We start from the raw sequence: 144,179 nt of genomic DNA on the forward strand, positions 1-144,179 counted from the left end.
CTACAAATGGTTCTGTTGCTGGGAATCGGGATCTGCCTAAAGGGTGTCTGGTGTGAAAGTTGGGGACGCTAGAGGAAAGAGCGATGAAGGATCAGGATGGTAGTAATGGCGAGCGCCATCCAATTACCAATATTCAAGGGAGCAGGAAGTCAAGATCCAGAAAAGTTTTGGTTTGTATTGAATTCAGCATGGAATGTGCAACAATCACAAATGATGATATCAAGGAAGCCGTTTTAGTCAACACACTGCAGGATCGAGCGCTAACATGGTATATCAAGTATTCGGGCATCAACCCAATGGTGGGGATAGCGAACGTCTACATAGAGTTAAAAAAATGAGTTTAGCCAGCCAAAATCAGAGTCGCAGTTAGTTGTAGGATTCAAAGAAATCACAATGATTCCTGGTGAGACCTTGTGGGATCTGGATTAGAGGTTGAAAAGCACTATTCGCGAAGCCAACATGATCCTCATGGATGCACAACATTGTGCTTGGTTTATCGCATCATTAACACCATATCTGAAATCGACTTTGTCACAACAGAAGATCTCAACCCAAGCAGAAGTGCTAGAGGTAGAAATGCAGCTGCACGAAACCTCGGTACAGGACCTAGGGTTGGGAATTCAGCAAATCGAAGTGTAGGTCCAAAACTTGTGTTTGGAAATACCAAAGTTAAAACAAGACTAGGCACCGAAGTTCAGGAAGAAGTTTGGTGCACTAAGTGTAGGGGCCAGGGACATGATAAATACCAGTGTCCAGTCACGGTAAACCTTGTCGTCATGGGGGGACCAGCACCATTGCGACCAGAGGCACAAACAGGGGCGAGCATGATTTCCCCGCTTTGGTGCACAATCTGTCAAGTAGGAGGAAAACACAACATGGATAATTGCCATTCGTTGCTGAAATGCAATCAAATCCCCAACAACTCTTTTGTAACTTTTGTAGATCGGTGGGTCACAAGGACAGAGATTTCCGAATGTTTCTAGATCAGGCATCTGCCTACCGAATACAAACTGTGGGACGAGGTCAAAATCCAGTTGCAACGTTTGCATGCAGTGGATTCCAAGGATGAGGTTGAGGATAGGGCAAAATGGGTCTAGGAAGGGGTCGAGGACAACTAATTTGTTATAATTATGGAGGACTAGGACACTACATACAGGATTGCACAAATCCAACTCGAGTATCATGTCCCTATTGTGAACAATTTGACCATGAACTACTAGATTTCCCTATGTTGCTAGCAGAAATTCGCGACAAAAGGATATCACCTCCTATGATGACATAGAATGTCTAGATGATAAGGGCCAAACCATGAGATGAAGAACCTAAAGTAAATATGCTACTAAGGAGTGGTGCAATCTCAGAAGGAGATCAATCTAAGCCGTATAAAGGTCCCTCGATGTTAACAACTTTCATAGAAACTTGCGCGAGGTTACTTCGTGATAATAGGGCAGTGAAAGGATTGTAGGAGGTAATTAACAAATACGCAGGATGGGGAGAACCTCGCATTGTCCGATGAATGGGGAACCATACATCGTAGACCGGACAAGAAATGTGGTTAATAGTGTGGATTAGTGACTATGAGATGGATCATGTCATTTTGGACCTCTGTTTGAATGCAAACATCTTGCCCAAGTAGACGTGGGAGCATATCGGCAAGCCCCCACTCCAATGGTCTATGATCCAATTACGGATGGCAAATCAGTAGAAAATCTTGCCCCTAGGTAGGCTGCAACGAATCATTGTAGACCTAGTTGGTGCAAGTACTAGAACAAATTTTGAAGTTATTGAGATAGTGGATGAGAAAAGCCCGTACCCCGCACTGTGAGCTGTCGGTATATGATGGGCTCATAGTAGTAAATGTATTCCTAAAGAAGTTTGAGAGCACAGTACCAGAGTACCAATCATTTGATGTGCTCAAATGGGCCTTGCATGCGACACCAATGAGATGATGGGGTGCCCATGAAGGCACTTTCGCAGATTGGCAAAGCTGTAAGCGCATGATGCAGATACGATTTGGGAAGCCGACACTCTAACTAAAGGAGAAATATGATGGAAGAGAAAATCTACACATACATTTGAGCAAATGGACCAAAGCCTGTGGCGAAGAGCCACAACCAGAATGGGTGCACCTATTTTATCATACCTTAGATGTCATCCCAAGTAATTGGTATACTGAAACAGAGCTCCGACGTGGCACAGGTGAATGGGATATCTTACGCGAAAGGTTCCTATCAACATTTCTTTTTGAGGATCAATGGATGGATACAGTGGATGACGCGTTAAAGCTAATAAAGACCACAATTTTCACATTGTTGCTTGAGCCAGAAGAAGTCATGCAACCAGACTAGTCGCGATAGCTGAGCCGGGCCTTGGAATGTTACAATGTAAAAGTAGAAGGGGACGAGAATGATCTGCGTGACATCAATATACTAGAATCTGAAGGAAGTCAAGAAGTGCGCGGCCTTGAAATAGAAGATCCAGATGTTGCAGCGCCATTAAAAATGAAGCAAGTGAATATCGGAACAGACGAAGTACCGAAGTATGCTACGCTTGGGGATTATTGGGATGATGCTACCATGGAAAAGTTCATCGAGCTACTCAGGGAGTATTGAGACCTCTTCCCTACTAAGATTATGGAGTTGAAAGGGATTTGGGGCAAACTAGGAATGATGAAGATAACCTTGAAGCCTGATGCAAATCCAGTAAAGTAGCGACCTTACCGATTGAATCCAAAATACAAAGCAAAAGTACAAGAAGAGCTAGACAAGAAGCTAGCAGTCGGGATCATTGAACCAGTCGAGGAGTCTGATTGGGTAAGTCCAATGGTGGTACAGGAGAATAAACAGAAGGGTGAGATCCACATCTGCGTGGATCTACAAAAACTCAATGATTCCTGTTTTAATGATCCATTTCCCACACCTTTTACCGATGAAGTCTTAGAAAATGTGGGTGGGCAGGAAGTGTATTCCTTTACGGATGGGTTCTCTAGATACCATCAGATCAAGATCGCGCCAGAGGATCGAAGCAAGACAATGTTTGCTATGGAATGGGGTTGCTTTCAGTATGTAGTGATGCCATTTGGGCTGAGGAATGTGCCAGCAATATTTTCACGCATTGTGGTAGCTGCATTCAAGGAATCCATACATAAATTCTTGGAAGTCTATCTTGAATATTGGACCATCTTTGGCCTGGTTAAGAAACATATTGAGAGCTTACGATTAATGCTAGATACCTACCGTCGATTTTAGATTGCGCTCAATCTAAAGAAGTGTACGTTCCGTGTTCCTTTCGGGAACTTGCTAGATCACATAGTTTGTAGGCAAGGCCTCATGGTGGATATGGCAAAGATTGCTGTGATATTAGGTTTGCAAGCACCACTGTCAAACAGCTCCGCGCTACGCTAGGACACACAGGGTACTATTGGAAGTTCATAAAAGGTTACGGCCCGATCACGGCTCCAATGGAACAATTGTTAAAAAAGGATGCCATGCATTGCTGGAATGAGGAATGTAACAAAAGCCTGGAATTGCTGAAGGAAAAGATGGCATCTGCCCCTATCTTGATCATTCCAAAATGGGACGTGGAGTTCCATGTGCATGTTGACGCGTCATCTATCGCGTTAGGAGTAGTACTTAATCAGGAAGGCGCGGAGGGAGTTAACCACCCGATTACGTTTGCAAGTCGAAGGTTGTCAAAAGCCAAGAAAAATTACACTACTTCTGAGCGAGAGGGATTGGTGATGGTGTATGCACTCCAGAAGTATCATCACTATTTTCTTGGAGGACATTTTAAGATGTACACTGATCAATCTGTGCTAAAATACCTAGTGAGTAAGCCTGTGTTGGGGGGCGCATCTGTCGATGGTTGTTGTTGTTTTAGGAATACGATTTTGAGGTTGTTGTAAAGCCAAGATGTCTGAATGTGGATCCAAACCACTTATCCCGTATTGAGACGGGCGAGGAACCCATGAACCTAGAAGGACTCCCGTATGCCAAGTTGTATGCAGTGCGCATTGCGGATGGCCACTTTGAAGATATAATCTATTTTTTTACTATCGACACTACGCCGCAGGGGTATTCTATGCAACAAAAGAAGGAATTGGTGACACAAGCAGTAGATTTCACTGTGATTTCTAGCCATCTCTACATGATTGGCCATGATGAGATATTACACCGATATGTACCAAAGTTTGAGCGAGAACAGATCCTTGCTGAAGCACATGGAGGGGTTGCTGGTGGACATTATGCGGGCTGCGCCACAGCCCAGAAGGTTCTTCGCGCCGAATTATGGTGGCCCACCCTACATCAAGATTCAAAAGCATACTACTGGGCCTGCGATGTATGCCAATGAAATTCCACTTCAGCCACAAATAACACTACAACCATTTGAGAAATGGGCGATTGACTTCGTTGGGCCTATTGAACCGTGAGGGAAGATGGGCACGTGATATATCATCACTACGACTGAATATTTGACTCAATGGGTAGAAGCATAGCCAGTTAAGGATTTCACAGCCACGACAGTGGAAAATTATTTGTTCAAGAATGTGTTGACCAGGTTTGGGTGTCCTAAGATTCTCATGAGTGATCGAGGAACGCATTTTTTGAACAAAACCATCAGCGCATTCACTAAGGAATTCCAAATATATCAGCAATAAAGCATGCCATACCATCCATAATAAAATGGGACTATTGAGGCATTCAACAAAATTTTGGAAACCACACTGAGTAATATTTGCAATGTGTAACAGAACGATTGGGACTTGCCCATCCCTGCTATGCTATGGGCATACCGAACCGCGTGTAAAAAGTTGATAGGCCAGACACCATTTTGACTAGTCTATGGTAAGGAGGCTGTGATGCCTATGGAATATATCGTGCCTAGCCTACAGATTGTAGTAGCTATAGGATGGAAGATCGTGGGGCATTAGAGGAAAGCTCACACAACTCGACAAACTAGACGAAGAACGATTTCTGGTGGGATTTCATTAGTAGGTACGAAAACAACGCGAGAAAGCATGGTATAATCACCATATCATAGTCTGCATGTTCAAGAAGGATGACCTCGTATTAATATATGACATTAAGTTTGAAAAATTCCCAGGTAAACTTCGTACGCATTGGTTGGGGCCTTATTTCGTTAAAGAAGTAACTGATGGAGGCGTAGTTCAGCTGACTAAGCTCAATGGAGACCCCTTCCCAGGAAGAGTGCATGGCAGTTGCCTGAAGCTCTATACGGATAGATCGACTGCCTGACTAACCATTCCACAGAGAGTCTCACCACTCTGACATTGAAAGAGAGTGAGGGACGATAAAGCAGTCCGGGGAAAAGATGCGTCGGTATCAGGGTACATGTACAATTGGCCAACAATCAGGAGCATGGTCTCGTAGAAACAGTCACGTCGGTGCGCCACTCTAAGGAATGGTGACTGTTAATACCATTGTTCATGACAATATGGCTGCATTATGGCAGAAGGGAGCAGGCGATAGGAAATTAAGAGCCATAGTACGAACTAGATATGAAATGATCAACCACATATTTAACATGGGAGGGTTACATGAGCTGGAGCAAGTGGCAATCCAGGCATTTGAAGTTCACATGGCTTATAAATCGCCATGGGGAATCCGCTAGGAAACCTACACTTTGGAAATACAGATGGAGTTGTTCAGTATCTCTACACCTAGCAAGCACCCGAAGGTAGTAATCTGGCCAAAGGGCGGGCAGGACTCTCTAAGGAGTCTAGTATTGCCAACTGCGGGTATCTCGCACGCTGCAGTATTACTAGCAGGGGATGTACCAGAAAATAGGGAATGCGAAGTAGAATTGGTCTAGATGCCGTCGCCCCGCCTAGGGGTAGGATGGCGTGTTACAACATAACGAAAAAAGGATGGATAGACGACAACCATGGGTGGAGATGCAGTCACTAAGTTTCCTCTGATGGTTCTCGATGAGTGGGATTTGGTAGATAGCAGCCAAGGTCTCGCAAAATTGTAACACAGGTTGTAGCGGATGGTGCGAAGAGAAGATATGTCAGTTAGAAAGGACTACGGTGTTACTAGGAGGTCCTATATGCGAACTGCGAAGCCAAGACTGAGTTTCTAGCCATGCCAGTAAGTGGCTCGGGATGAGTCATGGTCATTGTGTTGGGGGACTATTGGGTAGCGCAAGGCCCGCGGAACGAGTATGGGGTGAGAAGCACGGAATTTTGGATAATATTAGGGTAAAAGACTCCACGGAAAGCGCAAACTATAGTAGGTTGAGTCAAAGGGTATTCCATCCAAAAATAATGTAAAGAAATAGTAATAGAGTCGGCCCATGAAGGGATTGTGGGCCAAGGGAAAGTATAAATAGAGCGGGGCTCTATGAGGGAAGTTAGTTCTTTTGAAAGATGGAATGTAATGGGTTCTGCAAGGAAATAGCTTGAAGTTGTCTGTAAGTCCAAGTTGATGAATTAGGGTAGAAGGTAGAGGCTATCCCCTAGAAATTCCGCAGCTGTGTGTGCGGACCCCTGTAGTTGAGTGTGCAGGGTGGATCTAGATGTATTGTTGAATATTGATAATAAAGATAAGTTTATTCTAAATTCTGTGTTGGTCACAACTTTACTCTTTTATAAATGAATTGTTATGATTTCTGCATTTGCCATGGTTGAATTCATTTGAACTGGATTAATCTTGATGTGCGAAGTAACCAAAAGTAATAAATGTTTGCTTAAAGACCGTTTTAACTAGATCAAACCAATAATAAGTGATTCCATCTGTAATAAACACGATAAGGGTATTCTGATCTGTGCACATCTAGCATAGTGCGAAGCTACAGAACAACGCGCGAGCCCCCAACCACATCCAAGACATCCCTACGGTGTGGAAACCCAGTTCCAGGACCCTCCCCTGCTACCTTGGGTGAGACCTCAGTCCACGCTTCGTGGGCTATTGCCGAAGGGGCCGGTAGCTGTGGGATTTGTTTGGCTAAATAATTCTTCTGAACCTGGGTCAAGCCCATATAAGCCAACAGCAAGTAAGGCATAGAAAAGGAAAGGGAAGGCTTCCCATTCCAAATTGATTTCTTCCGATGGTGGTAAGAAGATTGAAAAATCTAAAGTGAGATGCTTTAATTTTCATGAGGTGGGCCATTATGCTACTATTTGTCCATTGAAGAAATCCAAGAAGGGATCCTCAAAAGGATCATATGGTGAGGCACTGGCCTCACAGTTCGAGTTGGATTTTACCCTCATCGCATGCATGGTTTCATCGATGGTGGGTTATTTTTGGTAGCTGGACAGTGAAGCCTCATTCAACATGACTGGCGATAAGAGTTTATTTAGTACCTTGGAGGAGAAAGACCTCCAAATGTGCATCGAGATGGGCGATGATGGAAAGTATCATGTTTCAGGTGAAGGTATGGTTGTGTTTCAGAGGGATCATTGAGCTCCTCTCACCCTGACTGATGTAAAGTATGTTCCTGGACTGAAGAAAAACTTGGTATTAGTTGCGATGTTGGAAGACAAAGGCTATGATGTAGTCTTCAATAAAGGAAAGGCGTTCCTGAGACACATAGCCACAGGTTAGACCAAGAGGATTCGGATTCGAGTGAAGATTCTCTACGAGCTGCAGGTAAATGACTGGGTTGCATTGAGTTCCAAAGCAGAATTGCTGCAAAGCCAAGATATTGGTGAGTTATGGCATAGAAGGTTGGGCCACTTGCATCATGGGGCCTTGAAGATAATGCAACAGATTTCTACCGGACTTCCCAATGGTAAACTTGAGCAAGTAGACACATGCATGAGTAAGTATGCAAAATATTCCTTTCATGATCGAGACAGCCGAGCTAAATCAATCTTGGAGTGAGTTAATACAGATGTGTGTGGACCATTCTTGATAGCCTCCACCAATAAACAAAAGTATTATGTGATTTCCATTGATGTTTTTTATCATAAATGCTCGATCTATTTCATGCAGAAGAAGGATCAAACCCTCTCAAGGTTTTGTGAGATCAAAGCCTTGGTTGAGAAAGAATCAGGAAAGAAGATCAGGGCCTTGTGAAGCAACAATGGTGGAGAGTATGTCTCTCAAGAGTTTAAGGACTTCTGTGCTGCAGAAAGAATTAAACAAGAGTTGAAGACACTTCATAACCCATAGCAGAATGTGGTGGCCGAGAGGAAGAATAGAACGGTTGTGGGAGTAGCTTGGGAAATGCTACATGGCCAAGGCCTATGACTTCATTTGTGGGCTGAGGCATGCATCACAGTGGTTTACTTGTAGAATAAAAGCCCGCATTGAATAATTGGGATGAAGACACCAAAGGAAGCTTTCTCCGGGAAGAGACTAGATGTGGGTCACTTCAGGATATTTGGCTCATCGGTTTATTGCCATGTGATCAAGGATGCCCGAAAGAAGCTAGAGACCACAACAAAGTTGGAGATACTTATGGGGTACACTGATACTCCCCACAACTATTAGGTGTATTTGCCTACCAGTCAGAGGATAGTGGTTTGCAGAGATATTAAGTTCAATGAGTTGAAGGCCATACAAGTTTCCCTTGAGAGGGAGCTCAAGTTGCAGGCACAGGAGGAACTTTTGATTCCTAAGGAGGAGGAGCCTCAGACTGATGCAGAGCAGCCACATGCAGAGGTTCTAGGAGTGGATAAATCCACTCATGCAGAGTCTTATAGAGAGGGGGAAAAACACACAAGGGAGGCTAACAGATTTTTGATAGATGCGAGAGAAAATGTGGGAGAGCCATCTTCTCAGCACTGATAGAGGAGGTCACCTATGCGGTACACTGGTTACATGGCCCTTGTTGGGGAATGTGTAGAGGCAAAACCATCTTCCTTTGAGGAAGTAATGCAACAGCCAGTTTGGGTTGATGCTATGGTGGAGGAGTATGACTCCATAGTTTGGAACAGTGTTTGGGATGTTGTACCAAAACTGAAGAACAAGTCAGTTGTGAGTTCCTACATTGGCTTTACAAGGTAAAGCATGCTGCTGATGGTAGTGTGGAGAAACATAAGGCAAGGTTTGTTGCCCATGGTTTCTCACAGGTCGAGGGAATTGACTATGATGAGACTTTTGCTCCTATAGCAAGGTACTCATCTATCAAAGTGATGTTGGCACTATCATCATAGATGGGTTGGAAGATCCATAAGATGGATGTGAATACTACATTCCTCAATGGTAAGATTCAGGAAGAGGTGTACATAGAGCATCCGGAATGGTTTGAGACCTTCAATCGTGAGTTGCATGTGTGCCGACTCAAGAGAGCTTTGTACGAGATGAAGCAAGAACCTCATGCTTGGTACACTAGGATCGACAACCACTTCACCAGTTTGGGCTTCACAAAGTGTGAAGCAGATGTGAACTTGTACCATATCATGATGGAAGGTAAGCAGTTGATCATTTTTCTTTATGTTGATGATTTGATATTGACAGGAGATGATCAGTTGATCATGTCTTGCAAGGAGGACCTTGCAAGAGAGTTCTAGATGAAAGACGTGGGTCTCATGCACTACTTTCCTGGCATGGAAGTGTCGCAGAAGGATGGGGAAGTGTTTGTGTCTCAAGGCAAGTATGCTAATGAGATACTCAAGGGATTCCACATGGAGAAGTGGAAGCACATGCGGACTCCTCTAGCAGGTAATGGGCGGAAGGAGGATGCTACTTCACAAGAAGTAGTAGAAGCTACTGTGTATCGACAGCTTGTGGGTTGACTGATGTACTTACTGGACACAAGACCAGATTTTCCCTATGCGGTGAACCAACTCAGTTAAGCTATGGCTTAGCCTCCTAAGCTATTTTGGAAGGTAGCAAAGCATGTTTTGAGATACCTCAGAGGCACATCTCAATATGGATTATGGTACAGATGAACAGAGGGAGTGAAGCTTCAAGGCTTCACAGATGTAGATTGGGCAGGGAGTCCATCAAATCAGAAGAGCACATTAGGAGGAATTTTCAACCTTGGTTCAACTGTAGTTTCTTGGTACAATATGTTGGGTCCCTATAATACTAGTGATTACCCCATTACTATTGTAGTTGTATCCCTTAATAATATTGTTGTGCCCCTATTGTGCCCATATTGTTATTACTGAGCCCCATAGAATCCCTCTATTGTTATTTTTTGTACCTTTATATTATTATTGTTAGGTCAGCTGGGTTATATTATGACTCCTTAGACTCCTATATATAGAAAGGAGGTTTTGTCATATGAATCATCCAAGAATTGTTCATTTGCATAATGTAAAGGAGGTTTCCCCGTTGAAGAGGCTTATTTTGAAGGCATTTATCTATCTTTTCTATCTTTTTGTGAGTTGGTTTCATAACATTTGGTATCAGAGCTTTGAATTCTAGGGTTTCGTTGCTCCAAACAAGTCATTGTGGCATTTTCAATATAAATTTTTTTAGGTGACGCTTCGGATGCTAAAAGAAAAACCCATTTGGGCCGAAATTGTTTTGAACCAGAGGTCCAAATTTTAGAGCTTTTTGCGCTATATTTGCGGAGATATGATCTAAGGAAGTTGGCATTTTTGTAGACTCCCGAATTACATTCCAAATAGGTGACCCGGGGAAAATAGTCATAACTTTTGTTTGGGCATCAGATTGAAATTTTATAAGAAGTTACAGAAAGAGGATGGACTGTAGTTTCCTGTGTATATTTTTCAGATCCTAAGGTCAAAATAGTGACACGTGGCACTTCCTACAAGTTCACTCTTCTGAAAAGGTCTATAATTAGGTCATCTTGGGAGATTGTGCATAAATTTGGCTTGGAGAATCTAAATTCGATCAAACTAGTGGCATTGGAAAGAGGAAATAGAGGGCTACTGCAGGTCGCAATTTTAGAACTGGATGATCCAAAATTACAGAGATACATCAGAGGCAATATCGAGCTCCTACAAAGTGAAGAAAGGTGTGTAGATTCTTTTAAATTTTTGCTTAAGCTTGGTTTGAAAAATTATTTTGAAGGAATTCAAAGGGCATAGTAGACCATTATTATCGGTAACTAATGCCTCGAGGAAAGAAAATGCAAACACCTAGTAAGCAACCTAAAAGCTCTAGCATGACTTATGAAGAAGAGGAAGAAATGCAACATGATATATCAAAATTACGAGACCAAGTGCAACAAATGTCACTCACACAAAAAGTAATAGAATCTAAGATGGATGGTTTAAAGAAAGATGTAGAAGCTAAGATGGACGATTTGAAGATATATTTGAAGACAGATTTGAAGACAGGCATGGCAGATTTGAAGACAGATTTGACAAATTTTCTACAAGAAATACTTACTAATGGTGAAAGGGTAGTAAAGGAAACTCATTACAAGAACAAACGAAATGTTAATCATGATTTCATAGACTCTAATGTTGGATCAAAGACCCACCATATTCCAAAAATTGATACGAGGAAGTTTGATGGCAAGGATCTTGCAACATGGATATTACAGATGGAGCAATTTTCCGATCTCAATAATGTGAAAAACACACAAAAGGTACGTATTGGAACTTTATATTTGGAACCAGATTAGTTTGTATGGTATCAATGGATTTTCTCTTGTAAACAAATTATCACTTGGGCAATTTTTATAGAAGAATTGACAACACATTATGAGGATACAAAAAGCAACACTTTTTTTAGCCAATTGATAAGTATCAAACAAAAGGGTTCAATAATGGAGCACATCTAGGAGTTCCAAAAATTGAACATAAGGGTAAAAAATATTCCAGAGGAGCATAGGATTGATGTGTTCATAGGGACTTTAAAGGATAATATCCAACATGATGTTCACCTTTGGGAACCTGATTCATTAGAGAAGGCATTCAGGTTAGTAAGAAAAATGGAAAGCAAAATTATGGCAACTAGGAAGCATACCACTCACAACTATAAATATGGAAGTGTTGTTGCCCCTAGCCTTCCACAACCTATAAGGCTGACACCACAACAATTGGAAGAAAAAAGAGCAAAAGGGCTTTGCTACAGTTGTGATAGCAAATACACTAAAGGTCATAAGTGTGCTAAGAAAAAATTATTCTACATAGATTGTGAAGAGGAAGAAGAAAAGGAGCAAGAAAAGTCAAAAGAAGAGGATATACTCCAGGAACAAAGCCTAGATAAAGAAGAAATGAATCCGACCATATCTTGTGGTGCATTGGCCGGAATTACCACTCCTCAAACTATCAAGATAGAAGGACAAATCAAGAAAAGAAAGGTAATAGTGTTGATTGATTCAGGAAGTACCCACAATTTTATTCATTGTAAGATAGAAAAAGAATTGAATTGCTTCCTATATCTAGCACCCGTGTGTCAAGTGATGGTTGCAAATGGAGGAATGATAAATTGCTCTAGAAAGTGCCATAATATCAAGCTATCCATGGGAGAATATGTATTTACTAGCCCAGTGCTTTCCATTCCAGTGGGAGGTGATGATGTTGTACTAGGAGTTTAATGGCTATAATCCTTGGGTACAATAACTTTTAATTTTCAAGAACTTTTCATGAAATTTTCTGTAGAAGGAAAGGAAGTTGAATTAAGGGGTATTGCAGGGAAACCGGGAAAGATAATAAGCTCTAACGGTATGACAAAGCTTCTAAAAAAGGAACAAAGAGGTGTAATTGCATAATTGTGTTCGCTAGATGTTTCCACATCGAAATCATCTATTTCTCCAGATCTCCAAAATGTCTTGGACAATCATTCCAAGGTATTTGAGACTCCCAAAGGTCTCCCACCTATTTGTGATCATGATCATGCTATTCATCGGATTCCAGGAAGTGTTCCTCCAAACATTAGGCTGTACAAATATCCCTATGCCCAAAAGAGTGAAATTGAACATATGGTTGCAGAAATGCCAGAGGCGGGTATAATGCTAGAGGCGGGTATTGATTTCTTTCCATTAGCAGTCAACCAATATTTTTCCATCGGGGTTAATTGATTTCATTCCATAAGAGGTCAATAAAATTCTTCGTCATGGGATAGCCAATTTCATCCCATTGGGGGTCAACCAATTTATTTCAATCGAGGTTAATCAATTTCTTTCCATGGGGGGTTAATCAATTTCATTTCATCATGGGTTAACCAATTTCTTCCCATTAGGGGTCAGTTAATTCCTCTCCATTGACAGTTTATAATTTGTTTTCCATTAGGGCTCAACACTTTTTTGCAATGTTTTCCCAAGAGTCTCAATCAATGGTTTTCCTACAAGTTTCCATCAGTGGTTCACCTAATAGTATCAAATGGCCCTAAAATTTTCCATTGATGATTAACTTGATAGAATCCATCAATGGTTTTCACAAAAATATCCATATGTGATTCACGAAATAGTCTCCATCAATCCCCAAAATTCACTTCGAATTTCCCTAAAATGGTCCACCGATGATTTCAAAAAATCTTCTAATTTTTCCCACTTCACTATTTTTTTGTTGAACTCCAAATTTATTCTTTAGTGACCTCAAAATTTCTCTAACTTCATAAAATTTTCATTGAAATTTTAAATTCTTCTTTAAAAAATTCAAAGTTTCTCCAACTTTGTTGAATTTATGTTAAACATTAAAATTCTTGTTTGGTGACTTCAACAATTCTCCATAAATGAACTTAAGGATTTTCTCATTGGCAAACCTTTTTAATTTATAAGTTTTATCTAAACCTAGGATGAATATAGACTATTGATTTCAAGTTCAAGAATTATGAAAACCATCGAATTTATTAAACTTCATAGTTTTCAAATCACTAAATAATTGCAACAATAATTTCAAATTCCTTAATTTAAATGTTAGCCTAGGATTCATACAAACTTGGAACGCATTCTACAAAGTATATTCAAACTACATTGAAACAAACATATTTAGAAAACGAAGAATGGCATTTCTAAGGATGTAAGTGTTGAAAATAGCAACAGGAAATGCTAAAAATAATATTGCTATAGATAGCATTTCAGGATATATTCCAATTTTAAGTTGTCCTTGAATTAAAATTGAGAATTAAAAATCAAATTTAGTCTCGTTAGCTGTTTGAAAAATAATTAATTAATTCATCTCAAGTTAATTAGTTGGTGAAATTCAAACATGAAGTCTTTGCGAAGACATGCAACAGTTATCCCTTTGATTAAGGAAGCTATCCCTTAATTAAGGAGATAAGGATGATTTGTATTTGAGTTGTAATTAGTTAGCTCATTTAACTGAGTTAAGTCTAGTTAAATTAGTTAAAAACAATTTGTGGAACTAATTTTGAGTTTAGTCAGTTAATGCATGCATGCATGCAACTAGTGTTCTCCTGATAACTGAATATTCTCTCATAAATAACTCATGCATGTTAGTTCAGACAAAGACCTAGTTGAGATTAAAGGCAGGATAGTGTACTATCAATTGCTAGAATATTCCCTTGCGAATATCTCTTGCATGCAGAAGGAATTCATTCCTTGAGGATTGTGTAGTTACTACAGAAGTCAGAGTAGTGTGTGAGGCGAGAATCACACAGGTAGCAGCTAGAGGACCCAAGAGAAATTATGCAAGGAAATAGGAGGCTTGGAGGACAGAGGAGAAGGCATATGTGTTATGTATTCTATCTATGAGCAGTAGTGAGGGATTGTACTGAGAGCTAGATAGCTTGAGAGCTAAAGCTTTGCGTAATCCTGAGATATTTCCACTTGTATGATAATACAGATAGTGGGGTTTTAGCTGAGGCTTTCCCCACAGTATTCTTCTGTGTTTCATGTGTGATTGAATCTTCTTCTCTGTTATTTCCACTGCATCTATGTGTTTATGGTTATCTTCGTAATTTTTTGCATTCCTGTCTAAATCCGGATCACATCCGGTAACGTAATCTGTCACAGTTATTATATACTGAGATCTTGATAATTTTGCTGGTGGGTTGATAGGTTCAATGATGTCTATTTCCCATTTATCAAATGATTGTAATGTCACCTATGGAAACAAGGGAATTTCATCCCTTCTATATGGTTTCCTAAATTGTTGACATACATCACAGTTATGACATAATTCCTTGGCATCCTTATGGAGAGTGGGGTACCAAAGTTTCCACACAAAATCTTCTGCACAATAACATTTCCTATATAATGGACTCCTACAACTCCTTTTCATGTGCTAACACACAATGTTGAAGTATGCCATCTGCACGTAACTTGTATAGTCATCTTGTTATGAGTTCATAATTTGTTTCCTTTACCACTAGTTGTTTCTTTTGCATAATTGTATACTTTGATGGGGCTACTCCTATGCTAAGGAATTGGATAATGTATGTGAAGTAGAAATCAACCATTCTTACCATGAACAAGTGTGCTTCTATTAGATTACCATCAATATTCCCTACATGTTCTCCTATTAATATGCACGAAAAATGATCTGGTCCTACATTAAGTCTCCTTGGTTTCACAATTACCTCAAAGTCATATTATTGAAAAAGAAACAACCATCTACATATCCCCCCCATCCCCCCAAAATTGTCTTGTTGACGATGTATCTTAGTGCAAAATGATCAGTGTACATCTTGAAGTGTGACCCAAGTAGGTAGTGTCTAAATTTCTATAGTGCATACACCATTGACAAACCTTCTCATTCTATATTAGTATAATTCTCTTAAGCAATTGAAAATTTCCTACTATCAAATGCAATGGGATGATCTATGTCCCCTTCTCCTGGATGAGCTAAAATTGTGCCCAAAGCTATGGACGATGCATCAACATGAACATGAAATTATTTCCCTCAATTTGGAAAAACCAAAATTAACGCAGTAACCAACTTTTCCTTTAAGGATCCAAAGCTTTTTGACACATTTCATCCCATAAAAAGTTAGTCTTGTTTTTCAACAACTTTTCTAAGGGGGTTGTTGTCCACACATATCCCCTTATGAAATTCCTATAGTAGCTCGTATGACCTAGATTTGCGCACAATTTTCACACTAAGGTAGGTGGAGGCAGATCTACTTTGAAAACAATTTTTGCAGGATCAACCAACAAGCCTTGCTTGCATACTACATGACCCAACATAATACCAAATGGCAAGAAAAATATACATTTCTTCAAATTTAGTGAGATCTTTAATTGTCTACATCTGTCAAGCATCAAACGAAGAACCTCAATTTTCTTCTTTAAAAGGCTAAATGCTATCTAATCATCCAAATATACTTCCAGGAACTTATGGATAAAATATTTGAATGTTGCTACCACGACTATGGATAATACTACTGGTGCATTCTATAGACCTAAAGGCATGACAATATACTAAAAATCTCCCCACTCTTTCACAAAAGTAGTCTTGGGTTTGTCTTCTAACACAATCTTAATCTGATGGTAGCCTAAGAATCTATCAATAAAAGAGTAGGCTTCCTATCCTTGTACATTCTCTAATACTTCATTTGTAAATGGGTTAGGAAATGGGTCATGCACACAAACATCATTCAAATTCCTCAAGTCCACACAAATTATGATCTCCCCTATCTTCTTTTCCTGCACTACCAATGGGCTTATCCATTCAAATTATTCCATTGGTTTAATAGTCCCAACTTCTAACATTTGATCTAGCTCATTCTTCACTTTTTTCTTATGTACTAGATTCAACCTATAAGGTCTTTGTTTGAGTTGCTTTGTACCCTATTTCAATGGGATTTTCATTTCTACTAGCTCCCTAGCTATCCCTTTCATCTCCTAAAAGGTAGTTGGGAACAGGTCCTGGTATTCGCGCAACAAATCATCAATGTTTCCTATTGTTTCTTCATCCTAATAGTCTCCAATAATTGTGATCTTTGATTTTGTTAAGTTCCAATGTTCACCTTGCACGTTTTAATGTATTTTTCATAATATGTAAATTTTATATTTGGACTTACTATTACGCACTCCCATTATGTTTCTAGTAATTGTAGGTTTCTTGTGTCATCTTCTTCTTCACATTCCTATGTGACATTGTAGCATTCCATGAATTGTTTAACAATTTGAGAATGTTTGTGGATGAAGCACAAGGGTATTGATTTCTGTGTGGTCTGATCTTCTAGTGAAAAAATATTCTCTTTGATAGTCTGCATAGTTATATCAAATGAAGGATCATTTGATTCAAAGCTAAAAGTTGCCTTAAATTTTTGAGTCATTTCTCCCCAATTTGTTGTTCCTTTGCACAATTCTAGCTTTGTATACCAATATCTAGGGATAATATCCAACGTATGGATGACCAAATGTACCCATTCTTCTTCTAGTATCTTCTTCTTAGTCCATGCTATGACATAACCTTTAAGGTGGGTGGTTGGGAAACTCAACTTTTTATACCTAGATCCAATGTCCTTTGTATCCCACCCAAACTTGGTCACAAGTTGACCAAAAACCCTTTAGTAGTAAAATATTAATATGGGTGGTAAACATTACTATGGGAAAAACATACAAAATAATCCTAATGACTTTCCTTATTCTTCGTATTCCCATTCACTAACCCTTGGCTGGCCTTCCTGTGTGGTGCTCCTCAACGTTATTCCCAAAACTTGTACCCAAAACACTACTCCAACAGAGGTGTCTCAATAGGTGGAAAATTAAATTAGCATTGGAGAAGTTTTTGGTAGAGAATGTGGAGAATTTCCCTTCAATAGGTACTACAAAATTGTATACAAGTCTAATTTTATTTCAATTTTTTTTGGTCAGTTGAATGCAAATATTGCTAGTGTTTTTTGGGGAATTTTTTATGGATACAATTTTTATTGATTTTTTTTTTAATTGAATTATATAGCTTCTTATAATGTGTTTCCTTTGCTAGTTTATAGATCATGTAATCCCTCCCTAGTTAAACCCTTGTTCTTTGGCAAACCACATCACCCTTCTTGTCCAAATGTGTATGCATTCATTCAATTATTTGACCATATGCCCTAATCACTTCCATTAGCTAAGAAGGGTAGAAAATTGCCTTTCACATTCTTAGTTGTAGAAATTTATAGAGTAATTATGTCTCCAACAAGCTTCCAAATTTCTTGATCCATATAAAAATGTCGAGGCATGTCAAAAACTAACTCCTTCAATAGAGGTAAACTAACTCTATCATTGCACCCATGTTTGGGCTAGGCTATGACTCTATTGCTATTGTATATCTATAGTTATGTTGTAAATAAATTAACCTACCTAAAATGGCACACCTAGCTGGTTGAAATAGGTGCATGAAAAAAACCAATAACTATACTTCCCTCACAACTTTTTTATAAAGAAAAGTCCCTTACTTGACTTATTCAAAGTTGTCACTCATCATTATAAGAGTGTGATTGTAATTTTTTCCCTTTTGGAGTAGGAAATTTAATTTTTATTTATAATGACTTGAAATCGTTGCAAGGAAAATTTTAAGGATGGAAATTTTTCTTGAAGTTTAAAAACATTGGCGAATCTCACTAATCCATAATATGCAAACTATTAAATGTTTATTGATATATTTGTAAAATTACTCAAATTTATAATGATTTTATATATTGTCTCTATATAATGTTGGTGATTTTTAAGGTAAAATAATTTTATATTCTAAAATTTGGGTGAATTGTCTTTTATAAAATTGGAAATTAGCGAACCCTTTTTGTGGAAAAATCATGGAAAATTAGCCCACTAGGTGAACATTAGCCCCTAAAATTTTCCATGAATGGTTGTCCATGTATTCAACATAGTTATCAAGTTTAGCATGATAATTTCACTTCACATAGATTGAAGTACTAGAGACTTGATACTCTTTAATTTCAACTTAAGTATTAGCAAACATCAAAATTTGAACCAAAAACTAAGCCCTGACTTTGTTGAGAAGGGATTATTGCCCTGAAGCATAATGATATTCACTATTGAGTTGGGATATAAGTTTTCTAGGCCTACTTAACTATTTGATTGCATGAATACACTTACTTTCAACCAATAATCCACAACATATGTCATCGAAGGTTAATGTTGAATGTCATGGCATTCATATTGATTCCTAGAGGTGAAGTTGGAGGGATCATGACAAGGCCTTGTGCATCATTGTAGGACTAGTGCATCATGCAAATTCTTCATTTATGGAGGTGGAGAGCCTATGACCTAGACTCCAACTAGATTTGGCACGAGTCAAGTCTGAATTCTTGATTGATCCTCTATTACAATACTCTATTAATGATGTTCATGGGTGCATGGTCCAACATTGGTTTTTTGCAACAAAGAAACTCCAATTTTGTCTATAAATTTGAAACCCAATGAGGAATCTCTCTGTTAATTTTATGTTTCTATTTGGGCCAAGGCTTCACCATGACTTTCCTATTGTTCTTCCAATTTCTTCCCTTAAGCCATAGAGCTTACCTCCTTCTTGAGCTTTCGTGTCAGTGCTGCTCTGGTTCACTTCCCTCAGTTTGGAGTCCCTCGCTTTTGTGCATTATCATCTCTCACCTTTTCAACTCATGGTATTTCTCTGAATTTAGCTTAGGTCAGGTTGTGAAGACTTGGTGCAACACTCCTTGTTTCATCTCACCTATTTTCTAGATGCACTTCAGGCCTAAGAGTACCTAGCTCTAATTAACTCTCCTCTTAGTCTTCCTAAAGTCCATTTCCCTCTTGACATTGCTTTACCAAGAATGGGTTTTAACCTTGGCATTATAAGACAACCAAGCACACCCCAATATAGATCTAGGTTGCATAGGGGTGCTATCTATTATCGTGATGTGAACGAACGAGCTTAATAGAGAGCATAGGTCTCACCAAGGAGATATAAAGAGCACACCTCACCTCAAATTCATGAATAAATTTTTGAGCCAAATCATAAGTCAACCAAGCAGGCATTATAAGACAACCAAGCATGCCCCGATATAGATCTAGGTTGCATAAGGGTGCTATCTATTATTGTGATGTGAACGACTGAGCTTAATAGAGAATAGGTCTCACCAAGGAGATATAAAGAGCACACCTCACCTCAAATTCATGAATAAATTGTTGAGGCAAATCATGGCATAAAAGTTGGGTGGGAATGTCTATAAGATATTGAGATCGCAGGTGAATTTGTAGAATGGATATATGTCGGGTATACTAGGGGAAGACTCAATCAATGCATGCACACTATTTGATATATAATGGCATATGAAAATTTTGCTTGGGAGAGTACTTCTAGATAGAAATGAAGTTCATGAGGAGATTTTGATGATGCCAGATGAGCTGCAAATAATGGGATAAGGATTGGGTCGACATCTACAAAGGATTGAAGGAAACTTGGGCCTCCCTCTAGACCCAAGTTTCTCACTAAGGAGCAATAAAGAGCCCACTACTATCGAAGAACCAAAGTCTCATAAAATAGGTTGATGCATTATGTCTACTCTACTACTGGTTATTTTCATGTTATATTTTTTAGTTATTTGGACATGCTAGTATTACAAGGCCTTAAGCCTCATTGTTTTTTTGTAATAATTTTGACTTCTAGAAACAATATAAATATTTGGATGCTTAAAAAGCTTTGGTTCTTTCACTAGTCTAGTTTCCTTAATGGCAGGTTAGAGCAAACCATAATGTATATTTTCTTCTACTCATAATGAAATGAAAATTTTTACTGACAAAAAAATGAAGTTAAATTATTGGAGAGTAGAGGAAGCACGAAATTCGCGCAAATTGAAAATTTGCAACATATTAGGTCACTAGCTCTCTCACAACGTTTATGCGAGTACCAATTTCTCCTTTGTTTTTGACATTTTCTAGAATATTATCCATTGTTATCCACTACTATTTTTGTGAGGTATTTTTGGATTCGTAGTCAATCCTCCACCTCACCTTTGATAGACTAAATGTTTTGTCCAACTTAGGTTAATTCATTAGACATCTGATTTTAATCACAAACCAATCAATCCACCATAAATTTCCTCCTAAAATTAATACTCTTGTGATTTATATAAATCTAAATTAACACATTGTGAAAATATTTGGTTGTCATGAATTTGTGTTTTATGAGTAAGGGTCAACTTCAAATTTTAATGATATTAGTCCATTGCCTTTCACAAAGGACTCTCCTCTCCTTTAATTGATGATGTTGAGTCTTAAAACTTCTACCAAACTTACAATAACTTTCTCCCTTGCAAGCTATATCATATAATTATTATATTTTCCATGATAAAACATGTGAGACACTAAAATCAATATTCTCCCCTTCATGATTAAGGGAGTGGCACAACCTCATACATACCATTGTCACTAACCCATCTATTTCTATAATTTACACTTCGTATATTTAATTGATTTTCATTTCAACATCAATAAAATAAGTTTGCAAATGTTATTGTTCTTAGTGTTAGCTCTATAGCTATGCAAAACCAATTCTCTGAGTCTTCAATTCTCCTCTTAGTGGAACAAACGAAACTCTACATTAAAGAATATCGTTTCCCAATCTTAGATTCTTAGATTATTTTCTAAGCACAATAAACAAAAGAATATCATTTGGTGCATGTGCAACTTTGGACAACTTATTTCTTATTGGTATTATTATTCAGGTTTCTTCATGTATTCGAAGTCTTGCTCCTTGTTTCTTAAGACCACACATATATAATAATAATTATAGACTATGCATTGTTCGTTGTTAACCCAACATTATATTCCGATTCTAATGTTTTTTCTCGGAAAGAGTTCAGTTTTATAAGTTTGTTAATTATAACACCTGTTTTATTCGTATCATTTCAAGTGTGAATCATTATATTAAATGAAAAAGTTGTAATTATTTTGTTTTTTATTTGAAAAGTTTAATTTTTAGAATTTTTAAGTGGTATTATTTTGTCGAATCCGAAAAAAAAGACTTTGTTTACATATTTTATCATCTTTGAAGAAAATTCAAAGTTTATTGATTATAATTTTTATGTTATTTGATGTTAATTTGTTTTATTTATTATTATTGTGATAAGAGAAATTAATTAGTGATTTTATATTTGTGTAATATAGAGTTGATTTCAACTCTTATTATTATTATAATTTTTAGATGTTTATTTATGACTCTTTCGTAGATACAGGTAAGTTAGGGTCTAAACCTGTGACTTTTACACAAGGAGTGAATAACCATAATGTAAAAGATCAGAAGTATCTCTGTATTTTAACCAGTGTAAAGAAGAAAATCAACATTGTTAAAATAATAACAAATTCTCATGAATAGTATAGTGAAACAAGGCATTGGACAATTCCTAAAATTCCATAGGATGAAATAATTTGTCATCTTAGTGACACTAAGTGAGTTGAAGATGAAAAACACTTTCTCTTATAATGTTCACCATATACCTAGATTAGATCTCAGTTTCAAAAGATATATCACATTCCCAACCTTCCTAATATTTCAATTCAACAAAATTATGGTGATATTAGAATGCTTCTCTTAATATTTTTCAATCATATAAATAAATTTTTAAAGGAAGCTAAATAATCTTTTAAGGTTTGATGGGTCAAATTTGGTCTTAATGGAAATTCGTAGTGTCATCATTGCCATCATCATCATCATCATAAAATTCTGGGGAAAAAAATAAAAAAACTAAATAATCTCTTAAGGTTTAATAGACCAATTTTGCTCGTGGTGGAGAATCATGATCGTCATCATCATAATTTCAGTAGGTCATCATCATGTCATCATCACATTTTTTTTTCATTTAAAAAACACAAAGATTATTCATGATAACTTTGTCATATATATATATATATATATATATATATATATAGATATATATATATATATAGATATATATAGATATAGATATAGATATAGATATAGATATAGATATAGATATAGATATAGATATGTAATTTTCATAGTTATAAGGAATATGAAAATTTTAATTATTTTTAGGAGATGTTAAGTAAAAAGCTTTATTTTGAATTGAAAAACTTAATTATTTAGATTTTTTTAAATGTTTTTTTTTCCTTTTCTAATTATATAATAATAAAATTTAGTATTTAAGATTTTAACTTAATTTAATTTTAAGCTTTTAGGTGGGGTAGTTCGATTGGTGATGGTTGTGATATGAAGTCTTATGTAAATTATGTGGTTAAAGGTTCAAATATCCCCAGACTTACCTTGTGGGTTATGAGTGAGGGCATGTACATGTATGAGTTCATCTAGGGGTTATAGTGGTAGCAGTCAAAATCGATCCCATGTCACGTGAGTATGAGACTGTTCCAGTTGCCAATTTCTCTAGACAAATAATAATAATAATAATGATAATAATAATAATAATAATAATAATAATAATAATTAAGAAGAAGAAGTTGTTTTACTCACAAGTTTTTTCATTTAAGAAATAATAAAGTTTATAGAGTATAACTTTGTCATTTAAAGAAAATGTATATGCAAGAGTGGGGAGGGGTTTTCATGGTCTTGGAGGAAATATAAAAATCTCATATTCATGGAATTTTGGCATTGCATCCAACAATCAAGCTGAAGTCTATGCCCTTCTAATGGGCATAGGTCTAGCGTCATCTCCTGAAATGAAAAATCTAAAAGTTATGGGTAACTCTAAAAATATTGTTTGTTACCTTTACCTAGCAACCAATCTTAAAGACTAAACTATTAAATCTATTTTTCTTACATTAGACTCCTCTCTCTCTTCTCCTTGATAGCCTTTTTCTTTACCTTGAGATACAATAACATGTTACTGGATCATTAAGCTAACAAGGCTCTACTAAAAAATATGGAGCTTCAAGTTATCAACAATCATAAATACTTTCCCCCATCCTATGATAAGATATATTATTAAACCTCCTGACTAACCCATTGCACATGTACCATCCTTGAAATTTATGAAATCCATGCATAATATGCCTTCTCCGCTACCCTGTACTACTCCATTAACTCAAACTCTATTATATGCCCTTCCCACACCACTCCCTTGCTAAAGGTGGGATTTTGCATGCTTTGGTTGTCATGACAGTCCAATTGATTCATTATTTTTTCTTCATGGGCCTTGATCAACAAGGTACAAGTTTTTATTCTCCCTATATTTATCCTCATGAGGTTATGGTATCGTTGGCCTCCCCCCTTGCATGCTCACCTCTATGTGGATTCATGTCTTCCTTCCTTTCATCTACTTTGGTTCTCCTTGGATCATGGTGTTAGGATGGCCCTCTGCAACTTTGTTGTGATCAAGTCGTCCCTCCCCTCTTGGAATATGAGATAATTGACATTTTCTCCCCCTCTTAAGCTATTAGCATATGCCTAGAAAATCTAGAATTCCACTTGGGAAAAAAGATGAAAGTTTTGATCCAGTTTCAAGAATTTATCAAACAACTCCAGTATGAGATAGATGCAATTCACAACATGCTCTCGAAACTCAACATTGGATGACACCTGGTTCCATACTCAACCACTCTTTTCAATGAATGTAGCACATGGTGCCATTTCGAAGCTTAACACTACATGATTGATGGGTATTGCTTTTGTTTTTGGTGTTAGGAGTTTTCTCGAGCCCTATATTACAAAAAAATTATAATATTTTTAATTTCTTTTAATTTTTGATAGGCTAGATAAAATTTTGGAGCCTACCACATAGGTATGGCCTCTTTCAAAATTAAATTACAAGTTTTTGTACTCTTATAACATCCTTTTGGGTGCATTTTTGCTAAATTAATACATATATATTCACCTATTCATGTTTAAAAAAATATTTATGTATTTATTTATTTTGTAAATAAGATTTTTTTTATTAATGAATACCAGATTACATAATATCAAACTCTCTTGTCGTGGTCTGTGAGATTGGAAACTAGATCAACGAAAAAAGTTAATGTCTTTTATCCCAACTGTCCATGTACTAACTAGATACATACAAAATGATCTGTTGGCCAAAACTTCATTATGCAATATACTATGCCACATTACTAGTAAATTCCAAGTGAAGTAGAAAATTTATAAGTTAACTTAAACCATCAAGTGGACATGAAAATATCAATAGTGCCTGGAATGGTTAGATTACTTGAAAGTGTGAGATTTATTTTATTGCAGAGCTACTCCTTAATGCTAGCCAATTCTTCATGTTCTTCCAATCCCTAATGGAGTAAAACCAAACAAGCATTATTAATTATAACAATCACATTTATTAAATATTATTTTCATAATTATATTTAACTGAACATACAAATTTTATTTATTTTTATGAGACAATTATATTAAACGAAAAGGTCTAAATTATTCTGAATTTTCAATTAATAATATTTAACTAATTCTATTTTTTTTTAAATATTCCACTTTTATTTTTAATCATATAATAGTGAAATTTAGTACTTGAGATTTGTGATATCCCTTGGCTTGATAAATTATGTAATTAGATGTTCATAAATACATTTTGGTTAAGTATGCAACATTTTTCTTTCGTTAAGCTTGGCAGGACCCTTCATTTTCTATTTATAATCGACAAATTTAGACCACATAGGTTGGCCACCTATCCTCATTGTAGGCCATCCAAAAGCAATAAAGTTTCAATCTTTCTAACCAAGCTAAGTATGTCTTTGTTTCATGACAAGACTCTATATGTCTATCTATCCATAAGCATGCATAATGTAAAGTAAATTCTAACCACATATAAAAACAAAAAGAAACCAGGTAAATTGACTATCCCTGTTGCTCTTTCGATGCCGATTCCACCGGTGCCAGATCCTTGATAATTTCTCCAAGCATCTCAGTCAATTTGATGATGCATGGGATGTGCCTTTGAATTCTGTCCAATCGGATGTCCTACTTGTGGAGTTGGAATTGGATTCACTACAAATCTTGTTTGTAGTTTGGCATGTCTTGGAGAGAGAGAGCCATCCCCACCGAGATTTGTTCCATGGACTTCCCCAACAGGATTTTCATAAGCTAGTAGAGGTATAAAGTCTTTTTGAATTCCTCTGGTATTCCTAGGGTCTCAGACTAATGTCCTCCAATTCTCAATCTCCTCCTCTGTCTCACTACTCTACTTGATTTCTTCCTCCCATTCTTCTAACAAATTTCGAATTCCTTCCTTCGTTCCCTCCCAGTATGCCGCGACGACTTCCCTAATGAGATGCTCAACTGACTTCCTTGCTCTATGGAGTTCCGACGTGCTTGGGTCTTTAGCCTTTGTAGGCTCCCGACCTCATCTTCCATAATCCCTTCCTCTCGCTGGCCGATACATCTCCACACTATTGGATTCCTGTTCACAAGAAAGACATATTATCATCAGGCTTTGAAACATTTTACTCTCTTTCTTGGAATTTTCAATGCTAACATTCTCTCCACTCTTTATCTTAACCCAATTACGCTCAGAAAAGGGGGTAGGGTGGCCAATGGGCCAGTCATGAGATGTGGCCGGTCTCCATATCCCTTCAAGCTTTTCACTCCTCCCTCTTCGATGCCTCACATACCCTGTAAGGTTGACAGGCCCTAGCCAAGGCCATGCAAGTATCCCTAACATCAACCCGACTAGTCTTTTGCCGTGGTATGTCATCCCATTCCCCTCTACCCAGTAATATAGTGCCATTTCTCTGCCCTTGTCATACCCTTCCTCCCCCCAGGGATCCTAGTAGGTTTCTCTGTGCAACTTCTACTCCTAGTTCCCCAAGTCTTGCTGAGGTTGCATCCACTAATCCACCCACCAACCCAACTAGTTAGCTACTCTTTGCTACCCTTAGATTCTATGCCAAGATGCTACCTACCCATCCCCAACACCCAACCTCTCTCAGTCCACACCATGTGAAGCCCGAAGTCTTAATGCTACCCACAGAAAGGGCCTCACGGCCACTGGCTAGATCAGTTCCCGATGACCTCAAAACTAAGACACAAAGCTAGACAAATACAACGTGATGCCTCCACCAATTTCCCCTGTGTTTCCCCCAATTTCCCTTCCTAGGTGTCTCCCATTCCCCCCAACAAGAATCAAACTAGGTCAACATTGCAAGGGAGGTGCAGGGCCAAGATACATACCCGTTTCCACTCCAAGGTTGTTGTTGCTGATGTTGTCGCCTTCCTGCTCTACTGTTCCAACTCCTTACTCCACAAACCATATTACAATTCATCCTCACCTGTTTTTCCTTAATATGCCTCTCACCTTGTACCTGTCGTCCCTGCCACCTTTCCCACCATCCTTGCATGTACTCATGTGAAGGGCCACCGCACCCATCACCTTAAGAATGTGGGGGGTGGTGGGACATAACTTTCCTTTATTCTTCATTATTGCCTGCAGGTCCTGCCATCCTTTGGCACACACCCCGATGGGGGTGGTTAAGTATGCGACATTGAAAGACAAGTGAATATTTTAATTATCAACAAACTTAATGGTAATAATAATTGATTGAAAGGTTGTACTTATTATGTTTATTTTTGTAAATAAAGAAATTTGGAAAAATTAATTGTTTAACACAAATGGTTGAAAGAGAAAAAATGATGAAATTTATTTGTGGAAGTGCTATTACCCATCAATAAGTCTTAGGCATCTAATTTGAATGATTAAATTTAATTGAGGAATTATGATATTGGCCAATTAATTGTTTTCTAGAAGATAAAGAGTTGTCTTCAAGAGTGGGAAATATGAGCTCATTAATGAGCAAATAACTACTTGCCACTTGTTGGTGAGGTGGAGACAATTATTAACCAAAAAAATTGTGGTATATGGGATAATATTTGTTTATTTTAATTTCTTTTGTCTCATTATTCTGAGAGCAGAATAAAGACTAAAGAGGAGAAAGAATTAGAAAATAAAGAAAAACGAATTGCAAACCTGGTATGCTCGGGGGGCACTAGCTGTGTTGTTGTGTCAAGGTTGGGAGGAGCCAAAGTGCTTGACTATTAATTTTTCAGAGAAGAGAAACACTTGTTTTCAAGTTGGTATCTCTAACCTCTATTTTTATTTGTTTTTAAAAGAAAGAAAATTGGATTTGGGTTATATTAAAGGAAGAGGAAAAGAAAAAAATAAAGATTTATGTTACAACCTAGAATATATTATTTTTCAAAATGTAAAACAAATTAACTGTTTAAGCTTATAGAAGAGGAAAAGAGCTTGTTATGAATGAATTTGTAGGATCTTATTTTTTAAACAATTTTTTTAGTTTATATTTATGAAAAGAGAAATGTAGTGATTAAAACAAATATATAATAATATGTTGATTTTCAGACTATAAAAGAAACTTAATAGTATAAACAATAGAATTAAAGTAATATATATATATATATATATATATATATATATATATATATATATATATATATATATATATATATATATATATATATATATATATATATATATATATATATATATATATATATATACCAGTTCTATATCCTAGAAGTCAAGAAAGAATACTGTATTCATTAGTACATTAATCTCTTATCAATGCTCGTAAATAGAGTAAACTTGGAAAACATAAAACTTGTGTCTAAGCAGTTAGTGTATATATTTGGTATGCCAAGAATATAAGTAAACTAAATCATTGTAATGTAAATAACTGTTGCAAAACAAATGCAGTGCATGCAATTATACTAAATCATCTACATGCAAGAAACTTTCAGAATTGAATAAATGAATATGCATATATAGTTATTGACAAAAACTATTAAACATTTGTATAAGTTCAAAACAGTGATGCAAATATTGCTAAAATAAGCTCAAAAGTAGAGATCTTTAGAAATTATTTAGATATGTATCAGTTCATGGGAGGAAAACTCCAGAACTTAGTATTTGGTACAAAAGGCCATAGCCATCTAGACAATTGCTATGATTGGAGGAATTTTTTAAACTAAAAATAATAAAACAAAACTCCAACTTCATGCACCACGTTCACGCAAAAATAAGAAAGTAACCCGACATGATGAATGTGAATGATAGTTTAGCTAGTTTGCACAATTCAATCTCACCATAAAAAGAAGTAGTTTGTATTAGTGAAGACTTTGGAGATTACTTGCAAGGATACTTGAAACATATTGTAAATAAGAATTCAAAGAAAGGAATTTATAATGGGTAATAAAGTTTACAACAATTTTTTTAATAAATATAGGGTAAAATATTTACCTTCAATTTCATACTGAATCAAGGACATCTCCTTCCCCCTGTCAAAGAAAGATATTAACAAATTAGAAGTATCGACATGTATTTTAAGTAACAATATATGGAGGGTTAACAGTAAACATCTAAATATCTAGGTATAGAATTTTCAAGGAACCATAGAAGTTTCTAGTAAGAAACTAGTCATACACACTGAGAATATGCATGCAGAAGCAAATTTAATTAAACTGTGAACTGACGTTCAAAAATAAAATGAAAATATTTTGGTGGAAAAAATAAAAACATAGACTATTTGAGAGGAACCACACAGTTAACAAAAATTTGTATGTGCACAAAGTAATTAGGGTTAAAGGGTCAAACCCTAATAAAATCCATGTTCATTCTCAAGATGAATATGAACCAAAGGGAGAAAGGACCCACCCTGTTATATGGAATTTGTATCTACGGATAAACACATTTTCCCTAAGTGGGTAGCTACACTTAGAACAACATAAAGAAAGTAGTTTAACCTTTTCCTATAGTATAGAGATGAGATGAAGGAACTTACTTGTGGTCTTTCGCTTCCTTGATCTCCTTTGAATTTCTCCCATTTCTCCCACTTGCACTGAATCCGCTCAATTGGTACCTGTGTCAACATAAATAGAAACGACAACGATCAAAGCATACATTATCTATCTACTATAAACCAATGGAATCAACAACACTAACACACATAATCATCATATATATGAACAAGAATATGAGAAAAGAAATAAACAACTTTATTAATGTAGAAGGAAGAGTTTCACCCAATGCGGTTCGATCTCGTGTCACTCATCTAGCTTCAGTCCAACCCTCGTCACACCAAAAGCACACCAATTCAACAGAATAACATTACTTGACATGAACTTCAAATCTCAAACCAACAGAATTTATCTACAATCTTCAAATTCTAGCCCCTTAATCACTATGATGATTGCTCAATTTATAGGGAAATGGAGGTGGTTTTGTCATAAATGAGGGTATTGAATGGCCTTCCAAAATTGGAGTTAGTTTCCATGGAGCAAGGGATGAGAGGATTAGAGTTTAATTGTTCCATGGCCTATCCAAATTTGAGATCATAGAATGAGATAAGAGAGGGGATCCTTCTAGAATGATATAGAATCAAGGAATATTCCTAGAACCCTATGCAAATTTTGCTCATTCTCGCCCAACACAGGTGTAAGTGGGCCTAAGTGCAATGAAGTGCAGGCTTGAATGGGCCTACCTGCAATGCAACATAGTTACCCATGACCAAGGTAGCATTGGTGTACCAAGGAGGCATTTCAACAAGGTTTCAGGCTAGGAAACTTTCATGGATGGAAGAATTCAATGAGATGACTTGTCTAGGGCATGTAGCAACCGAATTAGGGTTTGAAGAGCCCTAATTATACTGATTTGAATATTGGGAGTGATGTGCCCAGATAGACCTGTAACAGTTTCCCCCTAAAGAATGAAGTCAAAAATGATAATGTCGAGTGATATTCTTTACAATGTGATGAGGAGGACTTGAAGCAGACAGTGACCTGCATCGATTACAATACATAACATCATGATATTTTGAATTTTTCATGAATTTCTGAGGGAAGGCATACCCATACTCAATGTATAAACTTTTCCTTACATGTACATAAATCAGATAGTCGTTTATAGATATAGACCCTTGATAGGATGACCGTCTATGTAAAGCCATCGTACAAATGATTTAGTACATTCCTAAAATCGCAGCTCGGATGGATGAAACTAGATCCAGGGTCTTTTATCTCGTCCAATTGTTCACACAAGTACGAGTCTAACCATGTGAATATGTGATCTCAAGTCGAACATGGGAAGACACCATCTGATTACCAGCCAATGATGTAAGACGTTAACAGATGTGAGAGAGATCACTGATAATGATAATGATTCTCAAGGTACTACAGTACATTCTGCATGGTGTGAATAGATGTTTTGATGTTGAACACCATACAAAGTCTTTCGGTTGAAGGCCAATGATGTCAACCTGTTGCTGGAAGCGAGAAACTTACCAGTGATGTATGCAAGCCTCAAGGTGTTGGAAGGGTGTTTCTAAGTCAACTTCCTGGATAATGTGCTGATGTCGACAAGAAGCGAATTGTCACAGGAAGGCCTTGATGTATCCCCCATCAATGACATGAAATGAGTGTAATGATTTTGGAGACGGAATGTGACTGACGACACAAGGTTTAGGAATGGCAGTCATGAAAAAGAAGGTTTATGAGTATTGTAAAGGATGAAGTTTACTAAGTGACTTCTTTTGAGCATGTGAGCGACATTGAATGAATTGGTAGCATTGACCCAAAACGAAAGTGATGGATGGTGTGATAGACCATAGGTATAATAACCATCAAGTAGATAACCCAACCCAAATAGTCATAGAGATGAAATGAAAGTGTCATGTTCAAGAGTGACTTGCTACCATAAAGTGATTTATCCCTTTTTCCATTTTCACCAGTCATTGCTGACCAGTACCTCTTTATTTTTTAACAAGCTTGAGGAGGATAACATATGCTTGTAGTATAATTCCACCCTCCGGGTGAATCCATCGCTATGTGATGTTTTAACGAGTCTAGCGAAGGTGAAACTCATTCTTGTCATGATGGACAAGTTTGTCGCTATTTGATGTTTTAATGAGTTTAATGACAATGAGAACTTAGTTCTTTTCATGTTTAGAGAGTTTGAAAAGGGACAAAAAGAAAACTCCACAAGTTCTTTTTCATAAACTTGTTTCTCAAGTCCAAAAAAGCATAAAATAATACAAGAGAGAATCTATTGATGATGTTCGATCAACATATTCCTTTTTTGTAAATAATCTCTCAGTCTGGAAAAGTGTTAAACTTGTACTGAGTACATGTCATTTCCAATCTGTTTATGAGCTGAAAAGGGCAAGCGCTCAATAATCTTTTCATATTTCAAGAGTTTTAAAAGAGCCTTAAGAGGACTCCACTTAGAGGAACGAGTGGTGTCTAGGATAGCAACTGGTTCTGGTGATGTTGGACCTTCTCAAAACATGTAATGGTCAAGAGGCTGGTTAATAAGGCCACTCATTGTAATTCTTCCTTAAAAAGGGTAAAACAACCAAGTGAATGTGTATGATCAACCAAGCAGATAGTGACGATGGAAGGTTAAAAACCAAGGCTCATATGATGGAAGAGGCTGATAGAATGGAAATCACGAGGGTGAAAATGGAGATGGGTTCATTTTTACACAAGCTTGAACCATAGGGAACTATGCTTGGATTCAGTTTCATGTTTACATAAGGTTGAACCATGAAAAAACTATTCTTGAGATTGATTTACATGCCCCCAGCATGATGACTCGATTCTAGGTGCATTCTTCCCAAGCTTCATTGCATTCACCTTAGTAGACTACTCGTGGATATCAGGTGGATGGAATGAAGTTTCATTTACAAGATCAAGTGAAAGACTCGACCACAATTTTACGAGATCTTATCAAAGACTCAAATTGGAACTTTGCTCCAAGGGACCTTCTTTCATTTTTTAATGAGCTTTGCACAAGACAATGAGCTCTAATCAAATTCCTTGTTTCATTTTTTAATGAGCTTGACATAAGACAAGGAACTATGCTCTAGGACCTGTTTCATTTTTTAATGAGGTTGACATAGTAAAATAACTCTCCTCATATTCTTTGTTTCCTTTTTTAACAAGCTTGACACAGGACAAGGAACTATGCTCATACCCTTTGTATCATTTTTTAACGAGCTTGACATAAGACCAGGAACTATCCTCATGATTCCTTGATCATGACCTGTAAGAGGTCATGACTTCCAAGAGGTTCTCATTAGATGGGAGAACAATTCTCTGGAAGGGATACATAGCAAGGAATCCATTAGAGAGATTTGGTTCTAATGCCCCCTGTACATAATGCACAACATCATGGAATTGATCGTCAGTTGATGTAGGCATGGAATGGGTTGCCACATAATTGACTTGTGGCAAGGAAGATACCATTGGGACAAAAGGACCTTTTAGGGAAGATGGTTTACTGGAAGCCATATTTGGATAGGGAAATGAAAGATGGTCAACGGTGACAATTCTACCTTCATGTGGGAAACACATCACTCGAAAGAGTGTTGAAACAATAGCTCCGATGTCATAAAAATAGTTGCACACAAGATGTAAATTGTAATCTAAAGGGCCTAGGAATACCATCACATTGAGATAAACAATTTTTCCTCCCAAAGTAATAGGAAGTTGAGGAAGGATTCCTAACGGTTGACTAGTTCCTATGTTTAAAGCCAACAGATTCTAGGTAATAGGCACAAGTGGTGGTGAACCAAGTGCCTACCAAGTAGTAGAGGAAAGGATACTCATAGATGCACCTTCATCTATAATAGTACCAGATACAATCATATTATAAACTTGTACTATGATCTGGAAAGGAAAATAAGAAGGAAGACGACATCCTGGAAGTCGATTCCAATCAAAGGAAGTGACGAGACTCCTTGGAGGTGGTACGATAAGAACAAGAGAATTACCCCCTTAAGTTATGAGAACGGGAGGATTTTCCTCCTGTCTTTATGGAACATGAGGGTTTCCTCCAAGCTCACTGGAATCTAAAGAAACAAAAAGAACCTGAGTGGTATCATACATACTCTCTACGAGAAAGGTACGATTAACTGAAGGTGAAATTGGGTCAACTATTTCCTCAACCTATGATTGGTCAAGTATAGACTCATGGGATTCACATTCAGAGAGAGTGGGTTTGACCGACGGTTGATTTGGGTCAGTCACTTCATCAACTAGTGAAGGATTAAGGGAGAGTCCCCTATAACTAGATGGAAGTTGTTGCAGAGAAGTAGGATGGTTATCCAACACTTTTTGGGCTTCATCCAGATAAGGACAAAGGTGAATGGGGTGATTCCCTTTGCATAACCTACAAGGAAAATTAACTTTACCCTTCTTTCCATAAACTTTACTACTACTAGTTGATGGTGTGTCACCAACATGATCTCCAGAAGTTGATGACAGAGGATGATGTGAATGACAAGACCATTCTTCTAAGATTTGAGGAATACGAGAACAATTTCGAAGAATATGGTCTCCCATACAAAGTTTGCAAGGATGTCAAAGTTTGTGAGGCTTATCGGGTGGATTATCATCAGAAGTTGCATTTGAAGCAATGGTTGCTTGGTTGCCCCCCTGTTGAATTTTCTTCTTCTTCTTATCCACCCGATTACTAGTGTCAATACTTTCACCAAGCGAAGAGGAAGAAGGGGAGGAAGAAACAATTGACGAAGAAGGTAAAGGGTCAACTTTAGGATCAACTGGAGGTTGATTTTGTCGAGTTCTAGGAATATTTAGCTGCGGGGCTAAGGAGGTTGAGAACAACCATACTGGCAAGCCGATGATAAGTCCCAGAAGGGACAATGTAGCCATATAAGGAGCACTAATATTTTCGAAAAGAGGAAAAGGACTAAGATTCCCATCAAAAGGAATTCCCTGATCGGTGGACTCCAGAGTTGTCGCCATATGTCTAAACCTATGATCAACTAAGGAGTGTCATGGAGGATGTTATCCGCGGTCAATTAATTTTATTTTAATCAAAATAACATAACAAAACAAAAGAGGGATAATCTAGGTAAAATGATTACCAAGTAACTATGAACTGCAATATACTGCCTCAGTAAACCAAGGACTTAGCATACGTGCAGGCAATCTCCCTAAATGCTATTTTTGATGTATCATAGTATACAAGGCGACCGAATCAGTTACCTATGGATGGATAGCAACCTAATGTAGTCATCCCACATATAATTGAAAGTATGTGGAGGTCCATTCCATGTTAGCGCTATCTAATACGAAACCGCGCAGTGAGAGAATTCCCTTATACTTTTCATACTATAACACCGCCCGATATACCCAAAAAAATGTGGACGAGTTATGATATACTTACGTATGTGGAATGATGTATCACACTCAGAATGTATCATAGACCATTAGTGATAGCTTCTATGTTTAACGATGCTGGAACACGTCTCTATCCTAAACATCTAAATGTTATGCATTAAGTTACAATGCTCCATTTGGTTAATTGAGATAACTTTTAAGTTGATCTTCTTAAGAATTTTCCTTTCAAGGTTCACCATGTGATGTATGTCTGCAATTCCTAGAATGCAACTAACATGAGAAACATTCTTTCATTCAATTAACAATGGAAACCATAGCTAGTAAGGGATAGAGCAATCAGATCTTTAACAAAGAGAAAAGAGCACACCTAATGCAATTTCCCTAGCTATTCCTATCAAGAATTCACAAACTACAATATACACAGTGAAAGTTTTTCTTTTCAGTCCCTTTAGTGTTTAGATGAAAAAAAAGAACTAGATGCACAAATGATCAATCAATTCTTTTCACAAGAAACAAAGACTTTACGACAATTTCTTTTTAGAGAAATGATGATCTTACGACAATTATTTTTCAGAAAAGTAAAGACTAATCAATGTAAGCTAACTTTGACAATGAATTGATAATGATAAACAAATCTCTTAAGAAACACTAAACAATCAAGGTCAAAGTAGGGCTAGGAGAGGAAATGCAAATCAATTTCAGAGGCATAAAAAACTTTGATATTTCAGCAAACAACATCAGAAGCAACTTTGGAAAAATCAAGAAAAAGATGGGTTTTTTAGCTTGAGAGGGACCAGCACAGGTCTGAGTCGAAGACAGTGTGTTGTAGTGTAGTGTCTCTAAGCTAAGGGTGCATTGCAATGGACCGTCCCCTAACCAAGGGTGCCTTGGTACTAACACATTCCTAGAATAGGCATTCTAGTGCAAATTTCGACCAAAAAAGCTTCAAAATGACTGAAAAGATATGAATGAAGTGAAGTAAAGTATACTAGGATGTAATATGATGAGGGTAAACTACAAGGAACGTCAGTCGTCCCCTAGTATGGTTTCCAATTTGTTATATGGAATCTGTATCTACGGATAAACACATTTTCCCTAAGTGGGTAGCTACACTTAGAACAACATAAAGAAAGTAGTTTAACCTTTTCCTATAGTATAGAGATGAGATGAAGGAACTTACTTGTGGTCTTTCGCTTCCTTGATCTCCTTTGAATTTCTCCCGTTTCTCCCACTTGCACTGAATCCGCTCTGTTGGTACCTGTGTCAACATAAATAGAAACGACAACGATCAAAGCATACATTATCTATCTATTATAAACCAATGGAATCAACAACACTAACACACATAATCATCATATATATGAACAAGAATATGAGAAAAAGAATAAAAAACTTTATTAATGTAGAAGGAAGAGTTTCACCCAATGCAGTTGGATCCCATGTCACTCATCCAGCTTCAGTCCAACCCTCGTCACGCCAAAAGAACACCAATCCAACAACATAACATTACTTGACATGAACTTCAAATCTCAAAACAACAAAATTTTTCTACAATCTTCAAATTCTAGTCCCCTAGTCACTATGACGAGTGCTCAATCTATAGGGAAATGGAGGTGGTTTTGTCATAAATGAGGGTATTGAATGGCCTTCCAAAATTGGAGTTAGTTTCCATGGAGTAAGGGATGAGAGGATAGGAGGTTAATTGATCCATAGCCTATCCAAATTCGAGCTCATAGGATGAGATAAGAGATGGGATCCTTCTAGAATGATCTAGAATCAAGGAATATTCCTTGAACCCTATGCAAATTTCACTCATTCTTGCCCAGCACATGTGTGAGTGGGCCTAAGTGCACTGAAGTGCAATCCTGAATGGGCCTACCTACAATGGAGTGTAGTTACCCCTAACCAAGGTTGCGCTAGTGTCCCAAGGAGGCATTTCAGCAAGGTTTCAGGCTAGGAAACTTTCATGGATGGAAACATTTAGTGAGATGACTTGTCTAGGGCATGTAGAAATTGAATTAGGGTTTGAAGATCCCTAATTGTACTGATCTGAATGTCGAGAGTGATATGCCCAAATATACCTATAACACACCTAGGATTTATTTAAAAAAAATATTATTAATATATCAAATACTACAGTAACAATATTGTTGAAAAATCCATAACACACAATTATTTATGCAAGACAAACAAAGAATTGTAACAACACTCTTCTTATTACACAATTATTGCATCGAATTCAAGACAATAGATAATTGAAGGGTGAGAAAACATAGCTCAAAAAAAGGAAAAAGATACACTAAAAACGTACATGAAAAAAAAAGAATGCTCCAGTTGGTAGAGGAATGAACAAACCCAAATTGGTTTTAGGTGTAATGGTTTAAAAACCCTGAATTAGTTGTAATACTCAACACAAAATAAATATACATTAGAAAATCATAAATAAAACTGTTCTCACCTTGAAATACTGGCGATCGAAACTTGTGGAACACTAGGTGTTTCTAGAGAAGAAATTTATTCCAAGTCTGAGCTGAACATTTTCAGCATAATGACTGTTTGAAAAAAATTATGAATGTTTTAGACAGGAAAAGGCCAACAAAGAAGGATATTCCCTATTTACCTATGAATGTAAGAAAAAATAAAACAAATTCACAAATTTTGCAAAAATTAAGGGAAACAAACAAAATTTCACTAAGAAAGAACTGTAAGAGTTACAATTACCTTACGATGCATTATGGCCAAGTTTAAGGAAGAATTTTAGTCAATTAGACGAGTAGCTCGTTGAAAAATTAATAAAAAACACTATAAATATTGGATAAAAATCCCAACTCTAACCCTCCAATGCAAAGAAGAAGACTCAACGGAAAAACAACAAAAATGAACAATGGAAAGTAAATGAACTATAGTCAAAACAACCCCGAGAAACCCTAAAGGATCTCTCACCATTGATTACACATTAGTTAATGTTAAGTGTCAGTTCGTTAGGTCAAACAAACTCAACGTGGAACCATCGATGCGAGCCACATGTAACCGTGGAACGTTCCAGAGGAACCTTGGTCTATTTCATAACTCACTTGTTGAACGATACATAATAATATCCAAAGTAATACCACATTCATAATGTGAGAAGGATTTAAGTTGTTTATATGATATCGAAACATCATGACATTGTATTGTTATATATGAAGGGTTAGCAATCCAATGCCCGAACTATATATGCAATAGAAGTTATGCACATATGGCATAGATTATAAATATGTGACAAAAAGAGTGGTTCATGTATTATGTTATATGGTAACGATACAAATATATCAAAATGTGTTGCGAAATATAATGGTAGTCCCGATGGTTGATATCGATGCAAATCATAATTAAAATATGGATAATAATCCATATTTTTAAATAATAAACATATTAATGATAGAGTACTAGAGTATGAACATGTAAATTTAGGATCCCTTAATATAGTAAAGAGGGTTACAAAGTGTAAATTAGAGGATGTAATTATTGTATAAATGGTGCATGTCTATACATTAAAATCCTTGTAAAAATAATAATAATAATTAGACCATTGATCGACAAAAAAGATTGTGCATGTCGAATCTGTAGGTTATGCAAGATCACATGTTAGTTATAGTTTTGTAGTGCTAGTTCAACACTATATGGAGATCAAGAGTTTCAATTCCATTATATGTATAAGAAGGTATCATCAAAATAATGACGAGTAAACTTTTATTAAACATAAATTGTTATTGGTTAAAAAAAATAGTGTGTATATGAGGGATATTACAAGTGGTATCAGGGTTGTAGGTTACAACATTGGCCCATTTATGGGTCCAAAAACTAAATTAGTTATACATTTTATGAATATATTATTCAAAAGACTAAGGAGTTGAAGTATGACTAAACAATTTAATGGACGAAATTTTGTAGGATCATTAAGGGGTGCTGAGGAACTTGATACTGAATTAGGAATGGTGGGTGGTGGAACCAACAATGTAGAGAAAAAAATAATCTAAATTATTGCAAGTAATAAGAAGTTTGAAAACAAATCCGGATGATATTAAGGAAAACAAGAAAAGGTTGGTAAAAGTCAAAGAGGAATACTGAGAATCAGTCTTGCACTAGATGGGAGGCAAGGAGATCATCAATCTACCATGGTGGAAGTTCAAGGTAAGATTCTTGATCAATATGTATATGTACTTATAGATCTCGGACCTATGTTAAGTTATGTTTCCCCTACTATAGTTGAAATATGTAATATTGTAAGAGAGAAATATAATAAACCTTGGTTAGTACAACTGTCCACGGGGAGTAAAAGAAAAGTGATCGGGATTAGCAAAAAATGCATAGTAAGTCTCAATGGAATGAATACCACACTAAATCTAAACATATTACCCTTGGGATATTATGATATTCTGATAGGTATGGAATGGTTAGAATCACGTAGAGTGATATTAAACTGTTTGGAAAATTCCTTTACCTGTGTCGATCATAAAGGGGAAGCCTGCATGGTTCAAGGAATTCCAACAAAAAATTATGTTAAGCAAATATTTACAATAAAAATGAAGATATTGTTCGAAAATCAGAAAGGTAGTAAATATTTTCTTGATCTTGATAATTACTTGTGATGTTTCTTATTATTGCAAGTCTTTATATGTTCTTTCTTTAGTTCATCAAACAATTACCAAAAGTAGCAGTGCATAAAAGAATGGACACAAGATGTAGGCATATGCCAGGGAAAAACCCCCCTCGAGGGGAAAACCCAGTCAAAGTAATTCTTCTTTTGAATAGTATTCTTTGATAATCTTCACCCTAGAACAAGACGAGACCTTCCCTCCACACCAAGTTAGCCTCCAGAAGATTTAACCCTTCCCAACAACTTCGACTATGCAACAACTTGCAATAGGAAACAACAGTCCAATTTGGAAGACTTCGTTCTCCCAATCTAGAGCATGAAATAGAGAGAGACCACCATCAGAATTCCCATTTTTCTATTCTCCTTATACTTCCCCAAACTCACATTCACTTTGGATTCCTAGAAACAGACTTTCCCAGCTATCCACTTCGCACTTCTACCCAGCAATAGGATTTTCACACTTTTGCCCAGTAGATGAGAAGTGATGCTCCAAATGAATTTGTAGTCCTTCCTTTTATGGGATTATTGTGGGAAAAATGGTTCCTTAGAACGACTTGATATTCTCTTAGGCCAACATGGTGTGGAGGTTCCATAATTCATATTTTACTCAATACTAAACTTTTTTACATGATTCAAAAGCCCAATAAGGGTCTCTTTAAATGTACAATAATTCTGTAGGCTAAAAATAAATCGTAGAAGTACTTAATGGGGGCTTTGACCTAAAACATGGTGACCTAAGGATGAAACCCATGCTTTAATAAGTCAAAATAAGATTTGTTTTCTTTATTCTTTTGACAAGTACATTACATAATGATTCAAGTACATTTTTGAAGACCAAACATAGTTACTTTTGCCAACAGTCCCTCTTAACTAGGGAGCTATTCATATTGTACATATACAATGGAAGATCTCAATCTATATGAACCATGAAAAGATTTAGGCACTGCAATGCCATGGACTAGATTCCTGACCAAGGAAATCTATCCAACCAACCACTCAACAATTTAGGCACTATAATGCCATGGACTAGATTCTTGACTAGGGAATTCTTATCCAACCAGTCACTCAATAGTTTAGGCACCAAAATGCCATGGACTAGATTCGTGACCAAGGAAATCTATTCAAGTGGGACTAAGATGGACTCAATCTTTCAAGCCCTCCAGGTACCATCAGTCTTACTTGCTAACCATCAACCCAAAAATCTAAGTGTGTATCCAAAAGAGAGCTCAATGATCAACACCACCTTTCCAACTTCTAGACATCAGCACAATCTTTCAGCTAGATGTCCTCCAAGGAAATGCTTCATTCACAAAGAATCAACACCCTTTGATCTAGCAGATCAAGAATGACCAATCTCTCCCAATCAAACTGTTTGGTAACCAACATGCTTTTCTTCGAGAGATTCACCTATACAAACACAACCCCAATCGATAATATACTTTTGCATATAACCAAATACAAACCTCTGGGGTCTTCTAGGAAACAGATGTTGCTTCTAAACATTCCATAGTAGGATGATTGAACCTTTAACAAAATATTCCTCAATCATACATTTTTCTTCCTACTTCATATGCAACAACATATTCTTCAGTTAGATCCTACTTTCCTTCTTTCAATAGTACTTCAAAATGCATTCTCAAATTTCCTTTTCCTGTTCATGGCCTTCACTTAGACTTATTACTATTAGTTTTGGTCTAGTGCATGACACATGAAGCAAAGAACCATATCTGACACTCCCTCTCAACCAGGAAGCACCTCTTTATCTGAACTCCCTCTTAATCTTAGGGAGATCTCTTCTATTCATGCTTCCTCCAGGAGATCAACTTCTTCTTTTTCGACATAGGAGAATATTTTCATGGCTTCCAACCATTTCATCAGAGTTATCATCAACCTCATCATGCTTGTCACATTGATCATCTTCACCAAGCTAAATATTGTGTACCAACACTAGTTTCTTTTCACAGTCCAACATCTTCACCAAGTTGAAGATTGTGTACCTTCACAACTTTATTGTCACATCGAGCATCTTCACCAAGTTGAAGATTGTGTACCTGTAAAACTTAGATAGAAAGTACAAACAAAACTATAGAAGCATGATGTTAGCCATATCAAAAACACAGAAGCACTTCAACTTTATTCATATCATATACCCATACTTAACTATAAACAAGAGACATATACTCTTCAACATCTTGCTAAGAACTTTGTCGTACACCCTAGACTACTTCATAACAACACTCATTCCATATAAGGTTTTAATATGTCTTCCAACAGTATGACATACCTTACTACAACATATAGGAAACCCTAGAAACCATTCAAACAAATATGGATCTAAAAATCATCTAACAACCTTCCAAAATACACGTGTTAGACTTCTCACTAGGGATTCATACAAATCCTAGATTTCATACAAAAGAATCAATCACAACTTAGTAATTAACCTGAATATCTTCCACTAGGGTTAGTTCCAAACCCCTAGATTTTTAATCAACCATCAATCATTCACTAACATGACCAACTACTACTAAGGTTAGTTGCAAACCCTATGTTTCTGAGTAATCATCATACTCAACCAAAAATTCAAATTTCAACAATTTCTTCACAAATCTCAAATTATCATATTCCAGAGATTTTACTTTGACTAAGGTTTAATTCCAAAACCTTAGATTTCAAATCATTACATGCATAAATCTCAGATTGTTATATTTCACACTAGACAATGTCACAACTAGGGTTTAACCTTCAAACCCTAGATTTTAATTTTTCAACAATCATCTAATAGATTTCAAATTGTTACATACTAAACAACTTTTAACTTGCCTAGTGTTTCACTATAACACCCTAGATTTTGAAACATCAACATCCTAGAACCTCAAATAAGGAATTCATTAAATCCTAAGACTCATGACCATCAATGACTAGGTCAACACACATATCTAGGAATTCATAACCATACATACACATATCATATGTCCAATAACATTAATACATTCGACCTATACCAAGCTAGGGATTCAACTAGAAGGACATATCTCTATATGCCTATATTTCATCACCATTCAAATACATTTCATGTCATGATATATTCAAACCCAACTTCAGAAATATCAATAAGAGTTAGACACACAAACATATTGATTATACTAGGGTTTTATTAGATAACACACACATACCAAGTAAATAAATTTTAGGACAATATAAGGGTATTCATCACACATTCCATCAAACCCTAATGAGCTTGGGTTACAATATGGAAACATAGAAAACCCTATATTTTTTACAAAAAATTCAAAGGTTCTGAGATTTTAGATCTTATCATTCCATCCCAACAAGTTAGGATTTCCTGATCATACCAAAATCCCAAATATGAAATCATCAATAAAGAATTCAAGTAGAATGTCACAATATCCCTAATTAGTTTAGGGTTTCATGCATTCGCAGTAGCATACCCTTTGGTTAGGGTTTTCCAAAACATGTCTAGGGTTCTACGAAATAAGATAAGATTGGGGTGGGTAGATTTATCAAGAGATGAATCACCCAAACAAGAATCACTAGGATTCAATACCGCTAGTCATAAAAATTTTAGTAATAGATCATCAAAAGAATAATCCTTTTAATAAATGAATTCAAAGCATACCTTTGTTTCTTGAATAACCTTGTCTTGAGAGATCCTAATTCTCGCGAATGTTTTCCCTAATCAATAGAGGGAGAATAGTGATTAAGATATAATATAATCAAAACTAAATGAATACATGAGCCCAAAACTGAAAAGGCATGAGATACTTATATTTTTTTGGAACAATCTCATTAATGGCCAAGCGATCATCCTTGAGTCTATCTATATTCACAAAGAAGGTTTTCACAATATCTTATTTAGTCATCTTCGGATTCCTTAGATCATTATTCAAACTTTCTATTTGACTAATGTTCTTAATAGTGAACAACTTCGACAAGGCTTCATACATCTCCTGAGCATGATCGATGTTAGCTATGAATCAGAAAATATTTTATTTTATCCCTTCTATCATTAGAGTCATGTCCACCAATTCTAAATCCCTAAATTTCACTTTCTCGGCATCACTGGCTTCTTCGGTAGTGTTCTTTACATTTCCTTTTACAAAATCCAGCACCTTGTTCTTCTCAAGGATTAGGTCAATCCTCTTCTTCCAGGATTTGAATTTAAATGCTCCTTCAAGCTTGTTCTCACCCTTGATAGGGTTAGACATCTTCCTTGAATATGATAGATTCCTTCCTTGATATAGTGCCTATGAATGGATCTGCCTTTTTCTTCTTTGTTCACCAAAGCTCTGAGATAATGTAAGAAAATCAGAAAGGAAATAAAGAATTTCTCTATCTTGATAACCACTTGTGATGTTTCTTATTATTACAAGTCTATGTATCTTCTTCCTTTAGTTCATCAAGCAATTACCAAAAGTGGTAGTACATAAAACAATGGACACGAGATGTAGGCACATTCCAGGGAAAAACCCCCCTCATGGGGAAAACCCAGTCAAGGTAATTCTTCCTTTGAATAATGTTATTTGAGACTCTTCACCATAGACCGAGACCATACCTTCTCTCCACACCAAGACAACCTCCAAAATATTGACCTATTCCCAACGACTTTGATTATGCAATAGGCAACAACTTTCGACAACAGTCCAACTTGGAAAACTTTGTTCTCCCAATCTAGAGCATGAAACAGAGTGATACCACCAAAATATTCCTTTTTTTCTCTTCTCCTTAGACTCCCCAAAATTCACATTCACTTCGGCTTCTCGACAATAGACTTTCCCAACTATCCACTTCATGCTTCTTCCCAACAACGAAATTTTCAGACTTCTTCCCGGTAGGTGAGAAGATGAGAAGTGATGCTCCAAATGAATTCGTAATCCTTCCTTTTATAGGATTCTTCTGGGGCAGAATGGGTCCTTAGGCTGACATGGTGTGGAGGTTCCATAATTCATATTTTACTCAATACTAAACCTTTTTACATGATTCAAAAGCCTAAGAAGGGTTTCTTTAAATTTAATTCTATAGACTCAGAATAAATCCTAGAAGTCCTAAATGGGGACTTTGACCTAAAACATGGTGACCCAAACATGAAACCGAAGCTTTAATAAGTCACAATAAAAATTATTTTCTTTATTCTTTTGACAAGTACATTACATAATGACTCAAGTGCATTATTGAAGACCGAACATAGTTACTTTTTCCAACAAAAATATATTAGAAAAGGATGTCAAATATTTACAGTCCAAGTGTGAAATCTTTCTGATGAGAAACATAATTTCTCATTAGATTAATATCTTATATTGAAACAATATAAGGATGTTTTTCTAGAAGAGATACGAAGACTTCGTTTAAGGAGGGATATTGATTTTACAATTGATGTTATACACGAAGCCGTTCTAGTATTAACATCTCCATATAGGATGAGTATTCTTGAATTAATGGAATTGAAGATTCAATTGTAGGAGCTCTTGCACAAAAGGTACTTAAGGCCAAGTGTGTCTCCTTGGGGAGCACCAGTTCTCCTGTGAAAAAGAAGGATGGTACGTTGAGATTGTGTATAGATTACATACAACTTAATAAGATGGTCGTAAAAAAATTAATATCCATTTCCCAAGATAGATGACTTTTTTGATCAAGTTAGAGGAGATTGCATTTTCTCTTAAATCGATTTGAGATCAAGATATCATGAGATCAAAATTAAGGACAAGGGCATTCACAAAACAACATTTCACAGTGCATTATGGGCATTATAAATTTTTAGTACTCCCATTTAGGCTTACTAATGCACTAACTACATTCATTCGCCTCATGAAAAATGTCCTTAGACCATTTCTATATAAATTTGTAATTTTCTTTATAGATGATATTCTGGTATACTTTTAAGAGTAAAGAATAACATGACCAACATTTGAAGATGGTTCTTCAAAATCTAAGAGATAACGAAATGTATGTTAAATTCAACAAGTGTTCATTTTACCAGAAACAAATTCATTATCTAGGACATGCAATATTAGAAGAAGGAATTTTTGTTGATCCAAACAAGATAAGGCAATAATAGAGTAACCAACACCCAAAAATGTAGAATAAGTAATATATCTTACGAGAACAATAGGTTACTATCTACGGATATTTATAGAAAGATTTTCCAAAGTTTCATATCCAATTACTTCTCTATAGAAGAAAGAGATTAAGTTTATATGGAGTAAAAAATGTCAAGACAACTTTGACAAATTAAAGAAACTCTTGATCACAACTTGAAACTTAAAATTGGTTGATCCCAATGATCCAAAATCTTTTTCTTATAGATTTGTTAAAAAGTTACATGCATAAATTGTAGCCTAATAGAGAAAATTTAATGTGCACATGAGACAAGAGGAGAAACACAGAAAGCACGAAATAAGACAACAAGACCTGATACCAGAGTTCATCCATCTTGGACTACATCTCTGGGCCCTGCTCGATCAATGGGGAGGCCTTCATTCATTAAGTGGCATGAAAAAGAAGAGTACAAGCATCAGTTACAAAAAGGAGTCTTATACCTCCATACTGAAAAATGGCTGAAAAATGCAAAACTATGATGGAGAAACGGAAAACACCATTGCGTTCGTGGTGTCGAGAAGTGCTGAAACCATATAAAAATTGTCAAATTCTGACAAAATGAAAATTCAGCTCTCATGCAAAATTCTGCCTCGAATTGTGTGCGCTACGTCCTTTGCTTGAGCACACTGAAAATTGAATTTTAAATAAAAAATGTCAGTGATTTTCCCAATTTTCTGTTGTGGTGCGTTGGTTGAAGATCCTATTAATAGGGAGGACGTCAGGAGGTCAAACCCCACCTCCTCCTTTTTTATACATTAGAACAATTTTTTTTTAATTTAAAATTTTTCGCTGGGTCGGGCCCACCTTGGGTGGCCTGCCCACCATACCCACCTCCGCCTTTTGCAATAATTTTCAACAGAGACCTCCTCCATTTATGGTTAATGTTTTTGTTGGTTTGGGTTGGGTTCATGCCCCAAGGGTCGGCCCACCCATCTCCATTTTTTTTGGTGGCTCCATCGGAGCAATGGAGGGGCCAGGGTCATGGCCTGCCCCTCCAGTATATATTTGTGGTAATGGCTCCCCTTCCTTTTTCATGTGTCTGTTTTGTAAGTTAAGGGGTGGTGGGGTTGGTGGCCTGCCACCCTTTTTTTTAATATTTTTTTTGTTATAATAACAAAATGGCATGTTTTTGAAAATTTGGTTTTGGACCATAGGTGTCTTTTTAACTAGGCCACGATTTCACCCAGAATCTGGCCGGAGTTGGCTGAATTCCATCTGCTAGAAAAGTGAAAATTGTGTCCTCGTTAAACTTGCCCAGTCATCAAAAGTCAACCCAACTTTGACTACTTCTATCTCCTTCATCTAGACTCAGATTAGAGTGCCGTTCACACTGTTGGAATCAGGGTGACAAGCACTTTGATCTAATGTCAAGTTAATTTCCTTTCCACCACATTGAAATTTGAGCCTTTTCCATGCCACTGTGTCTGAAGATCCACTTGAATCAGTCCTCCCCAATGAGGATCTTTTGGACCGCTAAAAGCTTTATCAGTGAATTGGCAAGTGAGCGAATTATTGCCGCACTCTTTCCTTTTCTAGCCATTTTTCCTTGCTAGGGTGCATCCCCTTGAAACCAACTCAAAGGTATTCCACATCTCCTCATCGTGAAGTTCTGGTTCTTCTGTCAAGGATGATGTCTTTTTGTAACTCATCGAGATACGTTGGTGCAAAGTCATCAACTGTAGGAACGGTGCCCACCTCTTCGGTGTCCATAATCAATGGTGGCTCATATAGCTTTAAGTTCTCCACATTCACTACGAAATACATCTGCATATATATCAGAAAATCGAGACAAAAGACCTTGTTTCCAATTTTCTCCAAAATGGTGAATGGACCATGCCAGATTGGTCGTAACTTCTTCCCTTCTCCCTTCATTCTATCATTGTTGATATGGAACCACACTTCGTCACCCACTTGAAATTTATGGTTAACTCGGTGTTTGTCATGTTGAGCCTTGTAACGGGCTTGACTTTTCTGCAACTGCTCCTGTACTATTTGGTGAATCAACTGGATTCGCTGGATGAATTGCTACGCTTTGTCCCTGTCATTATGTCCACTAGAGTCATCTTCCCTTCTAGGGACCATATCAAAAGGGTCCTTTGGAAGGTAACCAAAACATGTCTCAAATGGTGAACATTGCATTGATGAGTGCACTGTTTGGTTGTAGGAATGATGCAGATATGGAAGATGCTCATCCTAGAACGTAGGATGTTTTCCACAATAGCCTTGCGACAAGTGTACCATGGTTTGGTTTACAACCTCTGTTTGTCCATCAGCCTGTGGATGAAATGCCTTGCTTCTTTTCAACTTGGTGTCCATCATCTTCCAAAAGCTAGTCCAAAACTCTCTGAGAAAGTGAGAGTCCCGATCTGACACAATCGATGTGGACAACCCAAAATGGACCCCAATATGCTGAAAGAAAATATGAGTAATATGTTCTGCAATGATCTTCTTTTTACAAGGCATTAAAATACACATCTTACTAAAACGGTCAACGATGACATACAAATAGTCGTGACTTTTTCTAGACAAAGGCAAACCTCCTATAAAATCCATCGACACACTTTCCCATGGATGACTCGGAATAGGGGGTGGTGTAGCCTGAGTTTTCTATTAGAGGGCTTTGAAATAGAACACATCACACAACCCTTTACATAGCAAGTCACAATGTTCTTCGTATGAGGCCAAAAAAAAAATCTTTGTACATGACACAAAGTTTTTTCAATACCAAAATGACAAGACAAAAGGGAGGTGTGGTCCTCCCGGATTAGATGTACTCTTTCTCCTGTGGGTATGCACAACTTGCCAAGGTGATACAATAGTTTCCCCTGCAAGTGAGAGTTGTCCACCTATGAACCATGGGTTAATTTTGCATAAATCTCCTTAAAGTCATCATTGTTAGCATATTGTTTAGCATAACTTTCAAAAGATAATGAAGCATTATGCAAAATAACATAAGCAAAAATAGGAGGGCGAGATAGCATATCAACCACTTTGTTGCTAGTTCCCTTATTATACTTTATTACCAGGTGAAACTGTTGTAGAAAACCCATCCACCTGAAATGACGAGATTGTTGTAACTTGTTATACGAATGAAGATATTGTAAGGGCTGATGATCCATATGGATGATGGTCTCCTTGTCGATCAGGTAGTGTTTCCACTTTTTCACACTCTGGACTAAGGCATATAATTCCTTGTCATAAGTGGGATAGTTTATCATAGCCTGAGAGAGCTTCTCTGAATGGTAACATATCGACTTCTTTTGCTGCATCAATAAAACTCCCATGGCATATCCACTGGCGTCTGTTTCGATCTCAAATCGCTATTGGAGATTTGGTAAGGCCAAGAACGGTGCGGTGCTGATATTTTCTTCCAATGTTTCGAAGGACTTCTACTGCGTTCCTCCGCATTGAAAGACTTGTTTTACACTTGTCAATGTGTGTAAAGGTGCGGCAATAATAGAGAAATTGGAAATAAATCTCCTCCAATATTGTACTACACCCAAAAAGCCGCGAACCTCGGTTACACTAGTAGGTTTAGGAAAATTTACAATTGCTTCAACTTTAGAAGGATCAATTTTGAGCTCACCATGACTAACAATATGACCTAGGTAAACCAAAGAGGTTTTCCCAAACTCACACTTTGACAATTTTACATAGAGTTTTTCATTTTTCAATACATCAAACACTTTGTTCACGACATACATGTTCATTCCAACTTTTACTAAAGACAAGGATATCATATATATATACAAGAACAAATTCATCAATGAAAGGCCTAAATAGATCATCCATGACCCTCATGAAAGTGGCTGGAGCGTTGCAAAGTCCGAATGGCATCACCATCCATTCAAACAACCCCTATTTGGTCTTGAAGGTGGTTTTCCACACATCCTGCTCTGCAATTCAGACCTGGTGATAACCACTACGCAAATCCAATTTGGTGAAATAGATAGCATTATTTAACTTATCTAATAAGTCATCAATGTGGGGAAGACTGTAGCAATTTTTCACTGTGATTTTGTTTGGTGCTCGATAATCCACGCACATCCTCCATGTGCCATCTTTCTTTGGCATTAAGACAATCGGTGAACCACATGGATAATTCCTTCGTCTGATGATCCCTTGGTTCAATAGTTCTTGTACCTGCTTTTTGATCTCCTCCATCTCAATGGGCGACATCTTGTACATGCCAATATTCGGTAAAGGAGCATCATGTTGCAAATGGATCTCATGCTGGATTTCCCTCTTTGAAGGTAATCCCTTTTGTTCCTAAAACATCTCATCATAGTTAGAAATCAATTCACATAATTCCTTTTTATGCACATCATCACAGCCCTGGAAAGCATCAGATAATATTGCATCTTTTCCCCTTACAATCATAAGCATGCAACACTTACTGGAATTCACCAACCTCTTCATTTGTCCTGCACTTACAAGGTTGACATTGATTTTAGTTTGATGAGCCCTTACAATATATTCTACCCCATCTTTTGTGAGTTGGTATTTGTTTTCATGACGGAAGAAGATTTCCTTTCTATCATATAGATATGGACTACCTAACACCATGCCATGGATATCCAATGGTATCACATCAAGTTTTACCTCATCCACTATCTTAGAAGTGATAAAAAATTCAACCTTACATTGCTTAGTTACATTCAGTTTTGCTTTATCATGTATCCATCCAAGTGGGTAAGGTTTTGGATGTGGTGTAGTTTCCAAGCCTATCTTCTTTACCAAGGACTCTGAAATTAGGTTTGCTTGGGATTCGGTATCAAATAGAGTTTCCACTTTTGTATGATTGATGATAAATCTAATATGAAATAGCCCAATTCTCTTTCATCCACTAGGAAGAGACTCATCTATTGAACTAGTGCCTTCATGTGATTCAGAATTAACATGAGGTGTAAGAGTACCTTTTTCTCCTATTGCTATGATCAATGCTTCATCTCCCGAATTGGATCCAAGGTCTTGCTGCACAGTTGCCACTGTCTTCTGCTTTCCTTTTCCTCCATACTTCTTTGGTTTCTTTTCTGGGTACTGTTTCCAACAATGATCATCGTCATGACCTTCCTTTTTGTAGTGATTGCAATAAGGTCTTTCTCCTTCATCTTTCTTGGTTGATGCCGTCCTCGTCTCCTTTCCTTTTCCTTTCACATTGAGTTTGCCATTTGGAGGTTTGAAAGGTGGTTTCTTGAAATGATCATCTCTTTCATCTTTTCCCCTGTTATGAAGATGGATTTCCTTCACATTGGCAGAGTCAATAATAGTTGGTTCAAACAATAATAATGAATGTCGAAGGTAACTATGTAATGATCAAATATTCTTAGTTACTACTTCAGGTAAGTCAAGTGCAATGTCCAAATTAAGTTCCTTTTTTCTAAATTCCTCTGTAAATCTTTGAACATCGTGACCTCTGCCTTGCCTTAAGTATTACCAATCCATTAAGGCTTTTTGTTTGTAACCCAAGGGATAGAATTGTTCCTTTAATGTAGAAATGAGACTAGGCCATGAAGAAAGAAGATTACCCACACTCTTATTGCTTTGGAATTTTCTCTCCCACCAAACAAGAGCGATGCTACTCAGCCGAAGAGAGGCCAGTTGAATCTTTGCCTCGTCCTCATCGATTTGCTGAATCCTGCAGTAGATTTCAATATGCCTAATCCAGTTGTTAAGATTTTCTGCATTACTTTCATCGTTAAACATAGGAAGATCAAATTTGACATCTAATTTAAGGAAAGGATTCTTAGATTCATCCCTTGAATTTCTACGATTATGGTGATGAGAGGAAGAAGAACTTTCACTCGTGGAGGGAGAAGGAGGGGGTTCCTCTCCACGATTTCCATGCACTGAACCTTGTTCTTTTGGATTTCTCTCTTCTGCTTTCTCCAACCTTGAAAGCAGCTGACCGACATTCTCTGCCATTGTATAGAAGGTTTTGTGGAAATTGCGCTCCTCTTCATGACGAGCCTCTTTATCTACCATGTTTCTCCTTCGATGTGCACGTCATGCTTCGGGATTGAAATATTTTAGTTTCCCTTTGCCTCTTCAGAGCCTATTTCTTGTTAGCATACAAACATGCAATTCACATCTAAAAAAGACCTAACCTGATACAACTTGATCCAAAAATATTTTGCTTATAGATGTGTTAAAAAATTACATGCATAAATTGTAGCTTAACAGAGAAAACTTAATGTGCACATGAGACAAGAGGAGAAACACAAAAAGCATGAAACAAGACAACAAGACTTGATAATGGAGTTCATCCATCTTGGACTACATCTCCTAACCCTGGTCAATCGATGGGGAAGCCTTCATTCATTAAGTGGCATGAAAAAGAAGAGTACAAGCATCAGTTACAAAAAGGAGTCTTATACCTCCATACTAAAAAAATGGCTGAAAAATGTAGAACTCAGATGGAGAAATAGACAGTGCCATTGCATTCGTGGCATCGAGAAGTACTGTAACCATATAAAATTTGTCAAATTTTGACAAAATGAAAATTCGACCCTCCTGCAAAATTCTGCCTCGACTGCGTGCACTGCTTCCTCTGCTTGAGTGCACTAAAAATTGTGTTTTAAATAAAAAATTCCAGCGGATTTTCCCAAGTTTCTATTTTGGTGTGTTGGTTGAAGATCTAGTTAATAGGGAGGAGGTTGGGAGGTCAAACCCTGCCTCCTTTTTTATACATTAAAACATTTTTTTATTTTTTTATTTTATTTTATTTATTTAATTTTTTTTTAATTTAAACTTTTTGGTTGGGTTGGGCCTACCTTGGGCAGCCTGCCCACCGTACCCACCTCTGACTTTTGCAATAATTTTCAACGGTGCCCTCCTCCATTTATGGTTAATTTTTTTGTTGGTTTGGGTTGGGTTCACACCCCAAGGACCGACCCACCCATGTCCATTTTTTTTGGTTGCTCCATGGGAGCAGCAAAGGGGCCGAGGTCATGGCCTGCCCCTCCCATATATATTTGTGGTAACGGCTCTATGGGCAGGGGAGGGGCCAGAGGTCGTGGCCCACCCCTCCTTTTTCATGTGTCTGTTTGGTGCGGTTAAGGGGTGGTGGGGTTGGTGGCCCGCCACCCCTTTTTTTTAATATTTTTTTTGTTATAATAACAAAATGGTGCCTTTTTGAAAATTTGGTTTTGCATTATAGGAGTCTTTTTAACTAGGACATGATTTCACCTGGAATTTGGTCAGAGTTGACTGGATTCCTTCTGCTGGAAAAGTGAAAATTGTGTCCTCGTTAAACTTGCCTAGTCATCAAAAGTCAACACAACTTTGACTGCTCCTATCTCCTTCATCCAGACTCGGATTAGAGTATCATTCGCACCATTGGAATCAAGGCAACGAGCACTTCGATTTGATGTCAAGTTAATTGCCTTTCCACTGGTTTGAAATTTGAGCTTTTTCTATGCCACTATTTGAAGATCCACCTGGATCACCGAACAAGGATTTTGTGGTATGTACATACGCATGTAAGGAAGATATAGGGGGATTTTTGATGTAGGATGATCATGTTAATTGTTAAGAATACAAAAAGATGAAAGAACATGAGAAAAACTATGCTACTTATGATCTAGAACCAACATCCATCATTCATGCATTCAAAATGTGGAGACATTACTTTATAGGGAGAATGTTTTAGCTAAGGACATATAATGTTAGTCTCAAATATCTATTTGATCAACCCAATCTAAATCCTATACAAGCAAGGTGGATAACATTTATTAAAAGGAAATAAAACAAAATAGTTGATGCTTTGAGCAGGGAGCTTAATCAAATCTGTACTACATCAGCAACAAGATGGTCAACAAACTAAGTCCAAATCAAATCAAAATAACTGTAAATTTTGATTCAAAATATCTGAATTTAAGGAAAATGTGCAGAAAACAGAAAAATGGGATGACAAGATAACTGATTTTTGAATAAAATCACAAGATTTATTGATGTTTAAAGACATAATTGATATACCTAATGATATAAATTTGAAAATTTTTGTCCTAGATGAGCTACACAAAAAGGCAACATCTGGTCACCCTAGCTATAAAAAGTTATTTACTATGTTAAGAAAGGATTTTTACTGGCTAAATATGAAGAATGAAACAACATAATATGTAACCAGATGTCTTGAATTGTAACAAGTTAAATCATATCATCAACATCCTATTGGTTTGTTGCAACCCCTACCCAGTCTAGAATGGAAATGGGAGACAATTTCAATGGATTTCATCACTAGTCCACCAAAGACTAGGAAACAACATGACTCCATTATGTACCTGGTTGCTAAAATTACTAAAGCAACACACTTTATCCTAGTTAAATATAATTTTAAGGCTATAAAAATTACATAAATATTCATGAGGGATATTTTCACACTTCATGGAATACTTGTAATTTCAGATAGGGATGCAAAGTTCACATCCAAATTTTGGAAATGTTTGTTTGAAAATATGGGAACAAAGTTCAACTTTAGCACATACTATCATCCTCAAAATGATGGTCAAACAAAGAGGAATAATCATATATTGGAGGATATGTTAAGGATGTATGTTAAAGATAAACATAATAAATGGGAGGATTATTTGCGCTTAGCAGAATTTGCTTATAATAATGGATACCAAACCTCCTTAAAAATGAGCCCTTTCAAAATCATGGATGGAAGAAGATGAAAGGTACCCATAAGCTTTGATCATCTTAAAGGCATATTAGTATTAGGAATAGAGATGTTAAAATAAATGGAACATGTGGTCAAGCAGGTTAAGCAAAATTGAAATCAACCGAAGATCATTAGAAAAGCTATGCAAACCTGAAAAGAACTCAGAAAGATTTTATTGTGGGGGATCATGTATATTTAAAATTAAATCCCAAGAAAAACACACTTAGACTTCGTGGCTACGCCATTGCGCCAATTTTTCACCTAAATATTGTGGACCTTTTGAGGTGTTAGCTAGAATTGGACCTATATTTTATCAGCTAGCCCTACCAACCAACATTAAAATTCATAATGTGTTTCATGTTTCTTTATTGAAAAAGTATGTACATCATCCATTTCATATAATTGATTGGCATGTTGTATAAGTGGAACCATAGGGAGAATTCCTAGCAAAATCATTGCACATTCTAGATCAAAGAGTAGTTATGCTATAAAATAGAGATGTAACACAATTGAAGGTTCAATATAAACATTTTACCCTAGAAGAAGAAACTTGGGAGTTGGAGGATGATTTTAAAGAAGCATATCCTTCTCTATTTTGATTAAAAAAACATGAATATGTTTCCAGGATGAAATTGGTTAGACACCGGAAAAGTGTCAAATTTAAGTGGGGGAGGATGTGATACTCCTAGGCTTGATAAATTCCGTAATTAGATGTGCATAAACATGTTTTGGTTAAGTGTGCTACATTGAAAGAAAATTGAATATTTTAATTGTCAGAACATTTAATGCTAATAATAACTGATTGAAAGGTTGTACTTATTATGTTTAATTTTGTAAATAAAAAAATATGAAAAAATTAATTATTGAGCACAAATGGCTAAAAGAGAAAAATGCTGCAATTTATTTGTGGAAGTGTTATTAGCGACAAAGAAGTCCTATGCATGTAATATGAATGATTAGATTTAATTAAGGAATTATGATATTGGAAAATTAATTATTTCCTAGAAGATAGAGAGTTGTCTTCAAGAGTGGGAAATAAGAGCTCATTAATGAGAAAATAACTACCTGCTACCTATTGGTGAGGTGGAGTAAGTTATTAACCACTAAAAGAGTGGTAGATGAGATAACATCTGTTGATTTTACTTGCTTTTGTCTCATTATTATAAGAGAAGAATAGAAACTGAAGAGGAGAAAGAAGCAAAAATAGAGAAAAAAGAATTGCAAACCTGGTATTCTTAGGGGGACACTAGCTGTGTTGTTGTGTCAAGGTTGGGAGGAGCCAAAGAGCTTGACTATTAATTTTTCACAGAAGAGAAACACTTGTTTTCAAGTCAGTATCTCTAAACTCTATTTTTATTTGTTTTTAAAAGAAAGAAAATTGGATTTGTGTTATATTAAAGGAAGAGGAAAAGGAAAAATGAAGATATATATTACAACCTAGAATATATTATTTCTGCAAAATGCAAAACAAATTAATTGTGTAAGCTGACAGAAGAGGAAAAGAGTCTATTATGAATTTATAGGATATTATTTCTTAAATAATTTTTTTAGTTTATATTTATGAAAAGAGAAATTTAGTGATTGAAAGAAATATATAATAATATGTTGATTTTAAGACTATAAAAGAAACTTAACAATGTAAGCAATAGAATTAAAGTAAAAGAGTATATATATATATATACTTACTGTATTCATTGGTAAGGAATAAATGCTTGTAGATAGAGTAGACTTGGAAAATAAAAAAACTTGTGTCTAAGAAGTTAGTTTATATATTTGGTACGATGAGAATATAAGTAAACTAAATCATTGTAATGTAAATAAATATGGCAAAACAAATGAAGTGTGTACAATTATACTAAATCACCTACATGCAATAAACTTTCAGAATTGAATAAACAAATATGCATATATCATTATAAACAAGAAATATTCAAGTAAACATTTGTATAAGTTAAGAACTGATACAAATATTGTTAAATAAGCTTGAAATTAGAGTTATTTAGAAATGTATCATTTCATGGGAGGAAAACTCCAAAACCAAGTATTTAGTACAAAAGGCTGTAGCCATCTAGACAGTGGTTATAATTGGAAGAAAATTTTAATTGAGCAGTAGTAAAACAAAAATCCATCTTCATGCACCGCGTTCATGCCAAAATAAGAAAGGAACCTGACCTGGTGAATGCGAATGATAGTTTAGTTAGTTTTTACAATTGATTCTTGCCATAGAAAGAAGCGTTTTATAGAAGTGAAGACTTCAGAGATTACCTGCAAGGATAATTGAAACATATTGTAAATAAGAATTTGAAGAAAGGAATTTATATTAATGGGTAGTAGAGTTTACAACAAAACAGTTCAGTAAATATAGGGTAAAATATTTACCTTCAATTTCATACTGAACTAAGGATATCTCCTTCCCCTTGTCAAAGAAAGATATTAACAAATTAGAAATATCGACATGTATTTTAAGTAATAACATAGGGATGGTTAAAGGTAAACATTTAAATATCCATGTATAGAATTTTCAAGGAATTAGAGAAGTTTCTAGTTATAAACTAGTCGTACACACTGAGAATATGCATGTAGAAACAAATTTAATTAAACTGTGAACTAATGTTAAAAAAAAATGACAAGATTTTGGTTGCAAAATAAAAACATAGACTATTTGAGAGCAACCACACATTAACAAAAATTCGTATGTGCATACAGTAATTATGGTTAGACAGTTAAACCCTAATAAAGTCCATGTTCATTCTCAAGCTGAATATCAACGAGAGGGAGAAAGGACCCAACTAGGGTTTATTTAAAAAAAATATTATTAAAATATCAAATACTATAGTAACAGTAATGTTAAAAAATCCATAGTACATAATTATTTTATGCAAGATCGAAAATAATGATTTGGCTGATAGAGGAATGGATGAACCCAAATGGGTTTTAGGCGTAATGGTTTAAAAAACATGAATTAGTTGTAATACTAAACATAAAAGAAATATACATTAGAAAATCATAAATAAAATTGTTCTCACCTTGAAATGTTGGTGACCAAAACTTGTAAAACGTTCGGTGTTTCCATGGAAGAAATTTATTCCAAGTCTGAGCTAAATTTTTTTGGCATAAAGACCCTGAAAAAAATTATGAATGTTTTACACAAGAAAATTTCGATAGAGAAGGATATTCCCTATCTACCCGTGAATGCAAACAAAAACAAAACAAATTCACAAATTTAGCAAAAATAACAAGAAACGAGCAAAAATCTATTAAGAAAGAGTGTAAGAGTTAAAATTACCTTATGGTGCATTGTGGCCGAGACGGAGGAAGAATTTCAGTCAATTAGACGAGTAGCCTATTGATGAATTAATAAATAACATTGCAAATATTAAAGAAAAGAAAAATATCAACCCTAACCCTCTAATGCAGAGCATAAAACGAGACAGACAAACAACCAAAATGAACAAAGGAAAGTAAATGAACCATAGTCAAAACAACCCGGAGAAACCCTAAAGGATCTCTCATTGTCAATTACACATCTGTTAATCTTAAGAATCTATTCGTTAGGTCAAACGAACTCAATGTGGAACCATCGATGCAGGCCACGTGTAATCGTGAAACATTCCAGAGGAACCCCAATGTATTTCATAACTTGCATGTTGAATGATACATAATAATATCCAAATTAATACAACATTCATAATGTCACAAGGAGTAAATTTGTTTATATGATATATAAATATCATGACATTGTATCGAGATATATGAAGGGTTATCAATCTGATTCCTGAACTATATATGAAATATAAGCTACACACATATGACATAGATTATAAATATGTGACATAAAAAGTGGTATTCCAAATGGTTGATATAGATGTAAATCATATTAACTATATATGAAATATAAGCTACACACATATGACATAGATTATAAATATGTGACATAAAAAGTGGTATTCCAAATGGTTGATATAGATGTAAATCATATTTAAAATATAGGTAAGAAACCATATTTTTAAATAAGAAACATATTAATGTGTTGTAGCGGCTATAACCACCCTCAAAAATTTTGCATTAACTTAGTTTTGGAGCCTCCCTACCAACTTTACACAATACCTTGTCTTGCTTTGTCAAGTACACAAGCTTCAGTGTTTCTCTTGCACAAACGCAGCTTATCAATCACAACTTGATGCATTCCCCTCATAGGCTGTACATGTGGACTTGGTCCAGCTGTAGGCTGAGTAGCTTCCCCAAGAAATTGTGCATTTCTAGAGGAAAACCAACCTTCCCTCCAAAAATTGCGCAATCTTGTCTTGCAGCCCGCTGGGCTCTAGAATTGTGCAATTCCACCAGTCAACACTCATAGTGAAAATTGTGCATTTTTCCCGAGTAAGGTTGCTTAGCCCAGAATTTTCACAAATCTGGGCAGCAGTCAATTGCTTTGCCTAGAAATTACGCAAATCTCCTGGGAAGCCAGCCCAGCTCCTAGCCAGAAATGCACATTTCCTTCAAGAAATTGAGTAGCTTCATGCATGAGTAGTTGGGTTGACCAGTTCCACCCAGGACCAAGGAAACTTGACTTGCCTGCATGGCTTGATTTTTCCTGGAATAGAAAAATGCAACATGCAAAAGGTATCCCATGATGCAGAGATGATAGCCAAGAATGGAACAAGAACAAGAAGTGAATCGACAATTGTGGAAACATGGAAAAGAGGACCAAGAACAACCGAGAAAGGGGAGAACAAAGGTAGCCGAGGATGAAGACAATTGAGCAGAAGTTAGGAAAAATTGGTAGTTCAAGCATAGGGAAGAGGATAAAAAGTAGAAGGAAGGGTGAAGAAAGGCTGTTGCTTATCAATCGAGTGAGACAGGTTTGTAACTTATTTGGTTTTGATAAGTTAGTGTTTTTTTTTTTTTTTTTTTAACAAAAAGAGGGTTAAAAAGAAATAGAATAGAAGAATGAAATGCAATAAAAAAAATGATAAAAGGAAACCCCATGAAAAGAAAAAAAATTGTATAAGTGAGAAAATTTAAATGCCACTAGAAGGATAATATTTGCATTAGAAATAAATTATGGTTGTGTGTGCAGCTTGATGTCACAACCTAATATTCTAGTTTGAATCATAAAGTTTAACCATGATTAGTGAATAAGTTCACCAAATTGTTTAATCTTGGTAGAACATAAATTAGATAGGATAGAATAGGAAAAAAAATTGGCCAAATATACTCAAAACTTGGCCAAATGAAAAATATGTACTAGAGTAGGGTTAGAATAGGATTAGGAAAATAAAATGGCCGCTAGATCAAATGCGCCTATTCATAAAATAATTTTGCTTTAATTAGGATTTAATCACTTTTTGAAGGATGATTATTTTTATGTAATAAATCTATGATATGGTTTTAGTCTGAAGTCATAAAACAACAAAATTTATTTGTTTCCAAGCACTATTGAGCAGTTTGTATTCAACGACGATCCTTTTCCCCACCTAGATCAGTAGCAGGGAAGTCATTTCACACCCACTTCCCCCATTTAGCATTAATGACAGGGGGGTCCCAAAAGTGGTATTCTTTTCAACAGGCCCCTTGCGACGTGTCATCCCCTCACAGCTTTGCACCCCCCCTCACTCAATACCGCTTACCACTACCCCCCTCCAAAATCTGCACATATTTCTTGTAAATATGTCATCCCGCCAATGGTTATCACACCACTTCCCATGCATTCCCTCCACTAATCAATTTCTCCCACGTGTCCATTCCCGTTGTTACATGCTCGTTACACTCCTGCCCATTACTAGGCTCCCGTTGTCCATTAATGTTCCCAAATTCCGTTTGGTAACAAATTGATCCTAACAGTAATTCGCTTTGCTATTATAAATAAACCCTCCATTCCTTTCACGCGATTCCCATGAATTCATTGCCACTGTTTGAAATTACAAGTTTTAAAGCTCAGCTCTAGTTTAAGTCTATTACAGACTGCGCTTACTTTTTCAAGAAGATACCAGGCTCACCAGTGTCTACAGAGACTGCCCTCTGTTAAGGTATCTATCCTATTATCATATTGTTACTCTTCATCTCTGATTTATCACAATATGGAACCAAAGAGAAAATACCAGCCCTCTGGTATCAAAACCCTAACTCAGGAAAATCCTAAAAAACGCTGATACGCTAGACCTTGACCATATCCCCTTAGTAGACCAGTTTTTCAAAATCACTGATACAGAGTGTGAATTCGACATGTTTGAATTACAACACTGGCTAAAACAAACTTACTAGGATTTAGAGGATGAGATTAATCTATGGGAATCCCTCTTACCCATGTTTTTATTCCCTGAAACCCACTTATTCCCTGATTTGGTCATGTGGTGTCAGGCTAGGTATAATCCCCTCCAAAGAACTTTTGTGGCCTATAATGGAGACATTATGATCTCTATCACACCTGCAACCATCAACAAAATGATACTAAATCCAAAAAATGACTCCCTTAGTCATTTCTCTGCTGTTGTCCTCATGGATTTATATCATAAACACACTTTCCCCCAAAGAGCTCAAATTTTTGAAATATTTCTTCCAGAAGATGCTAAGCTTCCCAAAAAGAATCCTCCATATTCAACATCTATGTTCCCAGAGAGAGCCAAACAAATAATCTCCCTAGTTTCTTTCCTGTTAGGTTACCAGACAGACAAATGGGTAGATGAACCTATTCTAGGTTATCTATCCATCTTATCCAAAGAGAACAAGCCAACATTCATGTATAATTACAGTCAATTTCTGGCTGAAAATATGCATGAACATATAGGAAGATCACTACCGAGGGTGTGTTCAAATACTCTTATGTACTGGTTCATATGTTCCTTTTTCAACAATGAGACATGCTACCAATAACTTTACATAAGCAGGATGATCAAGAAATCAATCAATCAGTTATGTAGTGGACCTTATTGATTGTTTTATTCATCCAGTTACAAAAATTCTTAATAGCTAAAGTGAACCTAGAATCAGTTCAGAGACAAAAAGGCTCATGCTCCTAAGCGACCAAGCCAAAACTAGAGACTGATATCTTTACTAGAATTATACAGAGATAAGGGTATATGGTTGTGAGCTAGCTCCATATAAGATGCCTAAATATGTTCCAATGAGAATTTTCTCTCTGGAATATACAAGGAAAATGATTAACATGGATGAGCTTCATTTTGTTTTAGGTAAGAGGAAATCTCAGTTTAAGATCAAGTCATGAGTGGGACCTTTTATATGTAATACTAGAGAAGTAGGAATTGAAGTAGATTCAATTCTCAAGAATATGGGATTCCATCCAAGCTTTACTTGGTCATATGACCCATTCAACCTTATCTATAATTTAAGGGTGGAATCAAAACCACTCCTTATAATAATAGTCCTAGATCAGAGATCTAGAAATATAGGAATCAAGAACAGTGGGAGGAGAGCACACTTCATGAAGAAGAAGAGAAAATTCTACTTTCTTCTATCCTTCAGACTCCCATTTCTCAAAGTAAACAAGAAAAGAGGCCGAGAGAAGAATCATCATCTTCAACAAAGAGTGCAAAAGAGTTTGTCATCTATAAGAAGAAACAGAAGATTGATCCTAAATTTACCATTGTTTAGGGTCAAAAAGAGCCAATAATTATTAATTTGGATGATTCACGGGTTTCTACAGGATTAGAGGAAAATGTCCTTAATACTCCATCCTACTCTTCAGCTTCACATAATCTATTGGAGATTACACAGTCAGTAGGGGTAAGTGAACAAGATGAACCCAATATTTTCACTAATTTTCTAGAAATTAAACAAAAGAATGAAACTCTTAAGGCCAATGTCTATGCTCAATTATAGAAGAAGACATCTACTTCACTACATATATTTCTGACAACATTTGATAGTGAAAATGGAAGGATGAAACTTGCATTCTTATAGGCCTAAGTGCCTTTTCCAAAGAATTAATTAGGCTATAAGAAAACTATATTTTCTTTTGATGCAAAACAAATACATCCTATCAACCAAATGGACATGCATAGATAGTTTGGAGAGATGCTTTTCTCCACCATGACTAACAATACCATGGCACTGTCAAAGTTAAGAACAAATCTTTCAAATGTTCAGTCACAATTGAAAATAGAGAAGATATCCTCCTTGACAAAGGATAGTAGGGTCAAATCATTAGAATATTTAGTGATCAAGATTGGGTATGATCCCACTGATGTTAAAGCTATAGAGGACATCATCAAGAAAAATAATTCAGACATTACAACACTTAGGAAGCATCTCAAATTACCTTCTATAGAGGATCATCAAACTGAGGAGATAGAAGAAAAAAAGCAACAAAAATAAGAAATGATCAAACTAATCATTGAGTAGAATATACAAATAAATAAGATGGAGGAGCAGATAGACAACTTGCTCAAGGAAAAGGAAGAGTCTACAAAAGTGGCCATAGCTCCAATCACAGCTATACCCATCACAGTGGCAAGGACAACAAGTGAATCAACACCAACAATAATAGAGTCTACATCAAAAATAGGTGATCTAAATAAAGTCATACAGGAATTGTCTCTCCAAAGATAGGAAAATGAAAAACTTCAAAAGAAATTCAAAAATATGGAGGCACATAAAATAAAGAATGACACTCTTTATGTGGAAGAGATGCAGAAGACCCACAGACTGACCAGGAAGATTGAAGAGTTGGAAAATGAGTCACTAATGGCTCAGACCTTGGTCCAAGCCAAGGAAAACATTTGGGCAGATATAATTCAAGCTATAACTGAAGTTTGGCCCTCCATACAAATTATTTTTGAATAGGAAGAGCTTATTACTAGATGCCAGATAGCTATTGAAGAAGTCATAGCAGCACTTAAACAAAAACCAAATGAGGCCACATATATGATTAAAGTGTTGAATTAAAAAACCAGAGCTGAATTAGAAGAGATTCAGATTGCAGACAGAACAGAAACCATTTTAGAGATTAAGAAAGTTTTGCAGAAGAAGAATCTTATGACTCAGTTGGAGACAAAGTGCTAGACTTTGAAAATTGTTGTCGAGAGATTTCATTTTAAGTTAAACTTGCTTAATCAAAGAGGATTTCTAGGACTAGTAGCACCAAATGATAGATTGATCAGTCTAGAGGAATATTGCCAAAAGCCTTATACAATTGTAATTGATAAAGCCAAATTTGCAGGTATCAAAAGTCATCTTACAGGGAAGGATTTCTTAGAGGCTTTAAAATTTGATTTAATGATCAAGCATGAAATTAAACATATCTTTGTTAATAAGCCTACTTTTGAAAAGTATATTGAGGTGGATGAAGTCTATAGAAAAATAATTAATATTTCTATACCAAATGAAGATAGATGGGATCACTTGTGTGAAATCATTGAGTAACTTTCACCACCAAATGATAGACAGTGAGGCAACACATTTCGGCGTCAGATCATCAACTTCCTTGAAGACAGAGCCAACAACTTAGCAGTTCTTGGATTCCTATTTTTTTGTACTATTTTTGTAATTTGTTAAACATGTTTCTAGAAAATCAAGTGCTTTTGTATAAATAACTCCTCATTCGAGTTATTAAGGGTTTGAGCCCTTGGTTGAGATTTCCAAAGCAAAATTGTAATCAAACATGATATTTTCTTCTAACTAATGAAAGGATTCTATATTTGCCTCAAATAGTTTGTCTCCTTGTGAGTTTTTTCTCATGTTTTCATTTCATTATGTTATTATTCATGTATTTAAGTTTTAATTAAGAACTATGGGTAATATTAAACTGAATATCAGTCTATCTTAAATCCCCTGTGAAGTTATAAACAATATTAGAGATTAGTTTATAAGATGGTTTGTTGTTATAAACTCCTCTACATTTATAAATTGTCACACCCATATTCATAGAATTAAATACATTTTGTTTGGGCTGTAAACATTGTTTACCTGTACTCTGTCTTATAATTAGCTAAATACTCAGTTTGAATATTTAGTGAGATAAATTTTTCAACTCTGCTATTAATAAAACTATAAGTCAATTAATTGTTTAGAGACAAAGAATCATCCCTTTCATTATATTCAACATTGTTAAGGTTTGAGGACCTGTCTTTAAATGTTCATAACATTGGTCATCCAAAAAACCTTAAAAAAAACAACATTTTAGATTCTCTGGCATGATTAATTAACCTAGAATGATCTCAAAGGACAACATCAGATTGGCGCCATTGCTGGGGAGCGAAAATTGAAGTATTTTTCCTTGGGACAATGATAAAATTTTTCCTTTAAAGTGAATAAGGGAATAGTAGGTTAAAATATTTAACCCGATGACTTCACAAACCCAAACTGGCTCCTTCAAGACATACCAGGTCTCATTCTGACTCTGAAATTGTTTCTCCATTATCTGATCCAGAGAGACTGGTAAGAGAAGGCTCTTTAAGAAGGAGACTTGAGGCTTCTACCTTTTGTTCTATACCCTTACAACCTGAATATATTTCAGCCTCTAATCCCTTTAGGTCTATACCATCTCCATTATATTTGGTTGACTTAACACCTAGGGTTTTAGAACTACTATCCAAAGGAGTTGATATGTAGTCAACACTTTTAGTCCATCCATTGGAATCATATAAAATTCCTAAAATAGTTTCAAATTCACCCAAGTCGAAAGAAGAATTAGATGTACATTTACTTGAGCTAAGACCTACTGATTTTATCTCCCCCACTAATTACACATTTGCATCCACTTCTACTCAACCTGAGGAAACTTTTCTTGTATATTCAAATCCTTTGTTTGAAAATAAAGAAGAAGTTGAAACAAAGGTTCAAAAGTTAGTTATCAAAACACCTTTTAAAACTTTTAGATACCATCCACCCTCTTTTCCGCCTCCAACTACTTTTACACCTCCATCTTCACTTACAACTTCATTATCCTCTACCTCATCATCTACCACATCTTCTACTGATTCATCTTCATCCTCAAATATGGCTTATTTTCGACTTATTTTTCAAGCTATGTATGCTTCTTTACAACTTCCTAATATACTCAATACTCTTCCTGATGGGCATTTAAAACACCTACCAAGGTTTAATGGAGAAACTGGTTTGTCTGTTGAAGATCATTTAGCTGCCTTCTTGGATTTTTTTGATAACATGAACATAAAACGTGAAGATGTATATATGAGACTGTTTGTTCAATCACTAGAAGGGAATGTTAAGATTTGGTTTAGACAACTAAGAGATGATTCTATTCTATCTTGGAATGCATTAACTACGATATTTAAGAATCAGTGGGGGGTTAAGAAGGATCTTTTTTACTATCTCATAGAATTTGAAGAATTGAAAAGAAACCATGGTGAGCCACTGGCAGATTTCATAAAAAGATTCAATAAAATTTATCATAAGATGCCACTTGACTGTAAACCACCAGTAGAAACTATCAAAGTTATATTTTCTAAAGCATTTGAATATGATTTTTTAGTTATTCTTAGGGAAAGGACATCCCATACCCTAGAAGACATGCAAACAAATGTTATAGAATATGAAGCCATTAGGTCAGCATCGGCCAAACTTAAAGCTAAGGCATAAAAATATGAGAGGAAAATGAAAGCGAAGGAAGAAGGTTCTTCCTCAAAAGCTAAAAATGAAGATCAAAATATAGATGAAATCACTTCATTACTTAGAAACCTTTCAAATAGAATTTCAAAAATAGAAACATAGCCTAGAACAATTCAACAAACTACTACTAGACCTTAAACTCAATTTAGGAGAGCTCCCCAAACCTAAATCTTATAAAGACCAAATATTGATAAAAAATTCAAACTCCATTGATGATTGATGATCAACAATCTTAGGACACTAGCCCTTTAATTACTGAGGATATAAATAATCTTGATCATTCATATGTACAAAATGATATTGTCACTGTTCCTTTAAATAAGTCTTCTCAAAAAGATCAGGAAGACTCACAAGTTTTGAAGTATCAATCATTTTTTGAATTTTTTATTGCAAAACTGAATAGGAGATATGACATAAGACCTAGGTCAGGGCCTGGTAGACCTCCCAAAAATCCCATTGTAAATGAACCACAAAACAAATCTACCAAATCTCAAACAAGAATAATTAAACCATTGAATCAATCAAATGAAACAACTTCAATTGATAAAACTGCTTTAACCACTTTCAATGTTTAAAAGGAATTAGAAAAAATCAAAATACCCATTCCTTTGTCTAAACTTTCAAAGAATCCAGGATATAAAAATCGAGTTTCTAAATGGATCGAGTCATCCAGTGTTGATGCTGAAGGAGATGTAATAAGTTTACAAGATGAGAAACCTTCAATAGTCTTTGGTCCAAGCTTAGATATGATTGATGAAAATGTACCACCTTTCTATGTAACTCTAAAGGTTCATGATTTCTTATTATATAATTGCATGTTAGGTTCTCGAGCCTCCCATAATCTGATGCCAAAGGTAATCATGGATCAACTTCAATTAGAGGTTGCCATAACTTATCATGATCTATACACTTTTGACTTCAAGAAAGTACCTTGTCTTGGACTTATAAATGATCTAGTGGTCACTTTAGCTCAAATCCCTGTTAAGAGTGTAGTTTTAGACATTGTAGTCATTGATATCCCTCCCAAATTTGGCATGTTATTATCAAGATCCTGTTGTGACCAATTAGGAGGAAGTCTTGAAATGGACATGTCTTATGCTACTATTCTTGTATATGGGGGTGAGCATCTCAGATTATATAGGGAAGTAAGATTCATGAATACTGTTTACAAATATGATCAAGAAAGAAATCATCCCATTTATGCAGTAGATCAAGACTTTAGATGTTTTTAATAATCATCAAATAACTTACAAAACACTCACCTTAGCATTGAAAACATTGTAGAGAAGCCAAAGACCATTAAGACTGATATATGGAGATTATACTTTGATGGTTCTTGGTCAAAGGAAGGAGTTAGAGCTGGTAAGTACTAGTTTCACTAGACACAGAGAATATAACTCAATCTTATAAGCTTGAATTTGATGTGACAAATAATGTAGCAGATTATGAAGCCTTCCTGCTAGGATTGGAATTAGCTAAAAGACTTAAAGTGAAAAATTTAAGTGTATTCAGTGACTCTGAGCTCATTGTCAAACAAGTAAGGAATCATTTTCAAACAAAGCATCCTAGGCTTATATATTATAGGAATGAGGTGTGGGATTCAGTGGATAATTTCTTTCAAGAATTTAACATCACTGCTGTTCCATGGGATGAAAATATTCATGCAGATTCTTTAGTTGTTTCAACTAGTTCTTTTAAAATTCCTGATAAAATGCTTGTCCAATATCAAATTCAAGTTAAGTATAGACCATCAATTCCTGATAATATTAAACATTGGAAAATATTTGGTGATTATGAGTAGTTTAAATCCTTTTTGCAAGTAATTAATGAATTTTCAGCCTTGCAAATTGAAGAAGAATAGTTGGATAACAATGAATCGAATAAGGAAAGTCAAACTTCTCAATTTGACTAAAAAATTGGTGATCATAGTATTATTCAATTATCTAAAAATTTCATTCCTAAGGGCTTGGTCCCTCTTGAAAATTTGTTTGACCATAATGATGTTCCTGAAAATCCATTATCAGATTCACTTGAAGAAGATATAGAAGAATGTAATATTGGAACTTTAGAAGAAATCATAAATATTAAAATCTCTTCATCCTTCCCAGTGGAAGTCAAAGATAAATATTTATCTTTTCCTAAAGCTTATAAATATTTTTTTGCTTGTTCTTATAGTGAGTTGAAGACATATGATACAACTCTCATTGAGCATAAAATCCCTTTAAAACCTAAAGCTAAACATTTTAAGCAAAAGTTAAGGAGAATTAATCCTATCCTTCTTCCTACCATTGAAAAAGAGCTTAAAAAGCTACTTGATTCCAAGATCATAGTTCCATTGAGATATTCTAATTTGGAAGCTAATTTAGTTCCAGTAAGAAATAAAAATGGTGAAATTCGATTGTGTGTAGATTTCAGGAACTTGAATAAATCATCTTTGAAAGATAATTATCCATTATCCAAGATGGACCAATTACTTCAAAATGTTTCAGGTGATAATATAATTTCTATGTTAGATGGTTTTTCTGGATACAATCAGATCATGGTGAGCCCAGAAGATCGAGAAAAGAAAACATTCACAAATCCTTGGGGTACATTTATGTATGCAAGGTTTCCTTTTGGATTAACCAACCCTCAAGCTACCTTTTAAGGAGCTATGGATTTAGCATTTGTGGGTAAGACAAATAAATTTGTTGTCATTTATCTTGATGATTTGAATGTTTTTTCTAATTCTAATAAAAAACATTTAAAGCACTTGAGGAAAGTTTTTGACAGGTGTAGGAAGTTTGGGATTTTTCTTAACCAAAAAGTCCATGTTTGCACTCAAGGAAGGAAAATTGCTTGGCCATATTATTACGAAGGAAGGAGTAATCATTGATCCTAAAAGAGTTTTAGTGATCCAAGCACTTTCATTACCAAGGAATAAGAAGGAAATTAAGGTTTTTCTTTGTCAAAACAATTTTTTAATAAGATTTATACCTAATTATGTTGAAATAGTTAAGGATATCACTGACATGTTAAGGAAAAATCATGAAGTTAAATGCACAATTCCAACAAGATATGCTTTTGACCAGATTAAAAAAGCCATTTCAGAAGCCCCCATACTGGCTAGTCCAAACTATTCTGAACCATTTACCATATTTTCCTTTGCCTCTGAAACTACCTTAGCCATTGTTCTTTTGCAAAAGAATGGGGATGGAGATGACCAACCTATTTCCTCTTTTAGTAAAGTCATGAGATATGATAAACTTCAATATGATATCATTGAAAAACAAGCCTATTCCTTAGTTCAAGAACTGAAAGCTTTTAGAGTCTATGTCCTTCACTCTTCCATCATTGCCTATGTCTCCAATAGTGTTGTTAAAATTGTGTTAACACAACCTGATACTAATGGAAGAAGCGGGAGATGGATTACCAAGATATTGGAATTTAATCTTATTATCAAAACCACAAAGTTAGTAAAATTTCAAGGCTTGGCTAAACTCTTAGCTAAGTCAAATTGTAAAGTCTTAGGAATTAATTCTATTTTTAAGATTTTAGTAGAGAAGAATCCACAAGAACCTTCTCAAATTTCAATAAAGAAGAATCCACAAGAACCTTCTCAAATTCCAGCAAAGAATAATCCACAAGAACCTTCTTAGATTTCATCAGAGAAGAATCCACAAGAACCTTCATCTTCAATCCAATCAACTTTGATTCATATTGATGAGAAATTTTTGTTATCTGAATGGTACACTGATATTGTGCATTTTCTTAGAGATTTTGAGTGTCCATCTGAATTTACAAAGAATCAATGTAAAACATTGAATTTGAAGGCCCTAAAATACTGTATTATCAATGCAAATCTATATTTGAAGGACCCATTCAACATCCTTTTACTTTGCTTGACAAAAAATGAGACAGAAGGAATCATTGATCAATTTCATGTAGGTATTTGTGGAGGACACTATGCTTGGAGGGCTACAACATATAAGATTTTAAGAGTAGGATTTTATTGGTCCAAATTGTTTGCACAAGTAGGAGCAAAGGTTAGAAGTTGTATGTAATGCCAAATTTTTGCTAGAAAGCAGAGATTACCAACACTTCCTCTAGTTCCAGTACTAGTTCAAGCACCTTTTCTACAATGGGGATTAGATTTCATTGGGGAAATTCATCCACCATCAAGTAGCCAACACATATGGATATTGACTGCCACAAATTACTTTACCAAATGGGTAGAGGCAATTCCAGTTAGAAACACAACTGACACTGTACTTATTAAATTTATTGAAGAGAATATACTATTTAGGTTTGGATGCCCCCAACAGATAGTTACAGACAATGCAACATCATTCATTAGTGTCAAGATGATTGAATTTTATCAGAAGTACCAAATTTTGTTGCATCATTATACTCCTTACTATCCACAAGGAAATGGACTGCCAGAGTCCTCAAACAAGATTCTGGTTAAAGTCATTAAGAAAACACTAGAGAACCACAAAAGGAGTTGGGATAGCCATCTCATATATGCAGTTTGGGCAAACAAGATCTCTCCAAAGAGGTCAACAGATAAATCTCCTTTTCAACTTGTTTATGGTAAGGAAGCCATATTTCATACACATCTAGATTTTCCTGTCATTAGGTTTTTACAAGAAGAAAATGAAGAACCTGATGATTTTTCCAGAAGAATAAATTTGATTATAAAAATTAATGAGAAAAAAGAAGAATTTCATTATAATATTTGGAAATATTAGAACAAAATGAAACATATGTTTGATAGAAAGGTTACAAAAAGAGATTTTAAATAAGGATATTTAGTATTGAGATGGGATTCCAGAAGGGAAGATAAAGGAAAACATGGAAAGTTTGATAATCTCTGGTTTGTACCTTTTAGCATTGTAGAGGTTAAAGGCAACAATCCTTTTATCTTGCAGAATTTGGAAGGACAATATTCCTCATTTCCTATGAATGGGAAATATTTGAAGCATTATATCCAATATTGAGATTCATTCATTCATTCATCATTTGTACATCATCGAATTGTTTTATTTTATATGCAGTGTGTAATTGTTTTCAACAGAGACCCCAGTAGCCCAAGGAGAAGGCACATGGATCTGCAAGTTCTCTGCATAGGAGGAAGCAGTCCCTAGTTGGAGCTGATGTTGTAACATATTTGGTTTTGATAAGTTTATTTTTATTTTTTTCTTTTTTTTTAATAAGAGGGTAAAAAAAAATAGAATAAAAGAATGAAATGCAATAAAAAAAATGATAAAAGGAAACCCCATGAAAAGAACAAAAAATTGTATAAGTGAGAAAATTTAAATGCCACTAGAAAGCATAATATTTGCATTAGAAATAAATTAGGGTTTTGTGTGCAACTTGTTTAAATGCCACAACCTAATATTATGGTTTGAATCATATAGTTTAACCATGATCAAATCATTTGAATTTGTGTCTCTATATTAGTGAATAAGTTCACCAAATTGTTTAATCTTGGTAGAACATAAATTAGATAGGATAGAATAGGAAGAAAAATTAACGAAATATACTCAAAAATATCATATCTTCAATTTCTCTGTAGTTATTTTTTTACGGTCTTTCGTTTGTTGTCTACCAATTTCAATCATTTATATGCTTTTTAAAATAGAAACTTGTATATAATATTCTTCTTTTCATAGAAAATAACTTTGATTAGATTGCATTCCTTCTATTTTTGTTTTATTATTTCAAGTAGAATTGCTAATTACAATATGGACATCTCAACATAGGATGCTTTATAAATACATTCTAGAATAAAAGTGATTTTCTTTTAGAGCATAAACAATTCTCTTTCTAGAACATAAGTGGTTTATTCATATATTTTAGAATAACTTTCTTTTTAGTTTCTTTTCAAAAACACAATTTATCTTAAATAAGTTTTCATAGAATTTACAAAATAGTTTTGTTTTTCCATTACCTTGCATAGTAGTTCTTTTGAAACTAATGACAGTCAGTTAAATAGGAGCATGATAGCTTTTTTTACTTTTCTTTTCAGAATTGATCATAGAAATTTAATTGTAAATCTTCAAATTCATTAGGAACATAACAATAAAGAAAATTCTTAAAAACAACACAATCATCATTCTAATAAACTAAAAAAGGCTTCTAGGATATATAGTGCACTTGCACTTCACAAGTTTACCAACTCTGGTCGATAATTTATGTAAGCAATTTAAGAACATTAGATTGACTAAATATTTTGGCATTATTGTTGGGGAAGTATAAATAGAAGTCTTGATATGTTTTAGATAAAAAAAGTATATAACAAACAAAAAATAAAAAAACATGATATGGATAGGGAAAGAGACTTTAGGGGTATATTTGTAGGTAGAGAAAGAGCTTAATTCCAAAAACATCACTTACCCCACCATGAACTCATAGTGCTACACCACCCACACAAACTTGAGTTCCACCAATAGTAGGGAAACATAAAATTCCTAAGGTATTAAGATCTTAAATCCAACCTAGAGATTCACCAACTTCATCAACAAAAGCCATAATAGAAGAAGATCCCCTATCCCCAACAACATTAATAAATTTCCTATCTTCAATTGGGGAATAATATCTATCTCAAGAGATGGAATTTCCTATTGAATAAGAGAAAGAAGAAACCTACCTCAAACCATTGATATAAGAACTAAAGGAACTAGACGAAATTGAAAACCCAATCTTAGAACTAGGACTAGAACCCTATATTAGTTATGAAGGATCTACAATGGTTGGAGAAGGGGAAGGAGAGGTACATAATTTGAATGGTGAAAAACCTATGATTGGAGGGGGAAGAGGAGGTGTAAGAGGTGGAGGAAGAGGAAGAGGAGAGGATATAAATCCAAAACCCTTTCGATTTCCATTCCTCGATGAAGATACAATAGTAACAATGAAAAAAATCTCACCCTTTATCCTTCCAAAATTTCATGGATTAAGGAGTGAAGATCTCAAGACATTTCTCTTTGAATTTGAAGTCTTGTGTAGATCATACGATTATCTACATGATGCTCAAAAGTTGAAATTATTCCCTACAACCCTTGAAGATGCATCATTAAAATGGTTTATGGGTTTAGGAATAAACTCCATAAGAACATGGGAAAAGATGAAAACTACATTCTTAGAGAAATATAAGGATTATTATATAACCGATAACATTAAATATGAATTCTTTAAAATGATAGAAAAAGAAGATGAAAATCTTGAACATTTCGTTGAAAGATTTGCTTACAATGTAAAAAGGACAAAAATGAATAATCTAGATGAGGAAACTTTGAAAGCTCTCTTATTGAAATCAATTAAAGATGAGTGGATTAATCCTCTAAATCTAATGGGCAAGGGAGACATTTCTCGGTTGTCACTAGGAGAAATTTGTGAGTTGTGCACAAACATTTCAAGAGGCAAAGAAAGAACCAGGAAAAATCCAAGAGATCCTCTTCTATCAAGGATTAATAAATCTACAATTGGGACAGTAAGTAGAGCAGAATTACGAAATTTGCATGATAATTTTAAAATAGATATTTTAGGAAGTCTTAGTGAACAAATTGACACCCTTAAAATACAAAACAAGAAAAAAGCTGAAAATTTTGCATTGTCCATTTTTTACCCTAAGTGCAGAAAGAAACATGCCTTAAGAGAATGTCTCGTTGATTTAAAAAGAGTAGAAACTTGTGTTATTTGTAGGAAAATCATGATACAAAATAATTTCCCTCAATAATAGGTCTTAAAGTTGTTTATCAAGAAGAAGGAGTACCAAATCAGGTAGATCCTCTCTGTTTTATTGCTAAAAGACCTTGGCAGAATCCACAACCAAATAGAGCTTAAGATTTTAATACTCAACCATTTTCACAATCTTCATAAAGTAATTGGACTACCTCAATGCCTTGGAAATCTTGGCCACAACCTTGGTCACAAGGATTGTAAAATCCTTATGGAAAATTCCCTTAATATCCTCAATATCCTCAATTTCCACAATTTCAACAATCATGTCCTACTTTTCCTCCACAATATTGTCCTCAACCTGTTCAACAAACTCAACCTCATAATGTGAATCCACAACTTTCATTACCATTTCCTTAAACACCAAACCAGTTGGTTGCCCAACCACTTCCAAATCCAAATAATAATAAAAATTCACAACCTGTTTACAATATGGAAGGACAAAATTTTCAAACCTACATGATAACTCCAATAGATCTAAATAATGTTCAACTTAGATCTGGTAGAATATTAGAAAAGAAGCCCCCCTCATTTTCTATTCAAGAAAGTGAAAAAGAAAATATCTTTGAAGAAGAAAAGTCTCTTAATGAAAAAAGAAAAAACTCAAAAACAAGTTACTCCAACACATTCAAATAACTCAACTCCTATTATGGAACAACCTTAAGTATCTGCTTCAAAACCATGTTTCCTTGAAACATTAAAAATTGATGAAGGGGTAGAAAAACAAATTTTATTTGCCTAATTACGACATGTTAGATGAACTAAAGAATGTTTTCATAAAGATTCATTTACTTCAAGCCATTAAGGAAATACCAATTTTCGCAAAAATAAATAAATACTTGAGCATAAAAAGATCTGCAAGAAAAAAAAAAAGAAATCAAAAGAATCCAACTTATTGGAAAAATTGCCAATATCATGATGGGAAAAACAACAATTTAGAAATATCTTGATCCAGGAAGTCCCATTGTGAAAACACACATCCCAAATACATTGATTTATCTAGGAGCAGCCATAAATATCATCAGTAAACAAACTATGAATCAATTAAAACTTTCTAATCCTCAATATACACCTACTCTATTACAATTGGCAGATAGATCTATAATCAAACTTGATGGTGTATTAGAAGAAATATATGTATCCTTAGATTCTTAAGAATACCCTGTTGATTTTATGATTTTAACACCCAAGAATAACTTAGGAGGACACCCATTGATTCTAGGAAGACCACAGATAGCTACAATCGATGCTTTAATAAGTTGTAGATCTAGTGACATGTTCATTTCTGATGGGAGTACAACAAACAAATTCACGCTATATCCACGAGAAAAAATAACAGTAGAGGTTGAAAATAAAGAATGGATAGATGATGACTTTGATATAAGACCAATATTTTCTACTTCACAAATAGATGAAGAAGATCAAATTTTAAATTTAATGGAAAATAATGAATCTTCATCATATTGTGAATCTAGTCAAAATTTTCAAGAGGAGTGCAATATTGAATATTTATCTTCTCGTCAACTATCCTTGAACTCTATGGAAAAATTTGGCAATTCTACAATTGAAATATTCCAAGGAAAAACAATGAATATCAATAATAATTTGGAAGAATTTCAAAATAAAGAATTAATCAAGATGTTACAAGAACATTCATTTGCTTATGCATGGGAATACACTAACATGAAGGGAATTGATCCTAATACATGTAAACATCATATCGACATTGAATAAAATGCCAAACCAATTCGAAAACCTCAGAGAATAATGAATCCAAATCTAAGGAAGATTGTTAAGGAAGAACTACAAAAACTGTTGAATGTCAATTTTATCTATCCAATATCAGACAATTAGTGGGTTTCACCCTTAGTAATTGTTCCTAAAAAGAATGGAAAATGGAGAGTGTGTATTGACTATAAGGAATTGAATAAAGCCACTTTAAAAGATCACTTTCCACTCCCTTTCATAGATCAAGTTTTAGATACATTGGCAGGAAAGAAATATTTTCCTTTTTTAGATGGTTTTAGTGGGTATAATCAAATCCAAGTAGCCCCAGGAGACCAAGACAAAACCACCTTTACCTGCCCATGGGGAACTTATGCTTATCGGGTACTTCCTTTTGGATTATGTAATGCTCCTGCAACATTCCAAAGAGCATTATTAGGCATTTTTTCTGATCTAATTCATGATTGTGTGGATGTTTATATGGACGATTTTACAATTTATGGAAACTCTTTCGAAGAAGCTCTTAAAAATTTGCAAAAACTTCTCACTAGATGTAAAGAGGCAAATCTATCATTAATCCATGAAAAATGTTTTATGATGTTTACTGAGGGAATTGTTTTAGGACACCCTATTTTAGGAAATTGAATTAGAGTAGACACATCTAAAGTAGAAGTTATTTCTAAATTATCAATTCCAACTTGTCGACGAGATGTTAGGAATTTTCTTGGTTTCACTAGTTATTATAGAATATTCATAGAAAACTTTACAAAAATTGCATCTCCACTTTTCAAACTACCAACAAAATACTATGAATTCAATTGGAATTCTGATTGCCAAAAGACCGACACCATATTTTATGAAATGGAATTAGAGTGGACACATCTAAAGTAGAAGTTATTTCTAAATTATCAATTCCAACCTGTCGACGAGATGTTAGGAGTTTTCTTGGTTTCACTGGTTATTATAGAATACTCATAGAAAACTTTACAAAAATTGCATCTCCACTTTTCAAACTACCAACAAAAGACTGTGAATTCAATTGGAATTCTGATTGCCAAAAGGTCTTTGAGTCATTAAAAGAGAAAATCTCTAAAGCACTCATTCTTAGAGGACCAAATTGGAAATTACCTTTTCACATTTTGACTGATGCTTCAGACACAACTTTAGGAGCTGTACTAGGACAAAAAGACGTAACTCCATATGCCATTTATTACACCAGTAAAAATTTGACTCCTACAGAGTTAAATTATATTGTCACAGAGAAGGAGTTTCTAGCTATTGTTCATGCCATCAATAAATTTAGACATTATATTATTGGCTATGAAACTTTTGTACATATTGATCATTCTGCAATTAGATACTTAATGAATAAATCAATCACTAATGACAGAATCACTAGATGGTTTTTATTGCTACAAGAGTTTAACATTACTATTTTGGATCAACTTGAAAAACAAAATACAGTTGCTAACTTTTTATCAAGGATTCAAAATGATAATAATGACATGCTTGTAGAAGATAATTTTCCCGATGAATATCTTTTTGCAGTATCTACTAAATCTCCATGGTTTGCAAATATTTCTAACTATTTGGCTACAGCAAAATTACCATCATACTTATATCCTTGAGAAAAAAGGAAGGTACTTCAAATTAGTGCATCTTATTCGTGGATAAATGAAGAATTGTATAAAACAGGTCAAGATCTGATCATCCGAAGGCATGTTAGAGAAGATGAAGTACTAGAGATATTGAAAGTCTGTCATGATGAGCCATGTCGAGGACACTTCGCTGAAAAAAGAACTTCTTATAAAGCCCTTCTCTTAGGATACTATTGACCTTTCCTTTTTAAGGATGTCAGGGAGTATGTTAAGAGATGTGATAGTTGCCAAAGGATGGGAAAACTTGTTCCTTCTGATGAGATGCCTTCAAAACCTTAGGTACTTATTGAGCCTTTTGAAAAATGGGCTCTGGATTTTGTTGGTCCAATCAATCCACCTTTGAGACAAAAAGGGTACATCCTTGTTTTCACTGATTATGTTACAAAATGGGTAGATGCTAAAGCACTTCTTTTTGCTACTGAAAATGTTGTAGTTTCACTTCATTTTGAGGATATCTTTACTCGTTTTGTTGTCCCAAGAGAAATTATAATAGATCAGGGTACCCAATTCACATCCAAGTTAGTACAGAAGATAATGGTGGAGTAAAAAATCAAACATTAGAAGTCTACTCCAAATCACCCTTAAGCAAATGGATAGGTGGAGTCCACCAATAAAGTCATTAAAGCAATTCTCAACAAAAATGTGCATTTTCATAGAAGAGATTGGGAAAAAAATATTCCAGAAGCTTTATAGACATACCACATGGAGAAATACTACAGGACATACTCCTTATGAGCTTGTCTATGGAAGACAAGTCCTGTTTCCTTTCAAGTCAAAACTTTCAAGACAACAATCAAATTGGTTCTTGATATTTTAGAGGCACAAAAACCAAAATGGATTAACTGAATGAACTTGATGAGATAAGACAAGATGCAATCCAAAGAACGAATCGAGTTCAACAACATAGATTTATATGGCATGAAAAAATATCAAAAAGAGAAAATTCTTGCTAGGAGATTGGGCATTACTATTTGATTCAAAGTTCAAAGATTTTGAAGGTAAATTTAAAATTCATTGGCTTGGGCCTTATGAGATTGAAACAATCTTTGACAATGGTGTAGTTAGGATCAAAACTATTGATGAATAAAGGTCCACTTTTCTTGTGAATGGTCATCGACTGAGAATCTATCATAATCCATTGACCAAGGAAGAATTTATCAAATATTTGCAAGATAATACTGATTTAAAGTTGGCGAAGAAGGATTTTCCTTCTTCCCCAACTTGATCTCCAAAAGTTTGTTTGCTTGTTTGTTTTGGTTTTGTTTCTAGTTTGTTTGTTTTTCATTTTTTGTTTGTTTTCGTATGCTTTTTTGTTATTTGTTTGTTTTTGTTTTTTTGTTTGTTTGTTTTTTTTGTTTAAATAAAAGAAATATATAATACTAATAATACTAATAATAATAATAATAATAATAATAATAATAATAATAATAATAATAATAACAATAATAATAACAATAATAACAATAATAATATAAAATGTATAAACTTGAAAACCAACAATGGTTGGCATGTTTATACAGAAAATCTAAGGTGTAAATCAATTTTTGACACCTTAAATTTTCTTCACATCTATTCTAAACCCATTTTATTTATATCCCACTCTTTTCTTTTCAAGAATAAAATAGCTACAAAATTATTGAGTTTCTGCAACTCTAATAGATTTCTATAGCCAATTTGACATAAATTTATGATGGAATAATTGAAAGAGTGATTGACTCCCTCCATTGCAAAGCACCTAAAGACGATACAAAGGACAACAACCAAAGGTTAGAAAGAAATAATTCAAAGGTATGCAACTCTTTAATTTGATAATAGGGATAAAAAACCTTAAAATTAATGAATTATATAAACATCGTACTACCAAAATTCAAAATCATTATTACTAAGAGTTGATAGTATCGTGTCAAATCAGATCTAATTTTCCATTCACTCCTCATCATTATAGTTACACTCTAACCCACATCCCGATTTTATTGATCTGATCGCCGAAATCATGCTCATTCATGCTCTCAATGGTTAGATTCTATCACACTTCTTTATACCCTTACCACTTACACTCCCATCATTCACTCTCTCATCCTCATCTCTCTGAAACCCTTTGAAACCCTCATACCTTGTCAAACAAAATAGTCTTGAAACAAAGCTTCTCAAGCATGGGGGTTATAGTCAGAACAGATACAGCAGGGAGAATTTTTTTTTAGAAGGATATCCATAGACAAGAGAATTATTGCAGAAAGCGCAGTTGTTGGAGTTTGTATAGAAATTTGATGGTTTCCACAAAGAAGTAACCAAATACTTCGCCAGATCTTTTGATGGGGTGGAAGTCAAGATAGGAGACATAAAATTTACAGTCACAGAGTCCTTTGTTGTTGAAGTCATTGGATTGCCTCGAATTGGAGAAAAATGGTTTAAAAACAGAGGTATTGAGAGGGAGGACTAGAAGGTTTTTCTGAAGAACCCTAACAAGGACACCACCATTTTCAAGAAGGGCATTCTAAGCACAACATTAAAAAGTAAGTGGAGAAATTTACTTCTGATAATTCAAAAAATTGTTACTTGTGAAGGGAGGTTTAGATGCATGTTTTTCTATCATATTTGACTGCTGATGAATTTTATTGAGAATAATGAAATGGGTCTTCCATATTTATTACTTAATAGTCTAAGAAATATGTCAGTGAATGTTCAAAGGAAAATTTAGTTTATAGAGAATACCATGTATCACCATGGTCTTATTAAAATAGTCATTGATTTTCATCTTAAAAATATTGTTGATAATTGGGAAAGCATTTTAATAAGGAACAAATTTAAGGAAGATACCCAAGAATAGCTAAGTAGCAACAAAGCCAAGAGAGGGAGAAAAAGAGAAATTGAAGAACTAGTTGAACAAGAACAACTGAGTAGCAACAAAGCCAACATAGGGAGAAAAATAAAAATTGAAGAACCAGTGGAATAAGAACAACAACAGCCACAGGAGCCATCAGAGGATGGAATTCCTCTTGCAGAAATTTTAGAGAATATAAACAAGAAAGATGCTAGAAGAAATAAATCCAACAAAAAGACAGAGAGCACATCTAAAATAGAAAAGCCTAAGATAGAAAGGAAGAAATAAAAAATTCAAATGCTTCCTGTGACAAGCTTAAGAAGAAGTACTAGACCCAATTCAACAATAAAAGAACTGCCTTCAAAAAATATGGAGCATATTGAATTAGAAGCATAGGAAGACTGAAGGGTTTCTCCACTAACTTTCATCACACCTCCGTAGAGCCCAGGTCAAAGAACACCTAAAATTGATCTTGTAAAATAAGAGATTTATGATTATATTGAATCCCTAGAGAAAAGAGATGCGGAAAGAACATAAGCTTTAAATCAATAAGAAGTCCATATTAGTAAACCACAAGAACATCTAGTAATAAATGTTTTAAAACAAGAAATTTTCAAGCTGGACACTAAACAAGTACATTCAGAAGGAGAATCAAACCCTAAAGGTGTAGAGTGAAATCCAAATAGCTAAGAGTGACAATCTCCTTCTACACCTAAGTTTGTGGTAGAAGAAAAATAAGAAGCTAAAGCAGAAAAATAGAGCTCTACAAAGATAAGTCGTAAACCTGAAGTACAATATTCTCATGAAAGAGTCAAGGATGGTAGAGCCAAGGATGGTAGTGGTCAGAAAGAAAGGGAAAAATATGAAGTTGGATGTACTTGCAGAGGTCTCAAAAGAAATGTAGTAATTAAATAGGAGACATCAGTTTTGTGTTTTGCATGAGGAGATACAAAAATATCAGAATGGGGGAGTGTAGAGTCTCATGACTATTTTCTTTTTGACACTCTTTCCATTGATTTTTCCTCTTTTACTCAAATAAACATTAAACTATAGATTTTGTCATGGTAAGGTACTTGGATGTCTTATTTTCATATTTATTAACGTGCCTTATTATTAAGTTAAAAATATTGCAACAGATATAGAATTAATGTGATTCTGCAAATGTTTCATGATTCCACAACTATCTCCATGGTTTTCAGGATACCAGTATGCCAATGAAGAAAAGAAGCACATGGGAAAATGGGGATTGATATCCTCATGGATCTCCTCCTATATTCCTGAGCCAAATCATCAAGGAAATCACCCAGTGGAACAGTCAAAGAAGTAAGTCAATACGTGGATGAACGAAGCAATGAGAGTTCAGATAGATCACGCCTCTCCTATTTTCTTTCCAAATAACAAATAATCGAGAAACGTTATTTCTCCATTATAGATTAGAATTCAAATTAGGATTTTTTAAAGTTTTATAAGGCATAAAAGTCTCAATCTATTGAGCATGAATCCTATATATATAACTTTGTAAACAGAAAAAGAAGACGCATATGCAATATTTAATTGACAATTTTAAGTTTTATAACTTTGTTCTTTTTAATTGAAGAAGTATTCTCATCAATCTCATGCACAATTAGTTGTTGAATTAAAGTTATAAACCTATTTTTTTGTGGAGGGCCCCTGCAGACAGTCAAGGTTCAATCTTTTATTTTTAGCTTAGTTCATTTTGTTTTCGTTATTTCCAAAATTGCATTATTGCAACTTCAATTTCTTTGTAGTTATTTGTTTACAATCTTTCATTTGTTGTCTACCAATTTCAATCATTTATATGCTTTCTAAAATAGAAACCTGTATATAATCTTCTTCTTTTCATAGCAACTACTTTTGATTAGATCTCATTCCTTCTGTTTTTGTTTTATTATTTCAAGTAGAAATGTTTATTGTTGTATGGAGATATCAACATAGGATGCTTTATAAATTCAATCTAGAATAAAAGCGATTTCATTTTAGAGCATAAAAAATTGTATTTCTATAACATACGTAGTTTATTCATAGATTTTAGAATAACTTTCCTTTTAGTTTCTTTTCAAAAACACAATTTATCTTAAAGAAGTTTTCATAAAATTTACAGAATAGCTTTTCATTTCCATTACCTTGCATAGTAGTTCTTTTGAAACTAACTAAAACCAGTTAAATAGGATCATGATAGCTTGTTTTACTTTTATTTTCATAATTAAACATAGGAATTTAATTGTAAATCTTCAAATTCATTAGGAACATAAGAATAAAGAAAATCCTTAAAACCAACACAATAATCATTATAATAAACTCAAAAGGGCTTCTAACATATATAGTGCACTTGCACTTCACAAGTTTACCAACTCCGGTCGATAATTTATGTAAGCAATTTAAGAAAATTAAATTGACTAAACAATTACTTTATATTATGTTAATGGAAGAGACGGTTCAGACCCACATTTTGTTCTTATGTTTTGTATTGACTCTTTAAAATTTTGAATGAATGCATATGTTTATATGGTTTCCTAAGATGTTATGAGTATATCATTGTGATTGGGTTAGTGTAGATGATGAGTTACTATGTTGTGGTATCTTCTATTTGTCATGACTCCCTTGGTGCCTAATTCAACCCTCATCTAACTTCAGTTGCGGCACACCTTGGGTGAGACTCCTTATCCTCTCTAGGTAAGGTGAAAATGCCAGGGTTTCTCTAGACTACAGTAGAGCCTTGTTGGCCCCTTGTGCCTGAACCCAGGGTCTCAACCCTGCTGTCATTTTTGTGCCAACACATTTTGAATTTATTCTTCCGTAGTTTCAAAAAGTACACATTTTAATGGGTCGTGATTTTTCCTCTTCTTCAAGTTTTATGTCGTTAAAATATTTCCATGCACTAATTCCCAACAATATGTGTCTACTTTGGGAAGGCCATCATTATGCCATATTTTTCCCCATATACTTGATATTGGAGGATGCGGCATTTGTGAAATCAAGGACTCATAACCCTCCTTAACAATATAGATGGCCTTTCTTCCTCCATTCCAAATTCTTCAATCTATTCTATTGGTTGCTACCGGGGGATGTCATTTTAAGTATTTGACCAAAGTATCCCATTACATAGATAGGTGGGACAAAAGGTGAGGGTGATGCTATCTAGTCCAACAACATGATCATCTCATTTTGAGTTATCCACTAGCATATGCTGACCCTGCTGCTCCACCCATTGAACCAATTCAAGGCATCCATGATATTCATTTGCTAGAGATGAAGTGGGGATTTGATCCTTCCATAGGTGTATTCTTCTTTTGTTCCCAAGATGCTAACTCAATTTATCTAGCACTAATGGGGCCACAAATTTACATCATGCCCAGATCTTGGGGCCCTGACCATCCCAAGACTCCTCCTCTAGCATAATAATTTGACATTTATGAAAGTAATTCATGAGAAATGCATGCTTCCACCATTCCTTTGACTCAAAGATAATCCTCCATACTAGATTTGCTCCCAACGCTAGGTTCATATGTTCCAGGTCTTTAATTGCTAATCCTTATAACTTTTTTGAAATCCATACTATGTTCCAATTTATTAGGTGAATGTGTTTCTCATTCTTTTTTCTTCCTTGCCATAGGAACTTATGAATCAAGATTATTATGCACTATATGATTCCTTTAAGGGATAAAATTCTAGAGCCGATATATATCAGAAGAGAGGATAAAACCAATTTAATGAGTATGATTTTGCCTACGACATTTAACCACTGTGCTCACCATGAGAAGATTTTCCTTTTGATATTTTGTATCATTGGTTCCCAACTCTCTCTATTTGATGGGTCGAGTGATATTGTGATACCAATATAGGTAATTAATTCCAATATTTTTCCATCAAGAATCCCAAGATCCTCGAGATTCCATGTAGAGTGGTCTCATTGCAGCCCCAACCAAAGAGCTGGCTTTTTCGATTATTAACTATCCCTCCAGATAGATTTAAGTATGAGTCAAGAATAATTTTAAATCATGTCGCAATAGTTTTTGAGGCTCCTCCCATCAATAGAGTGTCATATGGAAATTGTGAATGATTCATTTCTTTGAAATTTCGGGTGATGTTCAAACCTGGTAGCTTACCTTCCATTGTAGCTACTTCCAAATTTATGTTTAAAATTTTTTCCATGACAATATACAAAAGGGGAGAGAGCAGAAACCCTTTCCTCAAGCCTATGGAGGCATAGAACAAGGGGGTTCGCCTTCCATTAACTAGCGTGTAATCTAAGGGGCCTGATGCATGCTTTAATCCATTGGATGAACTCCTCACTGAATCCTGATTTATCAAGAGTTAGGAATAGAAATGAGTGGTTTACCCTATAAAATGTGTTGGGCATGTCCAACTTAATGACCATCCCTTCTTATCCTACTTCCTTACTAGAGTGAATCGCCTCTTGCACCAATACGATGTTCTCTAGGATATTTCTTTGTTGCATGAAGCATCCTTGATTCTACGAGATGAATGAGGGAAGTACTTTTTTCAAACTATTGGCTATAAATTTTGTTAGGATTTTGTAAGCTACATTGCACAATGATATAGGGTGAAAACAAGAGAAATTGGATTGGTTCTCTTCCTTTGGAATTAGAGAAAGGAAAGAAGAATTAGTGTTACCTCCTAGTTTCTCTTTGATTCGTGAGTTGTTCAACATCCGAAGGAGATTCGTTTTGATCAAAGACCAAAATGAGTGGTAGAAATGGATTTTGAATTTGTCTGGACCCGGAGCTTTGTCTTGATCAAGGGACCAAAATTCCTCATGAGCTTCTTCCTCATCTATGCTCTTAAGGAGCTCCTGGTTCGAACTAGGAGAGATCACTTTGTGGAGGGCTCAGAGAAAGTACTGTGATTTCTCCAAAGGGATCTAATTTTCTTTATAAAATTCTTGGAAGTGATTAAAGGCCTCTTGCTTGATACCCTCAAAGAGGGTTTTTCGTGGCCTACCATTCGGGGTAATTTCTTTTACTCGATTTTTTACCTCTCTTGCCTTTTCCTTCTTGTGGAAGAAAGATGTGTTTTTATCCCCCGACTTTAACCATAAGATTCTCAATTTTAGATTGCATGTCACTTCCTCCTTTCTACTGGTTGCAAATATCCACTAGGTCATATCCTTTTCTATTTGCAAGTGTGAATATTCTATGTGGACGGATTCTAGATGTCGATGGTGATATTCTAACTGTTTAACTAACTCTATTTACCTTTTTCCTAGAGGGTAGAAATATTTTTTCAACCAATTCCTAAGAGTGAGATTGACGTGTCGAAGTTTGGATTCCCATATGAAGGTGGGGAGCCTTTTACTAGGCAGAGCCATGCTTGCTTACTCAATTATGGAACACCATCCTCCTAAAGCTAGATTGTACTATACTTGAAGGGAATAGGTCCCAAATTTTTTGGATTTTCTAATTGGAGTGAGATTGGGTAATGATCAGATTCCCCCTAGGATTTTATTATTTAGGTGAATTCAAGCCCTTTTAGAAGTCAGTTGTTGTGTATTAAAAATTCATCCAATCAAGTGATGATATGATTGCTCCCTTAGTGGTGATTGGACCAATTATATTTTACAATTTTTGGAGTAATGTCAACGAGATCCCATTTAGCTATTAGGTCCTCCATTATGTCTCTGAAGGGGTCCCTAACAATGCTTCCACCCCTCTTCTCTTTAGCCTCTGGAATTATTTTGAAGTCACCTCGAAAATGTAATTCTGATACTGAATTTTGGTTTTTATTTCATTTAGTGAGTCCAAAAATTTGGCCTTTGACCCATACTAAACTGATGCATAAATATTTATTGTTAAAATACACTTTCTTGATTCCTTGGATTCCAATATCACCACAATCCAGTGTTTTGATTTCAAGCTTTCAACTAAGGAAAAAATCTTCTCCGACAAGAAGGTGCTCAGTCCTTATGAATCTCATCTTGATCGATGAACTATTTTGGGACTTCCATGCCATAAAACTTCTACTACCTTGAGATCCTCGTGCTCCGACAACTTTGTTTCTTGAAGGAAAAGAATCGAAGGGGATTGCTTCTTTACTAAATCTTTTACAACTATGGTTTTAACAGGGTTCCCTAAACCCCTTACATTCCAAGATATGAAGTTCATTTGGAAACAAGGTTCTGGTTAAGTCCCTCTCCATCACTTCCTTCTCGTCCTTTGCTCCATTTTCCCTTGAATACTTATGTTATTACTGGTTGATTCCCTACCTTCTTATTCTTCTCTGCTTCTTTCTCTCAAATTTTATTTTTTGGAGGCCAACTAGACTTCTTCCTGGTGCTCTCCATTTCATGACTAGTGCTCTCATTGGCCCATACCAGATTTTGTGCCATGTGACGAGTGATGAGCCCCACAATTTCCTTTCTAATACTTGCACTTGGAAATTTCAAGGAGGGACGTGAGAATGATCTATTCCCACCACCTCTTTTGGCACATCTGACCTTGATGATTCAGGAGCTTGAGGAGGATCATCCTCATTGATTTCACCTTCTTTTGTGTCTTCGAATTCCTCCTCATCCTCCTGGGTTGCATTATTTGTTGTAGCATTGAATTCGTCTTCCCTTTCTTCATCATGATTTATTAGTGCATTAAAGGGGTTATTTGAGTTAGATGCTGCATTATTTCTAGTGGAGGCTTGTGGTTCTTGAATGACAAATTTTCCTTTCGATTTCCGCTATGTCTGCCATTGCCCCTAAGATGGCACATTATGCTCCGGGCCCAAATTTTTAGAGTTTTTAGAGTATTCATGAGAAAAATGACCATATTCATGGTAAAATTGGCATTTGAATGAGATCAGCTCATAATCAAGAATTTATCGGTGCTTCCACTCCCCTAGAGTTAGAATTACTTTTTTTGGTAGTCATTTTTCCAGATCCACTTCCACAGATTTTTACACAAGAAAATTGAGAGCCCTTTGGTTTTAATTTATCTATATATTTCTCGACTCCATTCTTGATTACTTGAAGTAAGTCATCACTCCAACATGACAAGGGAAGTCGAGGTAATTTAATCCACACTGGAATTGTCATTGAGATATCTTCATTAGGGTTAAAATCAAGCATCCACTTATTCAGATACATACCACAAGACCCAGAAAAGTATGGCCCATTTCTGAATACTACATCTATGTCTTCTTTTTGTTCAAATGTAAAAGAACAAAAATATATTCCCTACAATGTATAGGGCAATGTTATCCTTCATCATATGCCTCCATTTCTTATCAATCCATGCTTCCATGGATTTCAAAGAGGGCCACATACTTGTAAAATTTTCGATTAATTCTCTTTTTGAATAGGCGATATAAGTCCTTTAGGCTTCCAGTAGTAACACTATGTCCTTGACCTCATCGTTTCTCTTGACAAACTTTGATTTTTGTGTAGAGGTTCATGGGCGCTTTGGGAGGGAGGAGACCAATGCATGGAAGGCTGTAGCCTCATCCACATGCAAGGGGGAGGAGTGCATGGATTGGGGGGGAGGAGAGGGTGTAACCCCCTCTAGGGATGTTATTGAGGCAAATCTAGGGCTTTTGCTGACAAGTCAGAAGCCACAGAGCCACAAAGAAAACTTCAAATACCGCTTTAGTTGGTATATTTTACCTGGAAACAACATCCAACTAAGCTACAGTAGATATTGGAGATAAAGAGAGATATGGTTTGAAATTTACAACTATATCAAGAGTGAAACCCATAGATGGTTTACAAATTTTTCCACCTTTCTCTTTTCAACGTTATGAAAAAATGAAAAGTAATGTGTATGTTAGAGTTAGGAAGAAACAGGGGCAATGATTAGACTCCATATGATTGCAAAATATATCTGTTCAATAGATTTTAATATTTTATCATAGTTTTTAAATTATATGAATACTTTTAAATATTTTGTTGTTATAAATTCCAATAATTTCTATAGATTTCAATAACTTATTCATTGTATTTCTCAATAATTTCAATAGATTTATCATCAATTTGGTTGCATTTTTCAAATAATTTCTTTAATGTTTTGGATGTGGTTATATATTTAATATTTATTTTGAAATAAAGTTTTATGATGTAAAAACAAAAATATTTTTCCATATAAAGTTCTCATTTTGCTTCTAACATTTGAAATAAAGATTGCATCCCTTTGATATGGTTACGTTACAATGCAAATATGGATGCTCTTGGTATTTATATGGTTGTGTTTTTATTGACTTCCATTCCTACTAAATTGAATTATATTTATTCTTCTTTCTTATATGTTTCAATTCTCTCTCTCTCTCTCTCTCTCTCTCTCTCTCTCTCTCTCTCTCTCTCTCTCTCTCTCTCTATATATATATATATAAACTATTTTGTTTTCCCTCATTGACACAGATATGAAAAATAATGATCTTGGATCTTTTGTCTCAATAACTCGTTCTATTGATGAAGTTATAAGTTTTGTTGCGTACATTCAAAATAATATTGATAGAAAACTTGGGTATCATGCTCATTTTTCTGATTACCACATCTGAGTTCTAGCTGAAATGAAGTCAGATGTCAAATATTTATTGCATGTGCATCAAAGATAATCTGGAAGAAAACTAAGAAGAGATTGGTTAAAAGGAAAAGGGGTCATGATCATTAAAATGTATATTTGAAATTGTGTTGTTTTTGTCATCAATCTAGTTGCATTTTGGAATAGGTTGTTTAATATTTAACTTGTGATTAAGTATTTAAACTTGATTTTGGAAATTTGATGTTGTGATGTAAAGACATAAATATTACTAAGATTTTTTTTAGAGATGATCACATCAGAATTGATTTGTTGGCACGTTTCAAACCATCTAGTGTGGTTCATCGTCAGGGCAATATGGAGAATCAGATCTTGGCATCAAATTAAATATGGAGAGTGTGATATAGAGATAATAATTTCTAATGGCTAGAATGTAACAATTAATTTTGAATGAAGATAAATTATTTATTAATAAGGGATATTTTCATAAATTAAATAAAAAATTAGATTAAAATTAGTAATAATAATAAATAAAATAAAATTAAAATAAACTAAAATGAAAGGAGGACCAACCTATTATAGGTCAAACAAAGGATGGTCAAAATTAATTTAAAAAAAGAACTCAATTGAATAAAGAGAATGAGAAACCCATAGGGGTTTGGTCTCGTGGCAAGTGGACGGTCTGGTAAGTTGTTTGTGTCACTGTGTAGGTCACGGGTTCAAGTCTCGTCTTAACATGAGGGTCGTTCCTGCGGGCTGGGTGGTTCCTCCTAGCGGTTATGGTGGTAGCAGGTGGGATTCGACCCCGTGTAACGCGAGTACGATACCACGTCATTGCTGATTCCACTAATGATGAGTCGGCTTTGAGATCCAGCCATGGTCCGCGGACCATGGGATTATATAAATAGGCGTGTCTTAAAGAGTCTAAGGCAGATATCAGAGAGATATGTAATGGGTCAATAGAAGATAGCGTAGAGAAGTGGGTCAGATAGAGGAGAAAGGCTCTACAGCTGAGTGTGTAGAGGCCTAGATAGAGTGTGTAGCTAAGAGCGCGAACCCCTATAACTAAGTGCGCAGGGTTGTTTTGAGTCTATAAATCCTAACTGAAGATCAATAAAGAAGATTATCGAAGAATTCCTATGTTTATCTATTTACTTCGGTTCATTTATGATAACGATATATGTTGTGGATGAATAATATGTTTATGAAATATTGATCTAATGATGGATGATTCTATTGAATAATTGTTAGAAGAGGTACACAAGCATGTTTATGTAATTCCATAAAGACTTTGATGAATTATCTAATGTGTATTAATAATATGAGCTTATCTAGGCGAGCCCTAGTCTATAGTAATTCTTTGATCTGTGTAAGTGGATAAATAGACTGTTAAGGGCACGCAAAGACCGATCATGGACCTTCGCGAAGGTCTTAAGGATGTTTTAGTAGAGTCGCAGTACCAAGCCCTAGGGATCTTATAGATCTGCGCGAAGGTAGATCTAGGGCATTAAAATACATCACACTCACCTCTTGATGTAGAAACTTGGTTCTTACATCCCCCCATACTGCTTCGGGTGAGATTGCAGCTTACGCTACACAGGTTGTTTTCGAAAGGGTTAATAGTGTAGGGATTTGTTGGTTGGTGCAATTAACTCTGAACTTGGGTCAAGACCCCCTGAGCCAACAAATATAGGACACGCCGCAGTCTTGCCCGAAGTAGTATGGGATGCAAGAACCAAGTTTCTGCATTGAAAGATGAGTTTGATGTCTTTTAATGCCCTAGATCTACCTTTGCGCAGATCTATAAGCCCCTAGGGCTCGGTACTGTCACTCTACTAAAATAGCCTTAGGACCTTCGCGAAGGTCCACGATCGGTCTTTGCGAACCCTTAACAGTCTATTTATCCACTTACGAACATAAAAAATTACTCTAGACTAGGGCTCGCCTCGATAAGCTCGGATTATTAATACACATTAGATAATTCATCAAAGTCTTCGTGGAATTACATAAACATGCTTGTGTACCTTCTCTAACAATTATTCAATAAAATCGTCCTCCTCTAACAATTATTCAATATAATCGTGCATCATTAGATCAGTATTTCATAAACATATTATTCATGCACAACATATATAATAATCATAAATAAATAGAAGTAAATAGATAAACATAGGGATTCTCTGATAATCTTCTTTAGTGATATTCAATTAGGATTTATAGACTCAAAACTACCCTGTGCACTTAGTTGTAGGGGTCTGTGCACTCAGTTGCAGACTCTATCTAGGCCTCTACGCACTCAGTTGCAGAGCCTTTCTCCTCTATCTGGCCCACTTCTCTTCGCTATCTTCTATTCACCCATTACATACCTCTCTGATATCTGCCTTAGACTCTCTAAGACACACCTATTTATACAATCCCATGGTTCGCGGACCATGGGTGGATCTCAAAGCTGACTCATCTTTACATAAATAAGGGGCTAAAACCCCTTTTACTCCTAATCACCTATGCGCTCCGCATCCAAAAATCATGGAGACTTTACAACAATTACATCAAAACTTGGGTTTTTAACCCCAAAACTAACCCAGGGGACCCATCCCAACAGGCTCCCAATGCAAAGATCATGACTCACCCTCGAGTCACTCGGCTGGCATGGCGATCTTGCTGCGAAGATCCTTGAGTTCCACCTGAACTACTACAACCTTGACAGCTCTCTGCATAGTTGCCTGCTCGAGTTCTTCCACTAGCTACTTTGTAGCTTGTCCTTTTGGGGGCAACCTCATCGTCTACTATGTCTGCTACAAGCCCTTGAGCTTATCTTCAATATTTGTCGAGATCTGATAAGCTTCTGCCAACCAAGGCTCCAGTGTGACCTTAAGCAAGGCCTCCTTTTTCTGATCAGCTTCTACCTATGTGAGGAGTTTCTTCCCCTCCTATAACTTGGCTAGGTGCTGCACTAGTGCAATGGAGCACATTGTTGCCTTGAATTCATCGTACTGCTTCTACAACTCCCTAATCTCAGTATTCAGTATCTGCAGGTTTGGATCCTCCTGCAGATTAGTGAACAACTCCATGGCCTGCTCAAATACTGATGTGAAGTCTGCAACTATGGCATTTAGAGTAGCCAGGCTTTCCATGATCACGACTTCGCGCTGCTCTTGGACCTCCAGGGAAGTTGATAGCTACAACTTCAATTGCAGCTTGGTGATCTTCATGTTGAGTTCAAATCGAACTTGGTTAACTTCTTCCTTTGCTTCGCGCACTCCAACAACTAAATTCCTGACCTTCGCTTCTGGCTGCACATCTTTAGGAATATGAAGCTCATGAACAGTTTTACATGCCTCCACGACTGCTGATTCCAATCGTGAACTATGCACCTGGAGCACCACCTTTTATTCCAAAATATATGTCTTCTTAGTGAACAACTACTGATTATTAACATTCATCTCATTGACAACACTATGTGCTTGTTGTTCCTGAAGGTGAATCTCCTTCATGACTCCCTATAATAGCGCATGCAACGACTCTAGTTGCATCTCAACAAGATTCAGGCCCATCTTTGGTACTCTATCAAGAAGGGAATGTTGTTCCTTAGTGTCCATGTGTAGTAAACCTGCAGGCAAGGGGAAGACTCGCACATCCATCGATGGTGACAAAATTATCTCTGCGCTGGTAGTTTGTCCTTACGCAAAACTTCTTATTGTGCCACTCACTTTTCCGACATCTGCTTGAAGCTTGGATTCTTGGAGCTACAATTTCCGAAGATCCTTATGGACTCCTACCAAAGTTTGTATGTACTGTTGTTCCGACTGTTGGGTACTTCAGTGGCGATATCCCTGACTTTATCTCCTATCTCATCGAGATCGCTTTATGTGAGCACCAGGGGGTCAACCTGCGTTTTATGAGCCTTCTACTTTTTCCTCAATCCAAGTTGCTATTCCAATTCTCGCCTTTTCACCACGAAGGGGGTGAGCTTCCCTTTCTCGCCCCCATCGCCTTACCATGTTTCAGTGTATGTTGCTATCGAAGGTGACTTGTCACCTTTTTGGGTCTCGCGCTACTCCTACTCTACCTTCTCCTTGGCAGCGTACTCCTCCTCAACCTGATCCTTTTCTGCGACATCTTTCTTCTTCTATGTAGCCTCTTTGGTTGCCTCCTTCCTTTTCTTTTCAGCCACACTCTCTGCACCTATGCTTGGCCCAACACCTAGATCTGAAGGGCCGCACCACTCAGCTAACCAGTGCGACACTACCTCCTGCACATCAGTCCGTTAAAGCATAGGAAACAACTCATAAAGCTAGCAACGAAAAACCACCAACATGAAAAACAACCTATGAACAAAAACCCCAAATCCCTCTACGTGCAGATGTAATTGAAAACGAGAAGGAATAGTAATGTAACCATCCATGTCTACACGCCAAGCAACACATATGGCTAAAAGCTACAATGCATTCCAATGCCACCCATATAATCATCACAAGCACAATTGCAAGTCCAGTAGCAAAAACAAATTTAAAATGCACACACGCCTCTCGTAACATAACATAACCCCGCATAAAGCACAAACACAACTGAAGTCCATTCCGATGACTCTCCAATGATGTATTCTAAAAGATGCATATAGACTTGTCCATATAAAAGTAAGAAATCTAAATTCTAACAACAAATCTTTTGCTAAGAAAAACAAATACCCTTATCTTTCCAACTACTGCCATACATTAAAACATAAACTATACTATCTAAAACACATATAGTAATCACTTAAGTTTTTTAGTTAAAAATAACCATAAAAATTAATTAAATTACTGTTATTATTATTATAAAAAGAAGGTAACAAAATTCCTAATTATGGAGATTCACCCACTCTTTACCATGGAGATTCTCAAACTTTAAACAAAATTTGTTATAATACTATGAACCAATGCCCTAACTTATTAATACAACATACTCAAAAAACCTTAACTCATTTAAGATGACACTTGTTCTATGATATTTTTTTCCTTTAATTAATTTAATTAAAAGTCAAAGAATGACATAACTACATTGAAAATAAATTTAAATCTTTGATTTTAAGTCTTACAAAAAAATTGGCATTATCTTAGGTGGTAGGAATAGTTGTTTCCTTCTCCACCCATGTTGACATGATGAGCATTGTTGTAATGGCTTAATACCAGTGGGACTATTTGCAAATAGATTCCAAACACCAAAACTCCAGAGGCTAGAATTGGTGATGAGACTTGTTTTCATATTACTTAGTGCCTGTGAATATTGTTGTATTGACTTTGTGCCTTGTGAATTCTAATATACTTATAGGATGAATTATAAGATAACCTGGTACTGGGCTAAGAGAAAAAACATTGCTCCTAAAACCGACAAAACCGACAGGTGGTAACATTTGAGATAGGCCGACCTGCATGCATTCTCTTCGGGGCAGTAAAACAACTATAAGTAATTGATCGACCCTCCTCATCACTTGTTTCAATTACCTATATATCTATAACGTGATCACAACAAAACTTACAACTGAGGTCATTCTTATGCTTCGGCAACCAAAGCACAGAAATTAATTCAGGTGTTTGCTTCGCTGAGTCTCTTTTTGACCCTATTTTTTAGTGGGCTGCCTGTACTATTGCATTGAGTTGCAACGGTTCTTTCAGAGCGTTTAGGAGATTCAAAAAACAGAGAAATGGAGAGCACATATTTGGCGGCCAAGCGGCCTCGCAGTGAATACGAATATGATGACCACCTTCTAATTGGGAGGCACGGTCATCATGATCCTGTGTTGTCTGGTACCTCCACTTATGCTACTCGTCGCTGGGAAGACCCCCGAATTGGGGAGAAAGGCGCCACAAACCCAGTTGGGGTTCGATCATCTAGAGAAAGTAGAGAACAATATGCGCCTCTTGCACCTTATAATTATGATGATTATCGTAGTGAGTTGCCAATTCGTGGTTCAGATAATGTTGACGTAGCAGCAGATGCACCTAACACACTGTTTGTTGAGGGACTTCCAGATGATTGCAGTCGCAGAGAAGCGGCTCACATATTCCGCCATTTCCAGGGTTTCAAAGAAATTAGGATTGTCAATAAATCCAAGGAATCCGCAAATCAAGTTGAAGGAGAGGCCAGTTTTAATCTTGTTCTGTGTTTTGTGGATTTTCAAAACCCTAAATGTGCTGCAGCTGCTATGGAAGCGTTACAAGGGTACAGGTTTGCTAAGAATGATAGAGAATCGCCTTCCCTAAAGCTGAGGTATGCATATCCACCCAGAAATAGAAGTAGGAATAGGAATGTCTCCTCATTTGCACGCAGCAAAGATCGATCTGCCCGCAGAAAATTTAGACGTCGATCATTTTGAACCTCAACACAAATTTAATTTTGCCAATTAGCCAAAGTGTCATGTCATTGGTTATTTTGCGATCTTTATAAATGACATTTCTTTTTTCCATAATTTGCAATTTTTTCAATATCAAGTGTGAATTATGCTTTTTAAACATAACAGTGAGAATTATGTAGAGAAACAATTGTTGTTAACAATTATGTAACAATAATACTATTAAACAATGAAAGGAAACTGTGTTTCAGGACTTGGAGTACGTATTTGTTTTCGAGATGGAAGATGATCATGAGATGATTCTGTTCTGAAAGTTCATTTCGGATATTTGTGCAGTTTTATATTTTCATAATCGGTTTCTTGGGTTAATTTTGTTAATAATTTAGACAGATTTATTGGAATTATAGATTTGAGAAATTAAAATGCTTAAAAATCTTCAATAAACAGAACCATTTAAATAACAAAAATACAAATTTCATTATAAATTATATGAATTTGTATTTGGAAAAAATATTAAGTAAATATCTAATTTAAAGTTATTTATAAATTTAATAAATTCTCTTTATTTAAACAAGACCATGAACATGCATGCATAAATCCGAATATCCTAATAACAAATATAAATAAAATTGGAATCAACATCCTAAAAAAATAATATTATCACGGCATCTTTCCTATTATGTCCGACTATTCATTATAATTTTTCTAAATTCTTGTATCTATACATTCCTTCCAATGTGCATTATTAAAACTAGCGCATTATGAAAACTAAAATGGTTTTTCCACCATTAAATATTTCCATCATGGTAGTTAGTTTATGGCGAGTAATTTTTTTCATCACTCACACATTACTATAAGAGATTCTTGTTTTCTCCATCAATATATTTACACCTTCTTCATTCTTCTTTGGTTAGCTTCTTCTCTATTTCGTCATTTTTCATTTTTCATGTAGCTTTATGAGAAAACTACGTCATTCCTTGGAGAACCTAAATCTAGTTCTTGACAGTAAATTGGATCACCATTATTACTTTGACTTTGCTTGCAATTATGATTCTAGTTCAGGCTTGAGGTTGTGGTTTTCATTGTTTCTTTGGCTTAGGCTCTTCAAAATTGGTAGTTGATGATCAATCCCCCCTATCATATATAAGGTGAAAAGATGATATCACTTTTGCTCAGACATGGATTCAAAACTAGAAGCCTAATTTTCAACCCCCTCTTATCCCATACAAAGTCAGAGGATCAACACGTTTATAAAATATTAAAATGGATGAAGATAAAAAAAATTATCCTTCGTTTACAATGAAATGTCACTAGTAAATTTACAAAAAAACATTTGCAAGTTACCATTGCTTTTAAGTTGAACGCCTAAGAAGTGCAATGCTTCTAAAACTAGAGGAAGAATACCCAAAAGCAAAAAAATAAAGAACAACTAATATTAATTGTGTTGTTGACCAAGTAATGGGTGGGGGCTGTATATACCCATCGTTGGATTTAAGCAAGTATATTATCCAGTGGTGGGCATATACTACCCATGCACATTAATGGGTCAACAACACCAAAAAATTGGTTGCATAGAATTAATGGGTCAATAACACTATAAATATTGGTTTTCTTTCTATGCACTATTGTACATGTTGGAGTAATATCTCCATATTAGATTGTACCAAAATAAAATGCATCGATGATAAATAAATAAGCCTCAAGATCTAACAATGGTAGAGCAAAGCTTAGAGTATCATGTCAGAGTTTTATAGCAATAGCAGAAACAACCAAAGGTTTCAAGAGTGCTCAAAGTGGTAGATTTAACAAACTTAACGAGGCAAACTTGACAGGTATTTGAGTAAGACTTTCTCTAATACCATTGTTGGAATGTGCAACCAGATATAAAATATAACCATAAATTACTTTATTATTCACATAGATGTTACATATAAATACAATGTGTGACTATTGGAATCATTTTCTAAGGTCTCTTTAACTTCGTGTGATGGTTCACCTTCCACATCGTAACCCTTAGCAGATTAGGTGTCCAACAGGATGGTCCAGTTTAATGTATTGGCTTTATCTTTGTTCATGTCCTCAATTTGTCCTCTTTTCATGCCTCACGGAGGTGTTGGTTCTCTCACATTTTCTAGTAGGGATATTTTTAGCAATAGTGAAGCCTGGATCCTTGTGGAGCAGAAAGTGACTACAATGTATGTAATAAATGTATAGTTTTCATAGATAATGCATAATATACTACCTTACAAAAAAAACAAATTCCTATTTGACCATCTAATGCACTAGTCAAATTTTGTGTAATTCTAGAATTATAAACCTCACTATTTTATGAAAGTCAGAACCTTCAAGGAAAAATTTATTTCCCAAAACAAGTGTTGGATCCAAACTTCTATTTTTTAACCAACATCTTGTTGATGTACTAATATCACCAATGTTGCACAACTAATGGCTATTAATGTAGTATTAATTTCCACTTGTTGACCCTTGATTCAATTATGTCATCAACCCTATCACCAAACTAAATAAAACTATTATCAATGATCACCTAATTCCTTCATATACACTCAACAAAAACCTTTCGTCAATAGTTAGCAAAAAACCTTCATCAACAATTGGTGAAATCCTACATTAGTGGTCAATGAAAACCTTCCATTGAAGCTGATTTGATTTCTTCCCATTTGGGGTAAGCCAATTTTTTTCCATCAGGGTTAATCAATTTCTTTCCATGGGGGGTCAATCAATTTCTTTTCATCATGGGATAACCAATTTCCTCTCATTGGGGGTCAATCAATTTCTTTTCATCATGGGTTAACCAATTTATTCCCATTAAGGGTCAGCTAATTCCTCTACATTGATGGTTTATAATCTATTTTCCATTAGGGCTTAACAATTTATTTCAATGGTTTTCCCAAAAGTCTTAATCAATGGCTTTACTACAAGTTTCCATTAGTGGTTCACCTAATAGTCTCCACACAAAACTAATAGAATACATCAATGGTTTTCACAAAAGTCTCCATATGTGAAACACCAAAGAGTCTCCACCAATGATTCACCCAAAAACCTCCATTGATGATTGTAGAAATTCCTTGTAGATTCAAACTGCTTATGTTCTAAAACAAAAGACTTGAATCTACTCTATTCATCAGTGGAAACAATTAATTGATCGAGAACTCATGAAGCATAGAAGAGAAATAATTCAATCAACACATTACACAATGATTTCCTAGGGAAAGCCACAACTAAAAACCCTTGCTATTTGTATATTGCTGTAGCCAGAAAATATGAGAATATTACAATGCTTTTCTCAAGCCCGAGAAACCTCTGTGATATCTCTATCTATCTCGCTGTTTCCTATACAAGCCTTGGCAAATACTTAACCAATTTTTTTCTTTCCCAAGTCTCTATTTTATTGCAATATTTCTTTGGGAATTATCCCCCTGTTAATCAGGGAAATTTCTCAATATGAATTGCACAATCCTCATAGGCCTTCCTCTGACTGCATGCACCACCTGTACAATTCATATGACTATACAAATAATAGTACATTTCCCTTGAACTCCAATCTCAACTGGGTAACTCTCAAATTTGACATGCATGAGTTACTTATGAGTGAATCATCAGTTAACTAGTTGAACACATGAAGCAACACCCCATTGTCTAACCTCCTACTAGTTCCTCCATTAGTTAGAACTATTTTGACTAATTTTAACTTAGTAAACTGAATTAATTAATTACAACTCAAAATACACTCAACCAAGGCCCTTATAAGACACTTTATATGACTCAAGTTAGACCCTCAACTCAAATTAACTGAGCAAACTAAGTCAAATTAACTTAGTTAACTTGTAAAAGTTGTCTTGTGATGTGGAATTACAATTTTATTCCTAATTTAATTCAAGAAAAAATTAAATGAGGATTTTTCTTGTTTCATTTTCAGCACTCTCTCTCAACAAGAAAGGGATTATCAAATACCCCAATCCTGTTTCTATGGAACTCAAATTTTCCTCTTAATAGTGCCTTATTCAAGATGTATGCATCATATTCCTTTGTAGGAATGTACTTCGACAACATGATTCTCCTCTCAAAAAAATCTCATAGATGGTGATATTGAATGTCAATATGATTGGGCCGATCATGAAAAACTAGATTCTCAGAGAGTTTGATACAACTATATTTGTCATATTAAATCACTGTAGGATCCATTTACTGACCAAACAACCCAATAAGGATCTTCCTCATTCAGACAGCCTGACAATATGCTTGACTAGAAGCAATGTACTCTACTTTTGTTGAACTGAGTGCAATTGATCTCTATTTCCAGTTGTACCAAAGCCCAAACTAAGTGGTGCCTCTGAGGTATCTCAAAACATGTTTAGTTGTCTTCCAAGAGAGTTTGGTTGGATTAACGATTGCTTGACTAAGCTGGTTAACTGCAAAACATATGTCTCATCGTGTGCTCACAAAATACATAAATGAACCCATAAGCTACTATAGGAGTCTCCATGAGTTTGCTGCTCTCCATGTGGAACTTCTTCAGTTTCTCATTAGCGTACTTCCCCTAACAGACAAACAATTTCTCATATCCTTTCCATTGTTCCATACCAAGGAAATAATGCATGAGCCCGAGGTCCTCCATCTCGAATTCTCTTGCAATATTTGACCAAATTCTCATAAAGGTTTGCATTTGCTTCACTTTTGGTGAATCCCATCCTAGTGAAATAACTACCAATATTGGTTTACCAATCATAGGGTTCTTATTTCAATCGATACAATTCTCACTTGAGTATGAACACATCCACCTCTCTGTTGAAGGTCTCAAATCCTTTCGACTACTTAATGTAAACCTCTTCCTTAATCACTTCATTGAGGAATATTTTCTTCACATCCATCTCATGTATCTTCCATCCCATTTGCACTGAAAGTGCTAGAATAGATTTGATTGAAGAGTACCTTGCTACTTAAGCAAAGGTCTCCTCGTAATCAATACCCTCCACCTAAGAGAACCCTCTGGCCACAAATATGGCCTTGTGTTTCTCAACACTCCCATATGCTTCTTACTTTACCTTATAAATCCATCTAGAACTCACCATTGAATTGTCTACTGGTCTTGGGACCACTTCCAAAACATTATTTGTGATAATGGATTCATACTCCTCTACCATGGAATAAACCCATAATATTTGTTTCACTGCTTCCTCAAATGAGGATGGCTGAATCTCTAAACTCTCGCTTATCAGAGCCATTTAGCCATTGTATCAATCTGGTGACCTCCTCTACCTACGCTGTGATGTGGGTGCTACCACATTATCTCTAGCATCATGCATCAATCTGTCAGCTTCTCTGGTGTGCTTCCTTCCAACTCTGGAAGTATCTGCATGAGTGGGTGTTTCCACTCTCTGCTCCTTTGCATGTGGCTGCTCCACATCATCCTAAGGTTCTTCCTTTGGAGCTAAAAGATCATCATATGAATGCAACTGAAACACCCTCTCAAGGGAACATCTCATGTCCTTCTCTTCTTTAAAATTCACATATCTATGAACCACTATCATCCTGTGAGATGGAAGGTACACCTGATACTTGTGAGGTTTATCAATTTACCCCATAAATATGCCTAACATAGCTATTGGATCTAGTTTTTTCCTTGCATCCTTGGTAACATGACAGTAAACTAATGAAAAAAATATTTTGAAGTGTGCCACATCTGGTTTCTTACCTAAAAGATATTCTTTTGGTGTACTCATCCCAAGATTTGATGAGGACTCTTGCTCTGCAAATATACAGTTGTGTTGCATGCTTCAACTTACAAGTGCAATGGTAGGCCCAGATCATGTAACATCACCTGTGAAGCTCCAACAATACTTTTATTCTTCCTTTCAACCACCCCATTCTACTGCGGGTTATGGGGTGGTATTAATTCCCGTCGAATGCCTTTTGATGCACAAAAGTTCTTGAATTCATTCAAAAAATATTCTCCACTGTTATCACTCCTAAGAGCCTTCACTTTCCTACCAGTGTCTTTCTCAACAAGTGCTTTAAATTCACAAAATTTAGAAATCATCTACAAAATCCACCACTTACATGAGAAATCATCTACAAATATGACATAATACCTGTGCTTGGTTATGGAGGATGTCAAGAATGGTCCACACACATACGAGTGAACTCTTTCAAGGATCGCTTGCGCTCGATTGTCCTTATCATGAAAGGTGGATTTGGTGTACTTCCTCAATGTACACCCTTTGCATGTATCTCTCTACTCTAGTGTACCCTTGGGAATTCCTGTAGAAATCTGCTACATGATCTTCAAAGCTCCATGGTGAAGATGGACCAATCTTCTATGCCATAATTCACCGATGTATCGGCTCTATACTTTCTCTACTTTTGTGCTCAATGCTGAATAATCTTCTGAATCCAATTTTTAGAGGTTCTTCACCCTAACCCTGATCTTCTTCACTTTTCTTGAGGCTATGTGACGAATAAAATCCTTTCCTTTGCTAGATATCACATCGTAGCCATAGTCCTCCAACATAGCAACTAAAACTAAATTCTTCTTTAGACATAGAACATATATGAAATATTTCAATGTGAGAGGCTCTAAAAAGTAACACTACTGATGCCATTCATGCTATACCTTCCATCATCTCCCATTTCGATGCGCATTTAGAGGTCCTTCTCCTCCAAGTCACTGAAAAATTATTTTTTGTATCTCATATCGAATGAGGCTCCACTATCCATATACCACACACTACCCATCATCAAATTCACCATGCAAGAAATGAAGGTGAAATTCGAGTCGAATTATGAAGCAATAACTTCCCCTGCTACTCCTTCTGAGGACTTCTTGTCGGCCTTCTTGTATGGAAACTTCGTGGCATAGTACTACTTCTTGCCTTGGCTGGAATCTCATTTGAATTAGAATTTTTGTGCCTTCTCTTTCTTTTCCTTTCCAGCTAAGGCATATTTCTCCTAATCATCATGCTTGGATGAGGTCCCATCTCTGGTGCTCTACCTCATCTCTTCTTGCACCAACTCGAACCACAAAAGCTCCCACTTTGGTAAATGATCCCTCCCATTTTCCAAATCCTGGTAGCTATGATAGCTCTTGGGAAGGCTTAGAAGTGCTAGGATCACTAGATCATCTTCAACAACTGTAGTACCGACACTCCCAATCTCATCCCGAAATTGGGTGAATCTGCTCAAGTATTGTCGTATTGTGTTGCCCTTCTCTGTCTTGATCTTCCGAAGCTTGTCCTTCAGTGCCAAATTCATGTGGTCACTAATGTTCTGAAACAAGTTGATCAAGGCTTTCCACATTGCATATGGTGTATCCTTCTCATGGAGGTTCGGGACAACATGATCTCAAACTCCTTCTAACATGATCCTTCTCACCTTTGCAAAACATTTCTTCCACTTTTCCATATATTTAGAAATTGTTGTTGGAGGCTTAGGAATATCATTATCAATGAATTCCTTTAGCCCATTGTCTTCCAACAATGCCTCAATCTCGTCCTTCCAAGCAATATAGTTCAAACTACCCTCAAGGGAATATTCGAGTCTCAATTTGTAGAACAACATCCTACTGGCTCTGAAGAATGATATTGCAAATTATATTTCACTTGCAAAAGACAAACTCATGTTCTCCTCTTCTAGAGTTATTTCTTCTCTAATATGATGTATAAATTCCTTGTACATTCAAACTGCTTATGCCATTTTCTAAAATAAAATACTTGAATTTACTCTAGTCATCAGCGGAAACAATTAATCAATCCAAAAATCATGAAGCATACAAGAGAAAGATTTCAATAAACACATTACACAATGATTTCCTGGGGAAATCCATAGCTAAAAACCCCTGCTATCTGTATATTTCATTAGTCATAAAATGTGAGAAGACTACAATTCTTTTCTCAACCCCGAGCAACCTTTACATTATCTATATCTGTCTCACTACTTCCTAGACAAGCCTTGGAAAATAATTAACCAATTTTCTTCTTGCCCAAGTCCTTATTTCCTTGCACTGTTTCCCTTGGAATTAGCCCGCTATTAATTAGGTAAATTCCTCGATATTAATTGTGCAATCAGCATAGGCCTTCCTTTGACTTCACACACCACCTACATAATTCATATGACTATACAACTGATAGTACAATGCCCTTGAACTCCATTCTCAACTTGGTAACTCTTAGATATAACATGCACGAGTTATTTATGAGTGAAGCATTAGTTAACTAGTTGAACACATGAAGCAACACCCCACTGTCTAACCTCCTACTAGTTCCTCCATCAACTAGAACTAGTTTAAGTCACTTTAACTTAGTTAAACTAAATTAATTAATTACAACTCAAAACAAACTAAACCAGGGCTCTGAGAAAGTAGGAGACACTGTACATGACTCAAGTTAGACCCTCAACTCGAATTAACTGAGCCAACTAAGTCAAATTAACTTAGTTAACTCTTACATGTTGTCTTGTGATGTGGAATTACAATTTTATTCCTAATTTAATTCAAGGGAAAATTAAATCAAGGTTTTTCTTGTTGCATTTTCAACAATGATCCCCAAAATGCACTTCAAAGGTCCCTAAAATGGTCCACTCATGATTTCAAAAATTCTTCTAATTTTTTCCACTTCAATATTTTTTTGTTGAACTCCAAATTTCTTCTTTAGTGACTTCAATATTTCTCCAACTTCATCAAATTTTCATTGAAATTTTAAATTTTTCTTCAAAAAATTCAAAATTTATCCAACTTTGTTGAATTTACATTAAACATCAAAAAACTTATTTGGTGACTTAAAAAATTATCCATAAATTAAATGAAGGATTTTCTCATTCGTGAACTTTTTTAATTTATAAGTTTTATCCAAACCTAGGCTGAATATAAACCATTGATTTCTAGTTCAAGAATTATGCAAACCATCGAATTTATTAAACTTCATAGTTTTTTATGGGCTAAATAATTGCAATAAGACTTTTGAATTCCTCAATTAAAATGTCAACCTCGGATTCATACAAACTTGCAACACATTCTGCATTGTATGTGAAAACTACATTGAAACAACCATCCTTAGAAAATGAAACATGGTAATTCTACGGTTGTAAGATCTAAGCAACAAATTAACATAAAACAAATGGAAATTCTATTACAAGGCAAATGGTAAATTGAATGCAAACTACTGTAATAACAAGAAAGGAAAACAATTAGAACTCTGTGAATAGAAGTTGAGAATTGGAGCGGAGCTCTGCTAGGGTTCGAGACAGTTCGGCGGCCTCGGCCCTCTGCGGCTGAACCGGCTTCCTCCCCGTGTCCGCTACTCTCTGTAGCGCTGCGTCTTCAGCTGGGTGCATATCTGAGCAGCGTAGATTGTTTTCTTGGAGTTGAAAGGGCGCTGGGGTATCTGAGATCCCAGGTTGCGCTCCTGTGTGGCAGTCATGGGTGATCCTGGGGGTGGGGAATCCTCACCCACCCCTCCACTATCCTCTGAAGAAGCCTTCCGGCGATTATTAACGCAGAAAGGAAAGAAACGCCCTGCCCCAGATATCCCAAAATTCATTAAAAAACTCGAGGAAGTGCCTGAGATAGCCCTGCAAGAAGATCAGCCGATCAAAATTGCTCTTGCCCTTGCTGATAGAGGATTGGTCGGGCAATTCATGGGGCGTTGGCCCTCTACTAAAACCACGGACGATTGGATTCAACGCAACTGGAGGCCTCAGCTGAAGAACAGTGTGATCTGTTATCCGGTAGGGAGAGGTTTCTTCATTTTCGAGTTCACCACCAAAGAAGACCGGGATCTGGTTTTCAGGAATGGACCGTATTTCATGGGAAACCAGGGTCTGTACCTCAATAAATGGACCCCGGACTTTGATCCCTCAGTAGATGTTCCGAAGGAAGTTCCAGTCTGGGTTAGGCTCCCCAACCTTCCGATCCACGGTCTGGGCAGATTCATTGACAAAGCAGACACTAAAGGCCAATACACTTGTGCAAGAATCTGTGTGGAGGTTGACTTAGAGGCTGGGCTTCCCGAAGCGATTAAAATCACAGTGGGAGAATGGCATCACTATCAAAAGCTGGACTACGAACAACTTCCGTTCAAGTGCAGAACATGTCATGAACACGGACACTTCCAACGGAATTGCCCCAAATCCCAAGCCGGGACTAAGGAAGACGAGGAGGGATGGAAAGAAATCAAAAGAGGAAAGGCTATCCCAAGACCAACAGAAAAGAAAAATTCTGGTTCAGGGGAGAAGCCGAAGTCCAATCTGAAGAACAATGAAGATCCAAAAGTGGGAACCTCCTCTGGAGGGAACGCAGAAACCATCGAGACTCAAGAAGCACCTGAAAACTCAATGAAGGAAGCAAAAGAAACGGGTACTGAAACAATCACCCCCCCAGCCTCAGGAGGCATTGAAGGAAATAAAGATAATGAAGATCACATAAGCCTGGCCTCCGAATCGGATGAAGACTCAGAAGGAAGAACCGATGAGTCAGACAGCTCTCAAGTCACTCCTATCAAGTCAACCAGGGGTCGAAAATCCAAGAAGAAACTAAGAGAGGAGAAAACCTATAGGGATGTTCTCCAAGGATCCCAAAAAACTCTCAAGGGAATGATGAATACAAGGTCTGGGCGCAAGCATGGCTCGGCTCCAAAAGGAGCCACATTCCCCCAAGCCAATAAATAATGAAGTACGTCTCCTGGAATTGCAGAGGATTAGGCAGCAAGCTAAAAGAAGATGCCCTCAAAGATATAGTCAGAATGTACTCGCCTGAAATCCTACTAATCCAGGAGACAAAGATGGAGGAAAATTTCCTCCTTAATGCCAGCAAATCCTTCTGGCGAAAAGGTATTGGTTGTGCTGTCAGTGCAAGAGGCGCCTCCGGTGGAATCGCTACCTTCTGGGACAGCACTATCTATGACCTGATTCAAAAAGAGAACTCCACCCACTGGATATTCACGAAGCTCCTCCACAAAGACTCCGGTCATCAAGTAAGTTTGTTCAATATTTATGCTCCTGTTCTTCCTTCTGAGAAAAAACTATGCTGGGACTCAATTTCGTCCTATCTCTCGCTGAACAACCCTGAAAACATTATCATAGCTGGGGATATGAATGTTACTCTTGCTGCAAATGAGAAAAGGGGAGGGTCCCCGGTCAGGGATCCAGCAAGAGAATGGGTTGAAGATCTCATACTGGGATGGGATCTAGAGGATATCAAGCCCTCATCTGGGAAGTTCACATGGTCCAACAAAAGGGTGGGTCCAAATCATATCGCAGCTCGGTTAGACCGTTTTCTGGTTCAAACCTCTTTCCTGACCTGGGGTCTCATGGCTTCGTCCAAAATTCTGCCAAACAGCACATCGGATCACAAACCCATTATTCTTGAGCTTTCCACGGAGGAAAATCTTGGGCCCATTCCCTTCAGATTCAGCTCATTATGGCTTCAGCATGAGGGGTTCCAAGAGATGGTTTCAGAAGCCTGGAATAGACCGGTTCAAGGTTCCCCCTTCTATGTATGGGAAGAAAAGCTGAGGAGGCTCAAAAGAAGACTCAAGGACTGGGCAAGAACGCTGAAATCCCCCTCCTCCAACAGAAAGGCGGCCCTGGACAATCTAGCTATCCATCAAATGTCTTTGGAAAATACTGTAGTCACCCAAGACCTTCTTCAGAGAGAAATTGACCTGCAAAAAGATTTTCACAAAGCAAGCAGGGAAGAAGAAGAATTCTGGCGGCAGAAATCCAGAGCTCTCTGGTTACAAGCTGGGGACAAAAATACCAGCTTTTTCCACAAGCAAGCTGAAGCCCGCAAGCAATTCAAATCAGTTAAAGAAATTCACCAACAAGATGTGGTGGTCAAAGACTTCGAAGAAATAAAGCGGGCAGCTCACACTTACTTCAAAGATCTTTACTCAGCCCCGGATGAACCACCACTGGATCCTCAGGTCTATCCGATGAATTTGATCCCTCATTGTGTCCAAGATCCTACCAACGCTATGCTGACGGCTCCGATCAGCATGAACGAGCTCAGAAATGCCTTGGATAGTATGGAACCGGACAAAGCTCCGGGTCCGGATGGGTTCCCTGTTAGATTCTATCTTTCCTGTTGGGACATAATCAAATCTGACCTACTGCGAATGGTTAAGAAATCCCAATCTTGTGCAAAGATCGGAGGCGGCATCAATTCAGCGTTTCTGGCCTTGATACCAAAGGAGAAAGGAGCAGCTAATTTCAGCAGATTCAGGCCAATCTCGTTGTGTAACTCCAGCTACAAGCTTATAACCAAAATTATAGCCAACCGCCTCAAAAAAATCCTACCTGCCATTATTCCTGATAATCAAGGTGGTTTCATCAAAGGGAGGAAAATTCTTGACAATATAGTGCTGGTGCAAGAAGCTGTTCATTCAAGCTATCATCGAAAGGAGAAAGGTATGGTGATTAAGCTTGACCTGGCAAATGCGTTTGACAGGGTAAAGCATGAATTCCTGTTTATGGTTATGGAAAAAATGGGCTTTTCTCCAGCTATCATTAACTGGATAAAAGCCTGCATTGCCTCTCCTTGGATTGCGCCTTTAGTAAATGGGCGACCTTCAGATTTCTTTCAAGCCTCTAGGGGCCTCAGACAAGGTTGCCCTTTGTCCCCGCTTCTTTACGCGGTCCAAGCCTCTGTTCTCAGCTTTCAACTGGACCATAACCTCCAGACTCAAATCCTTCCTGGACTCCGAATGGTTCATCAGGTCAAAGACATAAATCATGCTCAATTTGCCGATGATACGCTTTTGTTGGGTGGGGCAAGCATAAACTCTGCAAAATCCTTCAAGAAGGAGCTGGACAGCTACAGAGAAGTCTCGGGCAGCAAGATCAATTATACAAAAAGCACAGTCTATAGCTGGAATTGCTCGGTCAAGGAACTATCTGATATTGCAAGGATTCTCCATATGGAAGGGTCCTGGGACTGGGACTCCTTCAAATATCTGGGGATCCCTATCTTCAGGACCATTTCCAAAGTTGCCCATTGGATGCCCTTGCTGGACAAGATCAAAAACAGAATTCATGCCTGGGGAGCTTCATGGCTGAATAACGCGGGGAAGATCATTTTGATGAAAGCGGTCCTCTCAAGTCTTCCGTTATATCAGCACTCTATCCTCCTGGCCCCTAAAACCTTCATCAACAAGATGGAAGTTCTTCTCAGGCGCTTCCTGTGGGAAGGGGGGAAAAACAACGAAAGAAGGTTGCACCTTGTTAAATGGGATACTATTAAAAAACCATTTATGGAAGGAGGATTACAAATCCGCGATCTGGCTGCTCAAAATCTGGCCTTGGGAACCAAGCTGCTCTGGGACATTGTCTCTGGGAAAATTAGTTGGAGCAAGAAGGTCCTGTGGAGAAAATATTTCCATGGGAAGCGCCTCAGATGTCTGGATCATCCGCCTCGCTCCACCAAAGGTTCTCCTGTCTTTAATCTCTGCATCAAAGCTTGGGAACATTTTAGTCATAAACTGTATTGGATTCCAGGTAATGGGCGAAAAATAAGAATTTGGGATGATCCTATTCTAGGTGACCATCCATTGAATCAGGAGGAAGAAATCTCCAATATCAGAGACTGGCTTCAAGATCGCAACCTGAACACTCTTTGGGATATCTCCTCTTGGTCGGAGGATGGTCTCTGGGAAATCTGGCATTTGGGGGAGGTCCCTTAGTGGCTGGAGGGTGAAGCCTCTGTTCTATTGGATAAGCTACAAGGGAAAGCCCCTGTAAAAGCTTCAGCAAAAGACAAACGAGGGTGGGGATCTGTCACAGGCTTGTATTCTGCTGCTGAAGGATACAAAAGCATCATGGCCATCCCGAATGTTCCCCCAAACCCGGCTCAATGGCATTTTATTTGGGACTCCCCCTCTCTTCCCAAAATTGATTTCTTCTGCTGGACATTAGCCCACAATAGTATTCTCACTCGAGATAATCTCCGTAGGCGCGGAATGGAAGGACCATCCTGGTGTAATCTGTGTAAGTCAGAGGAAGAAATAGCTGATCACTTGTTCTTAACATGCCCCTTTGCGTCAGAAGTCTAGAGGGGAGTCCTCATGCTAAATGCTGATAATTTTGAGCTCCCCAGGAACATCCAAAACCTTTTCCAGTCCTGGAGCAAATTGTCGCCGTATGGTCTCTCCAAAAATATCCTCCTCAAAAACTGCTGGCTCTGGATCCCCAAGTTCGTTTGTTGGAAGCTGTGGCTGGAAAGGAATAACAGACTTTTTAGAAATGAAAGCTGCAATCCGCTCAAAGTCATCACCAAAATTAAAGCTCTTTTAGGAGAAACTCTGGATGCCAACACTGCCAAAAAATCTGGGAAAGCCCTGAATAGAGAAGAGGAGCTCTGGCTGAATGGTTTGGTCCCAAATCATAAAGATTGTGCTACCATTGCTATCAACGTTCCCTCCAATTGGGAAATCAGGCTGGAGGAGCAAGAATTCATTAAATGGAGGTCGGCTCTGAATGAGCATTGCCTGTTTTTTGATGGGGCCTCCAAAGGCAACCCCGGTTTCGCAGGAGGAGGCGGAGTTCTATTGTGTCTGGATGGCTCTGAGAAGTTAAGGTTTGCTTGGGGATTAGGCAAGGAGTCCAACAACAGAGCGGAGGCTCTGGCTCTGTGGCAGGGGCTCTCACAAGCGATCAAAGGCAAAGTCCGCTCCATTTCAGTCTTCGGGGACTCCAGAATTATTATCCAGGCTCTGCATTCCAAGAAGAATCCTTCTCAGCTTCACTTATCATCCATCCTCAGGAGAATCAGATTTATTTTGCCCAAATTCCACAAGATCTCCTTCTATCACATCCTCAGGAATTTAAACTCCCAAGCAGATATGGAAGCCAACCAAGGCGTTTTGCGAAGCAAATGTTCGCTGTCAGTTAACCAGGTCGATTGTTTCTGCAACATCCCCTAAAAAGAGCTCTCTGGATTTTTGCTGCTGACCTATCGCCCTGCGCTTTTTCTCTGCTGTAAGGGCACCCAAAGGATTAATAAGAAGAACGATTTTTGAGGAGTTCTGGGACTGATGAATCCGACTGCGGCTATGGAGAGAGCTATTGCCTCTGAGCCCATTCAGCAACCAGCGATCGGCTACAAATCCAAAAGGGCAGCGCTATTGGATCCGTTGATTTCTAACAGTGTTGTGTAATAGCTGGAGAAACAGGTCCTCGGTTATTCTCCAGGAAAGCGTTGTATACACCAATTGCCTTATTGCTGGCGCCTGATAATAAAATTAACCGTTTTTTTCTAAAAAAAACAAGAAAGGAAAGTTGCAATAAAGTAAATATGTATAAAGAAAATGAATAGAAGATAATAAAATAGTAGCCAGTAAATCCATACATAAAGGGTATTCAACCTCCATTGGCAAAGAATTATATTTGCACACCTTAAAACTATTTCATAGATTCAATCTCAAGTATAATACATTTATATAGTTGGAGTTAGATCCAACTAATTCCAAACTTGGAGATTGTGGTTCAGACAATATCTCAACAATATCCAACAAACCCAAACTAATTTACTAATGTAAGCATTAATCCTAACATCCTCCTTTATTTTTGACATTATAAATAATAATAATGAAGTCACATAAACATATTTCACAGTGATTTTTTTGTATAGTCTAGTATTTATTAACACTTCTATCCACTCTAAAATTCCATAGACTATGCTATTTTTCCACCACCAACTTCATGCTACCACTTGATCCATTTAAGATACAATTGCTTTTGACCATCATTGACATATTTGTAGGAAAAATAATTTTTAACATACTATCATCTAGTCATTGTGGCAGAGAAGTGGCCTCAATATCAAATCATTCTATTAATAAAATCCCATTTTATGAAGATACAACATGTTATTTTCATCAATTATATAGGAAAGAAGTCTCGATATTGAACATATCTAGTAGTCAATGATACAAAGTGACCTCTTTACACACTCACAAACACACAACAAATCACATAACATGTTGTTATTCTTTGTTAGGTCCCTATAATACTAGTGATGCCCCCATTAATATTGTAGTTGTATCCCTTATTAATATTGTTGTGCTCCTATTGTCCCCATATTGTTATTACTGTGCCCCATAGAATCCCTCTATTGTTATTTTGTGTCTTTGTATTATTATTGTTAGGTCGGCTTGGTTATATTATGACCCCTTAGACTCCTATATATAGAAAGGAGGTTTTCTCATTTGAATCATCCAAGAATTGTTCATTTTTGAAATGTATAGGAGGTTGCCCCCTCGAAGAGGCTAAATTCTAAGGTGTTGATCTTTCTTTTCTATCTTTTTGTGAGCTGGTTTCATAACATTTGGTATCAGACCTTTGGATTCTAGGGTTTCATTGCTCCATATAGGTCATCATGGAATTTTCACTATAACTTTTTTCTGTGATGTTTCAGAAGTAAAAAAAAAAACCCATTTGAGACAAAATCGTACTGAACCTTGGGTCCGAATTTCAGAGCTTTTCGTCATATATTTGCGGAGATATGATCTAAGGAAGTTGGTCCTTTTGCAGACTCCTGAATTACATTCCAAACAGGTGACCTGGGGAAAATCGTCATAATTGTCTCTCTGAGCATCAGATTGAAATTCCGTAAGAAGGTATAGAAAGAGGACGAAATTTAGTTTCTTGTGTATGTTTTTTAGAGTCGAAGGTTGAAACAGTGACATGTGGAACGTCGTATAATTTCACTCTGCTGAACCAGTCTATAATTAGGTCACTGTGGGGGACTTGGCATAACTCTTCCCTGGAGAATCTAATTTGGATCAGACTGGTGGCATTGGAAAGAGGACATAGAGGGCTACTGTAGGTCACAATTTCAGAACTGGATGATTCGAAATTACATAGTTACATTAGATTCAATATCAAGCTCCTACAAAGTGAAAAAAAGGTGTGTGTTTTTTTTTTTTTAATTTTTGCATAAGCTTGGTTTGAAAAATTAGTTTAAAGGAATTCAAAGGGCATATTAAAGCATTATTATTGGTAATTGATCCCCCAAGGAAAGAAAATGCAAACATCTAGTAAGCAACTTGAAAGCTCTAGCATGACTCACGAAGAAGAGGAAGAAATGCAACATGATATATCAAAATTATGAGACCAAGTGCAACAAGTGACACTTGCACAAAAAGTAACAGAATCTAAGATGGATGGTTTAAAGAAGGATGTCGAAGCTAAGATGGATGGTTTAAAGAAAGGCGTAGAAGCTAAGATGGATTGTTTAAAGAAAGGCGTGGAAGCTAAGATGGATGAATTGAAGATAGATTTGAAGACAGATTTGAAGACAGGCATGGAAGATTTGAAGACATATTTGACAAAGTTTCTATAAGAAATGCTTACTAATGGTGAAAGGGTAGTAAAGGAAACTCATGATGAGAACAAAAGAAATATTAATCATGATTTCATAGACTCTAATTTTGGATCGAAGACCCACCATATTCCAAAAATCGATATGAGGAAGTTTGAGGCAAGGATCCTGTAACATGGATACTATAGATGGACCAATTTTTTGATCTCAATAATGTGCAAAACACACAAAAGGTACACATTGAAACTTTATATTTGGAACCAAATCAGTTTGTATGGTATCAATGGCTTTGCTCTCATAAACAAATTATCACTTGGGCAATTTTTATAGAAGAAATGACAACACATTATGAGGATACAAAAAGCAACAATTTTTTTAGCCAATTGATAAGTCTCAAACAAAAGGGTTCAATAATGGAGCACATTGAGGAGTTCCAAAAATTGAACATAAGGATAAAAAATATTCCAGAGGAGCATAGGATTGATACACATAGGGACTTTAAAGGATAATATCCAACATGATGTTTGCCTTTGGGAACCTGATTCATTAGAGAAGGCATTCAGGTTAGCAAGAAAAATGGAAAGCAAAATTATGGCAACCAGGAAGCATACCACTCACAACTATAAATATGGAAGTGTTGTTGCCCCTAGCCTTCCACAACCTATAAGGTTGACACCACAACAATTGGAAGAAAAAAGATTAAAGGGGCTTTGTTACAATTGTGATATCAAATACACTAAAGGTCATAAGTGTGCTGAGAAGAAATTATTCTACATAGATTGTGAAGAGGAAGAAGAAAAGGAACAAGAAAGGTCAAAAGAAGAGGATATACTGTAGGAATAAAGCCTAGATAAAGAAGAAATGAATCTGACCATATCTTGTAATGCATTGGCTGGAATTACCACTCCTCAAACCATCAAGATAAAAGGACAAATCAAGAAGAAAAAGGTAATAGTGTTGATTGATTCAGGAAGTACCCACAATTTTATTCATTGTAAGATGGAAAAAGAATTGAATTGCTTCCTATATCTAGCACGAGAGTGTCAAGTGATGGTTGCAAATGGAGGAATGATAAATTGTTCTGGAAAGTGCCATAATATCAAGCTATCCATAGGAGAATATGTATTTAAGAGCCTAATGCTTTCCATTCCAATGGGAGGTGCTGATGTTGTACTAGGAGTCCAACGGCTACAATCCTTGGGTACAATAGCTTTTAGCTTTCAAGAACTTTTCACGAAATTTTATGCAGAAGGAAAGGAATTTGAATTAAGGGGTCTTGTAGGGAAACTGGGAAAGACAATAAGCTCTAACAGTATGACAAAGCTTATAAAAAAGGAACAACGAGGTGTAATTGTACAATTATGTTTGCTAGATGTTTCCACATCGAAATCATCTATTTCTCCAGATCTCCAAAAGTATTGGACAATCATTCCAAGGCATTTGAGACTCCCAAAGGTCTCCCACCTATTCGTGATCATGATCATGCTATTCGTTTGATGTTAAGAAGTGTTCCTCCAAACATCAGGCCGTACAGATATCCCTATGCCCAAAAGAGTAAAACTGAAAGGATGGTTGCAGAAATTGTTGAGGCTAGTACAATTCAACCTAGCCGAAGTTCCTTCTCTACTCCAATAGTATTGGTGCACAAGAAGGATGGATCATGGTGCATGTGTTCGGATTATAGGGAGCTCAACAAGCTCACTATTAAAGATAAGTTTCCCATTCCTATCATTGATGAATTATTGGATGAATTGCATGGATCAATTTACTTCACCAAAACTACACACAAAGTAATTTAACCTCTTCACTTTCTCTATATCTTCACTTTAACCAAATGTAATTATTGATATCTTTATATGTCTTTGATGACCAACTCTACCTATAAAAAGAGATGAAGATGAAATCCCATGATCATGAATTTTGATAAATCTATTGTGCTTGTCACATTTATTTTACATCTATATCATTCTAGGGTAGTTTTCATGGTATTTATGACCAAAGTTTGCAATTCATCAACGTGGGTGTAGCTGCAACAAAGAGTTCAATGTCTCTCACTTCCATAATCAAATAATATTTTATGTGGGAAGGAAAGAGGAAATGGTACTCAAAAATATAATTAGGGAGTCAAACACATATTCAACAATACAAAATCACATTCCTAGATGTGTTGTTCATCAAAACCAATTTTGTTGTTCCCTTTCAATACTCGTCTTCCATTAGAGTAACAAAGCGAACAACGAAGCAGGCCAAAACTAAATCTAGAAATGAGACAACCTGATGTAAATATCATGAGACATATTGGGTGATGGCCATATAAAATGTTTTATAAGTTTGGGACAAAGGTGAACTCTCATATGGTGAAAAAAACTCTCGTGTGATCCACTGTCTGATCATAGACTCTATGCAACTTCATGTCCCACAAAAATCACGCATACAATCTCCCACTATATATATATATATATATATATATATATATATATATATATATATATATATATATATATATATATATATATATATATATATATATATATATATTACACCTAAATATTTTTGGGCCCTCTTGTAAGGGAGTTATGCCAAAATATAATCTTTGATAAAAACAAAGAATTTTATTTGGACACCATAAAACTATTTCATAAATTCAATGTCAAATACAACACATTCATATAGTTGGAGTCAGATCCAACTAATCCAAACATGGATATTGTGGTTGAGAGAATATCTCAACAATATCCAACAAACCTAAACCAATTTACTAAGCCATGCATTAATCTTAACGCATTGTAGCTCCAAACTAGGCCCAAACCCTTAAGCAACTAAATGCAGTGAATCCCTCAAGATAAAAGAAACTATTTTATAAATAAACTTGAACCAAAACTTTTATTACTCTCAAACTATATTTTATATTTTGATGAATGGCAATCCTCTAGAAGAGATTTCACTTTATACCGAAAACCAATTTTAACTAAACCTTTTAATCAATCCATTGACTGAAGAAATTTGTTCCAAAATATTTTGAAAGCATGTAGCATATTTTGTGGGATTACTCCAATCTTCTAGAGAAGATGAAGACACATAATCTCTTAAAAATAGCCATCATATTCAAGCTTGTTGGAAGCAAGGAATGGGGGATAACAATATTATCTTATTGATGTGATTTCCTACACTTAGCCTTTGGGGAAAACATTAACCTCCATATATAACATATGCAATAGTAATAAAAACCATAAATCAACATAAAATCAAGAATATGAAACATTTCAAATTTAATTAAGCTAATTATATATAATTAGATAAGCATAAGTCATGTTAGAAATCAAAAGGATGGATTTTTCATGAAGGTTATGGCTTGTGGAAAATAATGTATGGAATGTGGATGTAAAATGGACCATACAATAGTGAGGCCTATAATCACACCGAGCTAAAACATTTTGCATGTCACTATGCAACAAACTATTTCTAAAAAATAGTTTTTAGTCATTCCCAACTTCTTGTGATTTTATCGCATGCCTATATTCTTGTGATTTTATCCCTTAGCTAACATTGAATATTGGGAGATATTAAATTCATTAAAGAATTCATTAAAACATTTCCAATATAGTTTCCTCAAATTGTTTTACTGCATCAATGGGGGTCTGTAATTTTCTTTTTTATGAAAAGAATATCATCAATATCCCTTGATGAATTTTACATTGGAAGTGGATAAATATATTATTTATACCTTGTGAAAATTCTAGACTTTGATTCTATAACATAAGTGAGAACTAATTAAAACACTTGAATCACTCAGTTTTCCTATGTTTTATGAAGTGCACCTATAGGTTATTGTGATAAAATTATTTAAGCACTTCAAAAAATTGTTGTTTAATGATATATTTAAGGATGTTCAATACCCTATGTAAAACTATTATTTCATGATTCCAAGGGATGAGTGAGAGCCAATCAAAAAAAGAGGCTACTCTATTTTCTTGAGTTTCCTAGACTATTCTTGTAGGTGACTGTAATAAAAAATTTTAACCCTCTTAAAATGAATACCCTTTCATGAATTTTTAATGAGAGGTATATAAAGGTTTTCACTACCCTTTGTAATATTTCAATTCCTTATTCAAAATAACTAATGAGTACCAATCAAAACATCATATCATTTTCATTGGAGAAAATTTGAAAGAATGTGAACACTTAGAGTGTTGAATTCTCTTCCCCTACTCCTTTGCACCTTGAAAAAATCTTCAACAAGTTGTCCTTGATATGAATATCTTTCATAACATGAAGCTCCTTTCAAATCCCCCCCACCAAATCATCAGCACTAGCTTGATCATCAATTACCATGTTGATGAAAGACATTGGTGAAATAAGATATTGAACTTACTTTGAGGGTTTGATGACTGCAAATTATGACATGAAAATATAATATACATATAATTAAATCAAAACAAGATGTTTGCAACATATATTTCTTTTTTTATTATTTGAATTTTATTTTTACATCTCTACAATTGTTGTTTCATGATAGTTATGGATTGATGTTGTCATTTTAGGCTACTCTTGTTGATGCTAACCATAATATGATAACACTATCTAATTATTCTATTGAATTGAATGATTGTGACACTCCATATCCTTGTTTTTTAATGTTTCATTTTAAATTTTATTCTTGTGTAGGAGCTTGTTGTTGGTTTGAAAACTATTTTGAGATTGCAAATTTTATCATTGAAATAAGCGTAAAGCATTATAGTGTTGGATCTTAGAAAAAGAATAAATATTCTTTGTAGCTATTGATTTTTTTCTAAATTGTACAAATTTCCTTGATCACTTTTCATTTTTTAAAACATTTTTGCACTTTGGAAGTGACACAACCATTATTTTTACCTTAAACTTTCCAACAACCTCATCTTTTCTTTGTTAGCTAATTTTACCAAATGTTATAAACTTGGCTTCTCATCCAATCAACTCAACAAACTAAAGTTATCCCTTGAAATAATAAATTGACAAGTATTCATACATGTTTCCTCAAGTTAAGGAATCTATGTGACTTTGAGTTATTTTCTTACTAATTTCCAAAAGTTTAGTGTTTTTAGAATTATCATGATGTAATTGATACGATATTCATACTCTATTTATTATCTTTCCAGCTATTAGTTGTGTCAATCACAAATTCAAATGGCCCCCACCCTTAAAAGTAGATATGCAATGCCCATATTCAATATGTATTGTAGCTACTTTCTTATGGTACTCTTAAGCATCACCTTGAATTAAATAAATAACTAGAGTTGAAATCAATAAAATATTGTTGTTTCCATTTATGTTGTTATGCAGGCATTCACCCAATTGTATAAACGTTAACATGATCCTTTGGAGTTGTTCATGATCTTGGAGGCCTCACATAGGTTAATTGTAGTGTTCTACGTGTGCTCCTTTGTTATCAATACTCATTACTTGCCATTTCTTTTGTCTTTCTCTATTGAATTTTTGTTTGTTGTTTATTTCTATTCATTCTCTGATTTTTGACACTCCTCAACTTGCACATTATCCATATTGTTATTACTGTGGATGAAAAATCATTACACATTATTAAAAGTTAATATCTATGAAGAAAATATTATTAATATCATTCGTATTAATAGTATTAATAATATATTATTAATAATATTAAAATTAATATTAAATAATAATATTAAACCTTTCCTCAAGTGTTGCTCTAGAAAAAGAGGTTTGCAACTTAAGAGATTTAATCCCTCTTGTCACTTAATAGTATTAATAGTATTAATAATATATTATTAATAATATTAAAATTAATATTAAATAATAATATTAAACCTTTCCTCAAGTGTTGCTCTAGAAAAAGAGGTTTGCAACTTAAGAGATTTAATCCCTCTTGTCACTTAATATATCTAGAATTAACATGGATCTAGGTTGGTATATAAAATAATATATCATCAAATACACGTTAAATTATTCATTTCTCTTTGTTTTTAAAATATAAGTGTTTCTCCATGGAGTATTCTCATCAACTGTGTGACATGGAAACGATGAAGGTAATTAGGGTTGATGAGGGTATCTTGGTAGTCTTCATGACCACCCCATTGTCATAAGGATCAATCCAATCTTGGAAATTTTTTGTTCACATAGTCTTCAAGAATGCAAGTAATGAAGAAGGTACATCGACATAAAGGTTCATACATTTGACAACCCATAGCTACAATCATGGCTACAAATGGGTAGGCACAAAGCTATAATACAAAGAAGTGGGGTGAATACCACTTCACAACTAACCAAAGGATTTTGGATTTGATTATAACCTTTAAAAATGTGGAATCAATTCCTTAGGAGCTACAGCTATGGGCTATCAGGGCAGTAATTTGGAAAACATGCAAACCTGGGCCATAACTCCTATGGTACAACTCAATAGCTTGAGGCTCTTTGTGTTCTTACAGGTCATTTATCTTCATGGTTATTTCTTATTTAGGTACAAACTCCTTTAACTTATTTCCTGCAACTTCTTTCAATATTGACATGGATAGTTTGGAAACCCTGCTCAAAACGAAAGAATTTTTCTCATTAGAAGACATTAAGTTTGGGGTTAATCGCCTCGCTAATGGGAAAGCTAAGGACATTGAAGGTTACCAGGCAGAATATTAAAAATTGGAGGTCCTGTCCTCATCCCCCACATCCACAAGCTTTTCAATCAAGCAGTCAAGCAAGGGTTCCCTAAACCTTGGACTAAGAGCCTCATTATCCCTATTTTTAAAAGTGGGGATACAAATAACCCCTCCAATTATCGGACAATTATGATCAGCCATCTATTAGCCAAGTTATATGGTAGTATTCTGGAAAAAAAGTTAAGAATATGGCTTGAAAGTGAAGGTAAGTGGGCTAAAGGCCAAGCAGGTTTCAGAAGGCATCACTCAACAACAGACCATCTTGTTACGCTTAGGATCATTGTGGAGGAATGTTGTAATGATAAATCCAATTTATTCTATTGGTTTGTGGACTTTAGAAAGGCTTTCGATACAGTTCCTATATACAACCTTTGGAATAGGTTAGCAGAGCTAAAGGTTCCTCTTGAGTTGAGAGCTGCTACCATAAGGTTATATGAGAATGTCATTGCCAAGCTAAAGAGAAATGAGGGGTGGTCGAAAGATGTTAAGTGTAACATCAGAGTTAAACAAGGCTTTCCCCTCTCCCCGACCCTATTTGGCATTTACATCGATAAGCTCGAAGGCTATTTAGAGGAAGCAGGATGTGATGGCACGATCTTAGCTGGGATAGTCCTTATCCTTCTTCTCTATGCTGATGATATTGTTCTATTGGCAAGGTTCCCATCTGATCTTGATAAGCAACTCAAGCTTCTTAAGGATTTATGCTCTACCATGGGTATGACTATTAACACTAACAAAACAAAAGTTATGATTATCAAATCCAAGAAGGACACTTACGCTAATTTTATGTATGACAATAATAACTTGGAGGAAGTTTATTCTGTTGGGTACCTATAATACTAGTGATTACCCCATTACTATTGTAGTTATACCCCTTATTTATATTGTTGTGCCCCTATTACCCCCATGTTTTTCTTTCTGTGCCCCATAGAATCCCTCTATTGTTATTTTTGTGGCTTTATATTATTATTGTTAGGTCGGCTGGATTATATTGTGACTCCTTAGACTCCTATATATAGAAAGGAGGTTTTTTCATTTGTATCATCCAAGAATTGTTCCTTTATGTAATGTAAAGGAGGTTGCCCCCTCTAAGAGGCTGAATTCTAAGGTGTTGATCTATCTTTTCTATCTTTTCTTGAGCTGGTTTCATAACATTTGGTATCAGAGCTTTGGATTCTAGGGTTTTGCTGCTCTAAACAGGTCATTGTGGTATTTTCGCTATAACTTTTTTTCTGTGACGTTTCACAAGTTTCAAGAGAAACCCATTTGAGAAGAAATCGTGTTGAACCTTGGGTCCATATTTCAGAACGTTTTGCGTGATATTTGCGGAGATATGATCTGAGGAAGTTGGTCTTTTTGCAGACTCCTGAATTACCTTAAAAATAGGTGACCTGGGAAAAATCGTCATAAATTTCTCTTTGGGGATTGGATTGAAATTTCGTCAGAAGGTATAGAAGGAGGACAGACTGTAGTTTCTTGTATGTGTGTTTTAGATCCAAAGGTTGAAATAGTGACTCGTGGCACGTTTCACAAGTTCGCTCTACTGAACTAGTCTAAAAGCAAGTCAATGTGGGAGATTTCACATAACTATTCCTTGGAGAATCCAATTCAGTTCAGACTTGTGGCATTGGAAAGAGGACGTAGAAGGCTACTACAGATTGCAATTTCAGAACTGGATGATCCGAAATTGCAGAGATACATCAGATTCAATATCAGGCTTCTATAAAGTGAAAAAAGGTGTGTAGTTTTTTTAAATTTTTGTGTAAGCTTTGTTTAACAGAATTCAAAGGGCATAGTAAAGCATTATTATCGGTAACTGATGCCCCAAGGAAAGAAAATGCAAACACCTAGTAAGGAACCTGAAAGCTCTAGCATGACTCATGAAGAAGAGGAAGAAATGCTACATGATATATCAAAATTACAAGAACAAGTGCAACAAATGTCACGCTCACAAAAGCTAACAGAAGCTAAGATAAATGGCATGGAATCTAAGATAAATGGCATGGAATCTAAGATAAAGGGCATGGAATCTAAGATGGATGATTCAAAGACAGATTTGAAGAGAGACATGGCAGATTTGAAGACAGATTTTAAGACAGACATGGCAGATTTGAAGACAATTTTGACAAATTTTCTACAAGAAATACTTACTAATGGTGAAAAGGTTGTAAAGGAAACTCATAATGTGAACAAAAGAAATGTTAATCATGATTCCATAGACTATAATGTTGGATCGAAGACCCACCATATTCCAAAAATTGATATGAGGAAGTTTGATGGCAAGGATCCTGCCACATGGATATTACAGATGGAGCAATTCTTCGATCTCAATAATGTGAAAAACACACAAAAGGTACGTATGGCAACTGTATATTTGGAACCAAATCAGTTTGTATGGTATCAATGGCTTTGCTCTCGTAAAATATTTATCACTTGGGCAATTTTTACGGAAGAATTGATAGCACATTATGAAGATACAAAAAGCAACACTTTTTTTAGCCAATTGATAAGTCTCAAACAAAAGGGTTCAGTAATGGAGCACATTGAGGAGTTCCAAAAATTGAACATAAGGGTAAAAGATATTCCAGAGGAGCATAGGATTGATGTGTTCATAGGGTCTTTAAAGGATAATATCCAACATGATGTTCACCTTTGGGAACCTGATTCATTAGAGAAGGCATTCAGGTTAGCAAGAAAAATGGAAAGCAAAATTATGGCAACCAGGAAGCATACCACTCACAACTATAAAGATGGAAGTGTTGTTGCCCCTAGTCTTCCACAACCTATAAGGTTGACACCACAACAATTGGAAGAAAAAAGAGCAAAAGGGCTTTGTTACAGTTGTGATAGCAAATACACTAAAGGTCATAAGTGTGCTGAGAAGAAATTATTCTACATAGATTGTGAAGAGGAAGAAGAAAAGGAGCAAGAAAGGTCAAAAGAAGAAGATATACTCCAGGAACAAAGCCTAGATGAAGAAAAAATAAATCCGACCATATCTTGTAATGCATTGGCAGGAATTACCACTCCTCAAACCATCAAGATAGAAGGACAAATCAAGAAGAAAAGGGTAATAGTGTTGATTGATTCAGGAAGCACCCACAATTTTATTCATTGTAGGGTAGCAAAAGAATTGAATTGCTTCCTATATCCAGCACCAGAGTGTCAAGTGATGATTGCAAATGGAGGAACAATAAATTGCTCTGGAAAGTGCCATAATATCAAGCTATCCATGGGAGAATATGTATTGACTAGCCCAATGCTTTCCATTCCAATGGGGGGTGCTGATGTTGTACTAGGAGTCCAATGGCTACAATCCTTGGGTACAATAGCTTTTAATTTTCAAGAACTTTTCATCAAATTTTCTACAAAAGGAAAGGAAGTTGAATTAAGGGGTATTGCAGGGAAACCAGGAAAGATAATCAGCTCTAATGGTATGACAAAGCTTCTAAAAAAGGAGCAAAGAGGTGTAATTGCACAATTATGTTCGCTAGATGTTTCCACATCAGAATCATCTATTTCTCCAGATCTCCAAAAAGTCCTGGACAATCATTCCAAGGTATTTGAGACTCCCAAAGGTCTCCCACCTATGCGTGATCATGATCATGCTATTCATCTGATTCCAGGAAGTGTTCCTCCAAACATCAGGCCGTACAGATATCCCTATGTCCAAAAAAGTGAAATTGAACGTATGGTTGCAGAAATGCTAGAGGCTGGTATAATTCAACCAAGTCAAAGTTCTTTCTCTGCTCCAGTAGTATTGGTGCACAAGAAGGATGGATCATGGCGCATGTGTCCGGATTATAGGGAGCTCAACAAGCTCACTATTAAAGATAAGTTCCCCATTCCTGTCATTGATGAATTACTGGATGAATTGCATGGATCAATTTACTTCACCAAGTTGGATCTTCGTTCGGGATATCATCAAATCAGAATGAAGATTGAAGACATTTCGAAAACGGCATTTAGAACTCATGAGGGTCATTATGAATTTTTGGTCATGCCTTTTGGCCTTACCAATGCACCTTCAACATTTCAAGGTTTGATGAATTCAATTTTCAAACCATTCCTTAGAAAATTTGTGTTAGTATTTTTTGATGATATACTAATCTACAACAAGTCTTGGAAGGATCATGTTGAACATGTTGACAGGGTGCTACAACTATTGGAGGAGAAACAATTATATGCAAAAAGATCCAAATGTTTCTTTGGAGTCCAGGAGGTGGAATATTTGGGTCATATTGTATCTCATGAAGGAGTTAAGGTAGACCCTAGCAAAATTAAAGCCATTAAGGAATGGAAAATCCCCACATCCATAAAGCATCTGCGAGGATTTCTTGGGTTGACAGGGTATTATCGCAAGTTTGTTAAGAATTATGGGAGAATAGCAGCACCTCTAACAACATTATTGAAGAAAGATGCATTTTCATGGACTCCGAAAGCAACAAAGGCCTTTGAACATCTTAAAGAGGCAATGTGCCAAGCACCGGTCTTAGCTACACCGGACTTCACAAAAACCTTTATTGTGGAATGTGATGCTTCAGGAAATGGAATTGGTGCTGTTCTAATGCAAGATGAAAGACCCATTGCTTTTGAAAGTCGTCCAATCAAGGGAAAGTTTTTAAGCAAAGCTATTTATGAGAAGGAAATGTTGGCAATACTCCATGCACTTAAGAAATGGCGACCCTACCTAATGGGAAGACACTTCAAGGTAAAAACGGATCATGATAGCCTTAAATACTTTTTAGAACAAAGATTATCCTCTGAAGAGCAACAAAAGTGGGTCACAAAGATGTTGGGTTATGACTTTGAAATCATCTACAAAAAAGGGAAGCAAAATGTGGTGGCAGATGCACTCTCAAGAAAGGATGAGGATGTGGAAGCATTGTTGTGCGCCATTTCTATTATCCAACCAGATTGGATAAACGAAGCAAGGGAGGAATGGAAGAATGATGAAGAAGTGTGGGCACTTATTCGAAAGCTACAACAAGATTCCAGTACGTCTGATACATTTAGCTGGCAAAATGATTCGTTATGGTACAAAGATCGCTTATACCTCTGTAAGAATTCCCAGCTAAAACAAAAGATTCTTATGGAATTGCACACTTCTCCCTTAGGAGGGCACTCAGGATTTTTAAAAACTTACCACAGGGTTAAGAAGGAATTTTTTTGGGATGGCCTTAAATCAGATATTCAAAAGTTTGTGGCGGAATGTTTGGTTTGCCAACAAAATAAAGTTGAAACAATTAAGACACCGGGTCTATTACAACCTTTATCCATTCCAAGCCAACGTTGGGAGGAGGTTTCAATGGATTTTATCACAGGTTTACCCAAGTCTGAGGGAAAGAGTGTCATCATGGTGGTAGTTGACAGACTTACCAAGTATGCACACTTTTGTGCATTATCACATCCATTTAAAGCCAGTACAGTTTCTACTGCATTTATGGAAACAATTCAAAAGCTACATGGAAACCCAAAGATTATTGTAAGTGACAGAGATCCCATTTTCACTGGAAATTTTTGGACAGAATTATTTTCTTGTCTTGGTACTCAGTTAGCTCATAGCTCATCTTATCATCCTCAATCTGATGGGAAAACTGAGATAGTAAACAAATGTTTGGAAGGATATCTTCGTTGCTTTGTATCTGATAAACAGACACAATGGGTCAAATGGTTGCCTCTGGCTGAATGGTGGTATAACACTTCCTTCCATACAGCAACAAAAATGACCCCATTTATGGCACTTTATGGGTATCAACCACCATCCATCACATCATATTTAAGAGAAAATTCTAAGGTTCAGGCAGTGGAACATCACATCAAACATCAACAACAAGTCCTCCAACTCTTAAAGGATAACCTCGTGTTGGCACAAAATAGAATGAAACAACAGGCAGATCAACATCGCAGTGAAAGAAGTTTTGATGTAGGTGATTGGGTATTCCTACGGCTACAACCATATAAGCAAATGTCCCTAAAGCAAGCTAAGAAGGATAATAAATTATCACCAAAGTATTATGGTCCGTACAAGGTGTTGCAAAAGATTGGTACTATGGCATACAAATTGGAGCTTCCTGCAGCTTCTCGATTGCACCCAGTTTTCCATGTTTCATGTTTAAAGAAGGTTATAGGTGACAAGCTCCCAGTTCAAACAATATTGCCAGAACTTGACGAGGAAGGAAAAATTATATTGGAACCGGAAGCAGTCACAGAAACAAGAACTCGACAGCTACGAAATCGATCAATTTCAGAGTATCTTATCAAGTGGAAGAACTTATCTGTTGAAGATTCCACATGGGAGGATGAGAATTTTATGCAAAAGTATCCAAAACTACTCAAGCGTTGAGGACAACACTTTTTTGAAGGAGAGGGGCATGTTGGGTCCCTATAATACTAGTGATTACCCCATTACTATTGTAGTTATACCCCTTATTTATATTGTTGTGCCCCTATTACCCCCATGTTGTTCTTTCTGTGCCCCATAGAATCCCTCTATTGTTATTTTTGTGGCTTTATATTATTATTGTTAGGTCGGCTAGATTATATTGTTACTCCTTAGACTCCTATATATAGAAAGGAGGTTTTGTCATTTGTATTATCGGACAATTATGATCGGCCCTCTATTAGCCAAGTTATATGGTAGTATTCTGGAAAAGAAGTTAGGCATATGGCTTGAAAGTGAAGGTAAGTGGGCTAAAGGCCAAGCAGGTTTCAGAAGGCATCAGTCAACAACAGACCATATTGTTACGCTTAGGATCATTGCGGAGGAATGTCGTAATGATAAATCCAATTTGTTCTGTTTCTTTGTGGACTTTAGAAAGGCTTTTGATATGGTTCCTAGATACAACCTTTGGAATAGGTTAGTAGAGCTAAAGGTTCCTCTTGAGTTGAGAGCTGCTGCTATAAGGTTATACGAGAATGTAATTGCCAAGCTAAAGAGCAATGAGGAGTGGTCGAAAGATATTAAGTTTAACATCGGAGTTAAACAAGGCTGTCCCCTCTCCCCGACCCTATTTGGCATTTACATCGATAAGCTCGAAGGCTATTTAGAGGAAGCAAGATGTGATGGCACGATCTTAGCTGGGATAGTCGTTATCCTTCTTCTCTATGCTAACGATATTGTTCTATTGGCAAGGTGCCCATCTGATCTTGATAAGCAACTCAAGCTTCTTAAGGATTTATGCTCTACCATGGGTATGACTGTTAACACTAACAAAACAAAAGTTATGATTATCAAATCCAAGAAGGACACTTACGCTAATTTTATGTATGACAATAATGACTTGGAGGAAGTGTATTCTTACAAGTACCTAGGAATTGATATCCATCACAAGCTCAACTGGAACCATAGCATTGAGAGAAGGATTAATGGGGGGTGGCAAGCTTATTTTGGTCTTGAAAATAATTGTAACAGAAAATATTGTAATGTGGGATAAAAATAAGTTCCTCTTTGAAACTTTAGTCACTCCTATTATCTTATATGGCTGTGAGTTTTGGGGTTGCAGCATCTCCAGAGAATCATGGAGAAAGATTGAGCAAATCCAGAAGCGTTTTATAACTTATAACCTGGAAATTAAAGGTAATATGCCCTATCCTATTCTTCTTATAGAAGCAGGTCTTTCCCCTATTGAGAGCCTAGCTATGCTTAGGTTTTTTTTGTACAAGCACAAACTCAATAACATAGACGATCATAGACTTCCTAAGCTAACTTTAAATTCCAGCCAAAACCACCTAAGGCTCAATCGAGGGTGGCATAAAGACACAAGGATGGAAAGGATCTGCCATATATGTGAGAGTAAGAGCATCGAGGATGAAAACCACTTCCTCTTAGAGTGCCCTGCGTACAACCACATTAGATCTCAGTTTCACAATGTTTGTTACAATACTTACCTTCCTAGCCTTTTACAATGTCAAAATTATAGTGAGCTCGGGAAGCTTCTCTCCAAGCTTTTTGAGCATAGGAATAAAATCTTAAATCAAAATAAATAATCTATCTATTTAGGTCCGATAGATCATTGTTTGGTCTCAGCGGACGTTAACCATCATCATCATCATATGTTCTTTGTTTTTTCTTGCGTGTTATTTTAGGTTTTACTTTTCCATCCCCCTCTCTGGCCCTGTGTTCTTTAGAGGTTTTATCTCTCTAGATTCTATGTGAGATTGGATTACCTTCCTTACTTAATGTCAATCCTTTTCTATTTTTATTCTCTCCCAATTCTAGGCCCTTTGCCTTGGTTTTCAATGTTCACCATCTTCTCATGGGAAAAAATTTTTAAGTCATTGAGGGCCAAGTGGTTGGATCTAGGCTCAATGGCTAAGTGCACATGGTGAGGGGACATGGCATGTTGACATGGAAAGAGGAGAAAGTTATATTATTAAGAATCAATTATTAATTGGTTATATTTTCCCTTGTTAATTTCATTTATGTAGTGTAATTTTTCATTGTTTTTTGCACATCCAATTTATGTTACTATTAAAATCCAAATTAGCTCATAGATTGAAAATCACATGGGTAATTGGAGAAATATTGGATGGAGTGCATTGGTAGCCAAAGGTGGAAGACCTGACATTGGCCACGTTCTTTTGTTTTTCATATGGGATATGATGATAAAACGAGGGAACATGAAAGTGATTAACAACTGTCAGAGATGGTAATCCATATTGAAGGTTTCTTGAAATTTTTTGTGAAAGTCCTCATCTCGAAAACTATTTCCTAGGGGTATAGAGACCAAGGTTTGAGGTGAGGAGGGTCCTATGAATCAACAATGACTAGTCCATTCTGGAAAGCATATGGAAGATGGTTATATGTTAGTCATTTATAGAATTCAAAGGAACTTAACCCTACACATGATTCTCCTTTTCCATGGAGGTATTCAAAGGAAGGGAACAACCACTTCCTTTAAGCCTTCAAAATTCTCTCCTTACCTAAGGATTGTTAAGGGTACAAATTTGAATCCCCCCATTTCAAAAGATGAAGTCTAGATAATAACGTATTGTCATCTAGAAACTAATAATACATAACTTCATGTGCCTTTATTGTGGACACAACATATACAACCTCATGTCACAATTTTTTTCAAAAGCGATGAACGAATTCTTGAATAGAGAAATGTTTTGATGTGTAGATCCAATAGAATTGGCCATAAGTGGAGTACTTTTGAATGGGTGGACTCCAACTAGACTTTAATATACATGGTAGGTATTTTCTCAAGAGGCTTATTTATGATATGTTTTAGCTAGTTATAAAACTCAGTAAATGTCATCGATAGACCTTGCTAAATTTGTAAAATATTTTGATACTTTTCTTAATAAATTTGTAAGAACAGGAGTAGCATCTTCAGCCAAAGGAATCGAAATGGGAAGGAAGAGATGTTAGGAGTGGATTATTTTAACAAGAGAAGGGATGCTCAATTCTTCATCAATATTCCATCCCGAATGACGTGACATTTAAATTTTGAATTTCCATGTCCCTCTCAATATCACACTTGTATATGTCGACGGGCGAAGGAAATGGAGTGACAGAGATGAAAAAATACTTTCCAAGAATGCTCAGTCGATGTGATCCAAACTTCAAGGTGGATAAAAGGTCCTTTCTATTGTCAATCATTAGATTTGTTTTTTTTTTCAACTAACGAATTTGTGGACGAAATTGTCACCTATATAGACTGCTCTGAAGTTAAAAATGTATGAGGAAAGGAAAAAGGAGATGGGTAAAAAGGTTCTTAAATAATGAATATAGCATGTATATGTAGTGGTTACCATTGAAGGTATATTTTCATCTTAACCATTGTTTTTAATTCCAAAGATTCAATTCTCTAATAAAAACATAAGTGATCAGTGGATTTTATCCAACTGTTTTGACATATACTTTTTAAATACTTGGTGTGATGATTGGAAAAGTGCAGGTGGAATTTTACTATATATATAAGTAGACACATGGATTATATGCATTGAATTGCACTGGTATAAGTGAAATGTCCAAACCAAATTGGAAGTTGTAGCATCCCTTATTTATTCATGTCATTTTAAACATAGTAGTGAGGATTACACAAGTGTGGAGAAATTATGACTAGGTGAGACGCTAATTAATAATTGATATTAATTAATTAATTTAATTAATAAAACTAAATAAATTAATTTAACATAACTGAATGTTGGACTGTCTTACATATCCCTAATATATAGGAAGATTATTGGGTTGTTGCATTGAAAAGTTGCCACCAATATTCACTGAGTCAATACTAAACCAGCCATAGCTAGGAAAATTAAACCCCTATTATGATTGAGTTATTAATTAATGTTATTGGATAGACTTATTTGAATGCACAAATTCACCAGTCATTGGGAAAATGAAAGGACAACTCTGTACAGTGATGTCCATTCCATTTTTTTTTTCTTTCCTTGAAGTCTTAAAGGGAAAAGTGTCCCTATGAAGGTACTAGGGAGATGCATCACTCGGTCATAGTTACAGGCAATGAGGTGGTGGATCAGAGTGATATAAATTCATATTATTATAAGTACTAAGAAGTTGGGTCAATGAACATTTCATGCCAGATCAAATTTTACTTAATTAATGCTTTCAGTTTCAAAGTTATTTGAACCATAGTTTCATTAGTAGCACACTATGCAGTATATCTAGCCATATTCAGTAAACCATGAGAAACATTAAACATAAGAGCATGTAAACCATAAGAATGAAACATATCATCAACACATCAACACATAGGGACACTATATTTTTAGGTGGAAAACCCAACTAGGAAAAATCATCGTAGTTGTTGTCTCTGTCTTCTTCTTATTATAAATAAAAAAATTACATCTTGCACTGGCGCAGACTCTTATCAGTGCACATGTTCCTAGTTGCTAGAATCTACCACCTCCTCTTATTTTGTTATGAAACTAGCTCATGAAAAGATAGAAAAGATAGATCAACGCCTTAGAATTTAGCCTCTTCCAAGGGGCAACCTCCTTTACATTACATAAATGAACAATTCTTGGATGATACAAATGAGAAGACCTCCTTTCTTATATAGGAGTCTAAGGGATCATAACATAATCAGAGCCGACATAACAATAATAATGTAAGGGCACAATAATAACAATAGTGGGCTTCTATGTGGCACAATAGTAACAATATGGGCACTACATGGGTACATCAATATATTAAGTGGGTTGTACTTATAACAATAAGGGCTTACACTAGTAGTATAGGGGCCTAACATGCCCCTCTCCTTCAAAAAGCGTTGTCCTCAATGCTTGAGTAGTTCTTGATGCTTCTGTATAAAATTCTTGTCCTCCCATGTGGAATGTTTAGTGGATACATTCATAAACTTGATGAGATACTCTGAAATTGATCAATTTTGTAGCTGTCGGGTTCTTGTTTCTGTGACTACTCCAGGTTCCAATATGATTTTTCCTTTCTGTTCAATTTATGGAAATATTGTTTAAATTGGAATCTTTTGCAACTTTTGAATAAGTGGCCATACTTCTTCATCCTTCTTCCATTCATCCCTTGCTTTGTTTATCCAATCTGGTTGGATAACAGAAATAGCAAAAAAGAATGCTTCCACATCCTCATCCTTGAAGAGTCTTCCCATTCAGTAAGGTCGCCATTTTGTAAGTGCATGTAGTATTGCCAACATTTCCTTCTCATGAATAGCTTGCTTGAGGTGTAGCAGTAAAAATACCCAATCACCTACATCAAAACATTTTTCACTACGATGTTGATCTACCTATTGTTTCGTTTGATTTTGCGCTGAAGTGGCGTTATCCTTTAAACTTTGGAGAACTTCTTGTTGATGCTCGATGTGATATTTCTCCGCTTGAACCTTTTTCTTCTTGATATGTCCTTCTATCTCTAGAGCTTGAGGAGTGGTAATTTCTTCCAATCCTTTACAAGATATGGTCGGATTCATTTCTTGATGCTTGATGTGATCTTTCACTTCTTGAACATTTTTCTTCTTGATATGTCCTTCTATATTGATAGTTTGAGGAGTGGTAATTTTGACCAATGAATTACAAGATATGGTTGGATTCATTTCTTCTTTCTCGATGTGATCTTTCACTTCTTGCACCTTTTTCTTCTTGCTATGTGCTTCTATATTAAGAGTTTGAGGAGTGGTAGTTCTTGCCAATGCTTTACAAGATATGTTCTGATTCATTTCTTCTTTCTTTGGGGTGGGGTCCTGGCATATATATCCTCTTCTTTTGATGTTTCTTGATCCTTTTCTTCCTCCTCTTCATATTCTATGTAAAATAATTTCTTCTCAGCACACTTATGACCTTTAGTTCATTTGCTATCACAATTGTAAGAAAGCCCTTTTTCTCTTTTTTCTTCCAATTGTTATGGTGTGACCCTTGTAGGTTGTGGAAGGCTGGGAGAAACAACACTTCCATCTTTATAGTTGTGAGGGGTATGCTTCCTAGTTTTCATAATTTTTCTTTCCAATATGTCACAAAGCCCTTTTAGACTTTCCAATTGTTGTGGTGTTGCTCTAAAGAAGGTGTTTCTCTTTGTATCCTCATAATGTGCTAACATTTCCTCCCTGAAAATTGACCACATAACAAGTTGTTTATTAGAGCAAAGCTCTTCATACCATAAAAATTGATCCGGTTCTAAATATGAAGATGCAATAGATACTTTTTGTAATAGTGGTACACCATGTAGATCAAAATATTGCTCCATCTGAAGTATCCAATTTACCGGATCCTTGCCATCAAACTTCCTCATCTTGCTTTTTCTTGATTTTAGGAGCTCGATCTTGAAATGACTGTAACTTTGTACTTTAGAATATTTAAGTTCTGAAATTGCGACCTGTAATAGCCCTTTGTGTTCTCTCTCCAATGCCACCAATTTGATCCAAATTGGATTCTCCAAGAAAGAGTTATGCACAATCTCCCAAGATGACTTGATTATAGACCTTTCCAGAAGAGCAAACTTGTATGAAGTGCCACGTGTCACTGTTTCAACCTTTGGCTTTGAAAAACATCTACAAGAAACTACAGTCTGTCCTCTTTCTGTACCTTCTTACAAAATTTCAATCCGATGCTCAGAGAAAAAGTTATGACAATTTTCCCCAGGTCACCTGTTTGGAATGTAATTCAAGAGTCTGCAAAAAACCAACTTCCTCAGATCATATCTCCACAAATATAGCACAAAAAGCTTTGAAATTTGGACTCAAGATTTAGTGGGATTTCTTCTCAAATGGGTTTTTTTGCAACTTCTGAAATGTCACAGAAAAAAGTTATAGCCAAAATGCCACGATGACCTGTTTGGAGCAGCGAAACCTTAGAATCGAAAGCTCTGATACCAAATGTTATGAAACCAGCTCAAGAAAAGATAGAAAAGATAGATCAATGCCTCGAAATTCAGCCTCTTCGAGGGGGAAACCTCCTTTACATTACATAAATGAACAATTCTTGGATGATACAAATGAAAAGACCTCCTCTCTATATATAGGAGTCTAAGGGGTCATAACATAGTCAGAGCCGACATAACAATAATAATGTAAGGGCACAATAATAACAATAGTGGGCTTCTATGTGGCACAATAGTAACAATATGGGCACTACATGGGTACATCAATATATTAAGTGGGTTGTACTAATAACAATAACGACTTACACTAGTAGTATAGGGGCCTAACATATTTCTCCAACTACCACTATAAGGAAGCTACTACTCCCTCATAAAATTTACGGGCCACCACCAGAAGGAAGCTAACACTCCCTTGCTGAAGGCTCCAACCCTCAGTTCGTCTGTCGACCATGTTTCAAAATATTTCATACTGGATCCACATGACTCAACCACAACTCAAAATCGATAGGACAGAATTCATCAAATTTTCAAAATGGACCCACATACAACAATATTCTCATTTGACTAAGAAGATACTAATAACCTCTTTGCAATAAATCTTCTCAAGGTACAATCATATCCAAACTCTTTGCAATAAATATACGATCAAAAAAATATATCATCAATCTCTAGCTCATCAAATGCTAAACTGATCAAGACATCCTTCATAATGAGTAACAAAAATAATCTCAACAATTCCAAACCCTCTTCTCGATGTCAAGCCCTAATTTTTATACATGAATCAGTTTATCAATTATTTCTTTAATAACCAAACAACTTACCTAAACATAACTCAATCATCAATATGTATTTCTAGATATCATCATGTGAAACATTACTTTGTTCATTAATAATAGCAACCTCATCATAGCATGAAAATAATAACTATTATGCCTATTATCAATGACACACACTAGCTCATCAATCCAACGCAATGATAAGTCAGATATAGTAGTAACCTCATCAATCCCTCAAACAAATAATAGTGCAATCATTATCTGCATAATATGAACTATCAAGAAAGGGGTAATCATAGGCATCCAACTAGACAAACAACATCAACATGTGAACAATATAAGGTAGTCATTATGTCCCTGCTACCACCACTACTTGATCACTTCAATGCATTTCCATAGAGGATCCTCTATTATATGTACTAATTTAACTCCTAGATAAGAGTGAGTTATACAAATAACCTCTTTCTTGCATATTCCATTATATCTCTATTCCTTCAATTGTCATATCATGTAAATTAGCCAACAAAACTTCACTAATCTTAGATCTTTGCATATTTCTAGCATACAAAGTTAAGAGAATATGAAGATATGTGAAAAACCTTGTCACAACACAAGTCGCAACCTTCTCGAACATACACCAAATAATTATCTTTGCAATGAATTCTCTATGCATCCAAGAATAAATAGTGTGCACATCACACTACTCTCTTATACAATCAATAAAGTTCCCTCATATAGCATGAACACTATACTATACTCTCCACAACAACACACATATCCCAAAAATATTCATAAAAGTTGGTAGCATATAGAAGCAAGGCATCAATCCATCTCATCCAATTAGACTTAGGCATATAAGGAAAGTAAGATCAGTTAAAGACCACTTGACTAAGTAAAAACTTGATGTTATAACCCATTGGATTTCTCTTTGATCTATAGATCTGTAGTCATCAATGATCATTAGTCTATACAATTTAAACCATTAGATTTGTGTGCTATTTTCCATAGATCTTCTGTCAACCCAAATTATATATGCGCACTAGGCATTATTGCATAGACAAAATAGATCTGGAGTAATATCATAGGTTAGTGAGAAAATGTTCATTGACTTTAAGCTTCACTAGAGAGAACTGAAAAAATATAGACCGTAAACCAGATCAAGATGTATAAGGACATTTAGATATACAAATTTCTCAATAATTTACTATATTTGACCCCAGCGAACAAGTGACCTCACATATTAAGGAACAAACCAGGCAATGAAGAATTATAATCAAGTCTCCTTTTGATATCTCATTGTGTAGTTATATTTAATACTCCTTGTGCCCTAGTGCATACCTATTCCAGAACAAATAAAAGATAACTCATAAAAAATGCACACATAGCTGGTCTAATTCGCTTCATTTTTATAACTACTTTATATTGCTAATACCACAGCCAAATCCATGATATTTGTTGATGGTAATCTTTGACGAGATAAAAAAATATGTTACTCGACCTTCCATACAGAAATACCTTGGTAAATTCCTTGGTTTTCCTTGAGTATTTTATTTTTCTATGCTTATAGGTAGTAATGTGCCTTATCCTTAGGGAAGCATGTTATAACACACATGTTGCATTGGAGACCTACATTATAATGCTCCTAGTGCTCAACAGACCCATGTTACCCTATTTTCTAGCTCAAAACCAAGTCAATCCTTAGTCAAACTACTTCTAGCCTCTATCATGTTTTATTCAACACCTCTAGGACTTTCTCAAACCTTGATAATTCTTTCAGACACCTCAGTAACCTATGTACTCTTTAGTAAACCATCCTTAACCAGTAACCTATGTTACCTTAGTTTTCTTTACATTCAAGCATCTACAAACCTTGTCCATAATCCTACAATTGTTTTAAACACTATGTAGCATTTTGCAACTCCTGTGGAATCATCAATAATCGTTTGTAATGATTAAGAGTCATCATCCATCCATTATCTAGCTAGGAACATCATTTCTACACATTTACCAATAGTATCATAGTGTGACAAGATCATGAAGACATAATGTGACAAGAGTGTCATGGTGTGACAATATCATGATGACAGAATGGGATAAGATTGTGATCCAAGTTGACATCCACGTGGACATCGAGGCCAACACACTAGCCATAATTCCAACAATATTCCCCTTTGGACTTGATGTCAACCTCCTCCAAAACACCAATTCCTTCTCTCCCCCTTTGACATCAAGGGAAAATGGAAATACTGTGCTCAACACTATAAAGATCATCTTTTGATCAACACCATAACCTCCCATGCTAACCATGCTTCCCCCTAAGTATATATTGGGGATGCAAACATACCAACACTTTTGATTATGTAATAAACTTCTTTACCTACTGCATCTAATTATAATGCCCCATAATAATAATAATAGTAATAATAATGTTGTTGATGATGATGATGATGATGATAATAATAAAACAATAAATAATAAAGAAAATATAATAACATCAAATAAATAATTAATAAATAATACAAGATAATAATAGTAAATAATAATAATAATAATAATAATAATAAATAAACTGAAGTTTTTACTTAATAATATATAAAAACAAGATTAATAGTTGTAATGCAACAATCTCTACCTCTATCACTATCACTAATTAATTGATTAAATATTGTATCGAGTGCAGAGAAAACTCTGCATAATGAAAGCATAGATCTCTTTGCACAAACTCTCTATCCACAATGAAAGTTCTTCGCACAAAGATCTATACGCAGTGAAAGATTTCCACACAAGCTTCAAAAGGTATTTTAATTGCCACCTGTACTCACTACAATTAAGTAATACAACAACCAGAATACGTGAAATTGATCTAAAAAATTTAATGTTCGGAAGTGTAGAGGAAAGTGGTTCCATTGTGTGACATTTGTTACTTAGTTCTAAGCCCACACAAAGAAATAAACCTTTAAAAAAATTTACTAGACTTTTGTGGAGCTTTCACTGTGTGAAAAGACCCACACAAGAAAAAATCCACAAACTACTTTACATGCAAATCTTTGCATACTGTTTAAAAACTTTAAACACTAGGTGGTAACGAATAAATAAGTTTACATGCCTTCCTTTCAAAACAAAGAAACAAATCAACACCATGTGTTCCTAAATGCTTAATTTTACATACTTTTAAAAAAATGATTAACTGGTAAAGTTATGATTAATATCATGAATTTAATAAAACATTAAAGTTATAGTCTCAATAATTCCATTACCAGTGTGGAAATTTGTAAAAGTAATAGTCGTGTCTTTGTTATCTCCTCAGAACACGCTAAGAAATAAACCTTAAAAATATTTACGAGAACCATGTGAAGCTTTCATTCTGTGAAAAGATCCACACTATTTAAAAACTTTAAACCACAAGTGTTAACGAATATTTAAGTTTACATCCCTTCCTTTGAAAAAACAAGAAAAAAATCAATTCCACATGTTCCTAACTACTTAATTTTACAGGATTTGAAAGAAATGATTAAATTGGGATCCTACACTAAGAAATTATTGTGGCTGCTACAGCACCCTCCAAAATTTGGGCCTACGCTCAATTTCAGAGCCATCCTTGGGCTTGTACATTGTCATCACAAACTTTGAAACTCATTCTATGTGTTTTCTTGAGGAGTTTTTGCCCCCTTTACAAGGTAGGAAAAATGTCGTATTTTCACATGTTAGCTGTCGTATCATGTATATAATCATGTTCTATAAATTTCAAGAGGCCACCTTTGTGTAAATGAGTTTTTCTAACCATGTAAACATTTGTCACACTCGTTTCAAAAATTTTAAGCATTGTCGCACAAGTGTCGTCACGGTCATTGTAAAGTGTATCTCAAGTGTCACACTTTTCACAAGTTGTCACATGGAGGGAAATGGATTTTTCATTTGTCATGGATGATCTTTGTTATTTTGTTGTCAATTATTCTAAGTGTATGATCACAGTCAAAGTATTATCATTTTTCACATGAGTTTCACTGGTCCCGCACTTAGTCATTTTATGAAATGCTTCTCGACCAAGAAACCTACCTTCACCTGACCTCGCTAAAATTGCACATAACATAGTCTCATTCCTCTAGTTGTGACCTTTCTTCTTGGTACTACACAATGTGTAGTTACTTCCTCCCAGGACTATTGCATTGGGTAGTTTCATTGCTTAAACCTTGATCTAGGCTCCCATAATTTCGCAATTCCTTCTCCCATCTTGGAGATAAATGTGCATTGTGCAGTCACTAGCCTAAATCTCATCCCCTGAGCCCTTGAGTTGTGTAATTATGCAATGGCCTAGACTCCCTTGTCTCCTAGAGCTATGCAATGAGCTCTCCCAGTGCTCATCCCCCCAGCCTATCACATTGATCTCCAGAATTGTGCAGTTTGTCCCCTTAGCCCAACCTAAAGTGTGCACTATGTAATCTCAAAGCCCAAGGCTCCCCTTGAATGCTTGAACTTCACAACTACGTAGTCATCAAGCCTCTTTCCCATATTTCCACTGGGTTCCAGCGCAATCAATGGATCAATATTCACAATCTTAGACTAGGGGGTTTTCGAACTGATGTCATCTCATCATGAGTGAATTGCAAAAGTAGGTACCTTATCATGCAATAGAAAGATGATGCAAAAGGAGATGAAGGAGAGAAACATGCTGAAAGGCATTATTGTAACTAAGTATGCAAGTTGATCAATCAAGAGAAAGCAAAGGGACACCAATTTCTCATCACGATTCAAGACTTGAGATCATTGAAGATTGTTTATCACCAATCCATGTGGAGGTGGAAAGAAAAGCATTCTCAAGCAGACCTACAACACACGTTAGCAATAGTTGCTTGGCATTGCCACATCATCAAGCATTCTATGGAAGAAGTGTCATTTCATGTCATATCATGAGTTTCCACATGCCAAACCATTGTGGTTAATGATGTCAATTATGTTTCGAAAATGTATTGTAAAGTGGAATTCCAAAGGACTTGTATGGAATATGAAGATTCATGTAAAATTGAAAAGTCATAGGAAGTAAAACATTCATGAGGGTAGATGAGTATTCATAAGGAAGGTGAAGCTTCACTTCCTCATTGTTATATATACACCCTCATTGTAAGAGCAAAGGACTTTTCACCTTGGATCCTCGCGTAAGGCATTAGAGAGATAAGATATTTATTTTGAGGAGCAAGGAGTGGCTCCAATGCTTGACTATTAGAGCTATTAGTGTTCATTATATACATGTGTCTTTGAAATTTTACTTAATATAAGAAGCCTTATGGGCCATCATGTTCTTCATGCATGGATTATGGATATTTCTAAGACAATTATGTGAATGTTTGTAATTCATGTTTGCTACCATCCCTGCTAAAGTAGTTGAACTATTTCAGTTATTTTGGTACTTATCATATTGAGAATGTGTTCTAATTTTTATTATCGTCATCGCATCCTCATGGACTATTCTGCTAGATATTAGACATACCTTCCATGTTACATTGGTTGCAATGGTTGTCACATCTCTGTGGACTATTCCGCTTGATGTTGTACAAATCCTTCTTGTTCGTGTGTGTCTCTACTGGGGTGGTACTAATACCTTTCTCTTAGAGGCTTACTTTTCCTCTCTCCGTAGTGAAATATATTTGACACACATATTATTAAATACTCACCTAGCACACCCCCTTGCTTTTTGAAGGCACATTTGCACTCCTCTCTCTTGCTGACAGTTAAAGCCAAGTCATACCTCTAAGATAACCAGCAACCAAGCCATATTCCAGATGGGGCTTCTATCCCAAATGTGTGAGGTATAATTAGGATCACATATCAGGGAGACCCCTTGAGTGTTGGCGGCTCCAACATCATCAATAGAAATAAACCCTTAAAATATTTACTAGACTTGTGTAGAGATTTGCTTGTGCAGAGCTTTCACTTTGCGGAAAGCTTTGCACAAGAGAATCTCTGGACACTCCTTTAAATGCAAATCTCTCCACACTATTTAAAATTTTAAACACCATGTGTTAACAAATTTTTAAGTTTATAAGCCTTCCTTTCAAGATAAAATAAAAAAAATCAATGCCACATGTTTCTAAATGCTTAATTTTACATGCTTTGAAATAAATGATTAACTGGTAAAAATATGATTAATCTCATCAATATAATAAAATGTTAAAGACATATTTTCAATAATTATTTATGAGTGTGAAAATTTTTAAAAGTATTAGTCATGTCTTACTTAGCTCCCCAGCCCACACTAATAAATAAACCTTAAAAACATTTACTAGATTTGTCTGGAGCTTTGCTTATGCAGAAATTTCACTGTGCAAGAAGCTTTATGCAAGTAAATCTCTGCACACTGCTTTTTATGCAGATATCAACACACTATTTAAAAACTTTAAATACTAGGTGTTAATGAATTTTTAATTTTACATGTCTTTCTTTTGAAAAAAAAGAAAACAAATCAATGCCACATGTTCCTAAATGATTAATTTTTCATGCTTTGAAATAAATGCTTAATTGGTAAAAATATGATTAATTTCATGAATTCAATAAAATTCTAAAGCTATAGTTTCAATAATGCCATTACCACTGTGGAAATTTGCAAAACTAATAGTCGTCTCTTACTTAGTTTGACAGGCTAAGCTAAGAAATAAACCTTAAAAGTATTTACTAGAATTATGTGGAGCTTACACTGTGTGGAAAGTTATTCACAAGAAAAGCTCTACACAATGTTTAAAAAATTTAAATACCATGCGTTAATGAATGTTTAAGTTTACATGTCTTCCTTTTAGGATAAAAAAAACATCAACATCGCGTGTTCCTAAATGCTTAATTTTACATGATTTGAAATAAATGATTAACTGGTAAAGGTATGATTAATTTCATGAATTTAATAAAATGTTAAATCTATAGTTTTAATAATGCCATTACCAGTGTGGAAATTTGCAAAAGAAATATTCATCTCTTAGTTTCCCAGCCCATGATAAGAAATAAACCTTAAAATGTTTACTAGACTTTTGTGGAGCTTTTCTTGTGTGGGGCTTTCATTGTGTGGAAAGATCTGCACAAGAAAAGCTCCACACATTGCTTAAAAAATATAAACACTAGGTTTTAATGAATGCTTAAGTTTACATGCCTTCCTTTCAAAAAAAAGAAAAAAATAAATGCTACATGTTCTTAAAAGCTTAATTTTACGTGCTTTGAAATAAATGATTAACTAGTAAAAATATGATTAATTTCATGAATTTAATAAAACTTTAAGGCTATAGTTTCAATAATTCAATTACCAGCGTGGAAATTTGTAAAATGAATAGTTATCTCTTCCTTAGCTCCCCAACCCACACTAAGAAATTAACCTTAAAACTATTTACTAGACTTGTGTAGAGCTTTGCTTGCGTGGAGCTGTCATTGTGTGGGAAATCCACACATGCAAATCTCTGAACACTAATTTACATGCAATGCTCCACACACTACCTTACATGCAAAGCTCTGCACACTATTTGAAAACTTCTTAATTTACTAATAAAAAAATATTTTGTCATCATTATGCTCAACCACCTTTCCATTTTTAAGATTTTATTGTTATACTCAACCTTCTAATTTCTAAAATTTTATAGCAAGTGATGTCATGATTTTGAATGTCTACTTTCAATTAATAATTTAATATATTGGAATAGAATTGATTTATAAGATGACAAAAATCCACATGAAAAAATAATGAGAGAAATGATGAAGTATTTGGATTATTGGACTTTTTATTATTAGAGTCCTTAAATGTTTTGGTTCAACCCTTTTTACATTGTATTACCATGCCTGCTCATGGTCCTTCTTCTTGAGAAAACTTCATTGATGATTTCTAACTCATGCACCTTCCTTTAATTTATATGAGTTGTCGCACAACCATTTGTTTGGGTGGACACCCTTCTCAAGTTGGGTCAACCCATCATGTTGTGTGGTAGCACCCCTTGGCATTTGGGCCCCCCAGCGCGTTCGACACACAACGACCCGTCAAGTGCCTTGATGCTCATGTCGTCATGTATCGCTCGTCACCCTGTGACATGCTTCACTTAACTCTGCCTTGATTTTTCTGCATGTCGTGTTGATTGTTTCTCATGTAGTTTGATCATAATTGTCACACATGTTTCCCGACCTGTGCCTATTGTGTGTCCATGGCACTCGTAATGTGGTTGTGTCACCCGATGCTTTAACTCATCCACTTCTTGTTGACTCATGCACACAATTCGCCTATGGGTGCTTGGGCACCTCACCTTCATGTGGGCACAACCAAGGCACTCACCTTTTTGTCGTGCACTCTACATGACACCCACGGGTCCACTTCTTCTAACTAATCTACCAAACACCCAATCCATGCATCCAATGTGTTGTGCCCATGCTCTACACTCGTTGCATAGGACAACTTGGTTTCCCACAGTTTATAAGTTGTTAAGGATCATCATGGGCACCCATTTACTTATATGTTTCATGAAAATCCTTTACTTATATGCGTTGTTGTCCATTAATTTGTTTGGGTGGGCGCCCCTTCATAATTCAAGCCAACACACCATGTGTCCTGCATGCACAACCCTTCGTTCAAGTGCCATGGCATGCCCAACATGCAATGCCCCATTAGGAACCTAGCCATCAGGCGATCATGCCCAAGGAATGGGTGCCCACATTTCCATGTATTGTATGCTACCCCATTGCTCACTTCATCGAACTCGCCGATGCCTATTCCAACCATCGTACGTCTTGCCCAGGTGACTTCCATCACACGTCTCTCACCACCCATGCCCTTTTATCACTCTACATGTCATGCCCAACTACTGCTCATGTGGCCCAATTTATGTGCATCACACATCTTGCCCAGCTCGCACGCATCATGTGTGTATCATTAGCACCCTCTGCTTGAATCGCCCTTGGCAGCCACTTTGTGATAGTGTCACTTAGTGCTCCAACTTTCCCACATGTCATCTGCTAGTCCATGCAATCATACCTATAAGTGCCACATCTTCATGCACACATGCCTAGGGTGATCGCCTCTGTGCTTGAAAGATTTCTTCACAGTCCCGTACATGACTAGTGGTTATTTTATTTTTAATAGATTGTGCAAAGTGTGAAGGTCTATGCAATGAAAGCTTGAAAGATTACTCCACACAATGGATTCTGTCTATAGTTCCACACATATTCATTTGTGTCAATTTTGAAAATGTATGTTAATATTAATATTTTAATGCTTTGAAAATCGTGCTTTTATATTTGATATTTTAATACTTTGAAATAATGTCATATACATACTAATGCTTTTTAATTTTGATGTGATATGAATTTTAATTGAAAAATTACACACTGTTTAAAAAATTAAATACTAGGTGTTAACAAATGTTTAAGTTTACAGGAATTCCTTTCAAAAATAAGAAAAATTCAATGTTGCATGTTCCTAAATGCTTAATTTTACATGCTTTGAAATAAATGATTAACTAGTAAAAATATGATTAATTTCATGAATTTAATAAAACTTTAAAGCTATTGTTTCAATAATGCCATTACCAATGTGGAAATTTGTAAAAGTAATAGTCGTCTCCTACTTTCTCCCGATCACACTAGGAAATAAACCTTAAGAATATTTACTAGATTTGTGCGGAGCTTTCATTATACAGAAACCCCTACAGAAGAAAAAATTTGCACTCTGCTTTACATGAAAAGCTCTGCACACAATTTAAAAAGTTTAAACACTCGGTGTTAATGGATGTTTAAGTTTACATGCTTTCCTTTAAAAAAAAAATCAATGTCACACGTTCCTAAATGCTTAATTTAAAATGCTTTGAAATAAATGTTTTACTAAAAATATGATTAATTTCATGAATCTAATAAAATGTTAAAGTTATAGTTTCAATAATTTCATTTATCAATGCGGAAAATTGTAAAATTAATAGCCGTCCATTACTTAAATCCCTAGCCCACGCTAAGAAATAAACATTAAAAGTATTTACTAGACTTATGCGAAGCTTTCACTGTGTAGCATGCTCCACAAACTGTTTAAAAAAATTAAACACTAGATGTTAACGAATGTTTAATTTTACATGTCTTGCTTCAAAAAAATAAAAAAATCAATTACATACGTTCCTAAATTCTTAGTTTTACATGCCTTGAAATAAATTATTAACTCGCAAAAACATGATTGATTTCATAAATTTAATAAAATGTTAAAGCTATAGTTTCAATAATGTCATTACTAGTGTGGAAATTTGTAAAAGTAATAGTCACCTCTTTCAAAGCTCCCCAACCGATGCTAAGAAATAAACCTTAAAGTTTTTACTACGCTTATGCAAAGCTTTAACTTTGCCAAAAGATATGCACATGCAAAGCTTCTCACATTGCTTTACATGCAAAGCTCTGCCCACTATTTAGCACTCTTAACTCTCTTGCAACCTGTGCTATGAGAATCTCTGATGAAAACCACTTGGAGAAGGAGAAATATCATATTCTTAAAGTTTTTCTTAGCAGAACCCAAGGCCTCAAGGACTCAAGGCGTCAAGGTCTTTTGAAGAGCTTGTGAAGAATAAAATGTCAATATTACTCGTGTTGATCCTATCTCTAAAGTTAAACTTTCTTTTATCCAAGGGACCACTGACAAGATTACCCATATTATTAAAAAAATAGTGTTTCTACTTTGTTCAAGCCTCTTAATACTATTATAAATTATCCTAGATCTGTTAAGGACCCTATAGACCCTAACAACATGAAAGGGGTCTACTCGATCCCTTGTTCCTATGGGATTCCCTACATTGGAGAAATTGGTTGCCTCATTAACTAGATAATCCAAGAGCATGCATAAAACATTAGGCACAATCGGTCCCTCTCATCAACTCTAGCTGAACCTGTGAAGAATTCCAAGTACCATGTCTGCATTAAGGATTCTAGAGTCATTGCTAGGGTTGATCACTCCACCATAGGAAGCTTAGAGAGGTTATTAAGATTGAGAAGAATGCAATCAATCTCAATAGGGACAATAGTACGAAATTAAGTAAGAGCCAGATTTTGGCCCTCTCTTCTTGATTTCACCTACCGTTTCCTCTTTCTCTTTCTCTTTCATGTTTCCTATTTCCTCTATTTTCTTAATTTTCCATTAATCATTTTGTTAATTATTATATCCAATTTTAATAAAAATTTTGGCTTATTTTCGTGCCCTTGAATTCTCATTATAAAATATATATATTTTTTAAATTTATATTAATAAAATTATTATTCTTATTCTAATAAATATTTTGATTCTCCTTGTAATATTATTAATTTTATTTAATAATTAATATAATTAATATAGATTTATAACTTAAATTAATTAATATAATAACTAAAATCACACAATCACAGAAACTCAATCATATATTATGCACAAATGGTGTATGTGCAAAGACACTCACACACGCAGATTACATTCAGATCACTCTATTAAATAGAGTTTTTGAGATCCAACTTATTCCTAATTTAGAGAGAGTGGTTGA

Source organism: Pinus tabuliformis, chromosome 7, assembly GCF_031772625.1.
Source record: "Pinus tabuliformis cultivar Carrire ecotype Pingquan chromosome 7, CPIR1, whole genome shotgun sequence".
Classification (NCBI taxonomy): Eukaryota; Viridiplantae; Streptophyta; class Pinopsida; order Pinales; family Pinaceae; genus Pinus; species Pinus tabuliformis.